The sequence below is a fragment of the Panthera pardus genome, unplaced genomic scaffold (assembly GCF_024362965.1).
Source record: "Panthera pardus isolate Hobbes unplaced genomic scaffold, ASM2436296v1 HiC_scaffold_20, whole genome shotgun sequence".
NCBI lineage: Eukaryota > Metazoa > Chordata > Mammalia > Carnivora > Felidae > Panthera > Panthera pardus.
The window spans coordinates 92,511,732-92,646,068 of NW_026526766.1; the positions used below are offsets into that span (position 1 = coordinate 92,511,732).

General features: G+C 64.2%; 7 protein-coding genes across 8 annotated transcripts in view; 2 read left to right on the plus strand and 5 right to left on the minus strand.

Annotated features, from left to right (window-relative positions):
- Positions 1-1,307: 1,307 nt before the first annotated feature.
- KCNT1 (potassium sodium-activated channel subfamily T member 1) lies at positions 1,308-36,175 on the minus strand. Its single transcript, XM_053908018.1, is given in 43 exon segments — positions 1,308-1,552; positions 1,642-1,726; positions 4,520-4,545; positions 4,547-4,580; positions 5,738-5,819; positions 5,821-5,900; positions 5,903-6,068; positions 6,694-6,714; positions 7,026-7,073; positions 7,075-7,155; positions 7,238-7,321; positions 7,609-7,889; positions 8,244-8,533; positions 9,261-9,459; positions 9,931-10,130; positions 10,278-10,288; positions 10,290-10,413; positions 10,679-10,750; positions 11,114-11,201; positions 11,204-11,285; positions 12,870-12,941; positions 12,943-12,970; positions 13,879-14,073; positions 14,105-14,147; positions 14,321-14,556; positions 14,683-14,832; positions 15,204-15,312; positions 15,790-15,898; positions 16,004-16,067; positions 17,040-17,176; positions 17,316-17,438; positions 17,440-17,481; positions 19,109-19,289; positions 20,391-20,485; positions 20,770-20,853; positions 20,921-20,995; positions 21,108-21,167; positions 21,238-21,286; positions 22,083-22,139; positions 24,273-24,372; positions 24,901-24,980; positions 30,992-31,033; positions 35,994-36,175. Coding segments are annotated over 43 exon segments (4,461 nt in total). The 5' UTR covers positions 36,149-36,175; the 3' UTR covers positions 1,308-1,431.
- A 27,354-nt stretch (positions 36,176-63,529) lies between these two features.
- Positions 63,530-68,101, plus strand: SOHLH1 (spermatogenesis and oogenesis specific basic helix-loop-helix 1). Its single transcript, XM_053908555.1, has 8 exons — positions 63,530-63,583; positions 63,780-63,881; positions 64,334-64,484; positions 64,849-64,970; positions 65,058-65,143; positions 66,435-66,621; positions 67,122-67,192; positions 67,764-68,101. The coding sequence occupies exons 1-8, from the start codon at positions 63,543-63,545 to the stop codon at positions 67,979-67,981; spliced, it is 978 nt and encodes a 325-aa protein (XP_053764530.1). The 5' UTR covers positions 63,530-63,542; the 3' UTR covers positions 67,982-68,101.
- A 6,353-nt stretch (positions 68,102-74,454) lies between these two features.
- LOC128778600 (uncharacterized) lies at positions 74,455-79,326 on the minus strand. Its single transcript, XM_053908019.1, has 6 exons — positions 79,224-79,326; positions 76,294-76,317; positions 75,312-75,472; positions 75,037-75,170; positions 74,563-74,790; positions 74,455-74,470 (listed from the first exon to the last, which is right to left on the minus strand). Exons 1-6 carry the CDS (start codon positions 79,324-79,326, stop codon positions 74,455-74,457), a joined length of 666 nt encoding a protein of 221 aa, XP_053763994.1.
- An 18,817-nt stretch (positions 79,327-98,143) lies between these two features.
- Positions 98,144-100,119, minus strand: LCN9 (lipocalin 9). Its single transcript, XM_053908020.1, has 6 exons — positions 100,024-100,119; positions 99,349-99,485; positions 99,166-99,239; positions 98,753-98,863; positions 98,272-98,389; positions 98,144-98,189 (listed from the first exon to the last, which is right to left on the minus strand). The coding sequence occupies exons 1-6, from the start codon at positions 100,117-100,119 to the stop codon at positions 98,144-98,146; spliced, it is 582 nt and encodes a 193-aa protein (XP_053763995.1).
- A 2,850-nt stretch (positions 100,120-102,969) lies between these two features.
- GLT6D1 (glycosyltransferase 6 domain containing 1) lies at positions 102,970-113,219 on the plus strand. Of its 2 annotated transcripts, XM_053908556.1 has the most exons (5): positions 102,970-103,069; positions 104,252-104,331; positions 107,158-107,202; positions 111,843-111,980; positions 112,427-113,219. In XM_053908556.1, exons 2-5 carry the CDS (start codon positions 104,258-104,260, stop codon positions 113,088-113,090), a joined length of 921 nt encoding a protein of 306 aa, XP_053764531.1. In that variant the 5' UTR covers positions 102,970-103,069; positions 104,252-104,257; the 3' UTR covers positions 113,091-113,219. The 2 variants fall into 2 exon arrangements, with proteins under 2 accessions (XP_053764531.1, XP_053764532.1); XM_053908557.1 differs by lacking the exon at positions 111,843-111,980.
- Positions 111,300-120,219, minus strand: LOC109258758 (minor allergen Can f 2). Its single transcript, XM_053908558.1, has 7 exons — positions 119,994-120,219; positions 119,383-119,516; positions 118,452-118,525; positions 118,140-118,253; positions 117,377-117,472; positions 116,121-116,716; positions 111,300-112,010 (listed from the first exon to the last, which is right to left on the minus strand). Exons 1-6 carry the CDS (start codon positions 120,144-120,146, stop codon positions 116,691-116,693), a joined length of 597 nt encoding a protein of 198 aa, XP_053764533.1. The 5' UTR covers positions 120,147-120,219; the 3' UTR covers positions 111,300-112,010; positions 116,121-116,690.
- Positions 120,220-131,676: 11,457 nt separating this feature from the next.
- The window catches only part of PAEP (progestagen associated endometrial protein), a 3,215-nt gene continuing 554 nt past the window's right edge, over positions 131,677-134,337 (minus strand). The window contains exons 2-5 of the mRNA XM_053908559.1: positions 134,261-134,337; positions 133,642-133,715; positions 132,551-132,661; positions 131,677-131,968 (exon numbers count right to left, since the gene is read on the minus strand). The exon at positions 134,261-134,337 is cut by the window's right edge and continues 63 nt beyond it. Of these exons, the coding sequence (XP_053764534.1) occupies positions 131,799-131,968; positions 132,551-132,661; positions 133,642-133,715; positions 134,261-134,337 (432 nt within the window). The 3' untranslated portion in view covers positions 131,677-131,798. The remainder of the gene's footprint in view (positions 131,969-132,550; positions 132,662-133,641; positions 133,716-134,260) is intronic.

The following is a 134,337-nucleotide window of genomic DNA, read 5'->3' on the forward strand; positions in this document are numbered from 1 at the left end:
GGGTCCCCTGCGGAGGACCGAGGGCTTGGGGGCCACCGGGCCGGCACGTCCCAGGCAAGCAGGGCGCCGGGGGAGGAACTGGTGCGGGGTCACAGCCCTCCCTCGGGCAGGCCCCTCTGCCCACTGCCGCCATCCGGAGGCTGTGCTGACCCCTTCCCTTCACCCAGCTTCGTGGGGTGCTCTCCGTGAACAGGAAGGACGCAAACCTGGACGCCCCTGGGCTGGCGCACACCCCCTGGGGCGGCCCTGCCCTCTGAAGGGGGACCCCAACACCCGCCGGGCCGCTTGCCAGGGAGCCCTCACCCCAGCCGTGCTTTCCCAGAGGCCAGTGCCCACGGGCCGGCCCGACGCCTCCTGCTCTGGCTCAGGCCAGCGGCCCTTCCTCGGGGTGGGGGCTTCCCCGTGGGGTCCGGGTGGGGTGGGGTGGGGTGCGACCGGGTGGGTGGCACCACGGAGGAAATGGCTTATACACGACCCTCACGTTTGCAGAAAGCATCCATTTAATAGAAGGTTCCAGCACTGACTGTGCAACACCTGTCACAGTCACAAAGGAACCCGGGCGGCTTGTCCCCAACGGCCACCACCCAGGCTCCTTCCCTTGCTGAGGAGAAAACCGGGGCCAGCATCCCGCGGTGAATTGTGCTTCCATCGGGCGCTAAGGGGCGTGGAACCCTGTGCCAACGCACCGCCCCTGCCCAACGCCCAGCGCCCGGGGGCCGGGGTGCGACGGGTCACGTAAAACCAGAGGGGAAGGACGTCTTCTCCTTTTTCGTCACCAAGGCCTTGGTTGCAGGAACTCTCAGGTGTCCCCGGGCCCCTGCGGGGGTCTCGCCCGGCCCCTCCACGTCCCCCGAGCACGCCCGGCCTCCGGAGGGGCTCCCGGCCAAGCTGGACGCTTGCAACTTTCTTGTGTTTACGGCTTCCCTCTCGCGCCCAGCACACGGGGCTGGAGAGCTCACCGGCCGGGAGCCCCCCGGGGCCAGACCCTCACCACCGTGTGGCCGAGGCCAGCTGGGACCCACAGAACACGCGAGCCGCGGGCAAGCCCGTGAGCGGGCCTTCGCTCCGTGGCCGTGAAAACACGGCTCCCGCGTGAGCCGTGTGCGCGAGTGAGTGCGCGCGAGTGTCGGGCTCAGCTTCTTCCCCTCCCCACGCACCCCGGCCTCAGCCGGCGGTGCGGCCAGGGCGGCGGGACCCCTCCCCACGCAGCCGGGCCCCGTCACGAGTTGCGGTACATGTGGGGACGCAGATCGGATGGGTCTGTAAAAACAGGTTAAAAAAGGCCTCGCCGCCAGCTCCTCCCGGCCCGCGGAGGCACGGTCCGCCCTCACGGCCGTGGGAGGACTCCTCGAGGGCCGGGCCGGCCTGGCAGGGGCCCCGCGCTCCATGCAGCGCGATGCATGCCGACGTGGGGACGGGGCGCGGGCCGGCTCAGAGCTGCGTCTCGTCCCGCGTCTCCGGGTGCCACGAGGCCAGCTTGTTGCCGACGCTGCTCTCCCGGCTCTGGGGGCTGCTGGCCACGTGGGCCAGGGGGTCGGAGCGGATGAGATACCTGCCGGGGAGGGGGAGAGCCCTGGGTGCCGGCCTCCGCCCCCGCCCCCCGCCCCCCGCCGGGCGCCCGTGGGGGGACGCGGGACCTACACGATGTCGTTGGGCTCCAGCCGGGTGTCGGGCGGGGGGTTGATGAGGACGTAGGACAGCGTGTTCTGCTGGTCGTTCATCTGGTCTGCAAAGACACAGGCCCCGTGCGGGTCACCGCCGGCCACCGCCCCGGTCCGCTCCGCCGGGCCCGGCCACGGAGTCTTCCCGGCCCGTCCAGGCTTGCCGCCGGGGTCAGCCGCGAGGGGCCGGCGGCGACCCGCGTGGGGCCGGTCACGGAGGTGGCGGCCCTGAGCAGAGGCACGGAGCACACCTGCGGCCCCCTGCACGAGCGCGCACGCGCCTTGACGCCTGACCCCGACCCCCCGCGCCAGGCAGGCCGCCCACACGCCCGGCTCAGTTCTGCGCTTTGGACGCGCGTCCCTTTCCCCACAACCTGCTCCTGCCGCGTCAGCCCGCGGGGCCCCGGGGGCGCAGGGACTGCCCGGTCTCCGGCTCACGCGTGGCCGTGGGGACGCAGCCCGCGGTGGGGAGAGTGGGCTCTGGAGAAACAGGGGTCCCGCCACAGATGGCGCCTGGCCGCATGCAGGGCTGGGGGCGGGCACGTCCTGGCAGAGGCCCCGTGTCCCCGGATGGGGAAACGAATGGTTCTCGGCCTCCGCTTAGCCCTGTGGTGAGGTCTAAAGGCACCTCCCGACCCAGAGCAGGCGTTAAGGGGGGCCCCTTAGCTGGGGCGGGGGGCCGCGTCTCGGCCCTGGACCCAGAAGTTCTGAGCGGAGCGGAGTCTGACCCCTGCAGCCAGAGGTCGAGCGCGGCAGCTTTGTGGGGGGGCGGGCGGGGCCCCAGGCTGGGACTGGGGGGGGCCAATGGACATGCACAGCCAGCCGGGTCCACCCCGGAACGGGCGGCCTGCCCAGCCTGTCCCTCCCACCGCTGGAGGGCGAGTTGCTCTGCCTGGTGACCACGCCCCTGTCGGGGGCCCTCTGGTGGGAGCTGCCAGCCGCGAGCAGCGTGGCTCGGTCGGTGCACCTCGCGGCCCGGGCCCGGCAGGCGCCTCCCTCCCCAGTGGGCCTCACGGGGCGTGCAGGGGAGGGGAGGCGGTGCGGGGAGACCCTCCGATCCCGGGCGCCAGCGGGCTGGCCGTGCCGAGGCACACCGGGTCGGGACACGGTAAGGGGAGAGGTCGGCGTGGGGGGCCGGGCAGCCGGCTGGTTCCACCCCTCGGTGGCCGAGCAGCCAGAGCCTGGCGCCCGTCTTCTCTTGCTGGGGGGCCCGTGGGGCCCTCCCCACCCGGCCTGGGCCCCTGCTGCCCCCCCCCCGGGTGGATGCAATTAGCAGAGCCTGGGACTGGCCCGAGCCAGGCCTGGTGTTGTGCTTCGGCGGGGGGGCGCAGGCTGAGCGGGGGGGGGGGGGGGGGGGGGGGCAGGGGTGCGGCTCCAGCTTCAGTGCCAGGGGCTGGGGGGTGGTCAGTCGCTGACCCTGGTTTCCCCAGGACAGGACAGGTCAGTTCCACCGTGACCAGCGTGCTGGGGGGAGGGGGGTGGCTGACGGTGGCTCTTCTGGCAAATGAGCAAAGGCAGAGTCACCTTCTCTACCCCATCCTCGCACCCCATTCCCCCCAGCCCTGCAGGCCAGGTCCTTCCACTCCCGTCCCCAACCTGGGCCTGTGACTCCTGGCCCTGTCCCCTGAGGTCCGCACCTCACCGAGCCTGCACCCACCCTCCAGGGCAGGCGGTGAGCAGGGGTGAGGCATACACTTGTACCGGCAGTTAGTGATGGTGCCCTCCTGGGGGCGGGGACCACCCTGCAGCCCCGGCTAACGTGGTTCCCTCTCCTCCGGTGTTACGTACGTCCTGCCGCGGGCACCTCTCAGCGACCACACGCAGGGGCCTCTGTAAACACCACCAAGTTCTGGGGACCCTGCAGGTGAGCCCGCCCCTGCCTGGGAGCCTCGGGGGGAAGCAAGACTGCAGCCGGGCACCGTTCGTGGAAGCTGCCGGACTGGGATCCCTGCCGACCCCGTGGGCCTCCGTGACCACCATCACGGGTGTCAGGTTCGGGAAAAGGGCGGGAAACCAGGAGATGCCAGTGACTCGCCAGCACGGGCCCAGCTGGGCCAGCCCCCGACGGGGCTGTGAACCACGAGGTTTTCTCTCCTGGGCCTGGGTGTGTCCCCTCCGGGGTGAGCCCTGTATGGAGGGGCCGCCCCAAGGCGCCTGGGCACGCGGGCTCTGAGGCTTCCTAGGGCTGCGCGGAGCCCCCGGGGAGGGAAGGGGTTCTGGCAGCGGGGCCAGTGGCCCAGACTCTGCTCTGACTTCTGTTGGGGTCCCAGGGCTGATCTGGGGGCTGCGGGGTGACCTCTTGGAGGAAACCAGAGCCCCTGGAAGCATGCACAGGCTTTGTCCCAACTGGAAAGGGAGCTCCCTCCTGAAGCCCCTGCTGGGGTGTGGGCGTCACCTGTCCACCCGGCCCGGGGCGGCCCAGCCGCTGGCCCGGGGCTCAGCAGGCCCCGCCACGTTTGGAGGTGGGACCCAGGCTTGGAACTGTCTGTCCGGATGCTTCCCCCGAGCAGGGTGGGCTCAGGGCCGCGGGGCATCTGGGGCCAGCTGAGGGCTGGCAGCCACCAGTGTGCGAGGACAGACGGTGGACAGCAGACCTCACTGAACTGGCGGTCAGTAGGGGGGAGCCCAAGGGCTGCGCAGTGACCGCCAGGGGCCACGCAAACCACGAGCCTTCCTGGGGTGAGTCCGTCCTCCGCAGACAGAGGAGGAGGGGGCTGTCAAGGTCCCCGCCATGGGCTGCTCTGGAGCACGTGAGCCCCCCGCCTGCAGGGACCCTGTCCTGTCTCCTGTCCTGTCCACCTGCCTGGCTGGGGCGGACACTAGGCTGCCCCCTGGTGCGGCAGCCGGAGCAGAATTACCTTGCAAATATCCCAGGTTACCCGATCATGACATCACTGGCTGTTAAATTTGCTACATCCTCTACGGAACACACAGGAAGAGGGACAGACAGAAACAGAGAGAGAGAAAGGTCAGCAAGCAGCGGGCAGCGGCCGCACAGCGGGGGAGGGCAGGCAGCAGCACCCGGGGGGGGGGGGGTCCACACGGCCACCGGCCAGCCCGCCGCCCGGGAAGCGAGGGGGGTCCCTTCTCTGCCAGGCTCTGGGAGTCAGCGGGCTGGAATCTGCGAGGTGTGGGTACTGGCCGTGGGGCCCGACGCACACGGAGTGCCCTGCCCGGAGCCTTGGCATCAGGGCCCCGGAAAAGGGGTGGCAGCACCCGACCAGGCAGGGACCCCGGGAGAGACGAGGGTGACTGGTGCAGGTTCGGTGTAGCGGGGGGCGGGGCTGGTGGGGCTGGCGGGGGTTGCCAGACTCTGGCCTCTGATCCCTCTTGGAGGGGGCTCTAGGGTCCCGTCCCAGGCAACATTGGCACGAAGCAGGGTGGGGAGAGCGGGCGCCCGCTGGGGCGCAGAGTCCCCAGGGCGGAACCGGCGCAGGCCGTGGGCGCAGACAGGCAGCGGCGGGAGCGGCGCCCCCTCAGCCCCACCGCCAGGCAGCCGCTCCAGAGAGAGGGTGAGCAAGGTCTGCTCTCCTCCGGGCCCGCCCGTGGTCAAGGTCGTGAGCTTTTCCCCAAGAGAAGCTCCAGAGAGAAGAGGGCTGCCGGCAAAGACTTAACGCCTGGGGCGGCGTTGCCAGCGGGGCGGGCAGGCGGCTGTGGCGTCCGCTGTGGTCGACGGAGGGCGTCCCGGCACCGGGCCATCCGTCCAGCTGCCCCCTGACCGCGCCCCCTACGCTCTGGCTGCTGGGAAGGTGCCGGAGGGGCGGCCCGGGGTCCCCCCGTTCTCCACGAGAGCACAGGGCACCCCGTGTGTCTGATCCCGAGGCGGCTGGTCCGCCCGCCAGCGAGGACCCTGCCCTTGGCGTTGGGGAGCCCCGCCCCGCCCACCGCACCGCTTCCGGTCCTGCGTGCCGGGGCCGTCCGCTCCGGTCCCTTGTTTACCCCTGGGGGGGGGGGGGCCGAGGCCCCAGAGCCGCAAGGGGGCGCCCTCCTCGCGCCAGAGGGGCTCCTCCGACGGGCCCCGCGGTCCACCCCGTGCTGCCCCGGGCCCGGTGGCGGGCGGGCGGCCGGGCCCTTACCGTAGCCGGTGGTGGGCAGTCCCAGGTGCTTCATGCGGTTCTTGACCAGCTCGGAGAGCTCCTGCCGCTCGGAGCGCCGGTTACAGGCTGAGCCGCTGCTGGCTGGCCCACTCGGCGGCCCGCCGCCTTCCCGCGGGCTTGGGGCCCTTGCGGCTCAGCCTCGGGCCCAGGGCAGGCTCTTGCGCCGCAGCAGGGGGTGCTCCGCGGGGTCCCCGCCGACCGAGTGCCGGCCGTGGGTGCCGCCGCCGCCGCCGCCTCCCGCCCGCGCGCCCCAGGGCCCCCGCGCGTCCTGCGTGTCCGGGCCGTCCTCCACACTCACCGAGATCTGGGACTGGCCGAGGCAGGAGGGTGAGGGCCGGGACGGGGACGGGGAGGTGCGCCCCCCCTCCCCCGCCCCGCGCCGGGGGACCCCAGGGCCAGGCCCTCCTCCTGAACCCCAGACCGCCAGCCTCCGGGTCTGCCCCAGTTAGCCGTGTGGAAGAGGGCAACGCCCTCGAGCTCTCGGGGCCCTTGTGTCCGTGGCTCGCCACCGGGCCCTGCGCTACCCCTCTTGTACCTCCGTCTCCCCCATCTTGGAGGGTGGGGGAGAGCAGGGACGCAGGAGGGGTGCGGGGCGCGGGCGGCACCCGGGAAGGGGCTGGGGGTGTGGAGGTTGGGCCAGACCGTCAGGGAGGGGGCACAGCGGGACACGGAGATGGCACACGGGGCTGGAGGAGCCTGGGCTTCCCCACCCCGGGCCTCAGTTTCCCCTCGTGTAAGGGAGGGGTGATCCCATGCGCCCTGAGCTGCTCCACGGCCCCCGCATCCCGGGGACTCACTCCCTGACCGGGCCCTTGCCCAGAGCCCAGGGCCCTGTGCCCCTCCGGACTCGGGGCGGTGGGGGGGGGGGGGGGGGATTCAGGCGGGACGGTGCACACGTCAGCACGCCTTGACGTGAAGTCTGAGGGGCCACTCACCTGGGCTCTGAGGTCATGTGGCTGCAAAGGAAACGGGGGGCAGCCTGGGTTGCCCGTGGGCGCTTCTGCCCCTGCCCCCCGCCCCGGCACTGCCTGAGCCCCCTGGTGGGCTGGGACCAGCACGCCAGGCCGCCCGCCTTCTACGGCCTCCCCTGCCCCACTCGGGGGCCACCGCCACCCGACCACGCGCAGGGCCGCGTGCCCTGGACCCCGGAAGGGCCTGACAGCAGAGGCCCGGATCCCCAGAATTGAACGTGGGAGGGGCACGCATCCACAGCCCGGGGGCTGCTGTACGGGAGCCCCCCGCATCGGGAGCACCCCCGGCCCCGAACCTCCGAGCTGGAGAAGACGTGGCACTCGGTCCTGTAGATGCCGATGGGGGATCTCGGCGCTGGAGGAGCACAGCTTCTGGAAGAGGCGGCCGTACGTGCGGATCCACAGGTCCTCCTCCGTGATTTTCATCTAGAGCGAGCGGTGGTCTGAGCGGGGAGCCCGCCGGGGGCCCCCAGGAATGGCGCGCCCGCCCGCCCAGCCCGTGACGCACGGCGCAGAGGTAGCCGGAGCCTGGCGTGGTGTCGAGGCCCAGCAGCAGCCTGGTGATGGAGATCATGTAGTCCTTCACGAAGGACTGGCCGGACAGGGAGGCCGCAGTGAGGCCGGGCACCCCGGGGGCCGCCGGGCGCCCTCAGCCTCCCGCGGGGAAGCCCCTCCTGGCCGCCGAGGTCCAGCTGGTCAAAAGGGATCAGAAGCCCAGAGGCCGCCCGGAGCGGAGCCCCAGGGCGGCGCCCTTCCGGGAGGAGACCACTCGGACGGGACCCAGGGAGGGACGCCCGGGACCGGGACGCTGGCGGGAGGTGGAGAGAAGGCTCCCGGTCCGGGCGTCCCGGGGCCTCCCTGCCTCCCGGCCCCGCTGACCTGATACAGCAGCGTGTCCAACATGCTGATGCTGAAGACACGGCCCGCGGCGAAGGGCAGGCGGAACATGAAGGCCAGGTTGGAGCCGTTTTCCCGTTCCCTCTGCAGGAAAGGGGCACTCAGGGGCGCAGGGCAGGTGGCCGGGCGCACGCGAGCGCAGCCGTGCGTGTTGCAGCGGACGGCCGACCTCAGGCCTCCGCGCCAGCTACGCGTCCCCCTCCCCGCCGGCGCACTCGAGGCCAGAGCCCGGGAGCAGGGATGCGGGTGTCGCTTGGGTCTCGCTGCCCAGAGTTCCGACTAATGTGAGTCACTTTGTCACCGAGCTGGTGGCTTTAAGTGAAGTCGGACGGGCCGGTGGAGCGTGGGCTCCACACGCGGAAACCACGGAGACGCCTGCCTCCCGTTCTCTGTGGCTGTCCGCGGGGACTTTCCTGTGGCTGCGAGGCCCGTCTCGTCTCTAGAAGCTGACCGCCTCCCTCAGCTTGCGCTCCTCCCTTCGCCCCCACAGCCAGCGGCGCGTCCGCCAACCCCTGACCCGCCCCTCCCTCCCGTAAGGTCCCCGGTGAGGACCCTAGGCCCGCTCGGCCCACACGGGACCATCTCCCGTCTAGAAGGCCCCTCGGTCTCCCCCGCACCCTGGCCAGGCCCTGGCAGGTAGGATGTGGGCGCGTTCGGGGCCATTATCCCCGGCGGCCGAGCTCCGTCCGCGACCGACGGCCGGAGAGGACCCCCTCCTTCCCACGGGGACAGACTTGCTTCGAAGGCAGAAGGCAGGCAAGGGACCCAGAGGGCGATGGGGCGTCGGGTGCGGGCCGCCAGGAAGCCGGTTCTGGCGGCGGCGCCCTGTCCGGTGGAGTGAGCCGCGTCTGCGTTCGGGCTCTCGGGCGCGTCACAAGGGCGAGCGGCCGTTACAGACGTCATGTCCCTTCACCCCGAGCGGCACGGGTGAGCCTCGGAGAGCGCGGAGGGCGCAGGGGAGGCACGGCGCTACGGCGCCTTTAACGGGACTCGGAGAAGCAGCCCGCCCGTCAGGTGCCCGCCTGGGTCCCCTTTATAAACACCTCCAACCGTCCTTGAAGCGGAAGACACGCCCACTTTCGTAAAAGTAAGTCGCCGTCAGCGCTTCAAGGAAATGCTCGGCTGCTCCTGTGGGGGGACGTCGCCGCCGGACCGTCCGTCTGAGCCGTCAGGAGCCCGCGTGCCTGGCATCCAGACGAGGGCCTCCGTGGCCTCCAGGCCCGGCACTCGTGGGGGCGGGCGGGGCGTGGGCTCCGCCGTCTCTGAGGGTGGGTGGGGGGTGGGTGGGGTCCCAGAGCTCTGCCAGTGCCGCGGGACCTCAGGCCACATCGGCCAGGAACAGCGGATCCGCTTTTCAAGGCACCTCCCGGGGTCACACGCCCGGGCGTGCTCACTCCAGGCCCGGACTTCGGAGCCACGCGACGGGCTCGCCATCCTGGGCTGGGCAGGCCGGCCCTGCCCCCGGAGGCCACGCCGCACAGCAAGGAGGGTCGGCTGCTGGGGTCACCACGGGAGGAGGGGGGGGGGCAGGGGCGCCGGGTGCACGTCTGCCGGAGCCCGATCCCGCGCCGGTCAGTCACCCCGGCCGTGCTCGCTCAGACTGCCGTTCCCGGAGCTGGGAAGGCCGCCCCAGCCTTTGGACACGGATTCCCGGCACGCTGGGCCCGCTGAGACCAGCGTCCGCCTTCCGGTCGTTCCGGGGGATGGAGACTCGGCCCACAGGCCGCTGCGCGGGCTCCGAGCGGCCCCGGGCGCCGGGCAGGGCGCGGTCCAGGGAGGGCCCGGGCAGGAGCTCCGCTGCCGCCTCCTCCTGCCCGCCTCGCGCTCGCCCCTCTGACACGTGGGGTGGCCTCGCGGTCCACGATCCGCGTGGGTTCGGGGGGAAGCTCCTCCCTTGTCTGGTTGTGGACGGCGGCTCCGGGCCCGCAGGGAGGGCCCACTGCTCCCGGCCTCGTCCACGGCGGTGTCGTCCCCGGGCTCCCTGGTCTTGCCTGTGTGGTGCCCTCAGCCTACAGTGGTGCCTCCAGCGGCCGGGGCGGGGGCCACAGCACCCGGGCCGAGCCGCCTGTGCCCTAGCCAGGGCCCGCGTCCCCGGTGGCTGGTCCGTGGGCCCAGAGCGTCACGCCGACGCCGGCTGACGCCCTTCCCGGAGCCCCGAGGAGCGAAAGGCGGAGTCCGCTGGCCACACGACGGGCAGCCTCGGCCCCAGCCCCGGACCCTGCCTGCAGAGGTACGACTGTCCGCTTCTGGCCGATGACCCTGAAGGCTCCCGACGACACGGTCAGGAGGCTCGAGGCCCCTCACCCACTCTCTCTGGGCTCCGAACCCTGACGGCAGGTCGAGCGGGGGGCGGGGGGGGGGGGCGGGGGGGGTCAGGTCGGGGCCCGTTACCTTCTCCCAACTTGGAAAGAGCCAGAGAGTAGCTGTCCTTCGCGCGGAACTGCATGAACCGCATGTTGGAAGGGTGGGTGAGCTCCGTGGTGATGCTTAGGCTGGGGAAGAGCCTTGGGGGGAGGAGGGGGCTCAGGGAGGGGTCCCCCCGGTCGCAGCGGCAGCCACGGGACGGGGCTCCCCGACGGCTGGGGGGCTGGCTCGGGACCCGGCTCGGCGCCGCCGCACCCGCCCGGGGTTGTGGAGCCCCCGCCCCTCACCGGAACATGGTCCTGCACGTTGACGATGGTCTTGGCGTCGGCCATGTAGTCCTCCTCCGCGCTCATGGTGCTCTCCTTGTCCACCACCACCAGGTTGTCCGCGTAGATGATGCCGCACTGCAGCAGGCTGTCCAGGCTGCAGGGGGCGGTGGGGAGAGGCCACGTTGGGGGGGGGGGTGGTCCCTCAGGGCCAGGTCGGGGGATCCCGGGAGCTCCCTTCGGGTGGCCCTCCTTCCCCCTCCACGGGGCGGTGGTCCCTCAACCGCCTGGGCCCCCCACCACCGGGTAGGGAGGAGACTCTGGAGGAGGGAGGGGGAGGGGCTTCTGCTAAGAAACGGGCGCCCCCCCCCCCCCCCCCCCACCCCTCGGGCTCTGGGCTCCGCAGGGAGGCGGCGCCTTACTTGTCCACGGAGCCCTCCATGTAGTAGACCATGGGGAAGCAGCATATGGCCTCCAGGAAGTGGTGGTCGGGCCTGTTGGGGGGGGGGGGGGGGGGCGGGTCCTGGGGCTGCCGTCCTGCTGGGCCGTGTGCCCCCCCCGTGCCCTGCCTGGCCCTGCCTGGGGGTCTCCCAGGGCCGCAGCACATCAGACAACGGGGCTGCTCTTTATTTCACCAAGGGGAAACCGCGGGCCGAGGGCGGGACCCGCCCAGGTCAGACCCCGAGCTCTGCGGGCACGGGGGCCGGGGCCGGGGCGAGGCCTCCCGGGGAACTCCACGACGGAGGGAGGTCAGGTGCCACCAAGGACCGGAGGGCCTGGGGACGGGGGCAGGGGAGGGAGCGGGGCATCTGCGGGGCGGAGGGGGGGGGGGGGGGCGGGAGCGGGCCGGGCCCCACTTGTTGTCCAGCAGCAGCACGATGGGGTTGAGCTCCTTGCGCGACCGGTAGTAGGCGCGCAGCGGCACGATGAAGTTGTACAGCCCGTGCCCGCCGTCTCCGCAGAGACGATGATCAGCTTGTTCTTGAAGCCGTAGGCCTTGGCGTCCTCGTAGCTGTTGTGCTTGCAGCCCTGCGGGCGGGGGGGCGGGCCGCAGCGTTAGCCCCGCAGATAGAGCCGCCGTCCCCCCCGGTCACCGTGCCCGCGAGCACCGGTTCACCCGGAACCAGAGGGCCAGCTGCGGGGGACACGGGGGACCGGTCCTCAGGATGGAGGACCGCGGCCTGGGGGCTTCTCTTCGGCTGCCCCCCCCATGGGTGAGCAGACCACGGGGCCTGCGGTTGGCGGGCAAGTGTGGGAGCCCCCCTCAGCCCCGCCACCCCTTGACCCCGCGTCTGCACACAGGGGCCGCTGCGGTGACGCCGGGCTCCCCGGGGACCCCTCACCGGAGGGCCGACAGCCACCGGCCCCATCCTGTCACGGCCCGTCAAGCCCGTCTGCCCCACGCGGCTGCCGTGAGACTGTCCCCTCGGCAGGAGCGCGAGCTGGAGACAGGGCGGGGGGCGGTCACGTCAGGGAAGGGAGGCAGGTGTTTGTGGGGACCCGCCCCTTAGCAGAAACGAGATCTGTGCTGTGTGCACGTACGGTGTGTGAGTGTGCACATACGTGTAGGTGTGCGGTGCACGGGGGTATGTGTGTGCAGGGGGTGTGTGTAGTGTAGGGAGAAGGAGCTGAGATTACCTGAGGGGATCCCCCTGCCCTCAGGGAACACGCAGGGGTTGTGGCGACGGGGCTCCACCCGCCCTCGGGGACACACAGGTGTGGGGAGGGGGCTCCACCCGCCCTCTGGGACACACAGGGGTGTGGCGAGGGGGCTCCACCCACCCTTGGGGACATAGGAGTGTGGCGAGGGGGCTCCACCCCCTTGGGGACACACAGGTGTGGGGGAGGGGGTTCCACCTGCCCTCGGGGACACGCAGGGGGTTGAGGGGAGGGGGCTCCACCCGCCCTCGGGGACACGCAGGGGTGAGGGGAGGGGGCTCCACCCCCTTGGGGACATAGGAGTGTGGCGAGGGGGCTCCACCCCCTTGGGGGACACACAGGTGTGGGGAGGGGGGTTTCCACTGCCCTCGGGGGACACGCAGGGGTGAGGGGAGGGGGCTCTCCACCCGCCCTCGGGGACACACAGGGGTGAGGGGAGGGGGCTCCACCCCCTTGGGGACACAGGGGTGTGGCGAGGGGGCTCCACCCACCCTTGGGGACACACAGGTGTGGGGAGGGGGGTTCCACCTGTCCTTGGGGACATGCAGGGTTGTGGGGAGGGGTCTCCACCTGCCCTCGGGGACACACAGGGGTGAGGGGAGGGGGCTCCACCCCCTTGGGGGACACAGGGGTGTGGCAAGAGGGCTCCACCCACCCCTTGGGGACACACAGGTGTGGGGGAGGGGGTTCCACCTGTCCTTGGGGACACGCAGGGTTGTGGGGAGGGGGGCTCCACCCGCCCTTGGGGACATGCAGGGGGTGTGGAAAGGGGGCTCCACCTGCCCTCAGGTGGCGGGGAAAATCACTCCTCCAAAGCGGAAGCATGTTCACCGAGGGCAAGACCACGGGGAGTCTGGGCAAAGGGCCAGGAGTCCCTCTTGCGTTGGCAGTTTTTCCGTAGGTTTGTGATTACGTCACACAGTGTGGGCGGGAGGTGACCCACCCTTGTCCAGCCGCAGGCAGGCAGAAGAAAGGGGCCTTCACAGGCAGAAGGTGGCACAGGGTGGGCGAGCTGCCGATGTAGGGGCGAGTTGGGGGGGTAGCCCTTCACGTACCTGGGGGGAGGACAGGAGCCCTCAGCACGGACCCCGGCCACCGGCCACCCGCAAGAGGTGGTCCTGAGCCCGCCCCCCACGGGACCTCCCAGCCCTCTGCCCGGGGCCCCAGAGCACGGCGGGGCCTCGTCCCAGGCGGCCACACGAGAGGCGCCAAACCCCGCGGACCCCGTCCGTGCCCCTGGCCTGCGTGTGGGAGGATAGCTGTGACAGGGCACGGTCCTTTCCCTGGGGGGTCCGAGGCCAGGAGCCGCTCAACACGCACATGGACACACGTACGAGTTACACCAGGCCCGGAAACCCACGGGGTAAAGCCCCTGAGGGGCTCTGATGGCCGGTCCTCCCTCCCCGAAGCCCCCAGCACCCTAGCGAGCGAGCGGGGCAGACGCCGGCCCCCGGCCCCTCTCCGCTGGCTGCGCAGCGCCGGGCCAGTCTCCCCAGCAGCGCCCGGCTCACACCAACCCGGGGGCGGCCCCCAGCAGTGCCGGGGAGGGGAGGGCCTCAGAGGCCAGCCCCACCCCTGCCCCCCAGTGTCCAGCAGCCCTGGGCACTCCCCTGGATCTCAGAGCCGGTCCCCTCCCCAGGGCGCGTCTGCTCCCTCGGTGGTCACAGGCTCGCTGCAGGAGCGCAGGCACCCGGCCATGGCAACAGTCAGCGCGCCGCCCCGAGGCCAAATGGCTGAGGAGCCCCGAGGACACGCTGGGGCAGCGGGAAGACCTGGGCCCCAACCCAGGGCAGGCGGAGGGCTCAGGAAGGGCCAGGGGCGTCCAGGCTTGGCAGGTGCTGCACCGGGGGGGGGGGGGGGGGGGGGGGGGGGGGGGAGCCCTACCCGCGACTTCCACAGGCCACGCCCCATTCCCCCTCCCCCTCCCGTCGAGAGCGGCTGTGCGGGGGTGCACGGCACTCACTCTGCCACGGACAGCCCCTCGTCCTCCGATGGCGTCATCTCGTCCTCCGATGGGTCACTCAGCAGGTCGCAGGGCAGCAGGGCCGAGCTGTCGGCCAGCTCCAGGACGGGCGCGATGCTGGGCCGCCGGCTGCCCGAGCCGTTCTCCGCGGGCAGCGTCAGCTTGCCGCCCCCGCCGCCCCCGCCGCCCTGTCAGCTTGCCGCCCCCGCCGCCCCCGCCGCCCTGCGCCGGCCGGCACTCCGTGTTCTGGAGGTCCATGGCCACGGTCCCTGGAACAGAGCGGCTGAGCTTGGCCGGCGGGCCCCTCCCCAGGCCCTCCTGGGGGCGGCTGGTTCCCGGGTCAGAGGCGGACAGAGGCTCCCAGGGGCCCCGGGCCCGGAGTCGGTCAGGCCCCGCGAGCGAGCCCGCCCCGCCCGCCCCGCCCGCCCGCGCCCGGCCTCACCCATGGAGGCGACGATGCTGTGCACGGGCAGGCGGCCGGACCCTTCGTACAGGCCCTGCCCCGAGAAGCCCTTCTTCTTCTGCTTCTCCTCCTGCTTGAAGATGAAGGCCGAGTTCTCCTCCTTGGTGATGTTGATGTAGAAGCAGGTGTCGGAGGCGGCCAGCGTGTGCCGGGGCCCCGGGTTGAGCAGGATGCTCTTGTCCTCGCGCTTCAGCCCGATGAGGCACACGCCGTACCTGGGTGGGGGCGCGGGCGGCTGGAGGGGGCAGCGCCCGCGCCCCCAGCGGCCTCAGACGGTCCCCGGCCCAGGGCCCCCCGCCCGCCCGCCCCGGCCCGCCCGGCCGGCCGCCGCCCGGCCGTACTTCTTGTGCGCGTGGAAGGCGGCGTAGGTGAAGCTCTTGCCCTCGTACTCCCGGAAGAACTTGCTCTCCGCCATGCGCACGTGGTACACCTCGTTGCCCGAGCACCGTCCGTACATTCGCTGCCACTGCTCTGGGGACTCCTGGCCTTCCCTGGGGCGGGCAGCCGGAGTCACCGCTTTGACCCCTGACCCCCCCCTGCATGGCCGAGCCTCCAGGGAGGACCCGCCCTGGGGGCCCCCAGCCTGGTCTCTGTCCCCGGGCGGCCCCCCGCCCCCGATGCTGCCCGCCCCCCCACCCCCCCGGCCCAGCGCTGGGGAACCAAATGTACTTTCTCCCCCAAACCAAGCCCCACCTGCCCTTGTCACTGTGCCCTGGACCCAGGGCTCTCTGGGCACCCCCACCCTGGTCCCTGCCTGCAACTCCCAGCAGACCCCTGGTGGCTCCCCACTCCGGCCCCCCCTCTTGGCTGCCCTGACCCTCCCTGGGCGCCCCTCCCGTGTCTCCCCTTCCCCAGCACTCACTGGCCGCGGGACGTGTGCACCAGCAGGGTGATGAGTGTGGACGTGGCCGGACAGATGCAGTTGAGGGCCAGCATGGCGTACTTACACTCTTCCTCACACACCACGTGGTCTGCGGCAGGAGGGGCCGGGTCACCGCCCAGGCCCCACTGGGCCCACAGCGGGCGGCCCGCCGCCCAGCGCCCTCCCTGGAGCTCCCGCCTCCCCGACCGCGTCTGCCCCAGCACCTCCGTGCTCGACTCCCAGCGTGGTGAGAACTCCGGGGCTGGTGGCACCCGCTCGCCTGTGCTCCGGAGCCCAGCTCGGGGGGCCCGCCCACCTGCCCCCTGGCACCCCTGGCTGGAGCACGCCCCAGAGATGCTTATCAGATGCACCAGCCCTGGCTCCTGCCCACGCTGATCCCGGGCCCCGGGTGCAGGGACTGTCCCCTCAAACGGCTAGACTTACATGGGCTCCACCGCCCCCCACGCCGGCGCGAGGACACTCAGCTGTGCCTCCTGCCACGCCTCCGCACGCTCCAGCCCCGCTTACGGCCCCGGCCCTCAAGGTGCACACTCAGCTGGGTGCACGCCCGCGGCCCCCAACGTACCTGCAAATTTGACGTGAAACTTGTTCTCGGGCTTGAGGATCTGGACGTAGAGGGGGCAGTTGGGTGCGAAGTCCTTCACGGCCCAGGCGCGCAGGATGGTCTGGTGGTCCTGGGGCGGGGGGGGGGGGGGGGTGCGGGGGCGGGGTCAGTGCTGACGGGCGGGAGGAGGGGGAGGGTCTCTGGCGGGGGGTGGGGGGGGGCCCGCAGCACTCACCGCTGCCGTGCGATCCACCTCGTTGCGGCTACTGAGGATGAAACAGGCCTCCCCGTTGTCCATCCTGCAAAGCACCGGGTCTGAGCGCTGCCTGGACCCGTCCACGCTCCCATCTCGGACGTCGGGGGGCTCAGGGCACAAGCTGGAAGGGGGGGGGGCCCCGTCGAGACCCCACCTCACTCTGTGCTTCTGAGCCGGTGTCGGGGCACTGACCAGCCTCGGTGACCCCGTTAAGCCAGGGCGGGGCTGGGCAGTCGGTGGTGAAGATGTGCCCACCCGCTGGCCTGTCCCTCCCACGGTCTGGGCACCCGGCTGACCTGTTCTTGGTCCCTCTCTCACCTGGAGAGCCTCTGGCTGACGCTCGCTCCCCCCAGGGTGGGGAGGCCTGCACCCTCACCCCCCCTCCACCCTGCACCACCACCCACCCTGGCTTATCATCTGTCTCTGCCAGGCCCGTTGCCTCTCCCAGCCCCTTGCCTGCAGCTGGGTCCTGGGTCACAGGCTGGGCCCCTGGCCACTGCCGCCTCCATGCTGGATTCCCTTCTGAAATTTTATAGGTGAGATAGTGGTGCCCAGGGCTCAGGAGGTGGGCACTCCTGCTTCCCTCGGGCTACCACCCACATTCCATCACAAAGGAGGAGGAGAGGCTTCTGGAATGACAATGTGGTGGCGGTGGGGGGGGGGGTCTCCTGGGGTGTGCGCGGCACATTCTAGAAAGTTCCATGTAAGGACATCGTCTCCTTAACTCACTCTGTCAGCTCGTCTTTCAAAGAAAACTGGTCCCCAGCCCGTCTTCCCACCCCAGCTGCACGTGGAGCCACGCTGGAAACTGAGAGCATCCCCGGGGGGGGGGGGGGGTGGGGGGGAGGACTGACAGGGGTGTGGCCAGGTGCCCGAGGTGAGGTCAGCAAGGGGCCCGTCTGGCCAGGTGAGTGGCGGGCAGGGAGCCGGGGCCGCTGCCCGCCCTGACGCCCCACGGCGGCATCCGTGCCCTCCCACCCTCAGCGCCACACCCTCACCCCCCGTCGGCGCTCACTTGGCTCGCATGAGGTCCTGGTCCTTGAGTGCGGAGCCCTGGAGGTAGATGACCCGCTGGGACCACAGGGGGATCTGCAGGACCCTGCGGACCTGGATGTCCATCTCGGTCGGGCACAGGATGACCACATAATAGTCCTGCAGGCCGGGCCGCGTCAGTCCCCATGCGGCCTCACCTCTGCCGCCGCTCGGCACCCCCCCGACCTGCCCGTGCCGGCCTGTGTGGCGCGGGGGGCCGACGGGGGAGCCGAGGCGCACGGCACCCGGGGGGCCTCACCTGGAGCCGGGGGTGCGCGTAGAACTCGTTCAGGAAGTCCATGAGCAGGTCGATCTTGAGGGAGCTGACGCACAGAATCACGTGCTTCTCCGTCTGGGCCCGGTGGCGGCTGTAGTTGCCCCCCCGACTTCTGCCGCTCCATCCACAGGTACACCAGCTCCTCGAACTGCGGGGGACAGCGGGTGGCCTGGGGCTCAGGGGGCCGCCGGGGCCCCGGTGCCCCCCGTGGGAGCGCACACGTGGACCTCCCCCGGCCCCCAACGCCACAGGCCACGTGGGGGGGCCACGCGGGGGGCGAAACGGACACCCCGGCTCCCGGCCCAGGAGGCCGAGCGACTGTTACCCCGGCGCCAAAGTCCGCACCCCGGACACGGAGCTGACGACGAGCTCCCTTTCAGAGAAACGCGAGGGCGCCCTGGGGGAATTGGCAGCCAGAGCCGGAAGTGGGCACACGGAAAGGTACCTTCAGTCCGAGTGGTTACGAGCCCGTGTCAGGGCTGAGCGCAGGTCTGGGGATGCCACCCGCCCAGCCCACGCTGCCCGGATGTTTGCCTGGGGCGTCGGGAGTCCTTTTAAATTAGGAAAAGGACAGATAAAAGCGTCATGGTGACGGGACCCCCGGGAGCCGCCCGGGGGGGGGGCTGGCCCGCCCGGGGCGGCCCCTGCAGCCTGACTCGGGGGCAGGTGACGGCCAGACCCCGAGGCTCCCCGGCCGTTTCCACCCCAGCATCGAGGCCATTCGTGTATTTAACAGAGCAGAGGACGCCGTCCGGTGCTCGCCTGTGCCGGGCCACGTGCAGCAGCTCACCGCATTTAGGGAGCACCTGCTCGGTTGCGGCGACCAGGCCCCGTGACCCTGAAGCACAGGCCTGCCTCCACAGCCGGAGGCGCCGGGCCCGGGGGTGGGGGGCCCGCTGTGCAGGACGGGGACTCTGACACAGGCGCTCGGCTGCAACCCCACCAACCACAGCTGTGCTACGGGCTCTGGCCTGGGCATCTGCAAGGAGGCCCGGCGACGTGCCCCCCAGCTGAGGTGGGGGCTCTGCGGCCTCACCGTAGCCGATCCCATTGCGTCCCTGAGACTCCGTCCACTCGGAACCTCCCACTGGGACCAATCATTTGGAAACGTCTTTGCAGATGTGCTTCGTTGAGACAAGGTCAGACAGGGTCAGGGTGGGCCCTTGTCCACCGTCCGGTGTCCTCAAAAGAGGACACGGAGGGACCCACGGGGAGAAGGCACGTGAAGACGGGGCAGAGACGGGAGGGACGCAGCCAAAAGCCAGGGGGGCCCAGGGCCAGCAGCCCCGGAAGCTGGGAGGGTGCAGGGGGCCGCCCTCGGGGCCTCCAGGACGGGCCGGCCCCGCGGACACCTCGGACTCAGGCTCCGGACCGGGAGAGAGCACATTTCTGTCGTTCCAAGGCCCAGTCTGTGGCACCGTCAGGGACCCCGCTGCTGCCTCCTGGGAGGGAGGCTTAGCGGGCGTGCGGCCATCTCCACGCTTCTCCCACGGTGCTAACTAGCGAGCGGGCTTAAAGGGAAGCACGCGGGGAGGGAACGGGCGCTCCGTCTCTTCCCGAATAGCCAGGGGGCATCCGGGGTCCTGGGCATCTGTTGTCCCCGGCCCCGGGGGGAGCGGCCGAGGGGGCAGGCGTGGCACCAGCGGCCTGTGGTTCCCCGTCGAGAACGCCACCCCTGGCTCCTCACCCTGCCGTGAGGCCTCGGGTCTCGGGCCTCCGGCTTTGCCCGCTTCCGGGCTGGGCAGAGGCGGCCTGTGTGGGGGCTGGGGGCTCACCTGCAGCGGGAGCACCACGAGGGCCACACAGATCATGATGACCACCAGCAGCTGGGACGGCCAGATCTTGGGCGTCACGTCACCGTAGCCCACGGTGGAGAAGGTGACGATGCAGAAGTAGAAAGCCGTGAGGAGGGACAGGTTGTCCCCTGCGCGCTCCAGGTGCTGGATGCCGCAGGTCCTGGAAGTCCGGGCATCGCTGGGCTGTGGGAGGGGCCTGGGACACTGGGGCGGGGGGGGGGGGGGGGTGGGCGAAGGGGGGCCCTGTGCTCCCTGCCCTGGGCTGTGGGAGGGGCCTGGGACACCTGGGGCGGGCGACGGCTCCGGGGACTTCCCATCCCGGTCTGCCAGAGTGGGCACAGCCCAGCCCCTCGGATCTCCCCCTGGATATTCCCTTTCCAACCCGTGGCTGTTTCGAGGCCCCTGGGCAACATGCCCTGAGTGGATGCGGACCCACACTGGTGGAGCGTGGGCCTGAGGGTCAGCGGGGTGGGCCTGCGCCCCGCCTGGAGCCTCATCCTCACCCAGGGGGTCGGGCAGGAGGCCGGACAGCCCCCTACGGGGCACAGAGCCCGACGGCCCCGCTTCCCGCACCTGTGACCCCAAGTCCTCGCCCCACACCGGAAGCTGCTGACGGCAGGGCCTAGGGGGCCCATGGCACACAGCGTGGGGTGCCACAGAGAGGTGCTCGAGACCCTCCCCCAGGGGGATGGGAGGACACACTGGCTGCCGGGAGGAAAGCAGGCTGAGCTTTGGACCCCGTGGCTGCCCGTCCCCCTCTGCTGAGGTCTGCGTGGTGTGGGCAGGCGTGCGGGAGGGGAGGCAGGAAGCACGTGGCTCCTCCTCACTCCTTCCCCGGCCTCGGTGCCCGCCCCACATCCCTGCCGGGGCAACGGGACGTGGTGGCCGCCTTCGCCAGCAGCGGGCAGGGCCGGTACCCCAGGACCCCCGGCGGGAGCCGGGCACGAAAGGGGACACCCCCTCCCCCCCACTCTTCACCCTGGCCGTTCCCAGACCTCGTTCTCAGCTGGACCTCGTGCCAAAGGGTCCCCACGGGGCTCGGGCCGGTGCCCAGCCTTCCGAGGTGCGGACCCGGAAGCCAGACCTAGGTCTCCCTGGGTCCCAGAGGAGCGGGACCCGGGCCCATCGCAGCCCGGGGCTGTGGGCTCCGGGCCGTCCCCCCCCCCCCCCCCCCCGTCCTTGGGCCCCTTGCCACCGCGGGGCCCTCCTGAGCTGCGGCCTGAGGGGGAGAGGGCGGCGGGGCTCCTGGGGGCACACTCACCCCGTGAAGACCAAACACAGCAGGGTGCAGAACAGGATGAGGACCTGGTTGAACATGGCCGACTGGGTCCGCAGGATGGCGCGGTGGAAGTCGTTCTGCGGGACAAGGGCTGTCAGGGGCGGCGCCTGGTCCTTCCGGCGGCACGGGTGCAGGTGGGTGAGCAGGTCCCATCCCCCGGCCCCGCGCCCCCTCCCGCCTCCGCGTCAGGCTCCCCACAGACAGCCCCGGAAAGGGACGTGGGCCTGACGCTCAGCGGAGGGTCCGTCCAGGGGCCCGGGTCACGCGGGCCTGGTCTCTCGCCCCGCGCGCACGTTCACCCCTCCTCCCTCCAGCCGGGGACTTCCCAGGGGGGGACACGGCACCAGGGACAGGAGCTCACGATCATGTTCTCCAGAGCGTGCTTGGCCAGCCAACAGTTCAGAAACACGGGGATGAACAGGTTCCGCAGGGGCGCCCAGAATATCTGTGAAGGAGCCGGGTCAGGGGGCCGGGGCCGGGGTGTCCCCCTCCTCGGCCGGCCGCTCACCCACCGTGACGATGAAGGGCAGCGTGTTGATCATCTCCAGGACGAACGAGACTCGGAAGATCTGCTCCCAGATGTTGCCCTGGGGGCCGTGGGGGGCGGGGGAGGGGGGAGAAAGGCAAGCCAGGAGGTCAGGGAACGGGCTGGGGGGTCAGAGGGGAGGGTCAGGCCAGGCGGGGGTGGGGGGGACTCACTTTGTAGCTGAGGTAAATGAGGAGCATCGTCTCCAGGAAGCTTATTATGGCCACGATGACCTAGGAGGGGCGCAGTCTGAGTGGGACGGGGGGAGAGCAGGGCCCACCCGGAGCCATGCCCCCCACTCACCTGAATCGCCCACAGAGTCATCTTTCTTTCCACCCAGAGGATGGGCGCCCTGGGGAGGGAGGGAGGTGAGCCTCGGGCTGGTGTCCCCCAGCCCCACCCCCAGGCCTCCCCTGACCCGAGCCGTTCCTCAGGCGGGTGGAGGGCACCTGCCTTCCCCCTCGTGGGGACAAGGACATGAAGGGAGGGAGAGGTCCCCCAGGAAAGGAGGCCTCTTGGGAGGTCAGGGTGAGGCCAGGCCCAAAGCTGCGGGACGTGGGGCAGGGCTGCAGGCTCGGGAGGCCCCCCCGCCCTGGACAGGCTCCCTGGGCAAGTGCGATGAGCCGCGGGGCCTCCCTTCCTCCCCGGTCCAGCCGGGGGTGGGGGGCTCCCGGGAGGTGAAGCACATGGGGGCGGGGGCAGGGTCTGTTCAAACGCCGGTGCTCCTTCGGGTAACGGAAGGACCGGGGCCGTCTGTACAGACAAGCCGAGTGAGGCAGGAGGTGGCTGGGCCCCTGGGGACGCGTCCTAAATGCTGGGCCAGACATCACGGTCATCCTGGGGTCACTTGCACTGCTTGATGGGGGCACCGCTCTCCTTGGTGCAAGTGCGGACAGGAGCGGCGACCCACTGGAGGGCCCTCTCTGCGGGCCCCTCCCTACCCGCCGTCAGTTCGCGGGCCCCCTCCCCACCCTCGGTCTGAGGGCTGAGCCAGGAGTTGGAGGGACGCCGAGTCAAGCCACTTGGGGCGACACCCATAGTTCTGAAAGGGTCCGCTGCTTCAGGTGCTCTGCGGGGACTGCCTAGCGATGCCCACTGCACGGGCCAAAGCCGGGCATCCGGCCGGAGGGGCTGGGCCGGGAACTCACCAATTGATCTCGGAGGACGAGGCATTGAAGGTGTAGTTCTGCTTCGGGCAGCCCCAGCTGTGGAGAGACAGAGCTGGCCCAGCCCGGCCCCGGAAGAGACCCCGCCCACGGCTGCCGAGGGCTCAGGAGCCCGGTGGGCGGGCACCCACTCCCCCACCCAGGGCCAACTCCCGGCATCTCAGACAGGCGTCTGCGCTCCTACGGCCTGCCCCCACCCTGCACACCGCCGGGCAGGGTCCCAGGCGGGGAGGGGCAGACAGGCTGGGCGGGAGAGCACAGCACTCTGGGATGGGAAAGGCAGAGCCGGGGAAAGAGCTGGGGATCCTGCCCCGTCTGACGGCAGGTTGCCGGGGAGGGCCGTGCGAGGTCAGAGCGGACCCCGGGGCAATCGGTGCCTCCCGGAGGCCGGAGCCGCCGCAGACGAGGTTGGACGATGCTCTCGAGGCAGGGAGAGAGACAGCTGGGCTCCCACCCCGAGGTGCCGACTCCCAGGGGCACCCCAAGTCACCCCAAGAACGAGCCTCTCTCAGCCCGCCGGATGCCCAGCCTCCGGGAAGGTGGTAGGGGCAGACCTGTTCGTTCGGCCCCAGCTGTAATGCCAGGGTCCCGGACCGAGAGGATCCCACTGTCACGGAGCCCCATGGTGACAGGAAGCTCCTTCCCACTCTTCTTCCAACTGACCCACTTCCCCGAGCCTTACTGGGGCTATTATTGCAAAGTCGCTGCCCACAGAAGTGGCCGGCTGTCCTCCCATCCACCTACCACCGTCCTCCAACCATCAACCCGTTACCCACCCAGCCACCGGCCCCCCCATTCGTAGCTCATCCAGCCACCGACCTGCCCATCCGTTCTACCCAGCCACTCCCTAGTCTCATCCGGCCACTCGCCCTCCCACCCGCCCATCCACGTGCTGGGGACCGGCAACGACTCCTAGCCCTGGTCCCTGTAGGGATGTGCAACCAGATGTCCCAGGAGCCTCTGGAGAGAGAAGGTGGGACGAAAGCGGTTTGAGAGTCAGTTAGGACCCCCAGTCTTCCTTCTCAAACCACCGCGGCTGGGTCTGCACAGCCCCACCTGGGATGAAGACACGAGGGGCCCCAAGGGAGGGTCAAAGGGTGTCTGGCTTCGGGACCCCCCCCCCCCCCCCCCCCCCGCCGCTGCTCCTCAGATTGCACTGTCCTCCGGCCCCAGCTTCCTTCCCGCCTCGGCCCCAGGAGTCAAGTGGCCACACTTCGCCCTCAGGGAAGAGGCGGGACGGATCCGCTCTGAGGACTGAGCCTGTCCCAGGTGACAGTGGTGACCAGGCTTTGCCTGTCCTGACTGATGGGACTTCAGCCTCTGAGTGCCCCACTCTTAGTGTGAGCAGAGCCCAAGTTGCTGGACGTTTGAAGAAACCCACCCAGTGCGAGCTCGGGAGAAGCAGAGACTGAGCCCAAGAGAAACATGTAAGAAAGGCAGGGTTAGAGACATCACCTCCGGAGAGGCGGAAAGCCAGAAGGAAGTCTCCGAAATTAAAGCGTGATGCAGAAGGACTGAGCCAGGGCCGGACGCAGCGCTAAGGAAGTCACCCAGAGGGGGCACGAGAGGAGAGACGGGGCAGACGGGACTGTCCAGAACCACACAGCCGGGCACCGGAAGCCCAGAGACAGCGGAAGGGAGAAGTGTGGTCTCCAGCATGGGAGGGAAGGGGTCGTGCCGAGGCGTCGCGGAGGCTGCCGGACATGGGCACGGAGAAGAGACTGCAACGGCCCCCCGGGGAAGAGTGTGCTTCCCGCACGGGCGACCGGCAGGACCGGTGGCAGGAAGGCCAGGCAGCAAGAGGGACCGACTCCACCGCGGTCAAGTCAGACCCGGAGGAGGCGGGCGCCGCGAGCTCTGTGCCAGCGAGGGGACCCAGGAGGTGCGGGTGGCCCTGCCCGGCTTGCACCCCGCCCCTCCCCCGCTGAAGGCAGCGGAATGCTGCTCCCGCCCCGCTGGACACGCACAGCCGCAGTGCGCGGCCTGGGCACCTTTCTCCCCGAGCCAAGCCTGTCGGTCAGCAGGACCCTGAGTGGCATCCAGGGCCCGCTCTGCGGGGGCGGACACTGGGAAGGAAAGAGTCCCCGGGGGCTGGGCACACCCCCCCCCCCCCCCCACTGACCCCACCGGCCTCTGTCCCGGCAAGCTGCCCCCAGCCCCGCAGTCGCCCACCATCCGATCCCCAGGGCCGGGTCATCCAGCAGGACTCGGACGATGTACAGCAGGCAGGTAAGCAGCTTCAGGGAGAAGTTGAAAAGCCGGATCCTCAGGCCTGCGGGCGGGGGATGCAGGTCAGGGCTCCTGGGTACCCGGGACACCCTGCGCTGCCCCCAAGGATTGAGGGGTGCTCCGCACCACGGGGGGAGACCCTCCACCCCGTCCTGCCTTCCAGATGGGGTGCAGACCGCTCCCCACGCCTCGCACTCCTTGGGACGGAAGGGTGGGGGCCTGGGGAGCACACTGATGGACTAGGGCCCGTGCCCCATCCTGCACCCCAGATGGGGTCCCAGGGAGCCAAGCTCCTGCTGGGAAGGCGGGGGAGCGGCGAAGGGTGGCAGGTGGCCAGAGGACCCTCCAGGGTGCAGGTAGGAGGGCTGGGCCCGCCTGGGAGGAGGCTGTGCCGGTGCCCTGGACGGCCACGGCCCAGCCCGGGGTCCAGCAGGGGAGCAGGGTCCCCGCACGTCCTGGGTCCCCCCTCCCACTGGGGGTAGGTGGCCTGAAGCCGAGGGGCCTCCCCCCGCCCCCCGTGCCCCGCGCCCACCAGCCTATGCCCCCGCTCCCCCCGCAGGCCCCCACTCACTGGATCTCTGGTTTTTGATGAAAAACAACTTGAGCCGCTCCTTGAAGGTGTTCTCGTTGACGTAGAACTCCACCTGGACCCTGGGGGCAGGGGAGAGGGGCATGGGAGCTCCGGCCAGTGGGGGCTCGAGCAGGGAGACAAGCCCGAAGCCCAGGGTGGGACCGGCTTCCCCCACACCGCAGGAGCCGAGAGAGACCCGCGGGGACAGCAGGACCGGGAGGGTGCCCCGGTGTCCTGCCTGCCTGCGTGGTCCCGGCAGACCCGCCCGCCAGCCCTTCCAAAGCCACGGGGCACAGCTGGGGCCAGTCGGCTGCTACCTTCTGGGCACCAGAGGTGGACAGCCATGGGCCCTCAGTCGTGACTGTCACCGGCAGCCCGCTACCAGCATTAAACAAACCCTGATGGCCCTCAGCACAGGGCTCAAACACCAGTGTCCCCTAAGTAGGAGCGGAAGCCGATGGTCGGCTGCTCTGCCTGCTGGCCCCGGGGCTGTCCCCTGAGGCTCGCTGTAGCCTGCAAGAGGGTCGGGCACGTAGGCACCGGCCGTCAGGCCCGCCGTGGCCCCTCCAGCCCAGGCTGCTCTCCTTCCCTCAGGCTCGCCTGTGCCCCTGGCCAATCCCCAGGCACCCTGAGTCCTGCCCGGGCTCCCAGCCTCCCGGGGACCGGCCACGGCACACCCAGCGTGTCAGGGAAGGAGGCGGAGTCGGGAAGGGCCGTCGGGTCCCTGGGGGTAACACGGGGTCTGGGGCAATGGGCCACCGCCCAGCACCGCCCCAGCCTTGGACACAGGCCCGCGGTGGCCGCTGTGCCCTGCGCGCTGGCCCGGCGGGGGCCCGGTGTCCCCCTAGGACGGAAACCCTGGCGTTGACGGCAGGACAGGCGGAGCGCGGTCCTGGCGGTCCCACCTCCCGGCCATCGTCCCCCGGGGCAGGGGGCTCCGGCCCGCGGGCGGGCGGACTGTGAATGGCCTCCGCCTGGCCGGGCTCCCCTGGGGGCAGAAACGAGCACCGCTCTGCCCCCGACAGCTGAATGGGGCGCTCTGCCTGGGGCTGGCTGCGCCGTCTCCAAGCTGCGCGAGACGGCCCTCCTCCCCGCAGCCTGCCGTGGGCACAGGACGGTGTGAGAGGGCGATGCCTCGGCGGGCCCTCGGCCGGGGCGCCGGCACCTTCCTGACCTGCTCTGGGGGGGACCTCCACCTGGGCCACAATGGGCTCCGCTGGCCACGGCTCCCAGAGGAGGCCTGGGCGCCGTGGGCTCTTCCCCTCCCTCACGTTCTGGTGCAGGGAGGGGTCACACGGCCATAGCCTGGACCCCCGGAGCCAGAGAGGCAGGACGGGCCTCCCACAGACCACAGCCAGTGTGCCCACGGCACCCCAGCACATCCCAGCACACCCCCGGTGCCCCACGGCACTCCACTGTACCCCTAGCAGACCCCCACACTCCTGTACCTCATGGCACCCCCCCCACTCCCCCAGCACACCCCTGTACCCCACTGCACCCCAGCGCAGACCCCTTTCCTCTCTCTCCTCGGAGCCCTCTCCCTGCCTTCCCGGCTTACTCCTCAAGCCCCGAATCCCACCCTTCTCTGTAGGCGCCGCCTGGAGCTGTGTCGGGGGCTCCTGAGGGCCTCTTTGGGGAGTTGGTCCAACGAGCCTGGCTGAGCCCGGGCCCGGGGCCCGGTGAGGTCAGCTCAGGGGGGCAGATGGACGCAAGTCAGTGAGCCCGAGGGAAGAGCACCCAGCCCGGGAACAGCCCTCCCCGACACCCTCCGGCCCCATCGAAGCAAAGCCTCCACAGAGGGGTCTCCCCACCCCACGCGGGCCACCCGCTCGGGCCGCTTCCCTGACGGGGCCCTTATCTGGCCAGCGAGGCCCCGCCCTGCTCCTTCCTCCTGAGCCTCCCAGGGCACCGACCATGCGGCCTCCCTGCCCCCACCCCCCTCTGGTCGACCCCCACCCCCCAGACTCCTCGGCTGCCCCCATCTCAACTCTGAATGCGGGACGCCCTAGGGCTGATCACGGGCCCCCCTCGACACCCGCCTGGCCCGCTTGCGCGAGGTGACCTCTAAACCCCAGCCCTGCTCTGAGCCCCCGGCTGCCCTCCGACGTTGCCCTTTGGGGTACCCTCCCCAGACCAAGCAGGAGCCGGAGGCGCTCCCTCTCCCCACGTTGGACCTCACGCTCTATGCGGCTGAGAGCCCCGCTCCACTCCCCCCGGGTCCCCTGCCTATCCTTGCTGGACAGCTAGATGCCAGCAGGTGAGACGAAGCAGGAAGCTGGAGTCCCTGGCTCCTTCCTGTGCTCTCTGTTGGCAAAAGAGAGCGACCCCCAGCTCCTTCCCCCGACCTGACCCAACCTCGCCCCTGCCCCCGCTTGCCAACGGCCCCTTGCCGCACGTAGAGCAGCCTGACGCCCCTGCCCAGGCCCAAGGGGTCAGGCCTGCTGACCTGGGACTGGTTGGGCCTGGACACTTTTGCTTCCGGGTCACCCGGCCCCTTCCCAGCTCCCCAGAAACGGAACCCCGGTCACTTCTCGGTCAGCCCTTGTCCCCCGGGGTCAGCTGCAGACACCCATCGGGACAGCCCCCCAGGGCAGTCAGCAGCGGGGGGGCCCGCGGAGGGAGAGGGCTGGTGAAGGAGAAGCCGTGGGCTGGCGGACGTGGCCGCGTGAATCGAGCCTCGTGAAGCCTCTCTTAATTTTTCATGAGCTGCGGCTGCCCACTTCTGACACTACCACAGACAGCAGGTTACGAGCTGTCCATTTAGCCTGAAGTACGGTCGAGGCGACAAGCGTAATTAGACCCCCACGGGGCGCTGGGCCGACGCAGGAGGAAACCTTGGAGGGCTTCCGGACCCCCGCGGCCCCGAGGTTCGCAGCACAGCCTGGGCCCGGTTGAAGGACACTCTCGGCTCAGCAAGCTCACGGGAAGACGAGGTGGCCCCGGGGTCACGGACGGGTCTGGCCAGACAGACAGAAGCCCTGTGCCTCCCCCGCCCGGCTGCTCCGTGGCCCCTGCACCCGTCCGAGCCCCGGCCTCCTCACCTGGGGGGGCGGGCAGTGACAGGAAAGGTCCACCACAGGCGTCTGGAGGGTGGCAGATGGGGGGGCTTTGGCTCTGGGGAGAGTCAGCCTGTCCCTCCGCATCTGACCCTCAACCTCTCAAGTCTGCTAAGTGCCCGCGCCCGAAGGAGGATTAAGTGAGAGGCCGCCGCAACGCGTGGCCCGGGGCCTGGTACCCATCAGCTCAGCTGGTGCCCGTGGTCTCCTTCTAGGTCCCGACGGTGGCCGGCTCCGTCGCTCCCATCACCCAGAAAGGACGGGCCCCCGGGCCACAAATCCACCGCTGATGCCCTCCACGGGCAGGGGGCAGGGTGGGATCCCGGTCCAGCCGCGGCTCGAGGCCCTGCCTGGGGTGCGTGACCAGGCTCACGGAAGCCACTCTGGGGAGTGAGGGAAGGGCTGAGCGGGAAGCCCCGCGAGCCGGGGGCGGGGTCCTGAGAACACACGGTGCCGTGGCCCCGGAGCTCGGCCTCAACATCGAGCTGCCCCAGACCCCACAGTGGAGCCCGAGGGTCTACTCCCCTCCCCCCGTCGGTGTCTGTGCTCCTTCGTGCACTCGGTCCGAGGCCCCCTGCCGCCAGGGGCCCAGGAAGAAGGTCTAAAGCCAGGGTGCCCCAAGGGCGTGGTCTCGGGGCCCAGAGCCTGAGGGGAGCCTGGGACTCAGAAAGCCCTGGGTGTAACGCCTGGGGTCAGGCCGTGGGCCCCGGGGACTGGACAGGCCCCACCTGGGCCCCACCCCAGGCTCCTCTGTCCTCGGAGGTTGCCGGCTCTCAGGCTGGTGAGGACAGGGGTCCAGACCGAACAGACAAAAGGGCCTTCTTGCCGAGCCCTGCCCTGGAGCCCCTCGGAGGGCTCCAGCCAGACTCATCCCGACACGCATGGAAAATAAGGCCCGCCAAGGCCCAAGGCTGGCCCAGGGGGTCAGAGGCATCGGGGGCTTGGGGCTCTGCATGGGACCAGGGCCTCTCGAATGTCTGGGGTGGAAGGGTCAGCCCCCGGCTGCCTCTGCCCCATCCCCACGAGGCTTGTGTTTGAGTGGGCCCAGGCCGACCGCCTGCCTGTGCCAGGGCCTTGTCCACGCTGGAGGGGACCCACAGAGTCCCCCTTGTGCCGGCAAAGCAGCTGCAACCTCCCCAACCTGAAACCGGGACAGGACGTGCCAGGCGAGGGTGGCCGCCCTGGGGCGAGCCGGGCAGGCGGACTCTGGGCTGCACGTCTGCCTTCTGACCGGCAGGCTGACCCGGAGGCCAACGGGCAGGCAGGCCCGGGGAGCAGGCCTTCCAGGGAATCCTGGCAGGTGGTCCCGGCACAGATGGCCTGTGCCAATAAGCTCCGTAGGCAGAGTCAGGAGGGCGGCGGCGGGGAGGGTGGCCGGACGCTAAGCACACAGCACGGCAGGCCGGCCCGCCGGGCCACGACAGCCGTGCACTCACATGGGGCCGGGGTCCTACTGTCTGCTTCCCTCCGTGTGTCGCCGTGTGGCTCACTCCCTCCACACAGGAACCCGCAGACTGACGCGCGAGAGAAAGGGCAGGGCCCCGGCCTAACTGCCAACCCCGAGGCCGGCTATTCTGAGCAAGGGCAGAGCCTGTGACCAGCCCAGGGACCCAGCCCAGGACAGACATGTGGCCTGCTCCACCCCCCACACACTGGCACCTCCTGTAGGTGTGCGGGCAAAGGGCCGGGCTTGGGGGCAGAGGATGGGCAGGGGTGTCTGCTGAGTAGTGAGGCACCGGGGGTGGGGGGTGGGGTAGGGCTGAAGGCTGCGCTGTCCCCACCACTCCCAGCCCCAGGCTCGCAGACTCGCCCATGGGGGGCTGGTGGCCGTGTGGGCAAAGATCGCTGTGGGGGACACCCCTCCAGGCACCACGACCCTCCTGCGGGGTGGCGGGGCTCTGGATCCACCAGGGCTGAAAGGCTTTCCTCTAGCTCCTGCCCAGTGCCACAGGCCAGCTCCTGCAGGCCACCTGCTGCCCCAGGGTGGCCCGCTGCCAGGGACATCCCGTGTCGGGAACCCGGAGGGGCAGAGCAGCCTGGGGGACCGAGGAAAGGCACGGTGGCCAGTGGCTTCTCCAACGGACAGGTGACCCCAGCCCGCATGTCCCCCGTGAGGCGGCCCCACCTGGGACCTCCTGCACACGTGTTGGAGAGAACCCCTGTCCTGGCACCCTCGGCTGGGCCGGGGGCCTGGGAGAGCCTCTTGGGGCCTTGGTGGGCACGGAGAGTCTGCTCTACCAGTGACAACGCTGGGGTGGCCGCAAATCGTCCGTTTCCCCCTGGGAAGCCCGAGGTGCCCCAGAGAGCCCTGCGGGTGCTGGAGGGGCCCTCCGCCCCACCACCACCGCAGCTCAGGGGGCTGGGCTGGGGAGCCAGAGGCCCGGGACTGTGGCCCAGCCCCCCCCGGCTCCCACACACCTGCCGGGGTAATCACAGGCCCGGGTCACAGGCTGCGGCGGGGGCGAGTGTCAGCAGCAGCTGGAAGCTGAGTGAGCGGCGGCTGTCGCCGCTGACCATGGTAATTAATGACATCGGGTCCCACTTAGTGGCCACGCTGAACGCCCAGGGCTTGGACAGGACGTGGCCGCTCCAAGGAGGATGTCGGTCTCCCCAGCCTCAAAGCCACCGTCCACTTGACCTGGATCTTAACGGAAGCCAGGATGTGCCTGGGGGCTAGGCTGAGGGGGGAGGGTCCCAGCAGTCATCCGCACGCCTGTCCCCACACACGCAAATGGTGGGGGTCCCCGTTCCCGCTGGGCTCTCCTGAGGGCTGTGGGTGTCCGCCTCTGGATGGCCCTGTTTGCTAGTCCAGGGCTCCTCCCCAGAGGACCGCCCACTGTCCCATCCCCGGCCTCAGCTCCACCCCCAGCAGCAGCACCTGATGGCACGGGGCGGCGGTGGCCAGGGCGGGCTCGTGCCCGGTCCCGCCTGGCTGCAGGGCAGACTGGACTCTGAGCCCCCTCCTCCCAGGGTCTGCTGGGGGTGGGAGGCCACTTGTCTTTCCCTGCTGCGGCCCCCTCCCTGCAAGCACTTACTGAGACAGAGAGGAGTCCAGGCTGAAATCTTCCACATGAGGCCTGGGGACAGACACGGGTGGTCACATCAACATGGAAGACGGATGGACGGAGGGCTTGGGCTCCTGGACCAGGTGGGGGCACAGACACTCAAGGAAGCTCCAGGCAGGGTCCGAGGGAAGCGGCGGGGTCGGGGGGGGGCACCCCTGGGCACACCCCCAGACCCGCGGAGCCCCCAGGCAGGCGGAGGTGCCCAGGTGCCCACGGGAGGCAGCCTGTGGTGAGGCGCTCACTGGGCCTGGCCCCCTCGGCGCCCAAGAAAGCAGCACAGCGGCCGTAGCACATGCACCCCCTGCCCAGGCCAGACGGCACACAAGGCCAAGGCCGCAGACACCCGCCTTCAGCACAAGGACTAAGCAAGAATCAGTCTATTCGGCGCGCGGTCACTGTCCCTGCTCCTGCCAAGCCCGCCTCAGGCACCGCGACCCCAGCTCCAGGGGAGGGCCACACCAGCCCCGCTTTATACCCAGGAAGCTGATGTGGCGAGAGGCGGTTCCCACACAAGGCCACAGGGCGGACGCAACAGCCAGGGCTCCCTCGTCGTCAAGCTTGTCTGCCTCCTCTCTGCTCCCCTGCTTTCTACGGGCCCGGCCACAGAGCCCACCAGCCCCGTACCCTGGCTTCCCAGGGAGAGGACAGGCCGAGGCAGGGAGCTGAGGCTTCCTGGGGGGCGCCCGGTGCACCCCTCCACTGGGTCAGCAATCGCACACCTGCTACCCTTTGGGCAGCCTGCCCTGGGATTCTCCCAGATTGGCCACAAGAGCTGACACCATGATGGCCGGGCCTGGGCTGGTGGCAGCTTTGGGCCTGGGCTGGAGGGGAGGCCGGCAGGGGGGTGGTGCTGGTGGCAGCTGGGGCTCTGAGGACTGGCCCCTGGGGGCTCTGGAGGGATGTGTGTATGCGTTATATGCAGAAAGTCTATTTGCTGATGACGTACCCATCTGGTGCACAGAGGACTTCAGGGACCCTCTCTTAACCCTCGATGCTGCCATGTTCCAGAAGAGGATGCGAACGTTCAGGGAAGACCACTGCCTTCCAGAGGCCATGGCAGGGAGGAAGGAGCTGGCCTGCAGGGCTGGGCCAGCCCCTCACACGGGCCGGGTCATCCGCACACGGCCGCCCGCCGCCTGTGCAGGGCCCTCCGGGTGGGCAGGCCCCCCTCCGAGTGCCCCGGTCTACAGCTCCTCGTGCCCGGGACGGCACAGTGGGGCTGCGGGGAGGTCCGGGACGATGAGGGACTGGAGGGGGCGTGCTCAGGGGCCGGGCTCCGCAAGGAGCAAAGGAGGCCAGGGCTCTGCCGGGAGCCTCTGGCAGATTCTACATGTTTGTCCACCTCAGGTTTCCTGTCCTGGCCCCGGTACCGCCCCAAGCTCTGAGTTGGGGCGACAGCTGCACGGAGAGGGGTGGGGAAGAGGGGGCTGGGCAGGAGCCTGGCAAGGCCCAGGCTGTTGCAGTGGGGCTGTGGCGGTGGAGCTCAAGGAGGGTGGGTGAGGAGAGCGGCCGGGTTCCTGGAGGACCACGGGGGCCACCTAAAGGGTAGGGGGGCGAGCGGGCCTGTGGGGAAGGGGTTCCGCCTACTGCCTTTGGCTGTGGCAAGCCTGGGGTCACGGCAGACACGCGGGACTCTGGGAAGGACAGCAGGAGAGCAGGACCACACTGGAGCCCCAAGAACCCCGAGGTGTGGAGCTGCACGCTGGGCTCAGAGCACCTGGCGGGGGGGGGGGGGGGGCGGGCGTGGGTGCGCAGGGGGGCCAGCGGAGCAAAGTGGCCGCCGCTGAAAGGTGTTTCCTGCCGTCCTGGCTCCCTTTCCTGCCTCGGCCCCGAGTTCACAGAAGCTCCCGGGATCCTGCACGCAGAGGTGCGCCCTGCCCCTCCACACCCGTCGTCAGGGGACAGGCCCACTGGCAGGAGGGACACGCTGCCCCCAGGGGCCCCTCGACGCAGCCCCAAACTGGGGCTCACCGGGGTTCCAATCCCCGGCCAGGAACTGCCTCCAGCTGTTCCGGTCCCGCCTCCCCAGGCCCCGCCCCTCCCGGGGCTTCCCGCGGAGCCCCTCAGCGGGAGTTTCCCCTTTTACTCCCCAAACCCTGCCTGTCAGCCCACCTCTGAGTGAGGCCCCTCCGCGGATGTCCCCTGCCCTGAAGCTACCAATGGCGGGGCACCGGCCTCATCTGGTCGCAGCGACTCCTCCCCCGCCCAGGCCCTCCTCCTGGCCCCCCTCTTCCCCAGGACTCTCTGTCTGTCCTGGGGACACAGTGGCCTCTGCCCACAGCCTCAAGCAGGACCTCAGAGTTCCATCCTGGCCTCTGGCCTGCTGCCCCTCTCCTCCCCTCCGGGCATCCACACCGACGGGAGCGTCCCACTGGCCAGCCTGGCTGTGCCTCCAGGTACCCCAAGCGGCCGTCCGCAGTGCTCCCCGCACCCCGCCACCACTCCCCACCACTCCCAGACCCCTGGATTCTGCCTCCTAGATCTTTCTGCGGTCTTCCCGTGCCCTCCAGGCCACCCACTCAGACGTCCCTTCCGAGGATACACCGGTGAGCCCCTCACCTGGTGCAGAACCCAAACCCGGTGGGGGGCGGAGAAGGGGCGGGAGGGAGGTGCCCAGCAACCAGCCCCTTCCTCTCCAGCCCTGTCCGTCCGTCCAGGGTGGCACACCAAACATGCGGCAGCACCTGGGAAGGCCAAAGGCCCCCTAGCCCCGGGCTTCTTGGGGTCAGGAAGGGGCCCCAGCGCAGCCCCGACCCACGGGGAGAGTCCACCGGACCCCTTGGTCAAAGGCTCTTGAACGACCGTCTTCAACACTCCCGCTCCAGGTCGTGATTTCTAAGCCTTGCCCCTCCCCTTCCCATGAGCTCAGAGCCCAGGGTGCTGGGGCTGGCCGGCGTGGGGGAGGGACCCGTGCTGGCCCACCCAGCATCCACGCCACTGGGGTGCACTGTGTTGGGTGGGGGGGCTTGAGCCCTGGCACTGGGAGCAGGCACCTCCCGGTGCCCTGCTGCCTCCCCGGCTGTAGTGGGCCACCCTGGGGAAGGCCAGTGCCTCGTGGTCCAGGAGCGCTGATCCTGGCTGGCCCCAGAAGGGGGCCCGGCATGCAGATGGGGCCAGCTTCAGGAGCTCTGGCCACTGGCTCCCTCTGACAGAAGGTCCCCATCACCCCGCCCTGGTTGTGCAGGACCCTCCGTCAGATCTGAGTTTCCAAGGAGCAAAAACCCTGTATGCCTTCCTCTGCTCAGGAACCTGCTGTGGCTCTCTACTGCTCCTGTCCAGAATAAACTCCATGGTGTGCATCTAGCATTTGAGGATACGGGGCTGCAGGGCTCCAGGCCCTAACACCACGGGCCAGCTACGCAGCTATAGACAGTCCCCCCTTCTCTGCTCTGCACAAGGAGGCTGATACCTGTACCTCAGGGGCTGCTGGGGATAGAGCGAGGCCACCCGTATAAGGGTCAGCACAGAACTGGGGGCAGAAGAGTGCGGGGAGGGGAGAGGACTTCCTGGAGGAGGTGGCCTTGCCATCTCAGCTCCCATTCTGCACTGCAGGCTCAGATGCAGGCTGGGCAGGACCTGCCTCTGCACCCCTGCAGGAACAGGGACAGCAAGGGGAACCGATCTCTTGCAGGGGCTGGACTGGCTGTAACCAGAGCTTCCAGAGCCACTGCCCCCCGCGGCGCAGGAGGAGGATGGAAAGGAGAGGACTCTGTCCTCAGGGCCTTGGCCGGCACTTGCTGCCTTCCCGCCCGGGCTGCCCATTAGCTGCTCCGGCGCCTCTCAGAGGCACTTAATCTCCAGCCTTAGCAGTCCGCTCTGGCAAATGGGAATAACCACCGGGCATCAGCTTTCCACCAGGGGTGCTCGGAGGAGCCAGAAACAGGGTGTGAGGGCAGGAGGGGCCTGGGTAGCCTGTGGCCAGAGGGGAGGGGCAGGGGAGAGGCTCCCGAGGCACCCCTCATCCTACCATCTGCCGGGCCGAGAGTCCCTGCCAACCTCGGCCCCAACTCTGACGAGGCATCGCACCCTCCCCGGGCTTTGGCCCTGGCTGTCGCCTCTGCCTGGAGGGCCCCTGCCCATCTTCCTGTGCCCCTCCCCGTAGGGCCAGTGGCCCTGGAAGCTCCCACTCGCCTCACCCCGGCCCAGCCTGCACCTCTCTGCCAGGCACAGGTTTCTGTGCCCACGACGTGTGCCCACACCCAGGGCGGATCTGATTCATCTCCGTTTCCCCCGCAGCATCTAGAAGGGTTCCCTGCACAGAGAAGGTGCTGGCTAAATACTGCTGCTGGCTGAGGACTAGTGCCGCAGACGGAGCCTCAGTGTCCTCATCCGTGAAATGGGGGTGCTGCGTCCAGCCCTGCGCTCAGCGGAGCTGGAGAAGGGCCGGTGAGGCCCCCTTCCCCAGGTGGGCCCCTCCCCAGGAAATTGGACCGCTGCACCCTGGTTGCCACCGGCTTCGGGCACTAGCCCCCCAGGGAGCCTCAGACCTGCGTCCCAGCTCCAATCTGCTATGCAGCCTTCAGCCAGCCCCCCCCCCCCAGCCTCATGCTGCCCACTTCTGAAGTGGGGACTCGGATATTGGCCTCACCTCCCCACAAGCGGCGGCTGGAACCCCCTGGAGTGTGGGCTCAGTGGGAGAGGGCCGGGCAGGGGTCCCCGAGCCACCTGGCCGGGTGCCTCGGTCGGCTTCCCTGCTTCCCTCCGGTCTTACCTGCAGGCCCACCGTGCCAGCCTCTAAGAGCAGGAGGGAGGGGGAGAGCACAGGCTCCCAGAGGCCGGCTGATAGCACAGCGGGTGGCCCTTGCGCCCGGGTGAGGGTCCGGAGGGGGAGAACCCGGCCCTCCCCGCCCCCTTCCCGGGGCTGCGGGCGACGCGGCAGGTGCAGCCGAGCGGAGCCGGTGCGGGAGGCGAGCGGCAGAGAAGCAGAGCCCCTCCCGGCGGTACGCGGGGTCCCCCGGGCGCGCGCCCCTACCTCTGGCCCACATCGCTGCCCACGGAGCCCCCGCCGCGGGCCGGCAGCAGCGGGCTGAGCCCGTGCGGCTCCTCGGGCGCCGAGGCGCCGGCCGGGGCGCCCCCCGGGCCCGCCTTGCCCTCGGACGGCGAGCGCGGCAGCTTGGCCCGCGCCATCCTGCGGGAGCGCACGGGCGGGAGGCGGCGGGGGCGGCGCTCCCATCTCCGCGCCCCGCCCCGCGCTCCCCGCGCCGCCGCCGCAGTGGATCGGCCCGGGCGGGCGGGGGGCGCCGGGAGGCGGGGTGGGGGGGGGGAGCGGGGGGCGGGCGGACGCGCACGGAGCCCCGGCAGGAGGGGTCTCGGTGCCGGCTGCCGGGCCGCCTTATAACGGAAGTAGTAGTAAGAATCACGACAGTCACGGCGGCGCTGGGGGAGGGGAGCAGTAGTGGCGCGGTGACAGCTGGTGGTTCTCGGCCACTCACCTCCGCAGGCAGGCGCTGCCGGAGCCCAGGGAGCCTCGGTGCGCAGCCGCGCGCCCAAGTCACAGCCGGCCTCCGGGTCCAGGGGACCCAGGTGGGGCTCCGATGGCCTGCGCAGAGCGGCGCCCGCCTTCCAGGCCCCGTTCTTGGTGCCTGCTCAGGCTGGGTGGGTCCACCCCCCGCGCCCCCATTCCCTACCTCCCAGGGCTATCCGGAAGTCCGTGGGGGGACTCACCCAGCAAGCAGTGCTCATCTGCCAAGCTCGGCTCCATGTTGGACAAAGCGGCGGCTTTGTGGAGCCCTGTCTGCACCCCATGCCCGGCTGGGGACGGCTCTGATCACCTCACTGAACACGAGCAACTCAAGGAGACAGTGAAGATTTCGTTTTCTCAGAGTGGGGAGACTGAGGCACCGAAGTAGGAGGTGGCTTCCCCCGGAGACCGAGGCGGGGAGAAATGGATCGAGGACCCGGGAGGTGAGGTGGCTCACCCAGGTAACAGCCAGCGGGTGCTGGTGCTGGGGGTACCGAGGCTCTGGCTCTGGGTGCCCTGGGCACAGGGGTGCGGAGATGCGCGGCTATCCCCCGCAGCGGCCAGCGGCTCCAGGCCCTCCTGACCTGCCCGAACCCTGACATCTAGACCAGAGGCTCCAGCTTGCCTGGCCTGCCCGTTTCTTCACCCCACCTGCGTGACCCAGTAAACCACCAGGGCCTGAGCTTACGGAAGGTCTGTGGGAGGCAGGTGGGCCCAGGGCACCCAGCCCCTGCCTGGCCCTTCCCCAGATCGCAAGGCAGGGACAGCTGGTGCGGAGCCGTTCGGTGGCCTCAGCAAACCCCCACAGCAGCATCCCCCCGACCGCGTTTCCATTAGGAATCTGCCCTGGAGACATGAGGGCTCTGTGTGGGCAAAGCCCCCTGCCTGCCTGCGTGAGGAGGGGACGAGGAGATGGCGGCCGCTTGTCCCCCTTCCCGTGGAGGGACGCGGAGCGGCTGGAAGAGCTCCGGGGCCCGCTGGCGAGCGAGCCACACGTGGTGGTGCCCGCGGCACACGGCGAGCGGGGCCGCGGGCACAGGTGGCGTCCCCACAGCTGTGGCTCTGGGGTCCGGGCACCGTCCCCGGGCAGGGCCAGGCTCCCCGGGTCCGGTCAGTAGCGGAGAAGGGCCGGACGTCCGGGCTGCTCGCGGGGCTCCCCAGGAGGTGCCGGGAGCCGCAGGGCCCTCGGGATGCACTTCTGCCCAGACAGACACGAGCTCATGTTCCTCGACGGCTGCTGCGGCCCACCCGAGGCTCCAGGTGGCGGCGCCCGCCTCTCGGGCGGCCCCCGCCTCTCGGGCGGCCCGTCTGCCGAGTCTGCCGTGGCTGCTGCAGTCCTGGACTCTGAGAGTAGTGATGGCTTCTGGGGTCCAGGATAAGTGTCAGGTGACAAGGCAAGGCTTCTCCAACATTTTGTATGACGCGCCCTAACGAGAGAACCGGCTGACGTGCGTGGAAGGACCACCAGACAGCCGTCAGTGCTGCGTCCGGGAGCTGGTGGCGGAGGCCTTTCCAGCTGGCCGCCGTGTCACTTACATAAGGACTGGTTCGTTTGGAAAACGGTCGTCCACTTTAGCCTCCGGCCGGTGCCGCGTCCGCTGGCCGTGGAGGAGAGCCGGCCCTGGGCACAGGCAGCGGCCCGAGGCGCCTCGTTCCCCGGCCGTGGCGCGCCGTGAGGAGAGCCGCAGACCGCCCACTCCCACTGGGGTCGGGCGACCTCCGGCCCACGGCCGTGGTGGGAGGGCGGACAAGGGCGAGCGCCCTGGCCTGGAGCGCTATAAACGCCGCTCGGCTCCTGCTGCAGGACGGCTGTCCTGGGGGGTTGGGGTGGGGGGCGTCACCTCACATCCCTGTGACGATAGGGACAGGGCCAGGCCGAGTCCAGGGTGTCTGAGGTGGAGGCAGCCAGGCTTCTGGAGGACTGGATGGGGGGCGTCAATCAAGGCTGAGGGGATGGGTGGGCGGTGACACCCGAGACGGGGAGGAGTAGACGGGGTGGTCACCGATCCGTCCTTCACGCACCGACCAGACGCCATCTCGTGGCGGGGGGGGGGGGGGGGCGGGCCGGACGCCCATGCCTGGCACCCCGCGGGCGGCTGGGCCGGAGGGGCGCCCCGGGGCAGGTACGGCCCACGGGGTCCGGGTATGATGTCTGGAGGTGTGAGGGCAGGTGGGCAGGCTGGCCCAGGAGCCTCCGGAACCCAGGAAGATGTGGAAACGGCAGAAGGCAGCAAGGGGCGACCCTGAAGCAGCAGGCCTAGGGCGCAGGCCCGGCATCGCAGACTTTCTGAAGCGGTGCCCAGGGGAACCAGGGGAGGCCCCTGCCTCCACCCTCCCGAGCCACACCGGTGTGTGCCCACGGGGTCCTGGGAGTCCTCGCCCGCAGCCCCACTCCGCGAGAGGCGAGCCACAGGGTGTGCTGATCGCCCGGCTGGGGTGGTGCCCGGGCTGTCCCCGGGACCACAGCTAGACCTCCCAGGCTCCGGCCTGGGGCCTGTGAGCCCGTGAAGAGATGCTCAACGCCACCGAACACTGGGGAAACACCTCAAGACGACCACGAGATACCAGCACGCACTCACCAGGACGGCCGCTCTGGAACCAACGGAAAATAAATGTGCCAGCACGGGTGTGGGGCATGGGAGCCTCGTGTGCTCTTTTCGGGAGCGTGCGACGCTGCAGGCATCGTGGGAGGGTCTGGGGCTTCCCGAGAAGCGGGGTTACCGTGTGACCCAGCAGCTCCGCTTTGGGGTGTATGCCCGCAGAACTGAAAATAGGGTCTCGAACGGATATTTGCACACCCGTGTTCATGGCAGCGTCACTCACGACAGCTAAACACGGAAGCAACCCAAGGGTCCATCAGATGGACCACAGAAGGATGGGTACGTAAGACGTGGTCCGCCCACACCAGGGAACGTCAGCCTCAAAAAGGAGGGGAATCGCGGCACCTGCTACCACGTGGGCGAACCTGGAGGGCACCGTGCTGAGTGACGCCAGCCCGTCACAGGGGGACACGTCCTGTAGGAGTGGACGCTCACCGGAGGCCCTGGAGGAGTCGGAGCCACGGACGCCGAGAGCGGGAGGGTGGGGCTGGGGGAGGGGAGGGTCCGTGTGTAACGGGACAGAGTCCAGTCTGGGAAGACGAACACGTTCTGGGGACGGAGCGGGGACGGCTGCTCAACAGTGTGAATGCACTTGATGCCCCTGGACCGCGCCCTTGAGACGATTAATTTTAGGGGTGCCTGGGTGGCTCAGTCGGTTAAGTGTCAGACTTCGGCTCAGGCCACGAACTCGCGGTTTGTGAGTTCGAGCCCCGCGTCGGGCTCTGTGCTGACAGCTCGGAGCCTGGAGCCTGCTTCGGATTCTGTGTCTCCCTCTCTCTCTGCCCCTCCCCTGCTCACACTCTTGTTTTTCTCTCCTTCAAAAATAAAATAAACCTTAAAAAAATTTTTTTAAAAAGGTGGTAAATTTCGTTACGTGTTTTTTTCACAAAAAAAAAGTTGGGGAGGAAAGGTACAGAACCCAGCTGGCAGGGCTCTCCGCGGACACAGCAGGGGCAGCTGAGCATCAGGATGGGCAATGATTATGACAGGGTGGATGGGTTTCCTGCTGCTGCTGTAACAAATCACCCCAAATTTAGTGGCTTAAAACAACACACATTTACCGTCTCGTAGTCCGGAGCTCAGAGGGCTAAAATCTAAGTGTGGGCGGGGCTGGTTCCTTCTGGAGGCTCTGGGGGAGGACACCCCCCACCTCTGCCAGCTTCTCGGGGTCCCTTCCTCACGCCGCTGTGACTTCTGCTTCAGCCCCTCCCCCTCCCTCTTCCGAGAACCCTGTGACAGCACTGGGCCACAGCGACCATCCAGGAGCGTCCCCTGCCCCCCGTGAAGAGCCTTACCTGCATCGCATCTGCAAAGTCCCTCTTGCCAGCAGGGGTGATGTGCAGGGCTGTGCTGCTGTCCCTAACCCAGCTATCTTCGCAGTGGAGGGAAAACCAGGAGACGTGGGACCACATGTCACCTAAAATGTCCCTTCACCTAAATCGTTTGCCCGGCCCTTGGACCCGACAGCCAGCCCGTGAGGAGCACCGGAGGCAGAGGGGCAGACTGAGCTGCTCTGGAAGAGGCACCCAGACACACACAGACGGCGACCGTTCTGCAGGAGAGAGGCGTCTCGGCTGCCGTTGCCGTGTAACAAGTCATCGCCAACGTCGCCACTTAAAGCAACTCCTTTATCATCTCACGGTGCTGTTGGCGCCACGTCGGAGCAGGGTTTAGCTTGGCTCTTCTCAGCTCGGCTTTTCCGTGGGGCCTCGCGAGGCTGGCGAGGCCGACGCGTGTCAGGCAGGGCCGGACTCTCTGGGCAAGACTCCGCCCGCCAGCTCATCCAGCCACCGGCAGGACTCAGTTCCTGGAGGCTGCAGGACGCGCCCCTGCTCCCGCCGGCTGTCACCGGCTCGCTTGTGAAGGGCCGTCGCACGCCTTGGCGCGTGGCTCCCCCGTCCTCAGAGCCAGGAACGGTGCGCCAAATTCCCCCGAGCCCCAAAGCTCTGCCTCTTGGGCTCCAGCCAGAGAAAACGTTCTGCTTCCACAGGGCTCGTGTGGTCGGACGGGGCCTGCTCAGATGACCGGTAACCTGAATTACCACGCACAGTCCCTTGCCACGCCACACAGGCGCACGGCTCAAACAACAGAAACGCGTTCCCTCGCGGTCCTGGAGCCCGGACGCCCAAGACCACGACGCCGGCGGGGCTGTGCTCCCGAGGCCGCCTCCTCGTCCCGCACACGGCTGTCTTCTCTCTGCGCCTGTCTCCAGATCCCCCTTGGCGAAAGGGCTCCAGTCGTACAGGATCAGGGCCCACGCTGACGACCTCATGCTCACTTGATTACCTGCGATGACCCTGTTTCCAGACGAGGTCACTTCTGAGGCACTGGTGGGCGGGGAGGCTCAGGGGGTCAACAGTCCACCACATGACTTTAGGAGAGATGAAGCTCAGCCCCCGACACCGTGCGACGCATCCTGATCCTGGCCGTGGCCGGGACGTCTCATCGTATTCACGGTCCTGGGCGGCCTGGAGATCCCGAGGGGCCGCACCTGGCGGGAGCCATTCTGGATCAAGAGCAGTTTGAGCCCTAATAACCAGAAGGACACAACACCCCTGGGCTGAGCAGACCAGCTGCGAGGGGCTGGGGGCCACCGGGTGGGGTCTCCCCGGGCCAGGTTGCTGCCACTCTCCCCCGACCCCGTCGGCCCCTCACTCACCTCCGCGCCCCTTAACCAATTCCTGGGCACCACCAGAATCTCCCCCGTTCTCCCCCTGCCCCCTCCCCAGCACAGGGCGTGAGTCACAGATGCCCCACAAACGCCGCTCGGAATCTGCTTCCGTGAGACACTCACTTCCCAACGGGGGCCTGGCCTGGGCGCCTGGGCGGCTGGACAGCTGGCACTTTCCTGCCGCCCGGCGGGAGTGAGAGGATCTCTCCGGACGTTTCCGCTCCCCCAACAGCTGGGAGAGCTCGCGCGAGGGTCCCGCTGCTGCCCTAATGGGGACCGCACGCTGGGTGGTCCAACAGCAGAAACGGTCCCGCCAGTTCTGAGCCCAGAAGTCCACGGTCGGTACGGCTGGGCTGCCGTCCCCTGGACGCTCCAGGGGACCCCCTCCCACCTCTGGTGGCTCCAGTGTCCCCCGGCTTGTGGCCTCGTCCCTCGGATCTCTGCCCCTGTCCTGAAGTGGGCAGTCTGTGTTAAATCTCCCTTTGCCTCTCTCTCTTTTTCAACTTGGGGTAAAGTATACATAACACAGCTTAGCATTTTAACCATGTTTTGCCTCCTTCTTTTGAGGGCACTTCGATGGCACCTGGGGCTACCAGGGTACTCTCCCCATCTTAAAATCCTTTGGACCCCCGCAAAGAGTCACAGTCTGGCAGCTCCACACAGCCCATCTGTGTCCACTCCTGCCCAGAGGATGCAGAGGGATGTGAGACGGCTGGCCTGGGGGGGCCGACCCTGCCCTGGTGCCACATCTCCCCGCACACGGGCATTACGGCCACGGCCAGACTCAGCTGGAGTCCCTGCCCACCCTCCCCTCCAGAAGGGGACACAGGGTCAGGGCCCTTCTCCCTGCTCCTGGGCCCTGGTTAAGTGCTCTGAAAGGGGGCCCAAAACACAGGAAAACCTGCCAGAGAGGCAGAGAAAGACAAAGACACAGAGAGAATGAGCTGCTAATTAGCGAGATGCGGGCAGGGGCAGGGCCTGGGCTCCAGGGGCTGGATGGGAGGGGCTTTCCCAAGATGACCTCGCTTCTTTAGCCCCTCTGGACCCCCGGACCCCCGAAGCGGGCACGTGGTGAGGAGCCCACAAAGGCTCAGAATACGGGCAGGGAGGAGGGAAGGAGCCAGGACCCGGCCCCCCTACCCCGTGGGCCTGGGGAGGAGGGTGCTGCCGGCTCAGCCCCCAGAGGGGCCTCCTGTCCCCGGACCCAGGGACAGAGATGCGGTGGGGTTGGCCAGGGCCTTGCCGTGCTTGGGGAGCTGCCCTTGCCCACCACACAGCTGTGAAGAGAGGCTGGGGGCACCCACGTCTGCTCCCTCAGACTCCCCCCCCCCCCCCACACCTGCACCAGAACCCGAGCCCCGCCCAGTCCAGGCACCTTCCTGGCTCCGCCCGTCCCCTCCCCACGACCCGACCCCCAGGCCTTTTCCCTGCTCCTGCTGCCCCATAGGAGCAGCCTCCTCCCTGGGCTATCGTGGGGGTCAAGGTCACGAAGGAGGCAGCGCCCCCACAGCCCCTCCTCTGGAGTCCTCAGGGCCCGGAGCCATTGTTCCTGCTGTCCGGGGGTGGGGGGAGGTGTCCGTCTGCTCCTGGCTCCCGCGGCCCAGTGGGAGGGGGCCTCTTTTCCGGCATTTCCGCTTGGGAGTGTATTTTCAATATCACTTCAGGCCCTGCCCCGGAAAACACCCCAGCAGAAGGAGAGGCCAAGTTATTCACAGTCTCCGTCCAGCCTCAGCAGACCAGGGGTTCCACCCCACACGGGCAGTGACCACCCTGCGGGCCCAGCACGCGCTCCACAACCCCACACTGGAAACTCCCTTAGAGACCGGAGGAGGGGGTGGGTGCCGGGCCCCTGGGTCCCTAGCTTCTCGGGGCCGCCTGCCCCCACCACACTCGTACCCTGTGATGGGGACGTCAGGGTCCTGGGGTGCCGTAACAAAGTGCCACAAACCGGGAGGCCCGAAACAACAGGAATTTATTTTCTGCCAGTTCTGAGGCCAGAAGTCTGAAATCGAGGTGTGGGCAGAACCTCATTCCCTCCGGAAGCTCCAGGGAGGGTCCTTCTTGCCTCTCCCAGCTCCTGGGGGCCCCAGTGCTCCCGGCCTGTGGCCGCGTCCCTGCAGCCTCTGCCCTTGCCTTCACGCGGGTTTGCCTGTGTGTCTTTTCTTGTAAGACACCTTCTTCACAGAGGGTAGCACCTGCCCTCACCCGGAATGAGCTCCCCTTGAGAGCTTCACCTTAACCACAGCTACAAAGATTCCATTTCCAAGTAAGATCACACGCACGGGCTCCAGGTAGACCCGCTCCCCGGGTGGAGGCTCAGTCAAAACACCACAGGGGTCTGGGGCACTTTCTGGAGACCCGCTCTTCCTGAAGCCCCCCTTAAGCAGCACTGTGACCCTGGACAGGTCCCTCTGCTGCAGGAACTGCCTCCATTCAGCCGGCGCACACGCCCAGCCCGGAGGGGAGAGGAGGCTCCAAGCGGGCTCTCTCTCCAGGCTCTCCTGGGTCGCCCTCAAAGCTTAAGGAGTTTAAGTCAAAGCACAGCTCAGTCCCGGGAAGGATGAACTGCCGTTCCTTCTGTGGCGTCAACTCAACCTTCCAAGCCTGCCGTGGGCTCGTGTGTTGAGGCCCTAACCCCCGGTGTGATGCTGTGAGTGGGGGGTCTTGGGGGTGATTAGGGTTAGCTGAGGTCATGAGGGTGGCTCCGGGGATGGGGCTGGTGCCCTTATGAGAAGACACTGGGGAGCTCCCTCCAGCCCCACACCACCCCTGCACCCGGGAAGAGGGCCGTCACTGGGACCGGCTGTGTGGACACCCTGCTCCCAGACCCACGGTCTCCAGAGCCGCGGGAAATAAATGTGTTGTTTAAGCTGTGGTGTTTTGTTACACAGCTCAGCTGACTGAAGCACAACCTGAACACTGCCGCCCCCTAGCTTCGTTTCAGATGGAGGCGGCGGGATGGTCCCTGCACGACACCGTTACAGCAGTAAGTGGCACATCAAGGGACCAACGGGAATTAGAACTTGAAACCAAAACTGATCGTGGTCTTTGTGACCCCGGAGGATGCCGGCTGCCCCCTCACTGGGCATCTGTGCCATGCTCTGCACCGGTTGAGGAGGAACTGAATTCTGAGTCACACGTACAAGTCTCCGGAGACATACGCTGACCTGCACAGTCCCGGGGCAGGATGGGGAACGGGGCTCCCGGGGGACACCTGATTCCCCACCATGCGGACTCCCAGATGCCCCCAGGGCACGGGCAGGGGGAGCCAGGAATGCTGATGCACCCTTGGCCCCCAGAAGACTGAGCAGCTCGCCCGTTTCACAAGTGCAGACACAGGTCCCTGAGCCCGGCTGACCCATCTCAGCACACGCGTGCCTGTGCCCCTCCACCCCCAGCCCCTCTCCTGTCCGTCTGCGGTGTCCCTTTATTGTCCATCCACTCGCAGCTCCCCCTGTCCCCTCTTGGCCTCCCGGGCTTGGGGGAGAGGTGACTCAAGTCCCCAGAACCCCCACTTGGAGGGAGGGACTCCAGCAGGAGGAAGGCCTGACCTGCCCCCAGGATCCCAGCCTCCACAGGGAGTCGTCCACCCTTGTCTCTGCCCTGCGCCAGCCACCCCCCAGGCCCTTGTTCCCTGTGGGGGGCCCCAGGTGACCGGGGAACAGGATCAGGGAACGGACGGCCCAAGCCGGCCCACAGTGGAGTGAGGGAGATGCAGGCAGAGGAACCCTGGGCCCAGAAAGTGACTGGAAAAATCAAGACACAAATTTTACTCCCTAAGGACACCTTAAAGCTCATGGAATTGCCCAGAACCTGGCACCACCGGAGGCTTTTCCTTGACTCAGTCACGTAGCCCCAAGCAGAATCCTGGAGAAGCAGCCTTCTCCAGGCGTCCAGCATCGGCTCCTGGAGCCCACGCGCCCGCGCCCCGGCCCTGCTCCGCGGGAAGCCAGAAAGCGCCCAGCCACCATGCAGGGGCTTGACAGGCAGGACAACGCTGTGGTCAGCACACACAGGGATGCCATGCCTGAGCGAGGAGGGTGGGGGCTCATCCGACAGGCTGGTGTGACAGCAGGCGGGACACCTGGGTGGCCGTTCCGGGCCCAGTGGGGTCTTGGGGAGCGGGGAGAGGAGGGGCTTGGCTTTCGTTCCACGTCCCCGCTGCCCGGGCACCATCCGATGCTATTCGTGGAGCTGAAGGTGGTGGGATACCCCCCAACCTGATCGGGGCCACGCCAGCCTGGCCCTCCACCATTTCCCTGATCGGCTGTGTCCTCCGAGGCCTGTGGGTCGGCAGTGGACACAGGCGCCCAGCCAGGGCTGGGCAAGGAGCAGGTGCCGGGGCAGAGCTGGGGCCTCACCCTGTCCCACCCTGTGGGTCGGCCCCGTCCAGGAGTCGGGCCGCAGGGAGAAGGCAGGCCCCCAGGAGGCCTGGGCCCAGCAGCCCCACGCAGGAGGGACCCAGCGGACGGGGCCGAGCAGCGGGGCGCCTCTGGCGTCACGCCGCCCCTGCTTCAGCCAGACTGCCACGGGTTGGGGCGCGTCCACGGCCACCCTCCACCGTGAAGCGCCCTCCGTATTCGTCGGTACGCACGGAACCCACGTGTGCGAGGCTCGGGCCAGCCTGCGGCCCCCATGGCCCTGGCTTCCCTCACAGCCCCCGAGCTGTCCCGGACGCCCCTCCAGATGAGAGATCCCTGCCAACGCTTGCCCTCTGCGGCTCTCAGGCGGGTCCTGGGTCCCGTACCAGTGAGCAAGAACAGTGTCCCGCCCTCTGCACCGTGCTGCCCTCCCAGGCTACCCCTGCCTCATCTGCAGGAGCCCTGGGTGGCGGGAGGGAGGAGGGAAGAGGGAGGCCAAGGGCTGGGGGAGGGGAAGGAGCACAGCGGAGGGAGCACCCTGAGGGGTCAGAACCCACTCGGAGCCGTGCGCGGGCTTGGTGGCATCTCCAGTGCGGCTCAGTGACGTCCATTTATTAACAGTTACAGCTGAACGGCCCTGAGGGCAGAGCCGTTCCATGGGACCCCCACTCCTGGGGGGGCTTCACTGTGCACGCTCCAGGGGCCTGATCCCCTTCTGCTCGGCGGAGGGGAGGGGCAGGGAAGGGGCACGCCTCCCGCAGAGACCCCAGCCCTGCCCGCACCCAGTCCAGGTTGGAGGCGCCCCGTGGACCGAGGTCGAGGAGGAGCCCCTGCCCCGGGGGCCGTGGCTGTCCCCTGTCCCCGCCGCAGGCCGGCAGGGGTCTGAGGCCCCCCTGCCCCTGCAACGCAGGACTGGCCTTGTCCCCACTTCCCAGCTTGTTGTGTGAAATACTATCCGGTGCTGCTCAACTGCAGAGACACATCAGCTCCACGCTCTGTTGTCAGAGGGGCCAAGGCAAACAGCCGCGGGGGTGGCGTTCTGACCCCTGAGGCCCGGCCTCCTCTTCCTTCCTGCAGCAGGCCGATGTCCCCCCCACCCCCAGCCCCCAGCGCCCCCGAGAGCCTCGGCCCTGGATGCTTCTACGTGTGCACGTGTCCTGCACTCAGAGGCCTGGGAGAGGGGAGGGCACAGACCCCGACACTGCCTCCAGCTGTGGCTCCGGCCACCCCGCCGGGCCAGTCCTGGCTGGCGGACAGCTGCGGAGAGCAGGCGGTCCGGGTCCTGCAGTCGGGGAGATGGCCACATGCCAGGCCCTTTGTCCTCACCGGTGGCTTCCCCACCCCAGCCTTTTGACAGCTGTGCCCCGTGTGGGGGACAAGGCTGCGGTGTGACAGCCCCCGTGTCCCCTTGTACCTCAGTGCACAGAGCCCACCTGCATCATCCTGAGCCCGGGGGTGGGGAGTGGGGCTGAGAGCCTCCTGTCCGGGATGCAGGCGAGGAGGGGGAGAAACACTCTTAACGGCAAAGCGCCCAGTGGCAGAGCCCCTTCCCCCTCGTGTCACTCGAGGCGAGGTCCCATCACAGTGCTCTTCAAGGTGACTGGGGCTGTCATCACCTTTTCAGGAGGAGGGCTCACAGTGGGGGGGCCTGCAGCCTCCAGCTGTGACTCAGACCCCGGGAGCACAGGAGGGTCAGCCCTGGACAGGGCTGGGAGGGGACAGGAGGGGCCTCCTCAGCGGCTCCTTGGGCCCTGGGCACACGGGCAGCGGGCTGTCCCAGGGTGGGGCAGGGAGTCCTGAGCTCCAGGCCTTGGAGGGTCCAGGTGCACTTCTGCCGAGAGCCCTGCCCCCTGGGACCCCAAGACCTGGTCCCGCAGGCAGCGGTGAAGGTCGTCCTAAGACCTCAGCTGCTCCCTGGAAGGTCTGTGAGCTCTGGCTCCGCCCTCCTCCCCCGCCTGCCCCCCTCCCCCCTCTCCCCAGAGGGCGCTGCAGCCTGGCCCACGGCCCACGTGGGCTGAGTCTCTCCCTCCCTCCAAGGCCACAGTGTGAGGCTGCAGTGACTCACTGCTCGTGGCTTTATTTCTCTGGAGAGCAGGAAGCCCACAGCCCCGGCCGCCCACTCACAGCCTGCCGAACGCCAGGGCATCAGTACCCCCCCCCCCCCCCCCCCCGCCAGAGCCTGCCCTGGGGCCCGTGAGCTGGAGGTGGAAAACAGGGGGACGGAAAGGGTTCCGGGAGAATGTTGCTGATGGGGGGGGGGGGGCAGGGGGCCAACCCTGTGCTGGTGGCAGGGTCTTCCTGAGCTCCCAACCTCATGGCACAGAGGGACAGCCCACAGGCCCAGGCCCCCTGCCGGCCCCGTGCCCCCGGAAACATCCTTACAGGCTCCCCATACGTGCAGAAGGGGTCCTGACGGGCCGGGGAGAAGCCTGCTTCCACCCTCCGCTTTGGGAATCAGTGATGAGGGAGGGGCACAGACATCAAGGATGAGACAAGCACAGAGGGAGAGGCTCGAGGGGCCACAAATATCGAGGAGGGGGCCTCCCATAGCCAGGCTTTCACTGTCTCCTCCCTGAGCTTGGATGCCAGCTCAAAGCCCAGCGCGTGCCTCCTTGTGTATGTGTCCTTATGGAAGGGGGTGTCTGGTGATCTCAGTACCCTACCCCACCCTTCGTACACCATGCTGGTTTCCTGCACTGCCTGCCCCAATGTCCATGGGCACGAGAGGGTTCATGAGAGGGACCAACCAAACTTGAGCCAGAGAAGCTTGAAAACAGAGAGACTTCTCCAACTGGGCTCCTGATACAGTGGCTGGCAGGGGATACGGGACAGGTCCCCACCCCCGCCCCAGGTGGCTGCTCCTGGAACCCTGGGCAGCCAGCACTGTGCCTCACAGGCTCCCCTCCAGCCCCCAAGCCAGCGGGGGTAACATCACCAGGAACCTGTCTTGACGCGCAAACCAGCAGCCCCCTCCCCACCTGTGAGGCCCCTGGACGCTCCAAGGGCCAGGCATGTCCACCCAGGCCCGGTGCCTCCTCTCTGGGGTGAGTGCCATCCACTCCTGAAAACTGAGGGGAGGGGTGCGTCACTCTAATTTTATCAACCACAGACACTGGCATTTATCGATGCGTCCAGAGGCCCTGGGTCTGCCCAGGGAGACAGACGCCATTCCTTCCCACATTGGAAAAATCTCCAGAGCTGCTGTTTTCAAGAATTAAGCAGGTCCTAGGGGACTAGGCGCTGAGGGGCTGGTGCTGCCGTAGGAGGACGCTCAGCACACAGGTTTGACTCGGGAAAGCCCCTGGCCTCCTGCGTTCCAGGAGGGCAGGCGAGCCCCCAGCCGCATACACCACACCAGGACCCTCCTGACCCCGCTGCCTCTCCAGAGAGTGAAGCTCAGCTCTTTCCCGGGTGTGAGCCCTTGGGTGAGCTTACTTATGACCACAGCACTCAGTCTGACAAGAGAGAACACAGAATGCAGAAGGTCCCTCTGCTGAACCCACAAACTTGGCCATGAGTGGGCGAACACGGCGGTTTATGTCTTCTGTCCCCTGCTCGGAGGACGCGACCAGATGTGGCGTGGGCAGGTAGGAAGCTCTGTGTTCAGGGGTCGGCACAGCGAGCTTCGGCAGCTCCTCACGGGCACTGTCCTTACACACCGACCTCAGTCACTAATGTCATTTTCCCAGCTGCGGCTCCAGCAACTGATCCTCTGGAGGCTCAGTCTGCGTCCTGACCATTTCAACCTGGACACCTCACGTGCCACCTGGAATAATTGCACTGCTGGGGGAGGGGGCATGCACATTCGCTCTGCCGGGTCCGGGGCTGGGAGGGGGCGGGGAGGGGGGAGGCACCAGCAGGTACCAAAGGCCCCTCAACACACAAGGCAAGGAAAACGGGCTCATTCCCAAGCCCCGCAGGCTCCAGCCCCGCGTGAGTCCCTGCACTTGCCCTCACTGGCAGGCCCGAAAGCAGCTCTCCTGAGGCTGACAGCGCTAAAGGGCCGCTGTTTACCCAAGACAGCTATTTGGGGAAAAGGCAGAGAAAAGCAACATTGCTTGCAGCTTCCTGCCAGCTCCCTCGGCGCATGAATTATTCCCAAGGTTCTGCTGGTCTCTTACCGAAAGACTCCAGTTCATTCTGCTTTTGTCCACCCAGGAGAATTTGAGGTGAGGGAATGCTGTCCCCCTCCATAAGAACCCACGACATAAGCTCGAAAGGCACTCGCTCAGTCAGTGACAAATGGCCACAGCCAGAGTCTGGAGGACACCAGCCTTCAGCCAGGCTGTGGGGCTCCACCACCGGCTTGCTTCCGGCGCTGGCTTGTCCCCCAAATCGGCAGGGCTGCGAGTGGGGCGGGGGGCTGGGCGCAGACGTGGGGACGCCTGGCCCCGGGACCGGTGTTTGGGAAGACTCCCCAGCACACAGCTCTCCGTCACCCCCTCCGGGAGCCCCTCCCGGAAGGTGCTTCCCACGTCGCCCAGCCCCCACCCGAAACTTCTCCCGTCCGGAAGCCCGGGAAAGTTGAAGGGCAGCGGAGCGGACCGGCCTTCAGCACCGCGGACAGCTCCGAGCGCGCCGCGGCGCGACCCCCTCCCTACCATACCTGTCGTCGTTCTGGAAGGACGGGTCTCCCAGCAGCAGGTCCCGGAAGCGGTACCGCGGCGGCAAGGGCAGCACCTCCGTGTCCAGGTCGCTCATCTTGAGGCTGGCGGTGTCCAGGCACGCGCCGTCCCCGCGGACGCCGTCCCCGGCGCCGGGCTGCCTGCGGGCACACGCCAGCGCCCCTTCAGCCCGCGCCCGCGCTGTGCCCGCGCCCCCCCTCCCGGCCCCCCTCGCGGCCCCGCCTCCTGCAGCCATCGCCCCCCCCCCCCCCCCCGTCAGCCCCGCGCTGTACCCACCCCCCTGCCAGCACCATCCCCTCCCGCCTGCACCCCCCACTCCACCCCAGCGGGACTCTTGCGCCCCCCACCCACCTGCCACCTGCCTGGTCAGCCCCACACAGCCCCTGGCCAGCACCACCCCCCCTCCCGCCTGCACCCCCAAACCACTCTGCCCGGCCCAGCTTCCTGCAGTCCCCCCCCCAGGGCCTGCCTGCAGGAACCACCCCCCCCCCCCCACGCACACACTGTAAGCCCCACAGCCCTTGGCCTGCCCCCAGCAGCCCCACCCAGACCGCCAGGCCTGTGGCCACTGAGATGCACTCACTGCCCCTGCCTGGGGCTCACTCCGACGCACCTCCAGGGCATGGCGGGAGGCTTGTCAAGGCCAATTCAGGGCCCTGTAAGCCTTCCTGCTTTCCCCTCCACAGTTCTTGCTAAGGCTGGCTGCTTGGGGTTCCTCAGGGTCCAGGACACCCATCTTTGACCCAAAGGCCTCCTCCCAGACCCTCAGGCTCTTGGGGAACGGGTGGGGGTGAATGACCAGGAGCCTTCAGAAGAGGCCCTTGTCCTTGGCCTGCCTGGGGCCAAGCGGCTTGGGTCAGATCAGAACCTGGGAGGGGGCAGGTGTCAGGATCTCTTTGAACTCTGGCTGAGTGCCCTTACCTGTTGTCACCAGGATTCTGAGACCACAGAGACCCCTGCCCCTATCACATGAGTTAAAGACACCGGCAGTGGTGGAACCAGGGGTGGGGGCCGGCCCCAGGAGAGACCCTGGTGGTCTACCGCTTTTTGAGGGGCAAGGATTTGTGTTCCAGGGCTCCTGCACCTTCCCCGCCCCCATCTCCACATGGAAGTGAACTTTGGCTAGTTACCCATGCACAAGTGTGGGGCAGGGGCCAGCAGCCCTCAAAGCCCTCAGCACATCAGCACCTCTCTGCTCCCCATATCATAGGGCCACTAGCCACCCCGTGAGCCCCACAGCAGCGTGGCAGCACCTGACCCAGCAAGGCAACCGCACATCTGTTAATGGAATGCCTTGGGAACACACACCCCCATGTCACAGATGCGTAGAGACCACCCATGTCACAGGTGTGCAAACAGAGACTGACAATGTCACCGGTGTGCAGACAGAGACCCAGGCTCCTGACTTCAACCAGCACCCTGGACTCCTGGTCCTCTGGTATCACTTAACCTTCTAGGTGCGTCCAGCCCCAGGCCATCCCTCAGCGTTGCTTCCCAGACAGCCCTCGGGGCATGCTTGTGAGAAGGCAGGAATTCTCCACCTGTTGGGCTCACTCTCACCAGGCTCCTCTGAGAGCCAAGACCCCGAGGAGAACAGCACCTCCGCATTGATACTTGAGAGTGGAGGGGCCCTGCGCTGGGCCCCCCTGGCCCCTCCGAAGCTGCTGCAGGGAGAGCAGTGTGCACTGAGGGAGGGCGTTCTCCACCTTAGCAGGTCCGTTCCCCAGGGAGCCTGACTGACAGGAGAGCAGCAGGGGGACAGAGGAGCTGGGCTTGGCCTTCGGGCAGGGCCAGGAGTCTGCTGACCACACTCAGCTCCTGGAGCTGGAAAATTGAGGGCAGGCTGTGCCTGGAGGCTGGGAGCACGAGGCGGGGGCGGGGGTCAGGCACTCACCTGGAGCTCGAGGTTCACGCAGGTGGGGGGGGGTAGGTGCTATGAAACCCTCCTCTCCTTTCTCACACTGGGAAGGGCAGGAGCCCTCCCTGAGCCCCCATGCTCCCCGGCCCCTGCAACACGCAGGTCCCGCACCGCGAGCCTACAGCCTCCGGAGCTGAGCTGCGTAAGGACCGTCCCTGCAGACGCAGGCCTGACACGCCCGTGCAGTCTCTTCCCAGGTTACAGGGTCAACCCTGAGGATCTGGCAGCATTTGAAAAATAACATTTTCTTAATTGCATCAGCGTGCCCTCATGTTTTTCCTTAGTCACAAGCTGGCGGGACTGCGGGGAGGCGCACGCAGGGGAAACCACGTGGCCAGAGATTGGGGCCATGTCGCCCCTCTCTTGCTAAAAGCCTCCTTCCACGGCAGAACCCCAAGACCACGGCTGCCTCTGTTCCCTCCCAGTTTGAGCTGCTTTGGGTTTTCTCTGGCGGTCTGAAGGCTCAGACCTGGCAGCGTCCGCGGATGACCTCCAGCTTCAGGGGACGCCGGGGGCAGGAAGAGCACCAGGGGGTGGGAGGCCGACGCCCCAGCCCCAGGGTGAATGGTAAGGCTGTGCTGCCCCTCGTCCCTCGTGGTGCTGCTGTGACACTGGACACTCGAGCGAGCACAGGGTGGTAAACAGAAACCCCGCAGGCCTCCTGGCGTCCTGCCACGCTCCCCCAGCACCGTGGAAGGCCCAGGGACGCTGTTTGTTGTGCTAGCTGAGGGCAGGGCCCCCAGGGTCTCTGGGTCCACCGTAGGAGACACATGGCTGAGCAATGCCCCCTGAGGCGTCGGGATCTGGCCGAGACCTCTCCCTAACCCAAGGCGTGTCTCACTGAGAGCTTCAGGGCATGAGTCCCTGCCCAAGGGGGGGCAAGAACGTGACCGTGGCTCAACCGCCCAGACACAGTCTACATGCCCCTTCCCACGCCTTCTCCCTGCCTACCTGAGGAGCTGGGGAGGAAATCTGGGGCCCCTGAGACCATACCCATTGTCTTTCACATCTCCTGTGATGGGCGCACCAGAGAACTGATTTCTACGAGAACTAAGTGCTTCGGCAGCTTAAGGTGTCCCTCCCCCCCAGCCCTCACACCCTCGGGATGAGACGTGGAGCCTCATCTGTGGGACCTGCCAACCTCCAGAGCCAGGGTAGGGCGGCCCCCTGCCTCCAGGCAGGGTGGGGGAGGCCCTGCTCCTCTTGGGTACTTGCAGGCCCTGTCGGCACAAACACACGAGGCTCAGGCAGCACCCGAGGGTCCCGGTGACTCGAGTGTGGCCTGCTCCTGTCCCATCAGTTCACACCGGAGGCCCAGGGAAGTCACTTCCCGTCTCTGAGCCACAGTTTCCTCCTCTGTAAGCAAGGACGCCTTCCGTCCTCATGAGCAGACCGGATGCAGGTGAAAGAAGGGAAAATGCAAGACGTTCAGCATAATACCTGGCCCAAGAGGGCTCAGTCAGCATCGGCTTTTAATGCTGGGCCGTAGAACAACATTTGGCCACGTTCCACTGGATGAAGGCTCTGACCCTAAGTGTCAAGTTCCTGGGATGGCCAAGTCCCCATCCAGCCCTCTCCAGGTCAGCTGGAGGCCCCTCTGGGGAGTTCCAATTTGTGCCGCTGACCTACAGGATCCAGCGGGAGAGGCCAAGGATGACAGGAAGCGCACAGCCTGGCGCGCACGAAGGGAAGTCCCCTGGGCAGTCTGGTGCACACGCAGTCACGTGCCCCAACCCCGTGGGAGGGAGAGCCACGGCTGAGTGCCAGCGGCACGCCTGGCACTGTGGCCGCAGGACAGTGGCACGGGATCCCGGGAACAAGCTGGGTGAAGCCAGGACGCACGATTCCTGTACTTGAGTTGAGCACTTGTGGGCTCATGGCGCCTAAGCAGCCACACGAGGTCCTGAAGCTTAGGAGAGGCCCAGGGCGCTGGGAAGCCAGGCCGGGCTGATGCTGCAGCCGTCCCGAGTACGAGATGTGCCGGTGCCGGCTGCCTTCGGGTGGTGAGAACCAGGACTTTGTGCCTCTCTGTCCCTCTCACTACCACCCCCTTGGTGCTCAAGGGGTCAGTCAGCAAGACCTCAGGAAGGCAAACAGGCAAGGACACGCTCCTCCCACCAAAGGCACTGGGAGCTTTCACACTCGCGTTCTGCCCCCTCGGTCAACCCGATGCCCAAGCACAGAAGGGTTGCTCTCCCTGGTCCCCAAGGCCGGCCCGAACGCGTCACTGAAATCACATGCGCACAGAACCAACACTGACGTCGGGCGACGTCCCTTGTGGCTCTAAGTACAAACAGCCCAAAGAAACCGTCGGCGGGTGGGACCCAGTGGTGTATTAACACTGCGTTGCCGAAATACAACGTGGAATAAGACTTATCTTAAAAAAGGGCGATATGCTTCATCATACTAAGAAATTCGAGGGGAAAATCCAGCGGGATCATACCGGTAGATGCAAATAAAGCACTCGCTACTGTTCAAGATCCGTTGATAAATTAAATGCAAGAAAACACCTTCTTAATAACCAACAACATAAGGAATCTTCCAGAAACCTAGGCCAACATCATATCTGCGAAATAGGGTTGCCATTCCCCGGGACGTGAGTCTGCCCACCACGACGGGCATCACGGCCGCCACATGAGACAGAGAGAGGAAGGAGAGCCACGAACATCGACGACTCGGCTCTGATCGCGGCCGGCGTGACCGCTCACCTAGAAGACCCGAGGGAACCGACTGAAAGCTGTTAGAAGAGACGAGAGAGCTTCAGTGAGCGAGCCCCACCTGAGCGCACCCTAGGAGCCAGGGCAGAAGCAGGAGCACAGCACAAGCACCTCGGGAAGACCCACCTCGGGAAGACCCGCAGCCGTGCAAACCCCACGCCCCGAGCCGCCCTTGCCACGAAGCTCACAGGGCCACCGGGGAGACCGCGTGGTGCCCAGACACTGGCTGGAAGCTGTCACTACCGGCACGAGGAGGTCACGGCGCCCACAGCTCAGCAGTCCGTTCTCCAGACAAAAGGGCAGAGGCGATCGGCTCCCGTCAGCACACACCGTCGTTTTCTCAGAACGCGACACATTGTTTTCAAAACTCAAACTGAAAAACACACACGTGACGATAGCCAAGACGTGCCTGCCGCCGTCACCGCCAAGCGCCACAGCCATGGGACGCGGAGGCTTTGGCACAAGGACGGACACACGGCAGGGACCTGAGGGCGCGGGAGGGGTGGTGGGCACCACGTGCCCCCCACCGCGCTGACGGGACAGGAGGCGCGTGCCTGGCCTGGGCGGGGCTGACACCCACCTACTCAGAGGCTACGCTGCGGCTAGCGCCGGCCCCCACCTCGCGGCCCCCACCGAGGAAAAGGCTGGGAGAGAAACAGGGGGAAGCCATCTGGCATCAGGAAGGCATCTGATGTGCAGAGACCCGAGCATGCAAAGGAACAGAGCCAAGGACAAGGACAGAACAGCGCTCAACAGGGAGAAGGCGCCTGCGGGGATGACCACGGTCAGGTCCCCCCAAGAATGTCTGCAGGTCTCGTAGAAAAGACACAGCGGCAAAGGATGGGCGAGTGGCAGGTCCAAGAACACGCACGCCAGCCGGCGCGGACGAGGAAAAGCTTCCTGCCTCGCCGGTCACCGGGGAGCAGGGGGGGAGCGCGCTGGTGGCCACGTGTGGTCTGGGAAGGCCCAGAGCAGGGAGGGCGTGGATCCGGCCTCAGGGTCCGTGTCTGCCGGACAGACACGAGAGGAGCTGTGGGGAGCCTCGCGTGGTCTGAGAAGTAACAGCAGGGCTGGCCCACCCACAGCCAACACCCGCACACCCTCACCTGTGCCAAAGCCCGCCCGGGCCCAGGTTTCCACCCCCCCAGCCTCAGGACGCTGCCACCAACAGTCCGAACACCAGTGACTCAGGACAGTTCTGTGCTATGAACGGGCCAATCTGTGTGACCCAGCACGGAACCACACTTTGTGGGGTCCCGTGTCAAAATCCAAGCACGGCACCACTCCAAAGGACCCTTCTGGAGAGGAAGTTTCCTCTGGGCACCCAGCCTGCATGCCACTCATGGACTGTCCCCACTGCACAGTGACCTCAGTTTGGGGGTGACAGCCGGGGAGAAAGGCCATGTGTCGCCCACGGTGCCACGTGAGAAGACCATCGGCCTCGTCATTGGGGGCCAGGAGGCCAGGGGACCACGCCCACCACCGGCATCCCCAGGCCAGAACCACAGTCTCCCAGCCCTCTCGTCCTGGGCCCACCTCTGGGCAGGCCACTGGGGAGGGGCCCCCCGTCTCCTCAGGCCGGGCGTGTGGCATCCTGGGAAAACAGTGCGTCTCCCCACCTGCTGGCAGTGCTGAAACTGGCCGTCCCGTGGCCTGAGGTCACTGAGGGGACCCGGTCCCTCTCCTAAGAGGTGTCCCTCAAGGTTCACACTCAGTCCTAAATTCCCAAGGAGCCTGGAGAGCCACGTTTGCAGAGGAATTGGAGACGGGGGGCGCGTGTGCGCACGCGTGCGCACGGATGTACATACGCACGCGTGTGCGAGCATGTCTGTGCACGTGGACGCCCTCGCGCGTCCCCGCTCAGCATGCAGGCGAGTCCGGAAGACAGTGCAGCGTCACCGGGGTGGGGGGCCGTGGAGAGCGGGCCTGGCGCCCAGTGGAAGCGGAAAGCAGCCTGTCTGCTGACCACAACAGAAACGCTAAGTGCTTCCTTTGCACAATAATTAAAAAGCCAGAGCCATTCGAGCTGCTCAGCAGCCCTCGCTCAGGCGTCTCCGGGGAGCGTCCTCCCGCCCCTCAGGGGAAGGGACTCTGAGTCCACACTGTGGAAGCCACTGGCCGCCGTCTCCCAGATGCATCAGGTTCCAAGGTGACAGCTGAGAACCCGTCGTTGAGCTGGATTCAAACTGGAGAGTCATCAGAACCGACGCTTTGGAGTGGGGTTCTCGTGCACCCGTCAAACCCGTGTTCCAGGAAGGGGATGGTAGCGGTGTGGACGCAGGGCTGGCCCCCCCCCCGCCCTTCCCCGAGCCCCACCGCGACGACGTAGGGGAGGCAGAAGCCACAGGGATTTGCAGTTCTCGCCCCGCCCACCTGGGCTGGGACCTAAGGCTCAGGAAAACCCCCCCGTTGCACACCCCAAGGACGCGGCATGTCTGGGTCACCCACCGCTGGGCGGTGGGTCTGTGTCCCCACTGCAAGGCCCAGGACTCAGTCCCCGGGTGCCCACGACCCTTGGCTGGTCCTGCTGACGAGCTGCACCCCATCCTGTGGCTGAAGACGCCCAAGTCCCTCCCCTTCGGGCTGGACACACGGTGGCTGCTTAGAGGTGCAGCTGGGGGCAGCCGGAGCCAGCATGGAGGTGGGGGGCCCTTGGGAGCCTGCCAGGACAGATGGCGTCCCCTCCGTCACAGCAGGGCACGGGGGCTCCACTGGGAGGAGACTGCCCTGTCCGGCCTGCCACGCCCCTACTCAGCCCTCCGAGAACCGCACCAGCTCCCCATGCTGGCCGCACCAAATGGCTCTGAAGGCTGGCGTGGCCTGCAGAGGTGCTGCGGGCCTCATGTGGAAACGGAAGCCCAGGTGGGATGTCATCTGCCCACACGTGACGCCTTCTACCTGGCAGATCTTGGCCTTAGAGCCTCGTGCTCCCGGTGTCCAAACAGCTCAACTTGGTGGCTTCCCCGTCCTCTGACCTCCGGCACCTGCCAACACGTCCGGGGTCACATCCCTACCAGCACCCTGAGGCCTCCCACAAGGGCTCCACACCAGGCTATCAGCCTCTCCAGGACCCCAGGCCCCTGCATGCCCAGAGCCGGTGCAAACCCCCAGCTGTGACCAAGGTCTCCACAGGGGCGGTCAGGAGAACGGTAGAGAAGTTGTTCAACTTCCCCGAGCCTTGCTGCCCCCACAATCCACAGGGTCAGGGAGGACCTCTTCGGGCCACTGGGTCCCCCTGGGTCCTCAGCCGCTGGCCCCGAGACCACGGGTGCCCGCGGCCACAGCGCAGTGGCCGGCCTCCCTGCCTCGCCCAGCACAGTGATTACAGATGCCCCACGAGGGGGCTGAGCTCGACCTGCCCTCCGACCCCAGCTTCCTGTGGTGGCCACGACGGCAGAAACGTGGTTCCATGTTCTGTCTCGGCATGGCGGCTCCAGCTGCTCGGCAGGGGTGACGCTGACAAGAGGAACATACCAGAGCCACCGGGACTTGTTTCTGCCACGGGGCGGGCAGCTGGCCCACTGTCGCACACTGGTTGGGTCCCAGCCACAGCCCCTTCCCTCGCTGCCCAGCAGCCCGGAGCTGGGTCCCCAGGGGCTCCCGGACCCCCTCCGCTAGCCAGGAGACGGTGGCTGCCCTTCCTGACGAGCGCCAGCCGAGGTCCCCGGCAGGGAGTCTCTGATTAAGTCACCATAAATACGTGGGGCAACGTCACAGGCCGACAAGAGCTGGCACTGGGGGTGGCTGGCGTGTCCAAAGCTCCAGACCTCACTGCCCCGCACAGAACAGGCCAGAGCGACCGCACAGTGGATCCCTGAGCACGCCTGTGGAAGGTCCAACCAAACCGCACGGCGGACTTCTCTGGAAGGCCTCTCCAGAGGTCCTGGCCCAGGGACCAGGCCGGGTCCTGCCTCCACCCCTTGCAAACATTTTAAGCTCTCCAGTAGCTAGTACGGGCCTCACGCCCCAAGGCAAGGCCCCTGGCTCATCTCCATGCTCCAGAGGAGAAAAAGATTTTGGGTCAGTGTGGGCGGCCTCATCTACACACACACACACACACGCACACACACACACAAGCACACGCACACGTGCGAGCACACTAAAGAATTCCCAAGACGACTTTAAAAATACCTGTGTGATCAGAGGCTGCTCCTGGGCCAACACCCATCTTGGGGCTCCACCCAGAGACTCGCACACACCCCATCGCCCCCCTCTCCAGCCCCAGGCAGGGGCAGGGCCCTCCTGCACACTCCGGGTGCCCCCACTCCGTCCAGCACAGCGCTCCTACGTGGAACGCAGGGGTGTGCACAGGGGCGTGTCACAGTCAGGTACACACCCTTCCCACCCCCCCCCCACCCCCCGTTTCAGAAAACCGGGGGCTTGTCTGGGAGGAGAACACAGGCACCGCCGCCCCCTGGAGGCAGGAGTCACTTGGGAACAGCCCACAAAACCCTGCGTCCTCGGGGAGCCCAAAGAGAAGCCTCAGGAAAGAATCTGCACTCGGTCACTGACCCTCCGTAGGGAGGGGAAGTCAAGTGACAGAGTCCAGCGTCGGCCACACCGTGACTATCCCGAGTAACTTCACGGGCTGCTGAGACCCGGGCAGGTGGACAAGCTGGCTGGGGGACTCAGAGGCTGTGGTCCAGCTGGACGTGTGGACACACGGTCACACCCGTGGACCTGCACTCTGACACGGAGCCCCAGGTGGGTCCCCCCACCTCTGCTCCCCTTTCCACTCACCCCTGTCTTTCCGAGCTGCTGCTGTAGACTCTCCTGGCCAAAAACAGAGCTCTGAGTTCCTCCCAGTCCCCGGACCGGGAAGCCACCCCTGTGCCGGCCAGGCCTGGGCTGTGCCTCGGGCCCTGAGAACCTTTCCCACAGGGCCTGGGCCACTTCCTGCTGCCCTGCATGCACTGCTCCCTAATATGGGCCTAGAGGGCGGGCCGAGACCTCCGGCCAGGCATGCACCCTGGCAGGGCGTCATCCCCAGCTCTCTGTGCCCTCTGCCATCGGGGCTTGCAGGGTGCCAAACCAGTCCCCGGGGTCAGTGGGGGGGGGAGGGGCAGGGCTGTGGGGAACCGGCAGTTCGGGGAAAGGCCAGAGGGCTCTGATCAGAAGGCCAGCACCGGCCTGCTCTGGGGCAAGCCCGGCCCTCCCTAGGCCCCTGCCCCTTCCATAACAACTGTCACCTGCATGGCAGCAACATCTGCACCCAGGGAAGGAACAGGGTAAGAAAGGCAGTGCCCAGGGATCTTCGGGGGCGGCTAGGACCTGGGGCCTCACCCCCCGGGGACAGGCACAGGGCCCAGGCACCAAGGTAGAGGTTCCTGCAGCCCAGAGAGCCAGGAACCCTTCCCAGGTCCCCAAGTGCTTGACCCGCCGGCCTGGGGGCTGCCCCCGCCAGCAGCAGGCAGAGGTGTCCCGCCACCCTCACCTCTGCAGGAAACCCCAGCATCGTTATTAGGATCACCCAGCACCTTTCAGGACAGAGCCCGCCCAAGCTCCAGGGAAGGAGGAAACCCGGGCCACCAGACTCCAGAGCTGCCCCTGCGGTCAAACCTAGTGCAGGAACCGGCGCCGCAGAAGTCCCCCCCCCACCCCCACCAGACCCTCATTTGCCCAGAGAAAGGTCTCCCCTCTCCCAGCCGAGGGCAGCCTCCCTAACCTAACGGTCTTGGCCTCAGACGCTCCCGCTCCAGCCCAGGCGAATTACACTCCCTCGCCCAGCCTGACCTTCCCTGGGCGGCGGGGGGGTGGGGGGGGGGGTCCTCACACAGCCTCCTTTTCCTTGGTGGGGGTGAGTCTTCACCCTTCCCTGGGGGGGGCTTCCCATCCAGCCTGACCTTCCCCCCCGGCATGCCTGCCCCTGGTTTGGGACACAAGCGGGTCAGGTCTGTTTTCCTTCCTGGGCTCCGCCAGAGCTCCAGTCACCTGGATGGACAGGACATGTGGCATCCCGGGACCCTGCTCAGGGAGAGGTGGCCCAGCACGACTGACTCCCAGGTCACCTAGAAGCCAGGTCAGCTGGCCCTCTTCTCACAGGGGTGAGCAAATGGAAACGCCCAAAAGGGAAACGACAAGCCAAAAATACCAAGCCATTAAAAGCCAAAATCCCTGCCCTTTGTGCGACACAGCCCACCTGCCTCCCACACGCAGTCAGGGCCCTGGAACACCCGCTTCCACGTGGAGTGCCCTTGCCCCTGTGCCCGCCGCCACCCCCTCGCGGGAGCACCCCAGTGGGCCCTTCCTGCAGGCTGGGTGGAGGGGGGCTGGGAGGCTGGCGCAGCCCGGCTCCCGGCACCCCGGAGCTGCTCGGAGCCCCACACCCAAAAATGGCCGCACTGGGGGCACCTGCGCGCCAAGGGGGCAGACAGACAGACGCCGGCCCCAGGCACCTGCCGCGGAGGCTGGTCCTGTGGGGCGCTCCTGTTCCCTGTGGTGCGGGGGAGGGCGCTCATGGGTGCGCTCATGGGCACCTGGGGTGTGGGGCTCTGGGAGATGAGGGGCCCCGGGGCACGCGGTTGTGGGGTGCGAGGGGCCTGGGAGGGGGCGCTAGCGGGGACTGGGTTCCCTCCGCCTGGGGAGAGGCGCATCGGCCCTACCTGGGGGCGCATCGGCCGTCGTCGAACACGAAGGTCCGGTTGGTGTGGCCCCCGCCGCGCGCCGCTGGCCGCGCCCCCCTGTACGAGCCCCCCGGGCTGCGCGCTCCGTCGGGGAACGGCATGCGGGGCGGCGGCGGCTCGGATGCGGAGCCCAGAGAGAAGCTTCTTTGCTTTATCCCGAAACACAACACTTTTCTCTCTCCGAGCAGAGAAAAAAAAGCCTGTTCCAGGGTCGGGGTTCGGGCGCCAGGCCGGGCGCGCCCCCTGCCGGCTGCGCCGGGAACCGCGGCGGCTGAGGGCCAGGCGGGGACGCAGCTGGCTGGGCGCCTCCCCACCCCGGGACCCGCCCCCATCGCGGCGCTCGGAGCCGTCCTAACCGCGAGAGACAGGAGGGGGCACTTCGGTGGCCAGAGAACCCCAAGCGCGCCGCAGGGTCGCTCGGTCCTGGGAGGAGGGCTCCGTCCTACCAACAGACCCGCGTTCAGCGACTTCCGCCAGCTCACCCCTGGAGGTCCAGCAAGAGGAGCAGGCGGACCGAGCCCTCCAGAGACCCGCAGGCCCCTGGGGAATGAGCTGAGGCGTGGGGAGAATCCAGGGCCCAGGGCAGGCAGAAGGCACAGGCGTGGCAAGGGGCTGGGATGGGGCAGGCGCTGGGGTGCCGGGGAAGGCGCGGCGGGGGAAGGTGACGTCGGGGTGGGCTCGGAGCTGTCAGGATGCCCCCTGGCTCCTGGGTGGGTGATGACACTTCATTTAGGTGGAGCGCCCTGCAAGAGGGGGCAGGCACACGTGGACTGTAGACCGGCTGGCCCCCAGCAGCAGGTGGGGACCCTCCAACCTGTCCCTAACCGACCCCTGAGCCCCGCACATCTTGGCGAGCAGTTCTCAGACCAGCCTCCCCCCCGTCCTCTGGGAACCCCCCTACCTGGGCCTCACGGTCTCCCCTGGGTCCCCGGGCCGCACAACGTTCCAGAAACTCTCATCTCCTCCTCCCCCCACACCTGTGCCTGTCCCTGCCTCAGGTAACACCCACTGCTCTGTAGGAGAGTCCAACCTGCCACCTCTGGCCTCCTGACACCGGGCCCACGTCCAGCCTGGGCTCCTGCCGGTTCCTGCTTGGGGCGCCAGCCGCCCAGCCCTGTCCCGAAAATCACCGCTTCTGCCCTCCTGCCCCTCCCTTCCCACAGTGGCCATTTACCCGCGCCTTCCTCCACGGTCAGGCTCCTCCAGGGCATCACGCCTCCCTGTAGACAGAGCCCAGCTGGAGGCTGGCACCCAGGGAGGCCACACCCGAGTGGGAGGTGGGCCGACCCCCCGGAAGAGGAGGGAGGACCACTCAGCCCGGGCCACACGTCGGCCCTGGAGCGGGCAGATCCAGGCCACCACTTTCCGGCAGCTTCCGGCGGGAGAAACTTGAGGGTCCGGGGCGAGTGGGGGGTGGGGCAGAGCACGCGTCTGGGCGGGGCCGGCGGGCACACGTGAGTGGGCGGGGCTGGCGGGACGCACACGTGGGGCGGCGCGTGGGGGTCCCGGGGCGGCGCGCGAGGCAGCTTCGGTGCAGCCGCGGTCATGGCGTCCCGGGGAGCTGAGCCAGGCGCTGGGGGGTGCGGGTGAGGAACTGGGGGCTGGAGGGGGTCAAGGGTGCTGGGCGGGGGGGACCCAATGCGAGTGGACTGCGCTGCAGGTCCCCCCACCCGGCGAGGCCCGTGGGGCAGGCCCTACGGGGGGAAGGCGGGGCTCCCGGAGGACGTCCACCACGGCGTTCTGGGGTTCACGGAGCTCGGCGCCCCGGCCTCTCCCGGGCAGCGGCTCTTCCCCATCCAGTGCCCAGGGCTGCCGCGAAGACAAGGCGCCCGAGCGTGCGGGCTCCGGCCTCCCGCGGAACGTGCTCAGCGAGCGGGAGCGCAGGTGAGCCGCGCTGGGGGAGGAGGGGCCGGGCTGCTGGGGGGGGGGGGTGGATGGGGGAGGGGAGTGGGCGTCGGGTGTCTGACCAGCGGCCCGGTGGGGGTTATAGGCCGCTGGGACAGGGTTTGCGGGGTCTGTGCAGTAAGGGGACCGTGACTGGTGCCTGCGGTGAACAAGAAGCCCCAAGGGAGGGGGGGGTTCCCGGGGCCACCAATGCAGCCCCCCCCCCCCCCCCCGCTTTGACCTGAGCTGTGGCGTCTGGAGGTTGTGCACTTGGGATCTCTGGCGCTGGTGGTCTAGGGCACAAGCACAGCCTGTTTTTTGGAGAGCTAACGGGGGGGGGGGGGGTCTTGTTCTTCAACCTGAGGAGACCCCGAGGTGCCCGGAGGTGCCCCGGGTGACCTGGCCGCCGAGGCCGGGTGGGCTGACGGTCGTTGTTGCTTGTCTGCAAGCAGGAAGCGGATCTCTGTGAGCTGCGAGCGCCTGCGGGCCCTGCTGCCCCGCTTTGATGGCCGGCGGGAGGACATGGCCTCAGTCCTGGAGATGTCGGTGCAGTTCCTGCGGCTGGCCGGCGACCTGGTGCCCAGCCAGGAGCCGCCCGCCACCGTGAGTGTGGGTCCCCCGTCCGCACCCACGGCTGCCGGTCGCCTCGGCCCGGGAGGCGGCCCTGACCTGCTGGCCTCCCCCGTGCCCTGCGCCGCGCACCCCGGGCGGCCGTGATCTCGGCAGGCGTCGCCCTGTCTGTGCCGGTTCCACCTCCACGAGTGAGGCGGGCGTCCCAGGGCACGAGCTCCGTCGTCACTTAAGTCCCTTATGCGCGCCTCCACCTGCTCTGTTTTTCCGGTCCGGCGTCTGCTCTCGGGCTGACCCCCTTGACCCCGGCGGGGCAGCGGGTGACAGGGAACGGCGGGCTGTTCCCTCCCGTTTGTTGCCTGACCGTTGTCGGGTGTCACGTCTGTGCCAATTCTAGGCTCTCGCTCCGTCCAAGGAGACGTGGCACAGGTGGCAGAGGGACGTTTTGCAGCTGGCCCTGTCAAGTCCGACCTCAGCAGGGGCACCAGACTCCGGGATGGCGGCGCCTGGCGTGACCGTGTGAGTGTCCCCCGTGTGGCTGGGTAGCCCGTCGGGGCAGCAGACACAGCCCGTTCAGGGCTCTCTCTTTGTGTGTTTGTCCTTTAGGCCCCAGGCTGCGACCGCAGGTGTGGCTGAGGGCGAGGCCCCGCTGGGGGCGGCCGAGGTGCTGGACGGGCCGCCAGCCCTCCCCGGTGAGCAGGAGTGCAGGGCAGGGTCTGTTCCTGAGCGGGGCGCGGACGCTTAATGTTGGTTCTCTCGGGACCCTCTTGTCAGGGGGAAGCCTCGGAGACCCCACGCTGCCTCCGGCCGCGGTCCAGACCTCAGGACAAGGGTTGCCGGGAGGGGCAGGTGTGAGGGCTCAGGTGCCCCAGACGGGTCAGCCATGAGCGGTGGTGGTTCTCTGTCAGCTTGTCTGCTGGGGAGCAGGGTCCAAGCTAGCGGGTCTCTGAACTTGTTTCTGCTCCCCAAGGATGGCCCCCCCCGCCCCTCCTCCGCCCCGGGCCTCTAGCGGTCCCTGGGTCCCCCAGGAAACTTGTTGGCCCCCATCATGGCCAGCTCTCTGGAGCGGCCCCCACACTGCCCTGCTCTCCTCGGTGCCTTTTTTTTTATTTTATTTTTAAAAAACCTTTATTCGTTTTGAGAGAGAGACAGAGTGCAAGCAGGGGAGGAGCAGAGAGAGGGGGACACCGGATCTGAGGCAGGCTCCAGGCCCTGAGCCGTCAGCACATAGCCCGACGTGGGGCTTGAACTCACAAACTGAGATCATGACCTGAGCTGAAGTCAGACGCTTAACTGACTGAGCCACCTAGGGGCGACCCCCAATTCCATCCTGCCCTGCTCTTTGCCCCCCTCAGTGCCTTTTCGATGGTTTTTTCTGTATGGAGTGAGAGTCATCGGCCTTGCACGGGGCCTTTGTTCTCTGGTGCTGTGCCGGCCAAGCCTGCAGGCACCTCTGATGATGTCTCTCTCGTGCTGGACCCCGCACCCCAGCTATTTGTCGCTTCTTGGACACGGGTGCTGGTGATTGCCCTGTGCCAGAGTCCCCGAGTGCTGCAGGAGGCGAGGCTATGTCTTCCGGTTCCCGGAATGTGCCTGTCGAGGAGGGGAGGGGGCTTGCCGTGAACAGGGCTGGGGGCAGAGCCGGGGCCACAGGCAGGGCGTGAGGGTGCAGAGGTGACGCGGCAAGGGGGCTAGGTCTGAGGGTGGAGGCCGGGGTCAAGGTTTGCGGGCAGGTGGGGGTAGGGTCCCAGATCTGAGCTCCAAGGGCCTGGCCTGAGGTCAGCGGTGTCTCCTCCTAGAAGCTCCCCTGGCCCCAGGTGCATAGCCCTGCGGCCCTGGGCGTCTGTCCTTGGGGGTCTGTCTGCCTCCTGCTCCCGAGCTCCTTGTGTCCCCGTGCAGGGTGCAGTGGGTGGGGGCTGGGGCCTTTAGGGGAGGGCTGCGCCCACGTGGGGAAGGCCGACCTACACCTGCCTTCTCTTGTAGAGCCTTGCAGCCTGGTGACCCGGCCCCCAGACCCAAGTCCCTCCAAGGCCCTGAGGTCGCCTCCACCCTGGCCTCCCCGCTCCTGGCAGCCACCCTCCCCTCTGGTGAGCAAAGAGGTTCAGAGCTGCCGGGGCCAGGCTGGGCCCCTGATGGAGGGGGCCGACTCGGCCATGACACTGGACACCAGGTGGGTGCCCTGGTGGGCGTGCGCACCGACCCCACACGCCGCCTCCTAGCCCTGCCCGCGCTCTGCCCGCGCTCTGCCCGCCCCTGCCCCTGGGAAGTTCGCACCCCTCCCCCTCTGTCTGCCGGGGCCACAGCTGCCAGCCCAGGCCTGTTTGAGCCAGACGCTGCCGTGCGGCTCTCTGACGCGTTTCCGAAAATGTTGTCGTGTTCCCAGTCCGTCTGTGTTTCGGCTGATAGTAAACGAGTTTGTGTTTTGTGAGCGTGCACCAGCTGGGGCGTGGGAAGGGAGCGTGGCAGAGGCTGGAGAGAAACCAGCAGAGGCAGCGGGGTGGGCCAGTCTGTCCCCAGCGTGCAGGCTCGGGGTCTGGCGGGGAAGGGGGGGCACCCGGTTCATCTTAAACCTGAAGCCACCTTTGAGGGCACACACCTCTGTCTCGAGGCTGGAGGACCGGGTCCACCTGGGACCATTCGGTCAGGGTGCGTTCTCCCGGCCTCGTTCAGGTCTGCGTCCGGATGTGATGTGGAAGATGGGGCGTCCTTCCTGCTGAGCGCCAGTCCCGACTGGTGGCTGGGTGAGTGGGGGTGCGCCACCTGGGCCACCACTTGCCCTGATCAGGGACAGGCCCCGAGGTCTCAGGCGGTCTGGACGAGGGGCTGGGCAGGTGGCTGGGGTTAAGAGGAGACGTGCTCGAGCTCGGTGTGCGGGGCAGTATCGGGGTCCCAGTATTTGTCTCTTGCTCCTTGCTGGTGGTTGTCAGGGTCGCTGGGGGGGGAGCGTGAGGTGGCGAGCACGCATGTGGACCGTGTGCGTGAGCGTGGCACGTGGGGCTGGTTGTGTGTTACGCGCGATTCGGGATCTGTGCCTTTTCTGCACGCGACGTCCCCACAGAGGTGTCTGGACGTGGAATGAGTCTGTAAGATTCAGCGTCGTGGGAGACGCCTTCCTTGTTCTGGGCTGGTGGGTTCTCCCGGGTCTCGGGGGGACCAGCATGCGTGGGCCCACTCACCCCGCACGGCCCTCGGGCGCCAAGGGCGTCCAAGTCGGGCAGGACAGACGGGCAGAGCTGGGCCTCTCCGCACCTTGACCTTGCCACGTGCACCCCAGGTACCCAGGCTGACGTGTCCCGTCTCTGACGTTTCCAGGGTCTCTGGAGGGCAGAGGCGCCAGTGTCCCTTCTCGGAGCATGGCCAGGAGCGGCCTGCTGGACAGGGCAGAGCCCAGCTTCCTGACAGACGTCGGGCCCGGCTCCCAGGAGCTCCCAGACGGCCCCCTGGAACCCTGGGGCTCGGACGCCGGCTGCCCCAGCCTGGCCCTGCGGGATGAGGTGGACAGCATCTTTCCCGACTTCTTTCCCTGCTAGGCGGTGGGGAGGGGGTCAGTGCCACACGTGCCCGTGTCGCGTGCCGGGTGGCTCATCCCGGGTTCGGGGGGCGGCAGGGGCCGGCTGCGTATTAAAGGCGGTGCTTCTCCGGAAACCAGACCTCCTGGAGCTTCGCCTCTCTGTAATCGGTGCGGTTCGCTGGGCAGGTGGCACCGCTTCCGCTCAGAGCGCGGGCACCTGCCTGGGGCTTTGCTCCTGCGACGGTCTTGGCCTTGAGAAGTCCCTGAATAGCCCTGCGGTCTGAGGAGGGCTCCCGAGGACTGGGACTTCTGTGCTCCGGGCCTGCTCCCCGGAGAGGTGGGCGGGGACCCCACTTGTCACGCCTGTGAGTGCCCTCTGCCCTGGCCGGGGCGCCCTGAGGAAAGGGCCGGCTTCTGTCTCCGAGGTGGGGACCTCTGCACTCCTCACACGGGGCGGGGCGTTGGGGGGCCCGGTGCAGAGGTCACCTGGCAGGTCCCAGCGCCGTCCCAGCTGCCCCTGACCTCTGGGGCCCGGGGAACGGCTGGGTTGCTGGGAGGGGCGCTGCGTGCGGCGGACCCTACCCGGCGTGACCGCAAGCACGGCAAAGGCAGGTGCCAGTCTGTGAGCCAAGCTGGCTGGGGTCTCACCGCACTGCTCCTGCTCACGTCCTTCCGGAGACGCTGGGCTCCAGGCCCCCCGTGGAGAGTGCTCAGGGGCCTCAGGGCCGTCTACCATCCGGGAGGGTGGGTTGTCCCGTGGTCTCGAGCCCTCTGTCCAGCCCGTTTGCCTCACCCCTGCGTGTGTCTTTGTCTCTGCGGCTAGAAAGTTCCATTCGTTCTGTCCTTGAGTGGCCACAGACAGCGGTGATGAGCGCTGGCGTGGGATGGAGGCGAGCTGGAGGGGACCACGGCCGGGAGCCGTTGCCCCAGGGCACGGTCCTCAGGACCTCCCTGGTTGTCGCGTGCGTGCTTACGTGCTTACGTGTGTGTTTGTATGCGTGCAGCACGGGGTGGGGCACTGCGGGTGCCCTGTCCTCACCCCCTGCACCCCGAGCACAGCCCCGGTGACTCTGCCGGCTGCCTGCGGAGTCAGGGCCGGAGCAAGCACCCGGGCCCTGCCCCTGTGTCTCCCGTTCCCTGAGCCCAGAGGGGGACCCCGGGGTAGAATTGTTGAGCCCCGCCCCTCCCACCTGGGAGCAGGTCGGTCTCCGCGGGGCCAGGTGCAGGCTCCGTGGAAAACCCCAGGTGATGCTGGGCAGGCTGATCTAGAACAGTCCTGCCCGGAGCCCTGGGCGGCCCACCCGTGCCCTGTGCTGACCTCAGGTCGGCACCAACAAGGGAAATCGGGAGTTTGACTGAGGTGCCGGGAAGAGAGATGATACCCTGCCCCACCGCCAGGCGTTGCCTGGGAGGACGGGGCCCTGTCTCGGGTGGCAGCCTCCCCATCTTGGGCCTGGGGGGGCCCCTGGAGCCACTGTCGAGAATGATCCTGAGGCCCAGTCGGGCTCGTGGGCTTGCTCCCAGCGCCCCCAGTGGGACCAGAGGGGTCTGGAACCAGCAGTCAACTCTGCCCTGGCCGTGTGATCCCACGGCCTCTGCCCTGCAGGCCCCGGCAGTGTGGGCATAGAGCCCCATCCCTGAGGTGGCTGGGGCCTGGCCTCCCTCCGATGGACGGTGACACCTGGGGGAGTGGCAGGTGGGGCCCCGCTGGCACGGACCCCCGGTGAGCTGGAGGAGAGCAGGGCTGCCGCACGGCCTGGTGGGGGCTTGGTTGGGGCTGGAAGGAGCCTCAGGTTTTAGGGAACAGCTTTTGTCCCCACCCTCCTCCTCTCCAGCCCTTGGTGGTGGTGATTGCCGTTGCACGTGTTCAAGAGGAGGATCAGAAAACTGTTAGGCTGGTGATTCCGGGCTTTTTTTCTGGATTTGGGGGGGGGGGCAGCGCTCAGCACAACCTCCCCTCTAGCTCTCAAGGTGACCTGCTTCCCTCTTCATCACCCCTGCTGGGAGGACCTGTGTGTCTGCAAGTAGGACACACAGAAGGGACACGACACGGCTCAGGAGGACCCCAGCCACCCTCAGGCCGAGCACTTTGGATGGGGACATTTTGGAGGGACTGTGCCCACAGCTGGGGTTTGGTGCCCATCAGCCTTTGGGCTGAGAGCTGACTCTTCGTTACTGTCGTCCCACCCTCCCTGAGCCCTGCCCCTCCGGCAGCCCTCTCTCCTCTCTGTCCTCCTGCCCTCCCCGCCGCCCCTCCCCTGCTTGGATCTCCTGGTCACCGGGGGTCACTGTGAACGGGGGTGGGGGTCCACCGTGAGCTGGCGTCTTGGTCAGGGTGCTCGGTGATGCTTGGTGGTTGTGTGTAACCCACAGCAGTGTAACCCTGAGGATACGCAGATCCTGCCCCAGAGCCCCGGGGGGGGGGGGGGCTGGGCCAGGGGCTCCGCTGCTGGGGAGGGGTCACAGTCCCGGGGCCCCCCTTTGCCCCCAGGCTCCCATCCAATCTTGGCAGGGGGGCCATGTTCTCCGTCCCCCACCCCAGGTGCTCAGTGGAGGCAGAGGAGGTCCTCCCGAGACCCCTGCTTGACTGGCCCGGCCTCACCGTCCCCCATGTCACACACCTCAGGGAGCTGGAAACCAGCTCGGTGCCGTTCCGTGCCTGCCATCGGTCCCTTGACAGCCAGGACACCTTGTCATCCCCCAGCAGGCCCGGCTGTCCCCCAGCCCATCCCCTGAGCACAGCGGGGTGCTCACGGCAGGAAAGGGGCCCCCAGGCCTGCTCACAGCCAGGGCAGCGGTCCTGAGGTCCACGCCTCCTGCTCAGAGGGTGATGGGACAGGTCCCTTTGCCCACACCGCTCCCCTCTCCCCGCACCCCCCCCCCCCCCCCCGCAGTGTGCTGGCAGGGCTTTTGAGCTGGCGATGGGGGCGAGACGCCCTGGGCCTGTCCTAGAGGAAAGCAGGAGGCAGGGCTGGGGGCTTCGGAGGAACAGGGAGACGGGGCACCCCCACCCAGACTGATCTGCACAGGCGTCGCAGGGTGGGCCTGGCCTCGGCCCCAGGCTGAGGGCTAGCGGCAGAAAGGACGCAGAGGCGGGACACGGGAACAGCCGGGGGCCTGGGGGGCCGCTGAGAGGGCAGCCGCCTGATGGCAGGGGTGGGGTGGGAGTGAGGAGGTGACTCCACTGTTGGCTTTTGCTGGAAGAATGAGCTGGAAGGAAGCGGCCCTGGGCGGATGCAGGTGGGAGTGTGGCCTTCTGACGGAGGAGGCTAGGGTGGGCCCCCGAGGGGTGGGGAGGCCCCCTGGGTGCTGGGGTGTGGCCTGGAGGCCTCATTCCAGCAGCAGGGGTGGGGGCCCCCTCTTCTGATGGGACGAAGGTCCCCTCCGTCCAGGCTGGTGCAGGTGCGGCACAGCAAGCCTGTCCCTGAGACCCCTCCTCCAGGGACCCCTGGCCTGGGACACGGTGGGCTTGATGTGTGGCTCAGGCGGTGGCCCTGGGGAGGACGGGGGCTTGGCCGCTGTGGGGCAGGGCGCTCCCCACAGCTGGGATCCAGGGCAGGGGAACCTGGGACACCTAGGTGAGCATCCCAGGGGCTGCGGGCCGGCACCTGCCAGGCTTTGACGACTCCGGGAGGAGTGAGGTGCGGTTAGTGACTGTCCATGCTGCGCCCGGGGTCTCGGCCACCGTCATTTAACAGAGACACAAGCATGTGGCCAGAAGGAGTCTCTAAGCTGGGTCCCGCTTCGAAGCAAGGGACCGACCTAGGTTGTGTCTACTGGCAGCCTCTGCCCCCGTGAGACTTGCTCCTGACCCAAGATGTGGCCATGGAGTCTGGCCCCATCGCCTCCCGGCTTCCTGTGCCGTCATCCTGGCACCCCGGGGAACCCCTAGCGGCTTCCCCCCACTGTGTGGACATGAGGGTCCCCACCTCTCTGCCCCCAGCAGCCCTGGCCCCCTGTGGCCACCAGCCAGAGCACCCTCACAGAGCACACTCAGGGGGCAGGTGTTTATTGGGCACACCGGGAAAGGTCTCCAGGAACGGGGGCCTGGGGGAGGGGAGCGGTTGAAGGGCTCCTCCGGTGGACTGTGAACTTCTAGTCCTTCGACGGGACGGTACCGGTGTGGGAGACGCTCCTGTGAGCGAGAGGGGCAGCGTGGGTTTGGGGGGTGGGGGACCGATGGGGCAGATCCCGTCCCCCAGTCTCCTTCTGCAGACTGGCCCCCAGCCTCGCAGCAGGCCCCCCAGCGCCCCAGGCCCCCACAGCCTTTGGGGGAGTCTGTGGGCATCCCCAGGCCGGCACTGCCCCCACAGCCTTCAGGGGACCCTGTGGGCGTCCCCGCTCCGGGTCCTGGCCGTGGCACTGGCGGTCGGAGTCTCCCCGAGCTGCCAGCCCTCAGCCACACCCCACCGCGGGCATGGAAGGAGGTCAGTGCGCGGGGAACAGCGCTTGCCCCGTCACCCGGCCTCGAGGGGCCCCCACGCCGCGGCCCCTGCAGGGTCAGAGCTCACTCACCCGGGCCCAGCAGCCTCTCTACGGTCGGGCGAGCAGGCAGCGGTCTGCGGCAGGAGGGGCACGGGGTGCTGAGTGGTGGTCCACGCTGTGCCCCTCCGGCCTCCCGAGGCTGGGCTGGGGTGGGCGCTTACCAGTCTGGGTCGGGCCGATGGTGTCGGTCGGCCGATCCCGTGGCTCTCGCAGTAACCCTTGAACGTGTGCAGGATGTCCCAGCCCGCGGTGGGGGTCCTGCCGGCAGACAGAGCGTCGGGCTGTTCCTCCCCAAGGTCGTTCGGGATAACGGGCCTCGGGTTCTGGGAGCTTGGAGGCGGCCTGGGATTTTCGGGGTGCGGCTGGGGCCGTGGGGACAGGAGCTGCCGTGACCAGGGTGGCCGGGCTGCCCGGCGGCTCCGTGTCAGGCCGGAGCGGAGGTGAGGGCCCCACAGAGCCACCCCCGACCCTCGGGTGGGGTCCGGCCCATCATCTGTGCCCCAGCCCTTGCCGTCCCCACGCAGTGATTCCTTTGTGTTCGTCACGTTGGGACGGAGGCCGGTGTCTGACGAACATCTGCGGGTGTCGGGGTCCCTAGGCTTGTTTAAAGGCGAGTGAGTCAACGTGGCCATGTTGGAAGGTACCGTGGAACACCCGCGGAGGTGCACCCAAGCCACGTGCTCCGCGACCACAGCCCCAAAACTGACCCCCACGAAGCTGAAGCAAACAGCCTTGGGCCCCGGGCTGCTGGCTGCTGGGGGCAGCTGCGGTGCTGAGGCCGCGGGGGCTGGCCGCTGCCGCTCGCCCTCCCTGAACGGTCTCTGCCCCGGGGAGAACCGGTCTGTGCCCCATGGCAGCTCCCACGTGCTGAGTGCTGAGCCAGAAGTCGGCCTGGGTGCGGCCCGGGGCTCCTGGACGCTTGTACCTCGTGGGCCAGCACAAGAGGCCTGGGGGCCCAAGGCAGGACTGTCAGCCTGCACGTTTACTAAATACGGTCATCTCAGCGCTCCCTGCAACGGGCTGGACTGGGTCCCCTGAAAGGTGCGGTCAGTCTTTGGCCCCGGGACTTGGGAACGGGATCTGGTTTAGAAGCAGGTGTGGTTAAGGGTCGGGATGAGGAGACGCTGGGTGCAGGATGCGCCCGAAAGCCAACGACCAGTGTCCTTAAGGGAAAGGGAAGGGAGGTCTGAGAACGGAGAAGCCTCGTGGAGGCTCAGGGTGACGAGACCACAAGTCAGGACGTTCTGATCTTCGCCTCCGGAACCCCCGTGACCAGTGAAGTCCGACCCATGGCCCTTAACCGTGGGCCCGTGGGAGGTCACCTGTCTCCTAAACACGCTTTCCCGAGCCACGTGTCCCAACCCTCCCGCGTCACAGAGAAGACGCGCTCCACACCCAGACCCCGAGGCCTCTGATGACAGCAGGGAGGCGTCACAGCACACGGGCCACCGTCTGTTAACCTGCTCTTGTGGGACACCGTGTCCCCGGTGGTACAGGCAGTGGCCCTGGTGGCCTCAGGTACAGCGTGGGGGCCACCGGCCACTGCAGGGTCTCTCTGCTTGTAGGCAGGAGTGGATGCAAGGATGGGGTCGCTCGAGACTTTCCTTTCCGTTCTTGATGCTAAAGGTCAAGGGGACTTCCGTGAACTGCCGACGTGTGTGTGGGTCTCCCCCGTTTGTCTAACACCCGATCGCCGTCCTGTTCCCCCGTGGCCTCACGGCAGCCGACCCCCACCCCCCGGCTCCTGCCGGCTGGGGCAGGAGTTCGCCCTGTGCTGGCGGGGGGCGGTTTCTGGGTGGCGGCCACTCACTGAGGAGCTCCACCATCACCGTCTTCTTCCTGTGCCTCCTGTTGTGGATGCAGAAGACGACAGAGCGGTGGGGACCCGCCTTCTCCGTGAAGATCGTGTTGTGGCCGGCATCTGTGAGTCCGGGGGGTGGCTGGGAGGCAGGGGGTGCAGAGTTCTCCACCAGGCGGGAACCGGACCCTGGGAGCCCTCCTGTCCCTTTACGGCCATTGACAACTTGGTGCCGATGACCAGTCAGGCCCCAGGAAGGGGCAGGGCCGGGTGCAGGCTTCCCGCCCTTCCCGGACACCCCTGCCGGCTCACCCCACCCGCCCGCTGCCGAGAGGGCCCACGGGGTGCCGCAGCCCGTGGGTCCCTCCTGTGAGGCGGCGTCCTGGCCGGCGAGCTCCTGGCCGTTCTGTGCCCGGGAGTCCCCGGGGCTCCCCACTCCCGGGCTGGACGAGGCTGCCGGTCCGTACTTACATTTCAGCACGTACTGAAACTTCCTTCTCGTCTTACTTGCCGTCAGTACAATTGGGGTACACCTACCCTTTACCCTGGGAGAGGATGACAAGGCCCCCTGGAACCCGGCATCCGGAAGGCGTGGTGTCCGTGGAGCCCCTCGGTGGCGCTGGGTGGGGCTTGGCCACGCTGGCCACTGGACACGTGTGTCCCGTCCCAGGGCAGCGAGCCCCAGCCCTGCCTTGTGCGACCGCTGACCTTGGCGTCCCTGCACCCCACGGGGCCCGCCACGGGACCCTGGACCTCGGCCCCGTCCGGCACCCTCTTCCCAGACTTCTTACCTTCTGCGGACGTGGAACTGCGTGGTCTTGAAGGTCACGTGGATCTTGTGGATGAAGAACATCGTGTCTGAGTCCGTCCTTAGGAGTTTCGGTTCATTGGATGCTCGTGCTATCGAGAACCAGTTGCCATCGACCTGCCGAGGAGAGCAGAGGGGGCCGTGCTGGTGCGGGGTGGCGGGGCGGGGGGCGACCCTCCCTCCAGAGGGAGCCCTGAACTGCCCCTTTCCCGCTGCCCCCAGCCGCACCCCCCGACTCCTGATGCCTGCACTGGCTACCAGATTCTCAGTGAAGTTGGGGTCCTGGGGGCCCATGTGCAGGGCCTGGGGGCCACCGAGCAGGGTGAGCACGAGTGCCAGCCTCAGGACGTTCACGGTGAGGCGGGAGTAGCCGACGGACGAAAGGCGTCCGGAGCCTGTGGCCGTGGCCCTTTTGTCCCCTCCCGGGAGAGGGTTCCGGGCCACGTGGTGGGCCGTCACGGGCTCCCTCCCGCTCCCCACAACGACCCTCTATTTGTCACGGCCACCGCCAACAACGCCACTTGGCCGCCAGGCTCTGCCCCCTCGGTGCTGGCAGTCCCGCCGTTTCCAGAACAACGGGGCCCGCCTGGGCCGCTTCCAGGATCCCTGCGTTCCTGCTGAGCGCCGGACCTCCGGCCATCGAGGCTGACGCACGGCCCCGGGTGGCCGGGAGGTCTCCTCCGACAGCCTCCCATGCATCGGAGCGGCTTGCTCAAGGTGTCCGGGCACTTGGCAGGGGGTCTGAGGAAGCTCGCGCCCGGGGCCGGACCTCGCCGCGCTGTGAGACGGCCCGGGCTGCCGGTACCTCTCCTGGATCCGCCCGTTTGGGCAGAGCAAGGGGAGGCCTAAGTCCCGGGGTAATGGGAGTGGGGTGGGGGCAGCGGGCGGGAGTCAGAGGAGCCCCGTCTCCACCGCAGTCCTGTCCCGAGCCTCCCCCTGCGGGGTGACCTGAGCTCGGCTGAATTCTGAATTCGTCCTCAGGGACCCCCAGGGCCCGCGGGAGCAGAGCGGGCCCAGTGCACGAGCGGGTGGCCGTGTCCCCGTGGGCTGGGGACACTCAGGTTCTCTGAGCCCCGGTGTCCGCCCGCTTGTTGGCCGCAGGACTCCTTGCGCGTGCTCCCATGAGCGCCCTCGCCCCCCTCCCTCCTGCCAGGCGCCCACACCCCCACCCCAGCAAGGCCCGGACCCTGTGCTCTCTCCCCACACCCATCCTCACATCCCCGTGGCCTGCTCCCCTCACAGCGTGACACCTCGATGTCAAAGCCTGACGAGGACAATGACGAGAAAGGGAAAATCACAGGTCACACGCACAAAAGTTCAGGGGCCCCAAATACATGTAAAATGAACCCAGCAGTATAGGAAAGGCGTGGTGTACTGAGGCCTAGTGGCTTTAACCCCGCTAGCTTGGTTCAGCCATCGGGAATCCACGCATTTCACATTGAGAGCGGACGGAAAAATCGAACGATCGTCGTATTTGCTGCAGAAAACACATCTGGTGAAATTCAACAACTGTTCGTGTTAGTAACTCCTACCGCCCTAGACACGAAAGGGAACTAATCTGTTTAAAGGGAGATCGTTAAACCCTAAGAGACTCTCAAATACAGAGAACACGCTGGGGGCTGCTGGCGGGGTGGGGGGTGGGGGGTGGGGGGATGGGCTAGACGGGTGAGGGGCATTGAGGAGGGCGCCTGTGGGATGAGCACCGGGTGTTGTATGTAGGGGTGAATCACCGGGTTCTCCTGAGACCACTGTCATGCCGTATGTTAACTAACGTGGACTTAGGTAAAATTGAAAAATTAAAACCCAAACAGGCAGACTGCCCCCGTCCTGCCTCAGGGAAGGTGGAAAGCTTCCTTCTGGGACTGAGGACGGTAGGCGCCGGCGGTCCCCACCGCCACCGAGCAGGTGCCGACCCTTCCAGTACAGGTGGGGACGAAGCCGTGCGGAGAGACTGGTGTCAGGTGTGAGCGAGGCCGTGGGCGGGTGTGCAGTTATGCGAAGAGCGTCACCTGTAGGTGAGTCTGTCGCGCTGCTGAATTTGGAAAGGCGTGTGTGAGCGACCGCGGGACTGGCACAGAAGGAGCTGTTTCTGTGCCCGAGAGGGCACGGTTCTTCTAACGCTTGTTACTTGTTTTGGGGGCGTGGGGGGGGTGGAGGGAGAGAGACGAGCAGGGCAGGGGGAGGGGCAGAGAGAGGGAGACAGAGTCCCAAGCCGGCTCCACACGGTCAGCACAGAGCCCTGAGGTCACGACCTGAGCCAAAGTCAAGAGTCGGCAGCTCACCCGACTGACCCCCCCCCGCCCCCAGACACCCCTGTGAACGAGGCGAGATGAGGAGGGTGAAGAGAGTTTGCGACCCAGTAAAAAACAAAAGTCGAGTAACCGGAAATGAATCCAACAGGAAAAGCGTGCAGACATTCTGCTCAGAAAACTATAAACTGGTATCGAGATGCTCAGACTAAATAAACGCTGTCCCTCGCACGCGGGTCCGAGGTCCCGATGCGTAGACGTGCGCGCTCCCTCCCGACCGGCAGACGGATCCTGGTCAGAATTCCAGCCGGGTGTGTGTCACGTGCAGCTTTAGCAGCCGGCCCCAAGTTTCCCGGACGCTCCCTAGGTTCAGTTGGGGGGATCTGTCCCAGGAGACTTGTGTTCTCACTGCGAAGTCTGCCATTAGGGCCGCTGTGCTGATGGGAGTGTCTGCGCACAGACCGTCCCGTGCGGGCCTTTCTGTAGCGGGTGGCCCTGCAGAGAAGCGCGGGAAGAGACGGTCTCTCCAGCACGCGGCGCCGGGGCAGCTGGCCGGCCGTAAGGACCAGGAGGACCGCGAGCCCGCCCTCCGCCCACGCAGACCAAATCCCGCAGTGCGCCGAGCGGCACCCCGCCCCAGAGCTGGGTTCGGGTTCTGTGTCCAGGACCTCAGAGTCACCTCGTGTAGGTTGGGGCTTTTCGAGTTTAATCGAGTTAGGAGGACGGCACCGGGGGCTGCACCCAGTGCGGACGAGGCCTTTATAAAGCGGGTAGGTTTGGACACACTCGGAGGAAGGTGTGAGGACCGCCGGGGACTGAGGACGGGGCAGAGGTCGGGGCTGTGGCCAGCATCCAGGCCGCGGAGGCAGCCCCAGAGCCGGGAGGGGCCGGAAGGTCCAGTCTTCCCTTGGAGCCTCCAGAGTGAGTGTGGCCCTGTGACCGCTGATGGGATCTTGCGGCTATGTGACACCCGTGCAGCAGGATGGGGTCAGGTGACAGCGGGAACAGGTGGAACCCCCAAAGGGGCAACGGTGGAGAGCTCAGGGAAGGGACCGTCGCCCGGCTGTGGAGGGTGAGGCCAGGCCACCCCGGGGAGCTGGTCCCACCCTGGGCCCGGGGGAGCCTCGGGGAGGATGCAGCACCCCAGAGGACGGAGCAGGGCGGGGGGTGGACGGCCCAAACCTTGAAGAAGTGTTCAACCCCACCGGCACCCCAAGAAATGAAGATTATACTGAGACTCCAGACACCCCCCCCCCCGCCCCCTAACGCCCCAGAATGGCTAGAAATAAAACGACCGCCCTGGTCATGACGAGGAAGGATTTTCTAGGGGAGATGTCAATTGGTCCCAAGACCTTGGAGAGCCAGGTGCATCGCCCGCAAAGCCCCTGGACGTGGCGGGAGCTCTGCCAGGTACGTCCCCACGGAGCTTGTTGCATCCACACGACTCCTGAAACAGAATGCTACGGGCACCAGTGATAGTCACAACAAAGTTTATGACAGTGAGAGGCAAGGCCGACCGATCGGGACCGACGCTCTTGATAAGAGTGTGGCTCCGAACAGCCGGGGTACAGAGTTTTTAAAGCCGATCGCATCGTTTTATCATTATCTGGGAACAGAACAGAGAAACAGTTCCCAGATGAGTTAGAAACAGTTGCCAGATGAGTCAGAAACAGTTATCGAATGAGGTGATTATTTTCGACTTTCTGCCGCTAAGTTGCAACCAGTGGATCTCCTTGACCTTGTCCCTGATGCTCTTTTTTTGAGCTTTTGTCTCCTTCATTGGTAAAGCCGGATTCACAAGAGTATGAAGTATGATTTACAAGAGTAAAAGCAAGGCTGTTATCTTTTGACCTTCAGTGTCAGAACAAAGTTGTTATTTTTCAAGCTAAGCGTTAGCCCTACACCACAATTTAACCCTTACAAGCTGTGTCCCCGCAGGCCCCCAGCGTCACAGCCGCCACTGCCAGAGGCCCGCAGCCGGGCACCTCTCCATCCGTGCTGCCATGAGAGGGGCCCCACGCCATGCCTGTGAGAACACGGGGCGTCGTGGAGTCCCTCGCACCGTGGGCCCGGTCTTACCTTTATTCTGAATGAAGAAGGTGGGGGGGGGGGGAAGATCCAGCAAGTTTGGATGCTCAGATGGCCCAGGCCCCTGGATGGGGTGAGGGACGTGGTCCCCTTCTGGCCCAGGGCGAGGCCCCTGCCTCCTGGGTGGGGTAGGAGCAGGGCCGTGGGCTGAGGTGGGGCTTTGGAGACACCCCCCAGAATGAGAGTCTGGAAGGCTGGAGTCTGGTTCTGTATTTCAACATGGAAAGCATTTTGGGGAGCTGTTCTTGCAAGATACTGGCTGCTGTCGTCAGGACCCCTCGCTTCTTGGGGTCTTGACACACCAGCTTTGGAGCGGCCGCCCAGGTGTCTGTCTGCAGTCTGTGGTTGCCCACCTCCTTCCCCTGAGATCCTGGAGGAGGTGGGTGCCCCCCACCCCGGCACCTTCCCCACCTGGCCCAGGTTGGGTCTCAAGACGCCTGCAACTCCAAGAGCGAAGAGTGGGGTCCATGTCGCGAGACGAGGTGCTGCTTGTGGCCACGGGGAAAGGCCTTCACCAGACGATCCCCTGGGCTGGGGTCCTTCCTGCTCGCCAGTGGCCGTGTTCTGACAGCTGGGCACCGAGGACCCTCAGCCGTGCCCCCCATTCAGGTGAGCCTTGGCCTTCCTGGCATGCTCAGCATTTCCCGAGTGGAAATTCAGGGCCTGAATAGGGTCTCCCCGAAATTCATGTCCATCCAGAACCTCAGAATGTGACTTTATTTGGGATAAGAGTCTTTGCGGATGTGATGAAGGTAAGAATTGCCGTGAGGTCGTCCTGGACTAGGGTGGGCCCTGAATCCAATGCCTGGTGTCCTCGTGGGGGACAGAGGGAGAGACACAGGCTCACAGGGAGGGATGAGCCACGTGAGGACAGAGGCGGAGATAGGAGGGACGCTGCCACCACCAAGGCTGGGACAGGCAAGGGACAGGTTCTCCCCCAAGCCTCAGAAGGGATCAGTGCTGCTGACCCCTGGGGTTTAGCTCTCTGGCCTCCCGCCTGGGAGAGAGGACATTTCTCTGTTTTAAGCCCGGTGTGTGGTGCTGTGTGACGGTGGCCCGGGGAGGCTAACCCGCCTGGCAGCTGTTACCTTGTCCCAGGTCGTGCTAACGTGCCCCACACGTGGGCTCGCTGAGTCCTTTCTTGTTTTTATAGACGTGGAAATGAGGTGGGTCGGCCACTCAAAGTCACGCCATGAATGACGGTGACAAGTCAGGCCCCCCACCGCTGTCCCTGCCTTGCTCCGGGGCTCAGCTGGCGGCCTCTGTCCTCGTTCTCAATCCCAGGCAGGCCTCCTGACCAGGCTGAGGTGCTTCTGAGACGCCCCCGGCCACCCTCGGCTCAGAGGCCCCTTGGGGAGGTCCCGGGCATCTCGCCCCTTCTCAGAGGAGGGCATAGGTGCATTCCAGACGTGGAGCCTTTATATGCAATTGCCCCGTCTCTGGGCGCCTCGCTGGGGCCCCCACGGTGAGTGCCCCTCCCGGGAAGCGTCCTTCCCGTCCAGGCTCTGGGCGGGGGGCCCGAGGCGGCAGCCGCACCCGCACCCGGCGCTCCAACAAAGAGGCTCCCGAGATGCTAATCTTCTAAAACAAAAGCTGGTGTGGTGGTGGCTTCTAACTGGAAGACCGGTTCTGGCGCCTCTGCCTCTGGCCTGGGACCAGAGGGTCACGCGCTTGTGTTCTTTGCCCTCGAGGCAGGCGTGGGGTGGGTGTCTTCATCCTTGTCCCAGGGCCCAGGTGACCGCAGTGTGGCCGCTGGCCATGCCCTTCCTGTTTGCGGTTTCCGTCATGTGCCTCCCAGCCTCCGTGGAGGTCACGGGTGCAGAAGGGCCGGCGCCTGGGGCAGGTGGTCAGCCGGGGGCTGGCAGGGCTCTCCCGCAGGTGGTCCCGGGGGTTCTCCCGGCCCCCCGTGTCCGGGGTGAGCAGAACCCAGAGACCTCAGACGCCCCTCTCTCACCCCGCCCTGCAGTGCTGGAGACCAGCTGCCGAGGGTCACCTGCCGTCTGTCTGCGGGTGCGTTTTCCCTGCCCAGAGACGCACATCGGGATGGGGGTTCCCACCCTCCACCTGCTGGCCATCCTCCCAGAAGTGTTTGGCCTCGGGCATCGCTCTGGCCTTGCTGGGGGCGGGGGGGAGGGAGGGTGTAGAGGCGCGTCAGGCGAAGAAAATGACCCTTCGTTTCTCGCCGAGATGCGAAACGGCTCGCGTGGTTCGCCCAGCCGCTGAAACGGCTACCTGATGTGACGCTGGTGCCACCCCCACCCCCCACACCGGGCACCCGACAGGGGCGGCCCCGACCCTGAACTCTGGAAGTGTATGTTTTCCACCCACTCTGCATCCCTTAGCACTGTAATTTCATTTTGTCTCTTTTTGAAATTTATAAGAGTGGTACCATACAGGGTGCACTTTTTTGGGTCTAGCTTTTTTTTTTTCTTTTTTTTGTGAAAAAGCACATTTTTAAGATTTGTCCACATTACTTTTTAAATGAATTTATTTTTTATTGTGACACGTTCTACATAATGTAACATTTACCACCATGACGATTACAATTTTTTTTAATGTTTATTTTCTATTTTTGAGAGAGAGACAGAGTGTGAGCAGGGGAGGGGCAGAGAGAGAGGGAGACACAGAATCTGAAGCAGGCTCTAGGCTCAGCTGTCAGCACAGAGCCCGATGCGGGGCTCAAACCAATGAACTGTGAGATCATGACCTGAGCTGAAGTCAGACACTCAACCGACTGAGCCACCCAGGTGCCCCAGTCTGGGTTTTGTTTTTTTTTTTAATTTATTTATTTATTTTGAGAGAGAAAAGCTCACACTTGAGTGGGGAAGGAGCAGAGAGAGAGAATCCCGAGCAGGCTCCACGCTGTCGGCACAGAGCCCCACGTGGGGCTCGATCCCGCGAACCGCGAGATCGTGACCTGAGCCGAAGTCAGACATTTAACCAACTGAGCCCCCACCACCCTAACCATTTAAAATGCGCGGTTCGGTGGTGTTAAATGTACTCACAGGGTTGTGCGTACCACCGTCCGTCCCCAGAACTTCTTCCTCTTCCCAAACCAGAACTGTCCCCAGTAAACACGGACCCTCCCCTCCCCGGCCCCTGGAGCCCACCCGCCCTCACTGTGTCTCCGTGAAGATAACCTCTCTGGGCCCCTGTATGCACGGAGTCCACAGGACTGGGCCTGTCGTGCAAGGCTTACTTCACCGAGCACGATGGACGTAAAGCTCACGTATGTCGTGGCATGTGCCAGGCTTTCCTTCCCTGTCGTGGCTGAGTAACACTCCATGCCCTGTGACGCTTATGCGGTCATCGGCCCGTGGGTGTTTGTGCTGTCTCTACCTTCTGGCCGTGCTGACTAGTGCTGCCGTGGGGACACTGCTGTGCAAGGACCTGCGTCCCGGCTTCCAGTCCGTCCCGGGTTGGCCTGAGGGGGGGTTGCTGGACCACGTCGGAATTCTGCTTCATTTGGTGGGAGACTGCCACATTGTCTGCCACAGCAGCCCCGCCCTTAGACATTCCTCCAGCAACAGGTGTCTGTCTGTCTGTATGTGTCTGTGTGTCTCAGTGTGTGTGTCTGTGTGTGGTGTGTGTGATATAACAGCCACCTGCAGGCGTGTGAGGTCCTGGCTCGCGGCTGTGGTTTGCATCCACCTCGTGGTCAGTGGTGGTGGCCGTCCGTGTGTCTTCAGAGAAATGTCTATTCAGGTTCCTCGTTTTGCGTGAATAGTGTTTTTGTCCTTGAGTTGTAAAAGCCCTTTGTAATTTCTGAATATTAATCCCTGAGCAGATACAGGATTGAAAATACCTGCCCCCATTCTGCAGTTTGCCTTTGCACGTTTCACAGTGTCCTTTGATGTACCAAAGTTTTTAATGTCGATGTTGCCCAATTTATCTGTTTTCCCTTCCTTGCCCATGCTTTCGGTGTCTGGTCCAAGAAGTCATGGCCAGACCCGAAGTTTGGAAGCTCTTCTGTGTCTTTTCTAAGGGATCCCTGGTTCTAGCTGTTAGGTTTGATCCACGCCAAGCTAGCTTCTGTATATGGTGTGAGGTAAGGGTCCACCTGTTCTGTTGCCAGCAGAGGTCATGGCCCCAGCACCGTCTGTGAAGAAGACTGTCCCTTCCCGCTGAGTGGTCCTGGCACCCTTGTCAAAGCTGTGTGGCCACATGTGAGAGGGCTCGCCTCGTTTCCAGGCCATTCTCTCCCCTGGTCTGTACGTCTGTAGCTTTGTAGTAAGGTTTGAAATGAGGAAATGCAAGCCGTCGGCTTTGTTCTTCTTTTCCAAGGTTGCTTTGGCATTGAGGTGCCCTTGAGAGCCCATATGCGTTTTACGACGGGCTTTCTTGTTTCTGTAAACAAACAAACAAGCAAAAAAAGGGCACTGGGATTTTGAAAGAGGTTGCATTGAATCTGTAGATTGCTTTGGATAGTACTGATATTTGAGCGATATCAAGCCTCCCAATCCATGAACATGGGATGTGTTCCCATCTGTTTGTGTCTCTTTTCATCTTTTTCATGTTTGGTGGTTTTCAGTGGATCAGTCTTTTGCCTCCGTGGTTTAGTGTGTTCCTAAATATTCTGCTCTTTGTGATGCTGTTGTAGTGAAATTGTTGTCATGACTTCTTTTCAAGTTGTTCGCTGTTCGTGTACGGAAACACAACTGAGGCTTGCATGTTGATTTTCTATCCTGTAACTGCCAGACGCGTTTTTTATTCTGTTTTATGTACAGTCTTTAAGGCTTTCTGTATATAAATTCATGTCATCTGCAGACAGATACTTTTCCTCTCTGCATAGAGTTGTGCTGGCTCAGTCCCTGCCGTAGAGCATCCTCTGTGGGGCCGTCCGTCCGTCCGTCCTATCAGCGGACATTCGGGTTCCCTCTGGCTTTTCGCGACTACCTGTGCAAGTCCTTTGGTACCTCATAATTCCACTTATTTAGGGGCTAAATACGGAATCATACTAAATGGTGAACAAACATTTAGTTTGTTCAGTACTAAACACTGAATGAAAAGCTAAATATGTGATGAAATATTTAGGAGCAGAATCGCTGGGTCACGAGCAGATGTCCTTCCAGTGTTACTAAAAACCCCGCAAAGCCCCCGAAGGAGCTGTGCCGCTTTGCACGCCCCCCCGACCACACTGGTTTCACGTTGTCGCCGGTGTTGCACGAGTCAGCCCTTAACTTAGCTGTTCCAGTGGGTGTGAAGCCACGGGCCACGTCGGCGGCGTGGTGCATCTCTGGCGACTGACGATGTGCGCGCCTTTCCGTGGACCTGTCGGCCACTCACACGCGTGTGTCTTTTCTTGTGAAGTGTCTGTTCCCATTTGCTGCCGGTTTTTAATTGGGTTGTTGGCTTCTTGCCGTTGGTTCGTTGTCCTTCATGATCCTGCACACGAGCCCTTTGGCGGGTATACGTAACGTGAAGGTTTTTTCCTTAAAGTGCAGTCTAACTGATCATCTGGTGGAAAAACGGTAACGCAGAATTTATTAGCAACGAAAGAGAAAAGGAGCTCCCACCCCATGGTTCAGATGCTCTGCAACGTCCTGAGGCTGCTGCGTTACGGCCCAAACGTGGGGCGTCCTCATGGATGCTCCGGGCCCCTGAGGGGCAGGGGTTGTGCATGGAGTGTGGAGGGCGGCACGTCATGGACACACGCTGGCTCAGTTCTCTTCAAACCTGCATCTGCACTGGCTCAGGGTCCCATCGGCTGCCGTGCGAGGCCCGCGGAGAGGCTAGGCCCCCGTGTGCCCGTGACCTTGTGCACAGCAGTTGTACATCGAACATCCCTGGGGGGCGGGGTGGTCCTGGATCACCCGGCGGGCTCTAAACATAACTACAAGGGTCTTTGTGGTGGGGAGGCAGCAGGATATCTGCCACAAAAGGAAGACTGTATGTGGAGAGATCAGAAGATGCTTTGAAGCCAGGAAGGCGGCCCTAGAGGCAGGTAAGGGAGCAGGTCCTCCTGAGGGGGACTGTGGTCCTGCTGGTGCCTTGCTTGTGGCCCAGGGAGACTGATCTCAGACTTCTGAGTCCCAGAGCCGGAAGAGGCCCATTTGTGCTGGGCAGAGATGCCCTGAGTCAGAGAGGCCGGGGGTTACCAGGTGAACACAGAGCCTATGGCCTCCACCACCCAGAACCCTCCAGCCAGAGGTGGGAACGTCTGCCCAGGCCCGGCCCGTGCCCGCCCCAGCCCCTCTGAGGCTCCTGGTCCCCACCCCTGCCTCCTTGCCTGCTGGTCCCGGTCCCCACCCCCACCCCTCACTTGCCCGGGGCCCAAGCCATCCCCTGGGTGTCTGCAGCCGGCAGACGGCACTCAGCCTGCACACCCTTATTTCAGGGAGAAATCTTCCTCTTCTGGGTCACGGAGCCCTTTGTGGACAGAGAGGAGGCAGATGGCCCCTCACCGAGAGGCGCGCCGGGTTGTGAAATGCAGCTCTTGCTGGTGGTCTCAGGGGCTTCCCGAAGCCTGCCGGGGACCGCGGGTGCCCGGCTTCAGGCCAGCCGGTGTGGCAGACCCGTCCGAGGGCACTTCCTCCGCCCGGAGCTCCCCCGAGGGAGTTCGGCGTCCGTTCTGAGCTTGTCCGCACCAGTGGGGAGGGCGGCGATGTTTTCATGTCGAGGAGCAGCGGCCGCGCCCTGTCCCCTGCGCGGCACCACTGGGCAGAGCTCTGCTGGGGACCTGGGTGTCTTTGCTTGTGTTCCAAGCAGGTGGTGTTCCCCGCTCTGGGCGGCTGTCGGCCACGCAGGGAAACAGAGGCAGGGAGCTCTCAGACCTGTGGTGTGGGCGGGGCTTTGGGGGTGGGGCAGGGGCTGGGGACGCAGGCACGGGGAGGGGGGCTGACACTGCCAGGCTGGCATTGGGGTGGGGCGGGCCGGGCGTGTGCCCGGCCGCAGATCACGGACCAGCCCCCCTTTCACTCTCCTCTGACCACGTCCACAGAAGCGGGCTGGTGTTTGCCGGGGAGCAGGTGAGTCTCACACCCACCCACCCTGGGTAACTGCCACGGTTTGGGGGCTGGGTCCCGCCTGCTTTTCCACTGTGGTCCACGCGGCACCTGGCCTGGCATCCTTGCGAGACAGCAAAGTGATTGCGTCGAGGGAGGGGAGTTGGCAGACGGCCCCGGGGGGTCCAGCGTCCCCCACGCCTGGTGATGTTCCTGGGCGTGCGAGCCCACCCGACCTCCTGTGTCCTCGGCCTCTGCCTGCCATCGGAAGGAGACCCGGAGGACAGCCCCCGGCGTGTCCTGTTTCTCAAGCTCTGCTCACAGCTCGTGGTGCCGAGGAGTCGTGACAAAGGATAAAGATGATCATCAATACAAAGTGACCGGCTGCGTCTCAGTTTCGCTTTGGTTTCACATTTGTCCAGTGACGCCTTCCTCCCACGGGTGTCCTTGTGCCCTTGTGTGTTGGTGCGGCCACTGGCCTCCCGCCCCCTCCTTCCTTGCCCTGGGCATCGCGTCTCCCTGACCGCCGGCGTGGGCCGCCTGGGGCTCCGGCGCACCTCAGAGGGTTCTGGGCATGGCCTTCCGTGCCTCGCTGCGGACTGTCCTGTCTTCCCCGGCTTCCGCTCGCCCGTGCCTTCTCAAGCGATGGTGCGCGTGTTGGGATCACCTCGGCTTCTCTGAGGGGAGACGGTTCTGGAGGACCGGCTCCCCTCTCGGGTGGGGCTTCTGGTTCTGAGAACGTGTGCGTCTGACGCAACGGCTGTTGTCACGTGGTCCTGAGTTCTGAATGTTGTACATAGCTGTTGCGTTTTCCTTAATGTTTGCCCCTCTGGTGGCTGGCTGAAAAGTGGCCCGTCTGATTGCTCCCATTCCCGCGTCTCTGCTGCCCAGCTTAAGCGTAGCCGCGTATCTTTATTGGCCATTTGAAGTTTCTCTTTGGTGGATCGCTTCTTCGTAGTCTTTGTGCCTTGCTAGCTCTGGGAGCTGGCCCGGTGTGTGGACCCAGAGCAGCGCCCTTAGGGAGGACTTCGTCTTGCCCGGGAAGCCCCTCTTCAGAGCTGTGGGGCAGAGGGACCGCCCGGATCACTCCACCTGCCAGCGCGTCCCCCGGGCGCCCCCTCAGGAGGGGGGGCCGGGCAGCCTGTGCCGTGGGCTCCCGGAGGTTGCCCCAGGGTCCCAGCACAGGAGAAAGGCCTCGCCTTCTACCGGGCACCGCTCTCTCCTTGTGCAGCTTCGGGCAGGACCCCCAGGTGGCCTGTTGGCCCCACTCCTACCCGCGGGTTGGACTTGGGAGCTTGCCCTCGTCCTCGCTCATGCGGGGGGTCCTGGGAGTGCTGGACTGTTAACTTTCTGACCTGCTCCAGATTTCTCCTCTCCCCTGAGGAGAAGAGCCCCCAGCCCCCACCCCTGGCACCTGCACTGTGACGGGAGCCCCAGTTGCACCCTGGGGTATCTCAGGGTGTTTGGGGGATTGGGATGCAGTCACATCACTGGGAGGAGGCACAGGACAGAGGTTGCGGCCGGTGGCGTGGACCCAGGTGGGGCCTGTGTCCCTACCCCCCACCCACTAAACCACTTTCTCATGAAGACCACCCTCTCTTTTTAGACACCGGGCTTTGGGTGAAGCTGCCCCCACCCCTGACTCTCGAGGACGCACAACTCCGGCCTGGCCACTGGCAAGAAGCAAGAGCGTCACCTGTCTCCACTTGGAGGTGAACACAGGAGGGGCTGGGACCCGGGCAGGCCCTCAGGCCGCAGTGCAGAGGCCTCTGCGGGGCTTTGCAGAGGCATGAGGTCACTTCACAGCATCTCGAGGAAGGAGGAGGTGGTCTGCCGGCAGCCATGGTGGAGCCCAAGAATGGAGAAAACAAGGAGAGAAAGGAGAGGCAAGAGGCGGTGGAAGATGGCCTTTCTGCCCCTGGATACAGCCATGCCTGCAAGCAGCCCATCCAAGCGCCTTTCACGTGTAAGAGCCAACACATCCCATTTACTGCTAGAGCTATACGTGCGTGCCTAAGATTTTCCGTCATTTCAAGCCGAGAGAGTCCTCATGGACGTGCGTCTGCGCATTTGAAAGAGTGAAAACGTCGTGACCGTGTGCCTCGTCCCTTGGCGATATGACTGAGTTCTGTGGTCACTCAGCTTTGGGGAGGGCTCTGACCCCTTCTGCTCAAGTGCTCCGATTGGGGGTGGCGTTTTCATCTTTTCCTTTGCTCGTTTCTGCAGCCCCAGAAGAAATTTTGACCCACCGACAGTCATCTCTAGAAGGAATATCCTTTATTGTGCAAGGAGGGGCCACAGTGCGGGGGTGGGGCGAAGCGTGTAGCAGGGGGGCCTGCGCGGTGGGGACAGGCTGCGCAGGGCCGCACACGGACGCGCAGGTGGGTGTTCTCGGCAGAATCCCTGGAGGGTTTGCAGACGGGGAGGGGGGCTGAGCACCTTGAACCTCCAAGTCTAAGTCCCTGTGTACCCGAGACCCCACTTCTTGGCTCTCTGCCCATGGGGGCAGAGATCAGGGAAGGGACAGCACAGGAGGTGGGGGCAGGTCTGGGCTCTGAAAGGCGGCCCAGGGGTCAGGGGAGGGGCTCCGTCCACCTCCCAGGCCCTTCTGTGTAACTCGGGCCCTGGAGAAGCCCGGCGGGGCCCAGCTGCAGGGAGGCGCCACCCACCTGTTTGGGGCCGATGGCCCTAGTCTCTGAAATTCTCGCGGCGATCTGAGGGGACACAGTGACCTGGAATGAGCCCCCGCCCGCCCCCGGCCCACCTGTGGCCACTGGGCGGCCGCTGAACCAAGGGGTCCTGAGGGCGTGGGAGAGGAACAGGCCTTACTGTGAGGGCCCAGAACCACCCTCTGCTTCTTGGGCGGGCCGAGGCCTTCACAGACGGACTCGAATTCCCGCAGGAACTTGGGGTGTGTGATGGGGTCCCAGACTGCGGGGGGAACAGGCATAGGGTCTGCATGGTGCCTCATTTACTTACTTACTTGATGTGTATTTATTTATTTTGAGAGAGAGAGAGAGAGAGAGAGAGAGAGCATGCAGAGGAGGGGCAGAGAGAGGGGGCGGGGGAGAGAGAGAATCCCAAGCAGGCTCCGCGCTGTCAGCGCAGAGCCAGATGTGGGGCTCGAACTCAGGAACCATGAGATCACGACCCGAGCCAAAATCAAGAACTGAGCCCCATCATGTTTTAAATGGAAATATGATTTTCCCACAGTGGCAGTCACTGTTCTCCGTGTGGGGTTCTAGGAATTTGACAAACGCGTCAATCGATCCCCTTGAGGGTGGCCTCGGTCCTCCTTGCTCCTGGACTGCATTTCCAGGTCTGGCCCCCTCCGATGCCTGGACGCTGAGTCAACGGCGGCAGCTGAGGGGGCGCCCCAGTGACAGCAGCCCTGCTGGGGACCCCGTGCCGAGAGGGGGCAGGATGGTGGCCGAGGCCACGCAGCAGTGATGGGGTCTGCAGTCAGACCCCTGAGGCTTGTCGTGTGGAGCAAAGCTGGGAGAGGGAGAGGGGGAGGAAGAGAGGGGGAGGGGGGAGAGGGGAGGGAAGAGGGGGAGGAGGGGGAGGGAAAGGGAGGAGGGAGGGGAGAGGGAAGGGAGGGGGAGAGGAGGGGGAGGGGGGAGGGAAAGGGAGAGAGGGAGGAGGGGGAGGGGAGGGAAAGGGAGAGAGGGAGGAGGAGGGAGGGAGAGGAGGAGGTGAGGGAGGGAAGAGGGAGAGGGAGGAGGAGGAGAGGGGAGGGAAAGGAGGAGGTGAGAGGGGAAGGGGAGGGAGGGAGAGGGGGAGGGGGAGGAAGAGGGGGGATGGGAGAGGGAGGGAGGGAGGGGGAGGGAGGGGGAGGGAGGGAGGGAGAGGGAGGGGAGGGAGGGAGGAGAGAGGGAGGGAGAGGGGGGAGAGGGGGAGGGGAGGGAAAGGGAGGAGGGAGAGAGGGAAGGGGAGGGAGGGAGAGGGGGTGGGGGGGGAGGGGGAGAGGGAGGAAGAGGGGGAGGGGGAGAGGGGGAGGGAAAGGAGGAGGGAGAGTGGGAAGGGGAGCGGGGAGGGAGGGGGGAGAGGGAGGGGAGGGGGGAGAGAAAGGGGGAGAGGGAGGAGGAGGGAGGGAGAGGGGAGAGAGGGAGGGAGAGAGGGGGAGAGAGGGAGGGAGAGAGGGGGAGAGGGGGAGGGGAAGGGGAGAGGGACAATGGCAGCTCACCCGGGGCTGCTTCTTCCAGTGTCAGCTGTGTCCCATTCTGCCGTCTCGTGGTCCCTCTCCCGTCCCCTCTCCTGTCCCTTCAGATGGCCGTTCGTCTCTTCCGTGGCTCATCGGCTCGTTTTCCCTCTCCACGCGCCCCATTGCCGCCGCCCCGCGTCGCTGGAAGCAGAACGCAGACCCACGGTTTTAGGGGGACGTGGTAGCCGGGGGTGCGGAGGACACACGGGGTGGCCCGCTGGGGGGTCGGCTGGGGGCTCTGGGCGCGGGACCCGGGGGTGATTCGGAGCCGTCGGGTCCCGAGCGCCTGGACGGTAGGAGGCCGGCCGCAACCAGGAGTCCGTCCCGGACGCCCCGAGCGGAAGGGGCGCTGCGCGTGGAGAAGGCTCCAGCAGCCTGGGCCTGTGGTCCCAGCACCAGGCCGCGCAGGAGGCCCCGGAGAAGCCAGTGCGGGGCTCTGGGTCTCAGGGCGCCCCCGGGAGGAGAGTGGAGCGCCACAGCCCCCTCGTGGGGCTGTCCGGAGAGAGAGGGGGGAGCCAGGCCCCTCCGCCTCCCCACGGCTCAGGTGGCCCCTGACCCCCCCTCCCCCGCCAGTGACCGGGGTTGGGAGGAGTCACGGGCAGGCCCCTCCCAGCCTGGCCCTGCTCTGGAGGCCCGGAACCTGCTGCTGGCCCGCCCCCTCCTCCTGCCGGAAGGCGGGAGCCCCTGATTTCGGCCCTCTGGGGGCAGTCGTGAGAGACAGACGACAGACCTGCGGTGGCCTGTGTCAGGGAAGGCTGTGCCGCGAGAAGCGTCCTGGGTTCACGCCCTGGCGCACCCAGCAGCCCCCGGCCTCATTTCGGGCCGGGGGCGGGGGGAGGGGGAATTCTGAGCGGTGCAGGCAGGAGCCGTTGTTCGGGCCCCCCCAGGGTCCCTCTAGATGGTAGTGCTGATTGACCTGCCACCGCGCTGCCTTGGATCGATGACCCAAGTGCCACGAGCCTGGCTGCGGGGGGCGGGGGGGCCACCCAGAAGGACCTGGAGCCTCTTGTCTGAGGACAGAAGGGAGCGGGGAGCGTCCCCAGGCCCGTGCCGCCGGCCCGTGGGGCTGCTCGCCAGACGCCGAGCTCGGTTTCCTCCCCGAGGCTGGAGCCAAGTGTGCCCAGGGCAGCTCCAGTCGCGCGCGTGTCCCCGGCCGGGTGCAGAGGGGCCCCCTCGCCGGGGGCCCTCCCTGCCCGAGGCCTCGCAGCGCCCCGGTTAAACCCCAGCGTCAGGCAAGAGCAGGACTTGGAGCACGCACGGCCCGCTGCCAGGGCGTCCGTGCTGTCCCCTGCGAATCTGCCGTCCGTCCCGGGGGCCTGAGCCCCGAACTCCTTCCCGTCCGTCATCCCCATGTGCCCCGAGGGGCCCTCCCACACAAGGGTCCCGAGTCTGTCGTCTTTCTCTTCTGGGCCCAGCTTGCCTGCACCTGTCAGCCGGCCCTCAGCCCAAGGGCTTCCAGGTGGCCCCCACCAGCCCTCCGGGGGACCGGTGCCGCGTGCGAGACCACCCACCCTCGTTCGCCAGACCCTTCGCGTTACCTTCCGGGGCCTGTTGACGGGGCGTGGGGCTGGGAACGTGGACGACGAGGAGGCCGTATACGTGTCTCTGGGGACTTGGGTCCCGTGGGTGAGGTGGACGGACCAGGGTTAACGCCTCTGCCCACCCTTCTCCCTGTGTCACGGCCTTGACCCCTGACCCTGCCGTGCAGGATCTCTGCGGCAGGGCTCCTCTCTGGCCCCCTCACACCTGGCCCCTGCTTGCCACGTTCTCTGGAGGCTGAGCTAGACCCTGCTTACAAAACTGAATTCAGTGGTTGGAGGTCGACCTTGGGGAGCAAGTTATCGAGAGGCTGTGGCCGGGCCTGTGGCTTGGGGGCTGTGGGTCCTGCGTTCGCTGACAGGATCCTGACAACGCGGCCTCTGCTGGTGGGCGTTGCTGGGGGACTGTGAATACTGGGGGCCAGGGGACAAAGGTGTTGTCCTTGACCAGACTCTAGGTGGCTGCTCTGAGCCGTTTCCCAGGCTGGGCCTCAACCTTGGCCTCTACAGATGTGAACAAGCACCGAGAGGCCCCACTCCTGGGGGACCCTGGCCCCCAAGCGGCTGCCTGGCCGTGTGTCCCGACCAGCACCCCCAGATGTCCCCTAAGGGCCGGGTGAGAGGGAGGGAGAGGTCCCAGCACCCCCCCCCCCCCGGGGAGGTGCGTGTCCGTGTGTAAGAGCTACGGGGGACCTGCCTGGGACTCTGCCTCCAACGTGGCCGTGAGAGGTTTGCCACGGGGGAAGGTGGTGCTCACAGACATCTGGGCTCTGACCCGAGGCGGCCCTGCCCATCCCAATGCTCTTTATAGGATGTCCATCTGGAAACTTCCCTATGGCCTCTGGGCGCCAGTTAGACCGCTTTCCCGACTCCACCCGTGGGTTTGCCGCATGTTTGCACAGCCCAGGGGGGCTCGGCCGTCCGCACTGCAGCCCCCCGGGTCCATCTTCCGTGTCTGCCGTCCGCACTGGCCTGGCCCTGGCCCCACAGCCCGGCGTTTGCCGGGAGCGCTGAGCGGGGGCCAGTGCCATCCGCCACCGCCTCCAACTCCCGGCCCCCAGCTCCCGCCCCATGTGCTCAGTGACGCCCTGACCTCTCTGGACGGCCCCACGTGGCAGCCGTGGCTCACTGAGGGAGGGGGTGATTCCAGGCACCTTCCTTGGGAACACCTGAAAACTCCAGGCTCGGGAGGGCTTCAAAAGCAGGATATCAGGCCGCTGGAGGTGCATGAGGTCACGGGCCAGTGTCCCCCGCCCCCCCCCCCCCCCCCCCCGGTGGCAGGGGCTCAGGGAGGCGTGCCTGAGCTGCAGGTCCCAGCAGGGACTCCTACTCGAGCCATCCCAGCCCTGCAGCCAGGGGAGGGTCTGGCTGCTGCATGACGGAGCGGTGCCAGGCCTGGGGGTGGCACTGATTGGTACAGGATGGGGACCTTTGCTCCGGTGAGCTGTCCCCCGCCACCCTCTCCCATCCCCCAGACAAGCACCTGATTTAGTTGGACAGAACCGGCCGTCTCTTCGCCTAGCGTGGGAGGTTACCTGTTCGCCGGATGTTACTTATTCCAAAACCCCCTTTGTCCTGGACGTGCACGTGTTGACCTGTCAAGTCCGTGGCTGGTTCTCCTCCTTGGCCCTCTTTCCAGCAGAAGTGTCCCCAGTCCAGACCCAGCAGCCCACGTGAGGCTCTGTTCCTGGAAAGGAAAGAGTGAGCGTTCGATGGGCTGCCCGCCTGGCTCGGGGTCTCCTCTGCTCTCAGCCTCACCTGAGCAGGGACCGGGGTCCCCGTGCCCAGCGTCCCCTCTGCCGGGGCCTCCACCCCTCCCGGGTCTCTGGGGAAGCAGGAATGAGGCGTTGGGTCCTCATTATGCACATCAGTGTTCTGGATAAAACCCTCCAGGAGACCGACCTCCTGCCTTCTCTCCTCCGAAGCCGAGAGAGGAGGATGCAGCCTTCCGGAAAACCGTGGGGGCAATCAAAGTTGAAAGAAGACCGCTCTGTGCCTGCAAGCTCTGCCCACCCCGTGCACCACTGTGGGGCGGGAGGGGGGGCAGCCCTTCCTTCCTGTCCTCCCCCGGCAGGGCCGTGTGGTCTGACCCCTCTGTCCTTAGGGCGCAGGACCGTGGAGCTGTCCTAGGGCTTCCCATGCACACGCTGGGCTGGCACAGGCTGCTCCAGTGGGGATCCGTGCCGCCGTGGGGAGCGGTGTCCCGGGGCACCCCACTGGTGTCCTGACCGATGCCACTGGGTGCCCTGCCCCGCCTTGGTTCTGCAGCCAGCCACTAGAAGCGCGACGGGACCGGTGCGGTCGGCGGGCAGGTGTCGTCAGGGTTATGGACGGCCTTTCCCCTGGAAGTAAAGTCGTTTTGGGTCAAGCACGTTCCCCTTAGCATCACACTGGCATTCTGGGGGTGACGGGGCGACTTTTCTACTTACCCTCCTGGAACAAGCCTGCTTAATTTTGATCATGCCAGACTCACCCCTCAGGTCCCACTCACTCACTGCAGGTGGACCTCAGCTGCCCCAAAGCCTGTGCCAATGACGGTCTCTTGGTGGTTCCTTCATGCCCCGCCGAGTCCTGCTTTCCCCCCGACCCCGAGACCATGGGCCCGGCTTCCCTGCCCACCACGCCTGGGCTCTGTGCTCCTCTGGACCTTCTTCTGGGGTGGGCGGTGCTCCATGGTGGCCCTGGGGTCTCTTCAAGCCCTATTATCTGCCACGTCCTAGCATCCATCCCGGGAAGCCCCCGTTCTGATCCCCAAATGCAACTTCCCACGCGAGCGGGCAGCTTCCTCCTCCTCCAGGCCCCGCAGGCCGGACTGAGTTTCTGGGCAAAGAGCCAGAAGGCCGGGTGGGCCGTGGGAGTGCTGGGTGCGTCTGGCGCCTTTGGAAGGGGCACAAAGCTCTCCATCAGCCGCCTGGAGCGCCTGAGCCCTGGTCCTAAAGCAGCCGACTCAGCTGTTATGAACAGACACTGCTCCCCCGGGGACCCCGGAGGACGGGCCCCCTGAGGGTGGCCGCTGGCTTTCGACCTGTCCTGCTGACCCCAGCCAGGGCCATCCAGCCCGTGTCTCCATCCTGGAGATTTCTGGATCAGTGGGCTGTGGGGAGATGTCAGGCTGTGCTCACCTGTGGACACTTGGGGTGCTGAGGGGCCAGGAGAGCCCCCTCCTTGCCCTGTCCGGCTGCCCTCCCTGGGGCTGTGTGGCAGCCGGCTAAGCGTCTGCAGAGCATGCGTGGGGAGTTTGGTCTCTGCTCTGAGGGGCAGCAGGGGAGGTGGGGGAAGCCCGGTGGGCAGCGAGGGGGCAAGCGAGGGTGGTGGGGCCTGGGGCTGGGCCCCAGGGTGGGGACAGTGCAGAAGGAGCCTGTTAGCATTTTCTAGGCTGACTTGGAAAGAAAGGCAGACACTTTCTCTTTTTCACCTTCTATTTGGAGTTAACTGTAGGCTCACAGGCACCTGTGTGAACAGATTCGAGAGACCCCCGGCGCCCGTCACCTGTCCTCCCGATGCTACTGTCCTGCACTCCGTCCCCTCCACGCCCTGCCCCCGCAGACTTGCTCCTGCGCGTGGAGTGTGGGTTGTGCGCTCAGTTCTGTGCTTTTCCCTGGCAGGGAAAGCCACACGCCCCACCGCAGTCCGGATTCGGGGGGACCCCCTCCTGTGGCCCCTTTAAGCCACACCTGCTGCCTTCTCGCCCCTCCCCACCCCTAACCCCTGGAGGTCACGGAGGGTTCCCTGTTGATGTGGTTTTGACATTTTGAGACTATTCTACACACGGATTCCTTCTGGGGCTGCCTGCCTTCCCCGACCCCACGGCCTTGAGGCCGTCCAGCTTGCGCCTGTCCACGCGGAGCTGTGGCCCGTGGCACGTTCAGTCACCCTTCTCCCGAGGGCGGCTGCTGGGCCGATTCCAGGCGGGAGACGTGGACAGGGCTGCCACGGACGTCTGTGTCCAGGTCTCGTGTGCGAGCCTCCCTAGCTCTGAGGTGAATACCCGCTGGGCCATCGCTTGAAATCCACAGAATAACCACGGAATAGTGGGGACTCTCCACGGATCCGCCATACACGGGATGCGTGTCCCAGCTGCGCAACTAATGATCTCTGAGGGACGACGGTCACCACGTGTCCCTCTCTGCTGGGGAACCGCCTTCCATCCGACTCCCCTACCAGAGGTGCCCCAGGCCCTCGCTCCCCAGATGAGGCACTCTGGGGGGACCAGTCCCTGGGAAGGTAGGGGGCGATCTGCAGTGGGACACGGCTGGCCCTTGAAAAGGACAGTTCAGAGAAGGAAACTGTGGGCCGAGTGGGGTCCCCCACGTATGTCTGTGTTCCAATCCTAGTGTCCAGAACCTGTGAGTGTGACCTTATTTGGAAAAAGGGTCTTTGCGGCTGTGATTACAGTAAGAATCTTGAAATGAGATCATCCAGGATTGTCCAGTGGGCTCTAAATGCAATGAGGGGCGCCTGGGTGGCTCAGTCGGTTGAGCGTCCGACTTCAGCTCGGGTCATGATCTCACAGTCTGTGAGTTCGAGCCCCACGTCGGGCTCTGTGCTGACAGCTCAGAGCCCGGAGCCTGTTTCAGATTCTGTGTCTCCCTCTCTTTCTGACCCTCCCCCATTCACGCTCTGTCTCTCTCTGTCTCAAAAATAAATAAACGTTAAAAAAAATTTAAAAAAAAGAAGTCACAGCTACTGTTAAAAAAAAAAAGAAAGAAAAAAAAAGAAGTTCAATGACAAATGACCTTATCAGAGACAGAAGAAGAGAGACACAGACACAGAGGAGAAGCCCTGTGAATATGGAGGCACGGGGTGCCTGGGGGGCTCAGTTGGGTGTCTGACTCATGATTTTGGCTTCGGTCACGATCCCAGGGTCGTGAGATCAAACCTTGTGTCAGGCTCTGCATAGACAGCTCAAAGCCTGCTTGGGATTTTCTCTCCTTCTCTCTCTGTCCCTCCCCTGCTCTCTCTCTCTGTCTCTGTCAAAATAAATAAATAAATAAACATTAAAACAATTTTTTAATGTTTATTTATTTTTGAGAGAGACAGAATGCGAGTGGGTTAGGGGCAGAGAGAGAGAGGGAGGCGTGGAATCTGAAGCAGGCTCCAGGCTCCGAGCTGTCAGCACAGAGCCCGACGTGGGGCTCAAACCCACAAACCGTGAGATCATGATCTGAGCCAAAGTTGGATGCTCAACCGACTGAGCCACCACCCAGGTGCCCCTTAAAATTTTTTTATTAAAAAAAATTTTTTTTAACATTTATTTATTGTTGAGAGATAGAGACAGAGTATGAGCAGGGAAGGGGCAGAGAGAGGGGGAGACATAGCATCCGAAGCAAGTTCCAGGCTCTGGGACGTCGGCACAGAGCCTGATGTGGGGCTCAAACTCACAAACGGTGAGATCATAACCTGAGCTGAAGTCAGATGCTCAACCGACTGAGCCACCCAGGTGCCCCATATGTATTTTTTAATGTTTATTTGTTTTTGAGAGAGAGAGACAAAGCGTGAACAGGGAAGGGCAGAGAGAAGGGGAGACACAGAATCCAGAGCAGGCTCCAGGCTCCGAGCTGTCAGCGCAGAGCCCGACGCGGGGCTCGAACTCACGAACCGCGAGATCATGACCTGAGCAAAGTCGGATGGTCAACCACCTGAGCCACCCAGGCGCCCCTCAAAATAAATAAATAAACTTTAAAAAAATGAACATGGAGACAGAGGTCTGAGGGACGCCTGGAGCCCCAGAGGCTGGAAGAGGCAGGAAGGACCCCCCCCCGATGGAGCCTCCGCAGGAGCGTGGCCCTGCCTGGCCTGGACCTCGGACTTCCAGCCTCCACGCTGGAAAGAATGAGTTCTGTGGCTCTACGCCCCCAGTCCGTGGTCACCGGCTAGGGCGGCCTCGGGACACTGACACAGGGTGGGCTCCTCCCCAGAAGGCTCCCCGCCACTCGGCGGGGAAACCCCGCAGACAGGGTGAGGGGTGGGTTTGGGGAAGCGGGCCCCCTCCTGCCCCCGGCCTCCTCCACGGCGCCCAGTGCTGCCTCAGCCCCCACTCCTGCCCTGAGGCCAAGCTCACGCACCGTCAGGCCTGGGTGAGCATCTCTACCTCCTGTATTTGAAACAGGCATCTGGGGAGACAGAGCCGGGGGTGGGGGGGTCTCAGATGGAGCCTCTCTGGGGCCTCCACCCCCAGCCCCGAGGCCCCGGGACTCTCCGGAACACTCCTGGCCCAGGGCTGCTGGCGCAGGAGGCGGGAGGCTCGCCTTGGTTGCCGAGGCTGATGATGTTCTGCGGACCCAGCCCGTACTTTCTGCAGACTTTCTCAAATCTGTCCAGGAAGCTGGGACCCAGGTCCGGCACCCGTCCTGAGGACGCAGCAGCAGGGGCCGGGGTCCCTCACTGCTCCCCTGGGACGGTGTGTGGAGAAGGTCTCGGGAGGGGGGGAGGGGGACTCGGGCAGTGCTGAGGCCGAAGGGGGGGTGCCCTGAGCAGACGGGCGGTGCAAGGTGGGGGTCCAGACGCGGCTCGGAAGCCTGGACCTGGGAGCCCCAACCCCACCCTATGATGTGATTGACTGTGGGTGCTCTGGCAGGTGGGGACCTCGGGACGTGGCCAGACCGCCACCGGCCTAGGGCCTGTCTTCAGAGGAGGGGGACCCCGAGGCCCGACGGGAGGGGTCAGGAGGCGGTACCATAGAGCGCCAGCACGGTGGTCTGTGTCCCGTTCCTGACGTTCCGGAGGTGGAAGGTGATGTACTGTCTGTAGTCGGTCTCCAAGAGCAGCACCGTATTGTCCCCCTCATCTGTGTGGACACTCGGCTCAGAGCGGCCCCTGCCCGCCGCCGGCACCCGGCACCCACGGCTCGTGGGCCGGGCGTGCTGAGAGGCTGTGGGTGCGGACGGTGGGCCGGCGGGCTTCGGCGGGGGGAGCGGTGTCACTCCGGGCGGGGGTCCCTGGGCAGCGTGGGTGGCAGCGGCGTGCGCCCCCTCCCCCAGCCCCGGGCTGGCGCACCTGCCCCCCTAGGGCCCCGGGCGGGGGCCGAGGGCCCGAGGAGACGCGGCGCTTTGCCACCAGACAGACGGGGCAGCGCCCGCCTCCGCTTACGGCTGACGCTGTACTCCCCGTCCCTCTCCGCCTTCTCACAGACCATGGCCACGTGCTCGCACTCCCCGTGCACCCTGCGAACCAGCGGGGCGTGAGCTGGGCGGCCTCCCTCAGCCCCCACCCGGCCCCGGGCGCGGCCTTCCCTCCCGCGATATGGGTGCAGCCGGTTCGGTCAGCACGCACATGGTGCGGAAATGGAATCTCAGACGCCCGTCCCCCAAGCTCTCGATGTTCCGGATGAAGACCCTCAGGTCCCCATTTTCCTCGATCCGCTTTATGTCGTCGGAGGCCATGGACACCGGATACCAGATCCCTGAAACCTGCAGGCGAGGCCCCGCAGACGCACGAGGAGCCCGTGCGGTATGGCCCTGGGGCTTCTTGGGAACTCCTTCCTGCAGGCTCTGGGTGTGTGGCCCCCTACCAGGGTCCCCCCTGCCCTCCCAGAGACCCCCCCCATCCTCTCAGGGACTCCCTCTGCCCTCTCAGGGACGCCCTTGTCCTCCCAGGAACGCCCCCATCCTCCCAAGGACCCCTCTGCCCTCCTGGGCACCCCCTGCCCTCCCAGGGATACCCCCATCCTCCCAAAGATCACTCTTCCCTCCTGGGGACAGCCCCTGTCCTCCGAGGTCCCCCTCTGCCTATCCAGGGACACGTCCGTCCTCCCAGAGACCCGCCCCTCTCCTCCCAGAGACCTCCCCGTCCTCCCAGAGACCCACCCCTGCCCTCTCAGCTGGGGGAGGAGAAGCAGGCCCCCAGGAGCAGCGGCCTGGTCACAGGTCAAAGACCCTGGATGGAGGGAGGACAGACGCCCCATAGCCCAGCCCCCGGGGGAGGCCCAGACTCGGATCGCAGACCCACCTTGGCCATGTTATAGTTCTTCTGCATGATGGCCTGGGGGTTGAGCTCCTGGGCAGAGACCAGGCTCAGCCCCAGGGTCAGCAGGAAGAGAGCCATGGCCTCTGGTGGGGGCCTCACCTGCGGCCCACTGCCTTTATACCCCTTTCTGCTCCACGGTTGCCACCCCTCTGTGCCCAGCACAGCCTGTCCTCCCCACCCTTCCTCCGAGGGCCGGGAATACAGCCAAAGGCCGCCACCGCTGCCACCCACCCCTGCCCCTCATGGATGTCCTTGAGCCTATGACGGGAGCGCCCTGGAGTCCACCTGGACGGAGTGTCCAGCCAGGTCAGAGGCCGCAAAGGGAGGTCGGGTCGGGCAGGCTGGGCGATAGGCACCCTGGGCCGGACCCCCCGCGGGCTGCAGAGGCCCCGATGATACTGGGGCCTCGCTGGCCTCTCTGCGCCCCGGGGGCCTGGGCAGCAGACGGCCCTGCAGTTCCCATCCCCGCCTGGCCTACGTGTCTGGGCCTGAGAGCACCGTCGTGCCCACGCAGCTAAGCACGCAGGACACTGTGCGGCCGTCCTGGCCGTGACGATGCGACCGTGGACTCGGAGTGAAGGTCCACGGAGCCCAGGAGGTGCCGAATCCCAGGAGAGGGGCCGGAACGAGACAGAGGTTTTGAGGTTTGGGGTCTGGAGAACAGAGAGGGGGTTTCGGACAGATGTGGGCCTGACCCCTACCCTGCCCCCTCCTGGCCAGGGTCCAGAGCAGTGGCGGAAGGACCCCCGTCTCCCTGTGCTGCGTGCGGGCACAAGGCTGGCTGGTGGCCGGGGGCCGGGACTGAGCAGGACGTGGGACCCCCGAGCCTGTGTAAGACACCAGGTCTCAGCGCATGCACCGATGGAGTACTTTCTGTTTCACTGAGCACCTGCCGGGTCCCAGGGCTTCTCCTGGCAGAGGGGGAGGCAGACCAGGCAGGTGGTAGTGGTGGTGACCGGGGCCTGCCTGCCGCGCTCGCTGCCCTCCAGCCTGCTGGCTGGCCCTCGTGGGGAAGGGCCCCCTCCCTGGCCGTCCCCCGTTACGGCCGGGTTCTGTCTCCACGCCTCTGTCCTGTTCGGGTGTGTGGCTTCTGGAACACGGCACCCGAAGTAACGGGTCCCTGCCCCGCCCCCCATTCCACTTCGTCGTTCGTTATCGGGCTCCGGTTCCCAGGGGTCCCCTTCCCTGTCTGATTCACCCCCGAGGCAACGACTTCTCCCTCCGACCAAACCCGGCCTCCCCCGGTCCCTCGGCAGGTACAAAGTGATCTAAAGGATGTTAAGTCCGGCTGTCCTTGGAGGAGGGGCTTAGTCGGGGTTCCCTAAACCGGGTGAGTCCCGCAGCCACAGTCTCAGGGACTCCTCTGAGAAGGCACTGCCCCCACGGCGTGGTCTCAGGTACGAGTCTTTCCATCACTGAGCAAAGGCCAGGCGGGGCCACGAGGCAGTGCGAGGGCGGGGCGGGTGCGTTCGGTTCATGCCGGCGACTCCCTCTGGCACTTGGCACAGGCACCTGTAGCCCCCTTGAAGATGGGGGGGGGCGCTGGCTGGTGGAATGTGCTGGATTCCCCTCTATGAGAGAAGCCTCCCCTCACTCAGACCCGGCCCCCCGCGGCCTCAGCCTCTGCCCACTGCCCTCGTCCTCCCGGGCCGCCTCCGCCTCTGGACACGGCCGTCGACGTTCCGCTCCGTAGACACTGGACGGTCACAGGCACGGACGTGCTCACACACACGCACGCACGCACACACCATCACGCACGTGCACACCCACATAGCGGCGCTCACACACGAGCGCACGCCCTCCGGTGCAGCTCGGTCTCCCGCTTTTCTTCACAGTCGAATTTCTCTTAGCACAGGACTCAACACCTGCTCGAAGGGAAAAATCGGGAGAAAACGTAAAGTGAGTCAAAGCTGGGCTTGACTTTCAGGTAAAGGCGGTGTCACGGGGGCCGGTGGAGGGAGAGGGGAGATCCGTGTTCCAGGCCCGCCGTGGCTGCTGGGAGACGCAGGCCCACCCAGGTCAGGCTCTCCGGGGCCGGGCGCCGGACGGAGCCTCTCCTGGGGGATGGGCAGGCCCCTGCCCCGGGTCTTCTGAGAACGCCGGGCCGGCCGCCCAGAGGCAGAGCGCGCAGAGACAGGTGTGAGCAGCCGGGGGCGCCACGGGGAAGCTCGGACACACGGGAGAAGCTTCCACGGGAGGGCGGAGTCAGGAGCCTGTGAGTGGTGGGGGCGGGGGGGCGCCGGGGACCCCCACCTTCACCGAGGCCGGAGAGCACGCCGTGCCCACACCTGCTTCCCGCACTTCGGGCCCCCTCTGCTGTGCGGGCACACGACTCTGCGGTGACAAGTTGTTACGCAGCCCCGGGGGGTGGAGACGCCACACATACGTGTTACTTTCCCGGTAATAACAACGCCTTTATTTCCAAAGGGGAGGGTAAAGGAAGACGCGTGTGACGACCACGGATCAGGACGCAGGGGTCACGCGTGACTGTGATTTCGTTGTTCGCTAGTGGACCTGACAGGCCGCACGGCACAGAAACGTGTCACCTCTGTGGTCGGAGAGGGGAGTCCTGCATAGGCTTGTCGGGGAGCACGAGGGACGCGCTCCTGGGCTGGGGTGGACGGCACCTGCAGGACGAGAAAAGAGAAGCGGGCGCGCTCTTTCTGCCGTGTGGGTGAGCACACGCACCATTCAAGACACCCCGCGGTGGGTAAGGGTCGGTCCCTAGAGAATGAGGAGGGAAAACGGAGGAAGCGAAAGGCAAAGGAGCGCTTAGAAATACCCTCTGCCTTTCGGATGGGACAAGGTCCCGTCGTCTGGCAACCGTGAGAAGCCCCCGCTGGCAGGTGCATCATTATGACTGACTTTCTGACGTCCGCATCATCAAAGGGTCTGCCGACGTCACCATCCACGGCAGGCTCACCATCCCCGAGAGCAGGGCACAGGGTCCGGCCTGTGATTTCACAAAGACCCGGAGACAGAATGCTTGGGAAACACCCACCTGGGCTCTTCCATCCTCCTGGCCGAGGTACAGGGACCCTTTTGGGGGGGGGGGGTGTGGAAAAATTCGAGGGGTTGTGGTGACAGTGGCACCTGCTTGGAGCGGTGTCACCGGGGCACATGCTAGAGAGACCCCTCCGTCCCCCTCTGCCTGGCATCTCTGACGCCCTTGAATTTGAGCGGTGGCCCGTTGCCCGTCACGGGCGTGAAAGCCGTGTCCAGGGCGGTGCTGTCCAAGCGGACCGTCTGGCGGAAGAACGGCATTTGCAGCATCCGCTTTTCTAGTGGCCACGTTGTAAAAGCTAAAAAGAACGCGTGGATTGATTTTCACAGCATATCGGCACTTAGTTCGGTAGATCCGGCCTATTATGATTTCGAGATCTTACCAATGTGACATTATTAAGGAGATCCCTTACTTCTTTCCGTTCCCCCTGCGTCTGCCTTCAGTGTGTCTTGTGCACTCGGGGGACAGCTGAGGTCAGAGCAGCCGCACGTGGCTGGTGGCGACCGAGCTGCTCAGCGCGGATCGAAAGCCTCTTGCCCGTTAACTGAGTGCTCAGAAGTGAGGCATCAGAGGCCTCCGCTCTGCTTCGGCCACGTAACCCTCCAGACGTGTGAACAGAAACCCCGCGTAAACCCTCCCGTGTGAGCTCGGGGGGCTGGCTGGAGCCGAGCTCCACGTTTCAATGTAGGGCCTACGCTTTGGGCTTTAATCCCTGTCCAGAAGCACCGACCTTCGCGGGAGCTCGTAGTTTTTGTTTAAACCCCCATTTAGTCTTGGGACAAATGAGCCATCCTACTATCTGTGCGAGAGAAAAGAACAAGAGATCTACTCCGGGGACACACCACGCCTCCTAGTTCAGGAAGACTTCCTCTCGTGACCTCGCTTTACTTTCCCAGCCGTGCGGTGGGGGAGATTTCGTGCGTCTCTTTTCTGCCACGCGGGTGGCATTCGCTGAGCAATCGAGGAGGACCACGGCCGCTGCACTCGGTCCCGGGGGGGCACCCGGCGCCCCGAGGAGCTGCGGGAGGACAGAGCCCCCCACCCCCACCCCGGCCGGCCCGGTGCTGCTGGCCGAGCGCTCTGGAAGCAGGGGCTGTGGTTGGTGTCCCCATGTCTGCAGATTAGACGTTGTGAACCATGGTTGCAAGTGGCAAAGGCACGTGAATGTTGACTATCTGACATCTTCTCTTCTCCTTTTTTGTCCAGGAGACAATGAATTTGAAGAGAAAGATTCTGGTGCTGGTTTCATGTGTGTTTTCCTTCCTGCTGCTGGAGCATCGTCTCAGGTAAATAGATGCCAGGGAATCACAACCCGTAGTGACTGGCACAGATGGGGTGGGGTGCTGGGTTTTGGCCAGACGTTGGCAACACTCTGGAAAGTTCCCTTCCCTCCGTGGGACGAAGCACCGTGCGATGGCTAAGGGTTGTTTCTGAGGGAGCAGCGCTGACCCCAAGCACCTGCTCCCGGGAGCTTTTCCATTCTTGACGGAGGGGAGGCAGACGGTCCAGAGGCTGGAGGGAGACGCCCGTCGGGAGTTTGCACAATAAGAGTCGTGACGGAAAAGGGAAGCAAGGCCGGCGATAGCACGGGGCTGCTCTTCCAGACAAACAGCCCCAGCCTGTGTCCACGATGACCGGCGTCCGGGCCACAGCGGCAGGCGTGGCCCAGGGGGCGCCTCTCTCCCGATCCTTGACTCCTCCCCACTCCTCACGACGGCCTCAGGAGCAGGGCTCTCTCCCCACGAGCTATTGGAAAGGCATCGTATTGTGAGAAAGAACATGTTTAAACATGAAGCCCTCGCAAAACGCACATCTGATAAAAGGCTTGTGTCCAAAATATGCAAAGAACTCTTACAGCTCAACAACAAGGAAACAACTAATTAAAACGGCAAATCCAAAAGGACAGCTCACCCAAGAAGCTACGCAGGGAGCAGACGGGCACATCGTGTGTCACGACACAATTGCAGATCGAACAAGGAGCCCCCGCCACACGCCCGTGAGAACCCGAATCCCGAACCCGACAACACACGCACCGGCGAGGACGTGGGGCATCGGGATTCTCGTTCGCGGCAGGGGCCACGCAACACGGGGCAGCCACGCTGAGGACCGTCTGGCGGCTTCTTCCAGACCTAAACACAGTCTCTCCAATTACCTAGCAATCATGCTCCTGAGAATTTATCCACGCGGTCTCAAAACTGTGTCCACAAACAACCGTCACAAGGTGTTTATAGCGGCTTTATTCGCAGTTACTGAGAATTAAATTTAGCGACCGAGATGCCCTGCAGGGGTGAGCGGATAAAGTGCGGTGCGTCCAGACCAGGCGATGTTATGCGGCACTAAAAAGAGATGAGCCACGGAGCCACGGAGCCACGAACACACGGGTGAGCCTTAAATGCGGGTCACAAAGAACAGGAAGCCCATCTGAAAAGGCCACGCAGTGTATGTTAAACTCACATGGCGGGGACAGGGGGGTCCTGTATCTTGTCTGGAAAACCTCCCTCCAGAAAGGGCATCTCGTGGCCAGAAGCTTTGTTGTATAAAGACCCACAGGCGCCTGGGGGCTCAGTCGGTGAAGCGTCCGGCTCTTGATTTAGGCTCAGGTCATGATCTCATGGTTCGTGGGTTCGAGCCCTACGTTGGGCTCTGCGCTGACCGTGTGGATCCTGCTTGGGATTCTGTCTCGCTCGCTCGCTCTCTGCCCCTCCCCCGCGCACACTCACTCTTTCTCACCAAAAAAAGAAAAAGACCCTGCAGATTGATAGCAAAGCCAGCAGGAGCCAGGCGGTTCCAGTGGTGATCAACCCAGAAGGGATGGAAAACCAGAGACAGAAGGTCCCAGAGGCATCCAGAAAGTCAGCTTTCTTGCCTACCAGCTCGGGAATATTCTGCACACGGTGCGTCTCCGTTAGGCAAGTGTGTGTGTGTGTGTGCGTGTGCGTGCGTGTGTGTGCGCGTGTGGTGGGGGCAGGTCCAAGGAGAGGGGTGTTCAGGGAACAGGACAGAGATGACAGTCCCGCATCGCAAGCTTTGTTGTCCCTGGAGCCCGCGGGGAAGCCAGGAGGACCACACGTCCGTGTGACGGTTTGCTGCTCGGTGATTAGAAGACCACAAACCAGTGCAGGTTTGTGGGCTCCATGAAGTCGGCCGCATCGCAAGCAGCTGGGTGTGTGGGCACACAGCGTGGGTGGTCGGGCCGGACCGGGCGGGGACGGGGGGCGGCAGGGAGCCAGGCGCCCTTCCCTGCGTCCCGTGGGCTCAGCCCCTCCCCCGCCCGCCCGGGACGAGGCCGGCTCCGCCGTGCGTTGGGCCCCTCTCTCCGGGGTGGTGGTGTCTTTAGGTCAGGACCCCCTCCTCAACCAACCGCGTCTTCCACTCCTCCAATGCTCGGTACAACCCCAGGAGCCCGTGACACCGACATTCTAAAAGAAAGTCCACTTTGTGGTGAGTTGGCCGTTTGTCACTTCGTGGTTTTAGTGCAGCTCGGCACTGGCTGGATTTTGACAGTCTGATCCTGGAGGGTCCGATGATGAAATCGGGGTGCCCTCTCGAGCTTCTTCCCTTACGGACAGCACGTCCCAGCACTACGGGAGCAAGCCACCTAATGCGCTCGTTAAAGCACCACAGAACTCGAGGTGCATCACGTACTTAGATGAAAACCAAAGACGACGACTGACTCCTTCTCCAGCCCGTTCACACTAACACGGCACAGCCACTCCGCGGGGGACGAGGGCGCTGAATCCGCACAAGTCAGGAACACGCGGACGAGCCCTTTCTTGCCTTCCCACTGTGGCCATCGCCTCCTCGCCCTGCCCCTCTTCCTGACCACGTGTCCCCTCCCAGACGCGCGGAGATAACTCCTCTCCGCGTGGCACGGCTGACCCCCAAATCGGGTCGGATGGACCACTTACATACCCAGAGCCTGTCCCCACCGGCAGCCCCTGAGCCTGGGGGCCACTGGTCGCCTCCTCAGCTCCCCCAGGGCAGTGTGAAGGCTGTAGGGCCACAGCCGTGGAACCAGTGCCTGACGGCACCCGCCACGCCGCGGGAGCTCCGTAAGTATTTGCTGAACACATGGGTGACTTATAATAACTCGGTTTTCCCTTCGCTCGCAGGCCTCCCGCAGAAGAACTCAGGCTCTCAGACTGGTTTCATCCTGGGTAAGAATGAACACGCCCACCCCGCGAGAGGATAATAGTGCCCAGTTTGGAGCCATGGGCCTCTCCCGGTCACCCAATCATAGCTGCCCCGGGAGGCTTCCTGCGGCCGGAGTTGCAATTTTTAAGGCCGTCGATGTGGGCACGCGGTACTTGGTTTAACCATCTTGGCGTAGTGAGTGACAGACTGTCTTTGGGGGTGGCTTGAAGATGCCGTGATGGCCCCTCTATATTTTGGCACCCGCGCTGGGGGGCCCCATCCCCGTCTGTAACGGCCGAGGAGTACTGGACTTCAGGGCCATGCACCGTCAGGCACTCACCCTACTCCCTATTGGTTTTAGATTGTCTACGGTTTGGGGCTTTTGCAATGATGTTTCAGCGACACACGTTGGACGTCGATCTTTTCGACTGTCGTGCGAGTTGATCTGTGGGACAGATCCCCAAGACAGAGCCATTAGGTCAAAGAAGACAGGCGTAGGGGCGCCTGGGTGGCGCAGTCGGTTAAGCGTCCGACTTCGGCCAGGTCACGATCTCGCGGTCCGTGAGTTCGATCCCCGCGTCAGGCTCTGGGCTGATGGCTCGGAGCCTGGAGCCTGTTTCCGATTCTGTGTCTCCCTCTCTCTCTGCCCCTCCCCCGTTCATGCTCTGTCTCTCTCTGTCCCAAAAATAAATAAAAAACGTTGAAAAAAAAAAAAAAAGAAGACAGGCGTAGGGGCATCTGGGGGGCTCAATTGGCTAAGTGTCCAACTCAAATTAAAAAAAAAAAAAAAAAAGAGGTGACGCTCAGTAAGAAAAGTAAGCGTTCCGGCATTATAACTCGCCCTGGACTGGGTGCTCTCTCTGGCTCTGCAACAGTCTTGAGCCAGACCTCCCTCCCCCCACCCTGGGTATGTTTCCTGTTTCTCGTTATGTCGTTAGGGTCCTTTGTTTAATGACTTTTATAAAGTTTGTATTTTTTTTTTTATTTTAGGGAGAGAGAGAGCGCAAATGGGGGAGAGGGGCAGAGGGAGACAGAAAGAGAGAATCTTAAGCAGTCTCCGTGCTCAGCGTGGAGCCCGACTCGGGGCTCAGTCTCACGACCCCAGGATCATGACCTGAGCCGAAATCAAGAGTCGGACGCTTAACGCGCTGAGCCACCCGGGAGCCCCCTAAAGTCTGTTTTCTTTGTTATTTATGGTCTCGCTGAAATCCCTGGTCAGTTAGAAAGAGTCAGGTTTCTAGACTGCCACATTCTTGAAATGATCCGTTTCTCAACCCGAAATTACCAGACCGGCAGAGAAAGAAGACGGTATGGCCTGTACACGGGGGACATTGCCCCCGGAGAAGACAATAAAAGTGCCCACCCCCCCACCCTCCGTGTGGCCCCATCCGTCACCTTGCAGACTCAGTGCAGTGTCGTGGGCCGTGTTCCCTGTGCCGTACTTCTCGTCCCGTGACTTGCTTTTCCTATTACCGGAGGTCTGTACCTCACTCCCCGTCCCCTGTTTTGTCAACGCCCCCCCCACCACGGGCAACCACGGGTTTGTTCTCTGCATTTAAGGAGTCTGTTTTTTTGTTTCGTTGTTCATTTGTTTTGTCAGACTCCATGTATAAGAGAAATCACATGGTGCTTGTCTGTCTCTGACTGACTTGTTCCGCTTAGCACAATACCTTCTAGCTCCTTCCGTGCCGTCACGAATGGCGAGATCTCATTCTTTTCTGTGGCTGATCAGTACCCCGTTGTGTGAACACACCACGTCTTATCTGTTCATCTACTGACGGACCCCCGGGCTGCTTCCATACCCTGGCTGTCCTAAACAATGCTGCTATAAACATGTCGGACCATGTAGCTTTTGGAATTAGTGTTTTCATTGCCTTCGGGTAAATACCCAGAAGGGGAATTACTTCTGTTTTGAAATTTCTGTCTTAGACTTTTTTGAGGAACCTCCGTACTGTTTTCCACAGCGGCTGCACCAACTCACGTCCCCACCAACAGGGCCCGAGGGTCCCTTGGGTCCACATCCTCGCCAACACGTGTCGTTTCTTGTCTTTTCGCTACTGGCCACTTGACAGGCATGAGGTGATGCCCCGTTTTGGTTTTGATTTGCATTTCGCTGGTGATGAGTGATGTCGAGCATCTTTTCACGTGTCCGTTGGCCGTCTGGATGTCTTCTTTGGAGAAATGTCTGTTCAGGTCATCTGTCTATTTTTAATTTTTTAAAATTATGTTATTATTATTATTTTTAACGATTTTATTGTTAAGTAGCCTCCACGCCCAACTCCAGCTCACAACCCCGGGATCGAGAGTCACAGGCTGTACTGATGAAACCAGCCAGGTGCCCCCATCTGTCCTTTTTTTTTTTTTTTTTTTTTTTTTGGCAGATAGAGTGTGTGCGCAAGTGAGGCAGAGGGGCAGAGGGAGAGGCAGAGGGAATCGTAAGCAGGCGCCGTGCCCAGCACAGAACCTGATCCCACGACCCTGGGATCATGATCTGAACCAAAATCGAGTTGGACGCTTAACGAACTGAACCACCCAGGCACCCCTCTAGTTTTCTTGCTGGATTGTTTTTTGGTGTTGAGTTGTATGGGTTTTTAAAACTATTTTGGGTATTAATTCTTTATCGGGCATGTCATTTGCAAATATCTTCTCCCATTCAGTAGGTCGCATTTTCATTCTGTGGATGGTTTCCTTTTTTGTGCCAAAGCTTTTTAGTTTGATGTCGTCCCAGCTGTTTGCTTTTGCTTTTGTTGCCCCAAGACTTAATTCAGCTGTTTCGACTATGTGGCTAACAAGCCCACAAAAAGATCCTCGACATCATTAGTTATCTGGGAAATGCAGATCCAGATCATGGTGACATACCGCTTCACACCCTACGATGTGTAAAGACTGCACGATGACTAGATTCCGAAAGTTAGACCACAGGAGATGTTGGTGAGAAAGCAGCGAGTTTGGAACTCTTGCGAACTACTTGTGGGAACGTAAAACGATGCAGCTGCTTGGAAACGTTTGGCAGTTCTTTAAAAAGTTAGCCGTGAAATTACAGTATGACCCAGAAATTTCCCCTCTAGGTACACACCCAAGAGAATTAAAAAAAAATGTATGTTTACAGAAAGTCTTGCATAGAAACGTTCATAGCGGTACCATTGATAGTCGCCGAAAAATGCAAACCACTAAAACGTCCATCGACTGACAAGTGAATAAACAAAATCCATGCCACAGAATATTATTTAGCCACAAAAGAAAGGAACTACTGATCCATGCTACGATTCAGAACCTCCCCACGAGCAGGCTAAGCGAAAGAAGCCAGGCACCAAAGACCACGTGCGGCATGATTCTATTTGTATGAAATTCCCAGTATAAGCAAATCTACACAGACCGACGGTGGATTAGTTGTTGCCGTGGGTTACAGGAAGGGGGGGGAATGGGCAGGGACTTCTGGTGGGTACAGTGGTGTATCGAAATACTTCATTTTTTTTTTTGGAGGCAACTGCAAATAGCATTGTGTTTTTAATTTTAGTTCCTGCGTGTTCCTTGTTAGTATATGGAAATGGATTCATTCTGTGTGTGTGCTGATCTTGTGTCCCGTAACCTTGCTGACTTCACTTGTTAGTTCTAGGAGATTTGGGTAGATTTTGTAGGATTTTATATGTAAACAAATCATCTGCATATAGGGATGTTATTATAATCTCCTTTCTAGTCTGGTGCTTTTATTTCCTTTTCCTACCTTATTGCAATGGCTAGAATTCACATAACTTTGCCGACTATGAGCTGGTGAGAGTGAACATCCCTGCCTCATTCCCAGGTTTAGTGAGAAAGCATTCAGTCTTGCACCGTCGAGTATGATGTTAGCCACAGGATTTTTGTAGATGCTCTTGATCAAGTTAATTCCCCTCTATTTCTATTTTTTCTGGGAGTTTTTCATTTCTTTCTTTTCTTTCTTTTTTTTTTCATCATGAATGGGTGTTGGACTTTGTATAATGTTTTTTTCTGTGTCAACTGCTATGGGCATCCGACTGTTCTTTAATTTCCTGCTATGGCAGGTGCATCAAACGATTTTCACATGTTGAACCAGCTTTGCGTGCTTTAAGTGCTGTTATTGAAAGCACATCTAACGTCTCTCTCCTTTTTAGACTTTTTATTTCTGCCAGATTGCACTAATGGACCTAATGCAAGAGGGGGAAGTTTAGAGAAAGCACCTTCTGGATCTTCTAGGGAAAGGGGAGGGAGAGAAAAAGAGGAAGAAGGGAAGATAAAGCATAGGGACGCAGAGGTAGTGTGCGTGCAGCCCTGGCTTCAGGCAATACCAGAGGGCGTTCTGACTCTGAGCTGCCTCAGTTCAGCTGAGCCGGAGCTCAGAGGAGGTCGTCCCTGGGCCCAGAGGCAGGTGGCGTGGTGACAAAAGCAGCAGGTGCTGGGTCTCGCGTGCTGACCCACATGTGTCAGCCCTGCGGTATTAGGCAGCTCGCTCAACCGATCTGCGCCTCTGTTTCTGCACACCAAGAGCAAGGACCATAATTGTGCTTCCCGCACAGACCGCTGCAAGGACCGAATGAACACCAACACAGTGCCCGGCGCGTGGTAAGGGCTCCGTAGGCGTCAGCTGGTGTCGCTTGGACGGCCTCCGCTGGGGCACCGGCTTCACCGGCTTCTCGTCTGTTAACAGGAAACGCCCTGATGTTGTAACAATCACAGACTGGCTGGCCCCAGTCATATGGGAAGGCACCTTCAATAGACAGGTCCTGGGGAGATACTACAGGAGACAGAACCTCACCATAGGCTTGGCTGTCCTTGCTACTGGCAGGTAGGGGCCATCGGTTTGCCCCGTTTTATTCTGAAAAAAAAAAAAAAAAAGTACGAATGAGTGCCCGGGGACCTTCTACCTCCAAAAGGCTGCCCGTAGCTGCCCACAACCACCGTATGTGGCTGTCCTGAACAAAAACAAAGACTCCTTCCTTAGCCGGGTCGTTAAAGCCACTTGGCTGCCTTTTTACAGATACCATGGAGTTCAGTTTCTTTCTTCCCAACAGTTGTTCCAAAACTTTAAAGGCTTTTTTCCCAGACCCTCCAGGTCAATATGTCCTTTCTCACTGACCAGTGCAGTCGAAACTATAGACCGGGCCTGTCTCCCCTTTCCTGTCGGGGGTCCTGGAGCGTCGGTGACTCATAAGTCAGACGTTTGGGGACGTGCGTTCCTCTCTCGCGAGCGTTCGGGGAGCGGCTTCCTCCGTGCGTGTGTGTGTTTTGCAGGACTGCGGACCAGTACCTGGAGCTGTTCATGCGATCAGCGAATAAGCACTTCATGACCGGCTACAGAGTCGTCTTTTACATCATGGTGGACGCCTTGTCCAGGCTGCCGGACCTGGAGCCAGATCCTCTCCGAACTTTCAAGGTCCTCCCCATCAAAGGAGACCGGTGGGGTGACTTTCACCTCACACGCATGAGTTCCCTGGCTGAACACATACTAGGGCACATTGAGGACGAAGTCGACTTTCTGTTCAGCATGACTGTCAACAGGGTCTTCCAGAACGACTTTGGGGTGGAGACCCTGGGCACGTCCGTGGCTCAGCTCCATGCCTGGTGGTACTTTAAAAACAAGGACATCCCTTACGAGAGGAGGCCCAAATCGGCAGCGTGCATCCCGTTTGGGCAGGGGGACTTCTACTATGACGGCTCCGTCATCGGTGGCCGGCCCCTGGAGGTTTTAACCCTCATCGAAGGTTACCTGCAAGGGGTCACTCACGACCACAAGAATGGGCTGAACAGCACCTACGAAAGGCACCTGAACAAGTATTTTTTCACGCACAAGCCCACCAAGCTGCTGTCTCCCGAATACAGCTGGAACGCGGCGCTCCGGCCCCCCGCGCAGGTCTGGTCGGTCAAGGCCACGCGGCTCTCCCGCCGGTACTTCTGACCCGCCGGCTCCTGCAAATGCCCAGCGGCAGGTTCCCGGGGTCACGGGCGTCCTGACGCTTTCCTGGCTTCCGGGGCTGGCGCGTGCACACCACCCAAGGGAAATGTTTCTCCTTGCCGTTTGGAACTGTCCAGTCCCAATCATTAAAAATGATTATTTAATGTCTACTCACAGTGACGTTGGGACCCATGTACTGTAGAGAGCCGGGACATCATTTCTGAGGCGTACAATGATTTATTTTTTTAAGTGTATTCATTTTGAGAGAGAGAGAGAGAGAGAGAGAGAGAGAGACAAGTCAGGGGAGGGGCAGAGAGCGAAGGAGAGACAGAATCCCAAGCAGGGTCCTCAGTGTCAGCACAGAGCCTGATGCGGGGCTCAAACTCACAGACTGCAAGTTCATGACCTGAAGCGAATCAAGAGTCGGGTGCTTGGCCGACTGAGCCACCCAGGCGCCCCAAAATGATTTTTTAAATGGAGAAAAATTATAGCCCAGAAAAAGACATACACACCCAAAAGGGCAAAGGGTTAAAATACAGAGGAGACGTTCATCAGCTCACAGAATACGCATGTGCCTCAGTAGCCAGGGGTGCTAAAAGCGAGGAGGGGGACGTGGGCGGCTCTGGAGGGGGACGTGGGCGGCTGCATGCCATCGTGGAAGAGACCGCTGTATGTTTAGGGCAGGGAGGGCTTAGAGAGTCCCTACGAGGGCTGGAGGGCCCGAAGCTTTTCTTTATGGGACAACAAAGAGGGTTAGATAGCGTCCGGCCTGAATTGTGTCCCCCAGTTCGCACGTGGAGGCCCTGACCCCAGCACCCCAGCACATGACTACCTGGAGACGAGGTCTTCACAGAGGTGATGAAGTTACGGTGAAGTCACGAGGCGGGCCCCGACCTCTTGAGACAGGGGATCGGGACACACACACACGGAGGGGCGACCGTGTGAGGACACAGGAGGAGACGGCCGTCTGCACGGCAGGAGGGACGCCTCGGGAGGTAGCAGCCCCGCCCCGCCTGGATCTCGGACTCCAGCCTCCAGGACGCGCGGGATACGCGTCTGAGGTTTGAGGCGCCGGAACGTGGGTCCCTGTGACGGCCGGTGAGCCATACAGTGAGCGTCCCCCAACGGCAAATAAAACACTGAAATCCTGAGGATCGGTCCCCGGAGTAGAAGCGGGGGGCCGGGGAGGCAGGCACGAGGCTGCCGGCTCGTCCCCGAGTCCACCTGGGGCCAAGCCCCGCGCCCCTTCGACCGCATCCTGCCACCCCCGCTATTTGGATGCCATGTGACACGAAGGTTGCCTTAAAGGACGTGTTTGTCCAGGGTTAGCCGATTCCACTTTTTCTGGCAGCTGGCTTCTTTGACAAAAGAATGATGCCATGTCATGTTCGGGGACGCCTACTCCTGGGTTTCGCCGAGTGGCTCTCACACGGAACTCTGTGAATGTCTCCAAACGGAGAAAAGAGATGTTCTGTGAGCCACAAGCCCCACATGTGCGACGCTTAGCGTTAGCCATCTCACGTCAGGCCTGAGAGGGGGCCGTGCGGTTCAGTACCTGACTCGAGCAAACAGAAGCGTTTCCCCGACTGGTGGGCAAGGCCGGGGGTCTTACTGGAGGGGCTCTAACCTTCTACCTCTGATGAAATCACGGCATTGGAGACACCGTGAGTTCCCTGGCTTCTCTGGGACAAGGGCAGGTGAACGTGTTCGTGCCTAAAAGTTTCAGGCCCAAGAGCAGGTCTGTCCACAGGACACAAAAGCCAGGGCCGTCTCTCCGAGCAAGCGCGAGCACCCCCACACAGTGGGCGCTGACTCAGCCGTGGAAAAAATGGAATCTTGCCTATTTGGTAAGTAAAAATAGCGTATCTTTCTCTGGGATCCTTATGATGTCAAAGCTCCTTTTACGCCGTAGGGACGGGCTGTCTGTGTGTGTGTGCATCTGTGTGTGTGTGCCACTTTTCTCACGTAGGGGCCCCGGTCATAGGCTTGGATACATATCTTCACAGATGTGACGTGAACCCTTTATCGAGCTCGTCGACGACATTGGGTTCAGGTTTATACGTAATTTTGGCGAGGATGGTTTTGATGCGCCGAAAACATAATCACCATCTTTTCCCTTACTATGTGTGGGGTAGGATGTCATCCCATCCCATCCGTAGGGTAGGATCCATGGGGTGGGATTCCATCCCATTCTTCCACACAGTGTAGAACTCTCAAGGTTTCTTGCTTATTTGGAATCAGTCAGGAATTATTTTGAGATAATGCAAAGAGTCAGATATCAAAACTTATTTTTTTCTCTAAATATCTTGGCCATTTCCCCCAGCAGTGTTTATTGAATAAATAATGCCCCTTAAGACAGGCCCTTTGTACACCACATTGAGTTATTATACTTGTTAGGGTTCGTTTCTTGATCTTTCTTTCTGTCCCTGAGCTAACTCCCCACGATTGTAATCGCTGTACGTTCATATTTTGTTGGAATAACACAGTATTTGCATGACTTCTCTGACAAACATTTCAAAACTTTTGTTCCTTTTAGATTCTGGTTTGCAGTTCGGGGTAAGGATCCCACTGGAACGTTGACTGGATTGCTCGGATAGCTAGGTTAATTTGAAGATTATTAAATATTTGTGATGTTGAAGGACTCTGCAGGAACATCCCATATCCATTTACTCAAGTCGTTTTTCAGCGTCCCAGAGTAAGGATTTAAAAAATTTTTTCTCCCCGGACGTTCTGCAGATTTCTTGACGAATGAGCAGGAAAGCATCGTGTTTGAGTACCTGTTCGTCTCCAGGGGCTGAGGGAGCCGCAGCCAGACATCCGCACCGGCGGCCAGCTCGCCGTCGTGCCGGCCTCACGTGGCCGTGGATGTTGCCTTGCTGAGAGGCGTGGGTCTGGGAGGCCCTGTCTCTGCCCAGGGCGTATCTGGGGCGGGATCCGGTCATACCTGTCTCTGGCATTTCCAGACGGTAAGTATGGAGGCCCCTGACCCAGTTTCCTGAGAGCCCGCCCTGCAGCGGGTGGTCCCCGGCTCACCTGGGCAGAGGGGGACGCCTTCCGTCCGGGCACTGCCCTCGTAGTGGCCTTGACTTCCAGGGCACGGCGCTGGCATGTCTCATCTGTGGTGCAGGTGCACGGGCCTGTGTTGACCTGGCTCCTCTGGGGAGCACGGGCTGGTGCTGTGCTCACTCCGCGCCCTCTGACCTGGGCGGGGACTCGTTGCATCGGCTCACGGGGCCCAGGGCACCTCTCTGGAGTCATCCTAGCAGGACCCAGGTGGCGGGAGCAGGTCAGAGGGTACAGTCCAGCCCCTCGCAGGGTCGTGTCCCTGAAGGGACTCCACGGGTGGCCCCATCCGCCAGACTTCAGTGCTGTGTTTGCTGTGGCCCAGACTTCTGGGGGCCACCTGTCCCCTCCTAGAGTGTTCTCACGCCCCTGGGCCCGGCCGGGAGAGGCTGGGAGGCGGACAAGGTGGGGGCCAGGCCCAGGCTGGAGGGGCTGCCTCAGGGGGTTTGGGAGGCACCGGGGCAAGCAAGGTGGGGGAAGCGGGGAGAAGCGAGGGCAGGGGGCAGGAGGGCCGGGCAGGAAGCCTCGGGCGGCCCTGACCTAGGCTTCAGCTGGGGGACACCGGGCTGTGGAGGGAAGAGAACAGGATGGGGATATGCCGAGGCTTTGTCCGTCCACTTAGAAATCACGCAAACGCAGCTCGCAGCCCGTCCCTCTCTGGGATCACCTTGCCTTCTGCCATCCAGCACCCAAGGCAGCCACGTCCTGCCATGGTCCCGGGGCCCTCACTTTGACCCCCAGACTCCACGACCCCACCTGCCCCTCAGCTAGCCCCCTCGTGGGTCACCCACAGCACGGCCGTGCTCCCCTGCTCTGGGCTCTCTTTCCCCAGGAGATCAGTGAACTGCCCTGTCCCCGCTGCCCTGTCCCCACTGCCCTGTCCCTGTGAAACCGCACAAGGGCTGGACAACGTGTCTGTCTCATTCCATCTACATGCATCGCCCCCCAAACAGCCTGGCCTGTGTTTGTTGATGGACTGGATGACGCACAGGGAAGGGAGGGTGAGGGGCCCTGCTGTGTGGCCTTGGCCTTATTTCTAAGCCTCTCTGAGCCTCAGTGTCTGAACCCACGGAATGGAGACGGATATTGTGCCCGGGTCACCACGTTACAGGGCGCCCAGCGCAGGCCCGCCCACATGGGCCCCGGAGAGGCTGGCCGTGGTTTTCTGTGCCCTGGTCTTATGCTCCCAGCGCGGCCTGGCGTCGGGGACGCGTCCACGCACTCACCATCGAGATTGAAGACCGGGGCTTTGTGCAGCCGGAGCTCCCTAACGTACTCCAGGTACTTCCCCAGCCACGTGGGGTCCCCGGGCGTCGTTCTGGCTGGAATCACAGGGTCGGGTGGGGGGGACGCCGAGAGCCCACGGGCCCGACCTTTCTCAGGGCCCCTCCTCCTACCGTGCGGCTGGTTGCCGCGGCCTAGCCTTGGGCCGCCTCCCCCCTCGGAAAGCAGGTCCACCCTGGGCAGCCCAGGTGCAGCCCTCGCCCCTCGGGGGAGGGTCCCCGGGGGTCCTCCCTTCGCCCCGCAGCCTGCTGCCTGCAGGACCCGGCCGCCCCCTCCCCGCTGCCCACCCCCTGGGCTCTGGCTCTGGTGGGGCCCATCCCCGGGACGGCCCCTCCCCTCCATCTGGTCTGGAGGACAAGGTGCGCCCCCCTCCCCACGAAGCCCACCCTCCACACCCTCCCCCCGTGACCCCCGGTCTCCTGCACGTGGCACTTCCACTTTCTGGAGCCTGATGTGACTCAGTGGCTGTTAGGCTCATAGGCTATCTCCCCGGCGAAGACAGGGGAGGGTTTCTGCTCTGGCGCAGCGTCCCCGCTCCCAGGACACAGGCGAAGCAGGCGGGAGATGGGCTGGACGAATTCCTGAGGGATTGAGCGGTGCGGGCAGGGATGCCCACAGGGGTGCAGCTCTGAGCGGCCCGGGAGCCGCTGGCAGTAAGCACAGGGCTCGGCAGACGCCCCGGGGTCGGGGAGAGCCACCACCTACCCAGCAGCGCCCACAGGCTGGTGACCTCGCCGGCGTCCTCGAGGCGGACGTAAAGAACGAGGTTACTGTAGTCCGTGCCGACGAAGCAGACGTGCATGCTGTTGCCTCCCTCCCCTGTGGGAGACCCCGGGCGGTGACAGGTGAGCCCTCTCTCCTCCGCCCCCAGGCCCACCCCCGGGGCAGCGCTGGGCACCGGGAGGGCGTCTCCCTCTGGCACGGCGCTTCCCCCGTGACCCTGGTGCAGGGCATCGGGCGTCCCCCGCCCTCCCCTCGCCCAGCACGGCACCCGGGCCGGGGGCCTGGGCCACTCACAGGAGCCTTGGAACTGGCCTTGGAGCCCAGTCGGGTGGACGGTGACGTTGACTCCTTGGCACACGCCCTCTCCTCTGGGGAAAGAGGAGGGAGCGTTCCGGGGTCACGGCCTCTCCCTGTCTACTGGCACCAGACGGTGCCGGCTTGGGCTCTGCCCCAGGGGGCATCGGAGGCGCCCTGGCTGAGGTCCCAGGTGTCCACCTGAATCTCTCGGCTACCTGGGTTCCCGAGGGTCGCCCAGCAGGGAGGAAGAGGGTGGGCCCCTGAGGTGCCTGGACGGGGCTAGAGGGTAGGAGTGAGGAACCAGGGGCTTCCTGGTTTCTGGAACGGAACCAAAGCCCCCGGGACGACTTGCACCTGTCTGTCCTTGGCTCAGAGCCTCCGGTCTCTGGGTGGGTGGCCTGGTCCTGGCCGTCCCCGGTCACCTGGGCTCCACACGAAGACCAAGCCTTTTTGGCCCCCTGCCCCACGGTCTTCCTTTCTCACCTGGGGTGGGCGGGGGTGGGCTGGGTACCAGCAGACCCTGTGGCTGCACAGGCCAGCGCCGTGGTGTCTGGCCCAGCGCAGGCAAGGACGTGGCTCTCACTGTCCTCAAGGCCACCGGTGCAGAGTGTTGTAAGTGTCTCTGGGTTCAACACGGCTCGTCACCACCGTAGATGTTCCTGACCAACTGACCGCGGTGCTGCCCCAGCCCCTCCAGCTCACAAGGCGGGAAGGGACGCCGGCAGCCGAGGACCGGGCCCCGTGTGTCTCCCCACGGCCCCTGTCGTAAAGCTTTGGGGGCTTCTGAAGTGAAACCTCCTACCTCTCAGGACGGTCTCGAGCCTGCAGCTCGGTGCCCCGGGTCCCTCCGGGTCTAACCCCTGGTCCTTGTCCCCTGGGAGGCCCCTGGGAAGACCACCCCGTGAGGAGCTGCAGGGGCCACGCTTACGTCCAGAACAAGACGAACGTCACATCCTCGTCCCGGGTCCAGATGGAATGGAGGCCGAGCCTCAGGGGGTCGGCTGGGGAGACCAGGTGTGCACGGCTAGAGGCCAACTGGATGGTCAGCCAGCGCCCCTCCACCTGCGGGTGTGCGGGGGCGGGGGTCAGGGTGGGGGACAAGTGGCCTGTCCCTGTTGCAAATGCCCTTCCCTGTCAGGCCGCCCTCTGGGTCCCCTGGGCCCCTTCCTGCTGCCTCTCCCTTCCCTGCCCCCTTCAGCTCCTCCCGTGTCTGGTCCAGGCTCCGTCCTCTGTTGGCCTGGATCTGGGGAGGGGGGGACTGTCCTGGGGCCACCACCGAGGCCCGGGGTTGCTCCTGCCAGCCAGCACCAGCCACGACCCCTGCGGTGGTGGGCAATGGGCAGGTCCCTTCCCGTCCCAAGGGTGACAGTGCTCAGCTGGGTGCCTGGTGGCCTGGGCAGATGCGGGCCTGGGCTGGGGACGCCCCTGCCCCTCACGTGGTCTCTCTCCTCGGCTCCTGCTGGCAGAGTGCCACCACGAGACACGAGGACCCTCATCCCTGTCCCAGGGCCGAGCTGGGACCCGACCCGGCTCGGTTACCTTCTGGGCATTAAAGCCTGGCTGTACGGGCACCTCTTCTAGCGTCTGCTGGGCACAAACCAGGCCCAAGCTGAGGGCCAGCAGCAGGAGTGGCCCTCTCTGGGGGACCATGACCGCGGGGCCCAGAGCGGGGAGAGGCCGGGCAGCTCCCATCCCTTCCTTGTATGTGTCCTCCAGAGGCCGCTCGCCTGGACAGCTGCCCTGGCCAGTGCTGCCGTCTGGCCCGGGCCCCTGAGCACCCAGAATGCCTCCCACAGGAGGAAGTGGCCTCCCGACACCCACCTGTGTCTGAAGGGTGTGAAGGGTGTCATCTGACCTGGGGGGCGGGTGCTGTCAGAGCAGTTTACCTACATTGCTGGCTTCCTGGAGGCGTCAGCTCACCCCAGGGCTCGGCTCCCTCCTCCCGGCCTGTGCTCCCCTGGGGGTCCCACCTCCCATTCCTCCCTCCTCCCGGCCTGTGCTCCCACTGGGGGCTCCCACCTCCCATTCCTCCCTCCTCCTGGTCTGTGCTCCCCCTGGGGGCTCCCACCCCCCAGTCCTCCCTCCTCCTGGCATGTGTTTCCCTGGGGGCTCCCACCCCCCAGTCCTCCCTCCTCCCGGCATGTGCTCCCCCTGGGGCTCCCACCCCCCCAGTCCTCCCTCCTCCCGGCCTGTGCTCCCACTGGGGGCTCCCACCTCCCATTCCTCCCTCCTCCCGGTCTGTGCTCCCCCTGGGGCTCCCACCCCACAGTCCTCCCTCCTCCCGGCCTGTGCTCCCCCTGGGGGCTCCCACCCCCCAGTCCTCCCTCCTCCCGGCATGTGTTTCCCTGGGGGCTCCCACATCCCATTCCTCCCTCCTCCCGGCCTGTGCTCCCCCTGGGGCTCCCACCCCCCCAGTCCTCCCTCCTCCCGGCCTGTGCTCCCACTGGGGGCTCCCACCTCCCATTCCTCCCTCCTCCCGGTCTGTGCTCCCCCTGGGGCTCCCACCCCACAGTCCTCCCTCCTCCTGGTCTGTGCTCCCCCTGGGACTCCCACCCCCCAGTCCTCCCTCCTCCCGGCCTGTGCTCCCCCTGGAGGCTTCCATCCCCCAGTCGTCCCTCCTCCCGGCCTGTGCTCCCCCTGGGGGCTCCCACCTCCCATTCCTCCCGGCCTATGCTCCCCCTGGGGGCTCCCACCCCCCAGTCCTCCCTCCTCCCGGCATGTGTTTCCCTGGGGGCTCCCATCCCCCAGTCCTCCCCCCTCCCGGCCTGTGCTCCCCCTGGGGGCTCCCACCTCCCATTCCTCCCTCCTCCCGGCCTGTGCTCCCCCTGGGGCTCCCACCCCCCATTCCTCCCTCCTCCCGGCCTGTGCTCCCCCTGGGGGCCCCCACCCCCCAGTCCTCCCTCCTCCCGGCCTGTGCTCCCCCTGGAGGCTTCCATCCCCCATTCCTCCCTCCTCCCGGCCTGTGCTCCCCCTGGGGGCCCCCACCCCCCAGTCCTCCCTCCTCACCTCCCACTGTCCCAGGGGGTGTGGTGGGGAGTGACAGCTGGAGGGCACATAATCCCCGAGGACAGCGCTCAGCACGCCTGCCAGAAACCGTTCCGGGCGACGTTTGTTCCTACTCATGACGAGCATGTCTCGTACCCAGCACCCCGTCTCCAACCCCATGGCCACTCGGACCGGGCCGTTCACCCCCCTCTCCCGGGACCCTCTGAGCTGCACGACCCAGCTGGCTGGACGCTGTCCGACGGCCACCCCCCTCAGTCCAGTCCACGATGTGGGGTTCTGTCATGCCCTCCCCGCTTTTTCTAAGAAGAAAGCAGCCTTTCGGGGAGCTGTGCCTGCTGGAGCCGGGCCCTATGTGGGTCACGGCCGGCGCGAGAACCGGTCGGCCTGGGTTTCCCAGGTGGGGCTGCGGGATCCCCTTCCACCCGCCCTCCGGGAGCAGAGGCCACGCAGACGGGCACCCCCATCCCAGGGCTGTGAGGGGACGCCCCAGGAGCGGCGGGAAAGCCGGGGGACCCGTCAACCCTGGGCTTTCTGGGGACATGGCCGGGCTGAGCCAGGTGGCTGGTGGGGCAGGGGAGGTGATGTTTCGGCTGTAGTTTCCCAGGGGTTTGATGTCAGATAACAGCACGTGGGTGGGAACTCCTTCCGTAACTTGGGGTCCCATCCTTGGATCCGGTCCTGGTCTCCACCCCCAGGTGGCATTGAGTTGTTTCGGGGGTTAGGACGTCCCAGTCACATGGGAGGGCCAGAGTCCCGCTCCCAGAAATCGTCCTGGAATGCGCCCCCCCCCCCCCGGAAGCGGGTGCAGGGTTCCGGGGGAGAGCCGTGGTCCGGGCGGCCGGGGGGCAGGTGTGAGGCCTGCGGGGAGCACATCCCAGGCTGAGCTGGACCCCAGGGCCCGGAGCCCGGAGCCAGGCCGACAGAAGCAGCCTCGGAGCGTCTGACCTCGTGACAGAGCCAAAGACTTTACCACTGAGCCCCAGACCCCAAAGGCGGGGAAGCTTCTGGAGCCGGACGAGGGCCTGAAGGACAGCGATTGTGTCCATCGGAAGGAGAAACAGGAGAACGGCCCAGAAACCCTGAGCATGAAGGGCCCGGCGCAGCTGCGGGCCACAGCCTGTCACCGAGCGGGCCTCCGGCACATTCCAGGCAGCCGCGGGCACAGGGAGATGGAGACTGTGAGGTCGACAGACTTGTGGAACTTAGTTCCCGTCTGGGGGCTCCACACAGAGCCACACAAGTGACAGTCACGTGCTGCCCGTCTGTCGGGAAGGGTTGGCCGCCAAGCTGTGCGCTGCGGGTGGGGCTGGGTGAAGGGAGGAGGGAACAGTTGCCGGTGGGTGGAACAGCATGTGTGAGACCCCTGAGGCAGGCAGGGGACGGCCGACTGAGTGAGGAGAGGTCCGAGCAGCGTGGAAACGCAGACGTTTGCTGAAGGTGCGGAGGCTCCGTGAGGTCACCGAGGCCAGGTCACAGGAGCCCCTGGACCACGTGCATCATGTGGATTTTGTCTGCGTGGTGGCGGCTGGTGGAGGGACACAAGCGGGGTGACATTCTGGCTATGTTCCTGGGCTGTGAGGCTGTGGGGGTCGCCCCCTCTCCCCAAGGCCAGGCTGGCGGGGAGGCGGAGGTGAGCCCACGCGGGAGGCCAGCCTCCGCGAAGCGGGGCAGCCAGCCGGCCTGGAGGGCGGAGGTCAGAGAGAGCCGGGAACGGCGGTGTCCAGATGCATCGTCGTGGAAGCCGCTCGCGGGGGGTGTCGCGGACTTTCCCGGAACGGGCTCTGTCCTGTCCTTTCCAAAAAAGCGAAAAAACTTACGCAAGCTGGAAACGAAAAGACCTTTCCTCTGGGACAGTGAGGACAGCGCACAGAGGCCCGGGAGGCGCCGGGGCGTGTGTTTGGGGGGCTAGACCAGACCTTTCCGTCCCTCTCTCCCTCCATCCCCCCCGCCATCATAAAGCCGTTGACATCAGAGGTCAAGGCCGGGGTGTCCGCTGAGCTCCGGGCCTGCTCGGACTCCGCCCCGAGGCTGCCCTTTCCTGTGGCCACCTCCTCTCTTGCCCTGGGAGCCGCAGGACTGTCAGCCCCCCGCCCCGTGGACAGGCCTGCTGCTCTTACCATCATGATGCCCACCTGTGTCTGACGGGGGAGGTGCTGCCCGGCCCTGCCTTTCTGGGGCCCGCCATCACCCACAGACACAGCGAGACCACAAGCTCCTGACCACAGAGAGGTCACTCGTGCCTTCACCAAAGGAGTGTCCCCGCGGGCACCCCCGGGTGGGCCCTGGGATCTCAGGTGACAGCCCACAGCTCCTCTGGGCCTTCCTCTGCCCTGGGAGGGGTCTAGGGTGTGCATCCTGGGGTGGGTCTTGGGGACAGGACGGCCGTGCTGGACAGGACGGCAGGCACCTGGGCGGGTGATTCTGTGCTCACACACCATGGTCACTGTGCACGCCTGGCCTTGGTGGCCCCGGGACCGTCACGGCCATGTCGGAGGCTAACCCAGAAAGCCCTGGTTGGCTTAAACGCGTGGCTGACGCATCCTGGCAGACTGGAGATCAAGCCCGCGCTGTGGGAGCCACCGAAGGACTCTAATGAGAGTGATAGTCCAAAGTGGCTGCTTAGGGGAGGGTTCGAGGGTGGCCTAGAGTTTCCCGAGTTAAGGTGCCGCAGGACGTTTGAGCCACTCGGGTAGAGTGTCCCGCCAGTCTCCGTACAGCTCGGCCCAGGGTGTGTTTACGCACTAAGAGGGCTCGGGTGCCACCAAGTGGCCATCCTGGGGACATCAACGCCCGTCACCATGGAGCCACCAGTATCTTTTCCTTCTGTGGGAGCAAATCTCTGCATTTGAGTTCAATCTTTGCGATTTCAAAGTGAGGAAACCCACGAGATGTCTTGCTTAGCAGTGAGCTGACACTTTCCCCTTGGGTTTGAAACTACTCATTCTGTGTGCGCGTCAGCTCCAGTCCTGCCGATGCTTCCGGTAAGTCACTGATTTCCTTCTTGCATTAGGGTAACAGAGAGGGTGAGGCATCCCTGTGCAGCGACACCAGATCGTGAAACCCTGGAGGCCGATCCGTCATCGGTGTGACTGGTGACTCCACCCGTGAGGTCCCAGAGCCACATGCCCCCTGAGGCCCCGGAAGACACAGCCCTGAGCTGCTCCCGAGCCTGGCGCTTAAGGCGGGAAACAGACTTCAATTTTTTAAAAGATAGGGACGGGCCACAGAAAGGACCACAACAGGGCTGTCTATGGGAGTGTGGGTCGTGGGGACTGGTGTTCTGTGATGTGGAAAACCTTAAATTTCCTCACTGCGTCCAGCCCCTGGACAAGTCCCTGGGACAGGCAGAGTCACCACCCTCTGGGAGCCCAGCTGCCTCGATGATGACACTTCGCTAAGGGCAAAAGGCGATCTTAGCTTAACCTCAGCCCGACCTCCGGGATCCTGTGAGTGTCCTTTATCGTGTAAAGGACAGGAAGGAAACTTCCTTCACCTCTACCCCCCAAGATACAAGGTAGCAAATCAGACTCCAAGCGTAAAGTCCCCTGATACGCATCTGAAAGGTCTCATGACTGAGGGTTTGCTAAACGGTAATACGTGACCTTTTCCCAACAATAGTGAGCCCTCTCGGGGCCCTGGAAACCTTGCTCCCAAATCCCTTGGAGGCCTGTGCTGTCCCCAGCCCCTCCCGACTTGGCGGTGGGTAAGCAGTGGCTTCTCCCAGCTCTTCCTGCCCACGGACCTGCCCCCGTGCTTTAATAAAGCACCAAAGATGTCTCAAGAATTCTTTCATGAGACTTTTTGTCGCACAGGGTTTCGCGACTGTTTGCTCTGAACCCCAATATCTCCACATCCATCTGGAGTGGAACAGGTGTCCTTTGTCACAGCTCCCCACCCAAGCCCCGACCAGGCAGCTCAGCTGAAGGGTTTCTAAGGGAGCAGCTGACAATTAGGCGGAAAGTGGGCAGTAGCAGAATCTCCAAGGTGCCCCCCTGGCTAGTCGAGCAGAGCCGGGCTGTGATTTGGAGGGAAAAAAAGGCTCCTTCCTAGGAGGAACCCGTGGAGAATGAGACAAGCAGAGGCCACTGTGTGCTGGGAGCCTTGCCTGGGCTTGTACGCAAATTAGGAAGGGTTTAGCATGGTTTTAGGGATGCCCCACTCCGGATTTTAAAAACTGGAGTTTTAAAAAATCTCCAGACAGCAAGGTCCGTTGGGTGTATTTGTGCGAATCTATTTCTGGGTCCTTTGCTCTGTTCTGCTGATCTGTGTGTCTGTGCCTCTGCAAATACCACAGTCTTGATTGAGTTGTATCATAAGATTTAAAATTTGACAGACTGTTTCCATTTTATTATTTTTTCTAAGTTATTTTAGATACTCTAGTACTTTGCCTTCCCATATGTATCTTAGAATAATCTTAACTATGTCTACAAAACACCTTCCTAGGATTTTGATAGGAATGGTACTAAAAAACGTATATCAACTTGAGGAGAATTGACGTCTCTGCTATGTTGAGCCTTTCAACTCATAAACACAGTAAGTCTGCTTATGTGGATCTTCCTTGGTTTCTTTTAGCAAGATTGCATAGTCTCCAACATACAGATTCTGTATATGTCTCATTAGATTTACACTGAAGTGTTCCACTTTTTTGGGAGTGATTATAAATGGTGTGCTATATATATATATATATATATATATATATATAATTTTTTTGAGAGAGAGAGAGAGAGACAGGCAGACCATGAGCAGGGTAGAAGGGCAGAGGTGGGGAGAGAGAAAGAATCTTAAGCAAGCTCCATGCTTAGCGTGGAGCCCGACTCAGGACTCCATCTCATGACCCTGGGATCATGACCTGAGGCGAAATCAAGAGTCAGATGCTCAACCAACCGAGCCACCCAGGCGCCTATAAATGGTGCTGGTTTTTTATTTCCGTGTCCACAAGTGCATTGCTAGTATGTAGAAATGTAATTGATTTTTGTATGTTTATCTTGTATCCTGCCACATTGGTGATCTCATTAGTTCTAGGAGATTTTGTTTTTGTTTTCGTTGATTTATCCTTAAGAGTTTCTACATAAATAATTGTGTCATCTGCAAATAGAGATACTTTCATTTCTTCCTTTAATATCTGTATGTCTTTTATTACCTTTTCTTGACTTCTTGCCCTGGCCAGAGCTTCCTGCGCTCTGATGAGTAAGAGAGTTGGGAGCAGGTGTCCTTGCCACGTTCCTGAGTATTCACCATCCATTCATCACTGATGAGAGTCTTCATCATTGCCCGGTAAGTACCACTTTTCTAAGTTTTATGTAGATGCCTTGATCAAGTTGAAGAAGCTCCCTCTATTCCAACATTTCTGAGTTTTTTTAAAAAATCGTGAAGGAATGCCGAATTTTGTCAGATGCTTTTTCTACGTTGATTGATGTGATCGTATAACTTTTCCTTGTTAGCCTACTAATACAGAGGGTTACACTGATTGGTTTTCAAGTGCTGAAGGAGCCCTGCATCCCTGGCATAAATCCCACTTTGTTATGGTGCATAATTCTTTTTTTTTACGTTGCTGAATTCCATTTGTTAATATTTTGTTAAGAATTGCATCTATATAGATAAGAAACATTAGGCTGTAGTTTTCCTTTTTTAAAAAAAATCTTTGTGGGCTTTTGGTATCAGAGTAATATCAGCTTCATAAAATGAACTGGAAAATGTTCTTTCCTCTTTTATTTTCTGCAAGAGGTTTTGTAGCATTCACACTAATTCTTTACAAATTTAGTGTCATTCTCCTGTGAAATCACCTGGACCTGGAAATGTCTCTTTGTGGAATTTTAAAATTAGGAATTCAATTTTCTCAATAGGTGTAGGGCTATTCAAATTATCTAGTTCATATTGGATGAGTTGTGGTAGTTTGTATTTTTCTTTTTTTTTTAATTTTATTTTTTATTTTTTAAAATTTACATCCAAATTAGTTAGCATATAGTGCAACACTGATTTCAGGAGTAGATTCCTTAGTGCCCCTGACCCATTTAGCCCATCCCCCTCCCACAACCCCTCCCGTAACCCTCAGTTTGTTCTGCATATTTGTGAGTCTCTTGTTTTGTCCCCCTCCCTGTTTTTATATGATTTTTGCTTCCCTTCCCTTATATTCATCTGTTTTGTCTCTTAAAGTCCTCATATGAGAGAAGTCATATGATTTTTGTCTTTCTCTAATTTCGCTTAGCACATACCCTCTAGTTCCTCCCATGTAGTTGCAAATGACAAGATTTCATTCTTTTTGATTGCCAAGTGATGCTCCATTGTATCTATATACCACATCTTCTTTATCCATTCATCCATCGATGGACATGTGGGCTCTTTCCAGACTTTGGCTGTTGTCGATAGCGCTGCTATAAACATGGGGGTGCATGTGCCCCTTCGAAACAGCACACCTGTATCCCTTGGATAAATACCTAGTAGGGCAATTGCTGGGTCGTAGGGTAGTTCTATTTTTAGTTTTTTGAGGAACCTCCAGACTGTTTTCCAGAGCGGCCGCCCCAGCTTGCATTCCCAGGTAGTTTGTATTTTTCAAGGAACTGGTCCATTTCATCTAAGTTGTCAAATCTATGTATACAGAAGCATTCATAGTATTGCCTTATTATCCTTTGATTCCTGCAGTGGCTGTGATGATATCCCTTCTTTCATTCCTGAGTTAAAATTTGTATCTTCTCTCCTTCGCGCTTTGTCAGTCATGCTAGATGTTTCCTTGCCAGTGTTTATGCTTTTCCTTTCTTATGATTGTCTTACTGCGCTAAGACATTCAGCATGATGTTGAAGAGGAAAACTGGCAGAGGCCGACCTTACTTTGCTGTCAATCTTAGGGGGAAGCAGTTAGTCTCTTACCATTAAGAATGATGTCAGCTGCTTACTTTTTTTTGTTTTGTCTGTTTTGTTTCATTTTGTTTTGCTAATGATCAGTTTAGGGATGTTAAAGGTTGCATTTTTGGCTTCCTAGTTGAGTGACTTCTGGCCAATGGGTGGGGGAGGGGGGGAGGGGGTGCCGGGTGGGATGTGTGTGCCTTTCAGGGTGGAGCATTGAACAACGGTTTGAGGCCCTGTGGGTGTCTGTGTTTTCCCTGTAGCGTGGTGACCAGCAACCTCCTGGGGGTGGCTGTTTGATCACCTGGATCCTTGAGTGGCCCTGAGGTGCAATATCCCTGCTAACCTGTGACGGGAATTGCACGTAAACAATCAATATATCTGATGTTTTCAGCCACTGAGATTTTAAGTTCATTTGTTAATGCAGCATAAACCAGCTTCTGTTGAATGACTCTCTTGATATGTGAGAACTTTGCCTCATGAGAGGGTATGATATTTTTGAAATATGTATATATATGTTTTAATGTTTATTTATTTTTGGGACAAAGAGAGAAAGCACGAGCAGGTGAGGGGCAGAGAGAGAGGGAGACCCAGAATCGGAAGCAGCTCCAGGCTCCGAGCTGTCAGCACAGAACCCGACGCGGGGCTCGAACTCACGAACCAAGAGATCATGACCTAAGCTGAAGTCGGACGCTCAACCGACTGAGCCCCCCAGGCGTCCCGAAATATATTTAAAAAAATCAATTAAAAGTGCTTATATGCACATGTCACCCTTAATCTCTTAGCCAGTGAGTTTTTGATATTTCCTAATATGGAAATGTCCTTCACTGTCTGGGTTAAATCACGATGTATTGAATTCATTGTTGGATTCAGCCTGCTAATAAATTATTCAGACATTTGTCTTTGTTGCAAAAGGGATGGTTGTCCTCTCCTTTCTTCTCTTGTGCCCTCGTCCCCCAGCTCTGTTATAGGAGAATCCAGCAATTTCCCACCCATCTATGTCTACACCCTGGAACGACTGCATGATCCGGGAACCATCTGATGGCAGTGTGCTGGTTCAGAAGATCTGGAACTGTTTCTTATTTTCTATGGTTATTGTTCTTTTAAAGCTTTCTTGGTAAAAATTAAACATAGAGATGTCACGCAACCCAGAAATTCCACTTGTGGGTACTCACCTGAAGAAAATGAAAACACTGATTCCAAAAGATACACGTACCCCACGATCACGGCAGCACCATTTACGATGGCCAAGATACGGCAGCCGCCCAAATGTCCTCCATAGACGAACGGATAAAGAAGATGGGTGTGTATGCAATGGAATTATTACCTGGCCACAAAAAGAGTGAAATCTTGCCACTCGTGACAACGTGGATGGACCTAGAGTGTATTATGATAACTGAAAGACAGAGAAAGACAAGCACCATCTGATTTCACTCATATGTGGAAACTAAAAAACAAAACAAATGAAGAAACAAACCGCGAAGCAAAACACGAAGTCATAAATACAGAGAACAAACTGGTGGGTCCCAGAGAGGGGGAGGCGGGAGGGAGTTGGGCAGAAGAGGGGAAGGGGGTTGAGCTGTGCCAACTTCCGGTTATAAAATAAATAAGTCACGGGCTGGGAAGTACAGGTAATACAGCCCATAATCCTGTAATAACCCCGTGCCGTGACAGGTGGTGAGCATTCTGTAGGGTACAGCTGCTGGATCACGACAGTGTAGCCCCGAACCTAATAGCATTGTGTCAACTGTTCCTCAACTAAACATTTTTTACAAATTTTGTTCCAGTTTTCCTTTTAGCCAATATTGGTAATCGATCTTTTTCTAGAAATCTTCCGTTCCATCTATATTTCAAAAACTTAAGGGGCGCCTGGGTGGCTCAGTCGGTTAAGCGTCCCGACTTCGGCTCAGTTCGTGATCTCGCGGTCCGTGGGTTCGAGCCCCGCGTCGGGCTCTGTGCTGACAGCTCGGAGCCTGGAGCCTGCTTCGGATTCTGTGTCGCCCTCTCTCTGACCCTCCCCTGTTCACACTGTGTCTCTCTCTGTCTCAAAAATAAATAAACATTAAAAAATAATAGTAATAAATAAATAAATGAAAACTTAATATCATACATAAATTGTCATGTATATATAACATTTATATATAACTGGGCATATATATAAACATGTGTATATATTGTTATATGTAAACTTTGTTATTTGAAAATCCCTGTTTCTGTGGCTCTGTACGTTAGTCAGTGGAAAACAAGTTTCTTTCCACCTCTGCTGCCTTCGCCCAGACCACGACCCGGGGGAAATCTCTGTCGTATCATCCGGGGCAGAGCCACGCACTCACAGGCACGTGACGCTTGAGGCCCCAGGACTTCCCGGTGGTCGCGATCGTCCTCAAGTTCCTGAAAGCCGACCTGGAGGGTCACGGGCCGCACTTTTCAAAGAGAATGCAATTGGATCGGAAAGTAACTTACTGATGGTTTCCTGTCAATATTGACTAGGTGACGTGACCAGCGAGTTTTCATTTCTCGTCGTTTGTGGAGTTTGGGTGCTGCCCCGCAGTGTGAACTGGCAGGCTGCCCCTGTGCCCTCTGATCTCCTTCCTCAGGTTGAAAAGAGCCCCCCATCATGTGTGCTGGTCCCCAGATGTGATGGGCTGTTCAGGTGCAGAAGCCCGAACCCCGCCCCAGCCTGCGCCTCACCCCCCCGCCATCCCCACTCATCCCCAGACACACAAGGCCAGGAAAGAACCAGGCAGACTGCTCCCTGCTTTATTTCTTTATTGCTGGAGGGGGAGGGGCTCAGAGCAGGAGACCCCAGGCTGGGCCCCCCCCCCCAGGAGCCTGGGGGCTGGACGAACAGGTCCGACAGGTCCGGTCCCTCCTGAGTCCTGACGGGGCTGGAAGGGGTGTCATCCTCTCTGGGCCCTGAAACGGACCAGGGCTCCCCTGTGATTCCTGGGGAGCCTGTCGGACCCTCGCCGGCCCCTCCCAGCCTGGGGGTGAGGGACGGCCTCTCCACCTCAGGCTGAGTGCTGGTCACCCCACGCCCTTGCCCAGAAGAGCCCATGGGGACGTCTGCATGGGGGCTCGACCGGGACACAGGAACGTCATCCCACAAAGGCCATTCGAGAGAGTGGACACACAGCCAGCCCGGCCCTCACGGTCAGCAGGAGAGACTCCGGGTTCCAGCCATTCCCGCAGAGGGGCCGGGGCCCGACGGAGGGGAGCTGGGGGTCCCCCGGGACGCCCCCCACCCGTGCACGTGCCCAGGACGTGGGGGCAGGGCTGCTACGTTACCCCAGGAGGCGGGTCGGGCAGGAGCTCACCTACCTAGACGCGGCACTGCTCTGCGGGAGGAGAGAGAGCCGGGGGGGAGAGGTCACAGGTCGCCGGGGCAGCCCTGGGCCCAGAGGGGTGGGAGGGGGACCCCGCCCCAGGGGCTCTGCACCCCCTCCCCCGGGGGCCCGGGGAATGGGGGCCACCGTGGGAGACGGACGCTCCCCGGGCTCATGGCTGTCCGACGGGTGAGCCGCACGCAGGGTGAGAGCAGGGACGCGGGGTGTGGAGGCGGTCACCTGCCACCCGGGTGGGGTCAAAGAGGCGGACGTGCACGGGCAGAGTCTGGAGGGCTCTGTCGAACTTCTCCATGACCTCGTCGTCGGCCTTCAGGGTCCTGGCTGTGGGGGGCGGTGGGTCAGTCCCTGGGCCGCGGGGCTTTGACGGCCTCGGGGAGCCCCGTGCAGGGAGCCAGAGCAGAAAGCACACACTGGCGTCCTGAGGTCAGCCCCCGGGGTGGCCTCCGGGGCTCAGCCCCCCTGCCCTCCGGGGTCCCCGCCCCGCCCTCCCAGGACGGCGCCGGGGGCCCTGCAGGGACACGAGGCCAGGGTCCCCGTCCCCGGGCGGCTGGGGCTCGCCCGCAGGGCTGACGTGCTGGCCGAGAACGCGTCTCTAACCGCACACAAAGTGCTTCATTCAGGCAAAGCGGCCACGTCTCAGCCTCCTGCTACCGGATCTTACCGGCTTGCGTTCCGCTCAGAACTTGACAGGTTTAATGGTGCTTTTGTGGAACATCACCCCCAACCAAAGCTTCTACTCAGCAGTCATCCTCTGGCCGAGGCAGGAACACTAAGCCCAGCCCTTCGGCCTGGATCCTGGATCCCCGATTCCCGAGGCAATGTCAGGGGACTTGGTCCCCACCGGGGGTCCTCAGCCCCCGCCCCCACACACGCAGGGGGACCCGGGCCTGCTCAGTGACGTACTCAGGCACTGGCACACGAGGTTCTGCCCGGGGGCGTCGGTGTTCTCCAGGCAGAGGAACAGGTAGTTCTCGTAGTCGGTGTCCAGCACGATGAGCTCGTTCTCATCCAGATCTGGGGAGAGAGAGTCCCGGGTCTTCCCTCCAGCAGGAGGGAGAGCATGGGTCTCCTCAGGGCGGCCTCATGGCAAGGCCGGGGTGGGGGGCTTCTCCTGCACCCCCACAGGGCACAGGGGGCTGCGAGGCCCTGGCTGCTAACTGTGGACCCCCCGCCAGAAATGCTGTGCCTCCTGCTAGATGGGCTCACTCAGCACTCAACCCCGGATCCCCCACCCCCGTGTCCTGGGACCCAGAGAGGTTAAGAAGTGGGGTTCCACGCTGATCTTGAATGAATGGGGCACCTCGGAGAAGAGGGGCGGAGCCGTGGGATGCATGGAAACGGGGGGTGGGGATGATTATGGGCCGGAGGTGACGGTGGCCCTCGGGGGCCGTGGGGACTGCCAGCTGCACAGCTCGGTGCCACACCCCCACCCACGCAGCTCTGTGCTGGAGCCCCTGGGGCCGGTCGGCAGCCGTGGCACGAAGCCAGGCTGGAGGGCTGGCCTAGGGGGGCAAAGTGGGACGCAGCCCAGGCTGCCCAGTGGGGACGGCCGTGGAGGAAGGGGCCCCTCCCACAGGGCCTTCTCATTCTGGACCTGGTGAGGAATGGGGAAGCGAGCACAGGAGGGAATGACCCAACAGGGGTCTAGGAGTGCAGGAACCAGGGGGCAGGCCGGGCGTCATGGGGCGCCCTGACCCGTGGGAAGCGGGAGATGTCCTGGCGCAGGCGGCCTGGGAGGCGGTGCAGAGGACAGCCGGGTGCGGGTGCCTCCCAGGCCCGGCCCACAGACAGCGAGCTGGGTCTCATGGCCGTGGGGATCAGAGAGGCCCAGCAGGGACCTGCCCACGGCCCTGAAGGCGGGAAGGGCAGTGAGAGCTGGCACTGAGGACCGTGTCGCTCTTGTCAGCACCCTGGGGCCGGAGCACGGGCCCCACCGTGCTGCCCGGGAGCCGCCAGCGGGGGTGTCCAGGGTGGGCCGGGGGCCCGGCACTTACAGCTGATCTTGAACTCAGCAGGGAGCTCGGTTTTTTCTGCCCAGACCTTCTTCTGCACACACCTGCCGTGCTCCCTGAAAGAAGGCCGTGTCTGCGGGCCGCCTGCACAGACCTTACCGTGACAGAGCCCAGCTGTGGGTGGGGAGCAGAAGCCCGGCTCTGGGAGGCCTGGGCGGCACTCGGCAGGTGACCCGGTGGGACAGGGCCACCCCATGAGAGGGCGGAGGGAGCCAGAGGGAGCGGGGGTGGGAGTGCCCTCGCCCCAGCAGTCAGCAGACAATTGTGGGGTTTGTGTCCTCCTCTCTGCCCCCCCACACTGACCCAGCTCTCTCCCGTACCCCCACAACCTCTCCAGGGTGGACAGGGCTTGTGGCAGGAACCGCCCAGGCCCCCAGGGCCCCAGCCCCCAGCTGACCGGCCGGCCTCCACACGGGCCTCTCTGCGCACTGCCCTGCGGCCACCCTGTGTGGTCGGCCCGTCGGCCCGGAGCCTTGGACGGGGCCTCCGAGGCCACCGGGGACCACCCACACGGAGCCAGCTCCCGTCAGGACCCTGCCCGCCCACCCGCCCTGGGCCCAGGCCCTCGCCGGCCCCCAGCCCGGGGGCCTCGGTCACCCACCATTTGCGCAGAATGATCTCCAGGTTGTCCCCGGGCGTGGGTCTCAGCTCCTGGACGTACACTCTCAGAGGGGCGGT

What these genes read in the sequence shown, in the direction of transcription:
- SOHLH1 (XM_053908555.1), top strand. Translation starts at nt 63,543, where the DNA reads ATGGCGTCCCGGGGAGCTGAGCCAGGCGCTGGGGGGTGCGG. An exon ending in CCAGGCGCTGGGGGGTGCGG is followed by an intron (nt 63,584 to 63,779) that starts GTGAGGAACTGG and finishes TCTCCCGGGCAG; the next exon opens with CGGCTCTTCCCCATCCAGTG. An exon ending in GCGGCGCCTGGCGTGACCGT is followed by an intron (nt 64,971 to 65,057) that starts GTGAGTGTCCCC and finishes TTTGTCCTTTAG; the next exon opens with GCCCCAGGCTGCGACCGCAG.
- LOC128778600 (XM_053908019.1), bottom strand. Translation starts at nt 79,326, where the DNA reads ATGGCGTGGGGCCCCTCTCATGGCAGCACGGATGGAGAGGTGCCCGGC. An exon ending in GGCCTGCGGGGACACAGCTT is followed by an intron (nt 76,318 to 79,223) that starts GTAAGGGTTAAA and finishes TGTCCTCGTCAG; the next exon opens with GCTTTGACATCGAGGTGTCA. An exon ending in CCAACTTCACTGAGAATCTG is followed by an intron (nt 75,171 to 75,311) that starts GTAGCCAGTGCA and finishes TCTCCTCGGCAG; the next exon opens with GTCGATGGCAACTGGTTCTC.
- LCN9 (XM_053908020.1), bottom strand. Translation starts at nt 100,119, where the DNA reads ATGGCTCTCTTCCTGCTGACCCTGGGGCTGAGCCTGGTCTCTGCCCAG. An exon ending in CGGGGAGTACAGCGTCAGCC is followed by an intron (nt 98,864 to 99,165) that starts GTAAGCGGAGGC and finishes GTGTCCACACAG; the next exon opens with ATGAGGGGGACAATACGGTG. An exon ending in GGCCAGGAGTGTTCCGGAGA is followed by an intron (nt 98,190 to 98,271) that starts GTCCCGGGGCCT and finishes CTGTCTCCCCAG; the next exon opens with ATGCCTGTTTCAAATACAGG.
- GLT6D1 (XM_053908556.1), top strand. Translation starts at nt 104,258, where the DNA reads ATGAATTTGAAGAGAAAGATTCTGGTGCTGGTTTCATGTGTGTTTTCC. An exon ending in CTGCTGGAGCATCGTCTCAG is followed by an intron (nt 104,332 to 107,157) that starts GTAAATAGATGC and finishes CTTCGCTCGCAG; the next exon opens with GCCTCCCGCAGAAGAACTCA. An exon ending in TCAGACTGGTTTCATCCTGG is followed by an intron (nt 107,203 to 111,842) that starts GTAAGAATGAAC and finishes GTCTGTTAACAG; the next exon opens with GAAACGCCCTGATGTTGTAA.
- LOC109258758 (XM_053908558.1), bottom strand. Translation starts at nt 120,146, where the DNA reads ATGGGAGCTGCCCGGCCTCTCCCCGCTCTGGGCCCCGCGGTCATGGTC. An exon ending in AGGCCAGTTCCAAGGCTCCT is followed by an intron (nt 118,254 to 118,451) that starts GTGAGTGGCCCA and finishes GGTCTCCCACAG; the next exon opens with GGGAGGGAGGCAACAGCATG. An exon ending in CAGCCTGTGGGCGCTGCTGG is followed by an intron (nt 117,473 to 118,139) that starts GTAGGTGGTGGC and finishes CTGTGATTCCAG; the next exon opens with CCAGAACGACGCCCGGGGAC.